This window comes from Chionomys nivalis, chromosome 26, assembly GCF_950005125.1.
Source record: "Chionomys nivalis chromosome 26, mChiNiv1.1, whole genome shotgun sequence".
NCBI classification, from domain to species: domain Eukaryota; kingdom Metazoa; phylum Chordata; class Mammalia; order Rodentia; family Cricetidae; genus Chionomys; species Chionomys nivalis.
The window spans coordinates 8,309,827-8,453,569 of NC_080111.1; the positions used below are offsets into that span (position 1 = coordinate 8,309,827).

The following is a 143,743-nucleotide window of genomic DNA, read 5'->3' on the forward strand; positions in this document are numbered from 1 at the left end:
AGCCTCGTGGACCAGATAACTATTGGATTCTTGGGCTCTCCACTGGGAAACAGCCACTGTTGGACTAGCTGGACCACTGCCTGTCAGCCATTCTAATAAATTCCCTTTATGTATACGTGTTGTTCATTCTAGTAGCTCTGTTCCTCTAGAAAGCCTTGACTAATACACTCTCCATAATATTTTTCTGAGGCAAGGTCTCTCGCTGAATGTCCCAGCACAATGTCTGTTGCTGTGATAAAACCCCACAACTCAAAGCAATCTGAGGAGGAAACGGGTTTATTTCATCTTAGAGGTTACAGACAAATTACTGAAGGGAGTCAGGGCAGGGACTCAAGCAAAAGTCATGAAGAAAAGCTGCCTACTGTTTTCTCTAGCATCTGCTCTGCTTATCTGCTGAGGGATGGTACCACCCGCACTGGACTGGGGCACCTTACATCAATTAGCAATTAAGAAAATATCCACTGGGCAGTGGTGGCACACATCTTTAATCCCAGCACTTGGGAGGCAGAGGCAGAGGCAGAGGCAGGCAGATCTCTGTGAGTTCGAGGCCAGCCTGGTCTACAAGAGCTAGTTCCGGGACAGGCTACAAAGCCACAGAGAAACCCTGTCTTGAAAAAACAAAAAAGAAAGAAAAGAAAATATCTCTACAAATATTCCCCAGGCCAATCGATCAAGGCAATCCCCCAGCTGAGACTCCCCCAGATAACTCTGGGCTGTCAGTTGGAAGATGTTGCTAACTAGGAGACTGAACTTAAAGTTCAACTGTGTTTGGCTAGGCTATCTGGTCAACCTCCATGGTCTCTCTCTCTCTCTCTCTCTCTCTCTCTCTCTCTCTCTCTCTCTCTCTCTCTCGTTTCACTCACTCCAGCCCCGGAGTCAGGGTTATGCAAGCTGCCACACCTGGCTCTTGTGTCGTACAGAGACCCAAATTCAGATTTTCATATTTAGAACTGTATCCACTGAGCCATCATCTGCCCAGCCCTTACTACACTATTTTAAGGACACATTTAGAATAATTTTTGATAGTGGTGATTATTCGACACCCATAAAAGCATGATTCTAGGAATAGATGTACATAAATTATCAGAAATGCTCACAAAATATTCAGTGATCACGAGCTTTGTTTTCAGAAAAAGTTATTTCTGCTTCCCCCAGATCAGCATAACATTTTAATTTTTGCTTCTGTGATCAAGTATTATATAATCCTCCCTACCTTCAACTGTGATTAACGATTTGTCTCTACATGACTGCAATTGAAATATACAATACTGCATATCGAAACTATTATCCAATATTTGGAAATTTGTCATTCATAACAGCTTTGCATACAGCCACCAAAGATAGAAATGGGGGGGGAAATGAAAAGGTAAACAAAAACGGCAGAACACAGGCAATGAAATAACACTCAGCCTTAGCAAGGGGGAAATGCTGACATACATGTAACATGGTAAGTGAAATTAGCTACTCACAAAATAGACACAAAGGTTTGACTCCGTTTAACTGAGGTAATCTGAATCTGAAGTAGCCCTGCCCATAAAGACAGGGAGTGGAATGGAGTTTGCACCCCCCCCCCCCCGTAACTATGAGCAGCTACGCAACAGAAGAATCCTCTTCCGCCATGGTCCATTATTTTCTTTTTGCATAACCTCCGTGGGGAACCTCCTAAAATTCCCATGAAGTCACATGAGCTTCTCTGCCTCTCCCATGAGGAAGTGTCAACAGGCCAGAGAGTTTATGGGACTCACGTGTGTGATCGCAATGGAAAGAAAGAATGAACGGAGGTCAGGGCCTCTGTTCTGAACAGGATCTAACTGTTTCAACTTTATTATCGTATGAGAGTGTGGACACAATGCAGGTGCACACATGCCTGCGTGGAGATCCGAGGACAGCTTTGTGGAATCTGTTCTTCCGTTCCTCCGTGAAGTATGCTCCATGTTTATTATAGTATTGACCACAGCGGTCAGCATTCTGGAATCATCCTGAGTGTTCTTCAGTGCTTGTCACAGGTCCTGCAAGGACGACTGATTTGAGCTTTGCCATTATAGAGCTGGATTCTCTCTGCAGTCTAAAAAACAAACTCAGGAGCGAAGAGTAGAATATTGTCCACTTAGAGCTGAGGCAGGGGGAGTTAGGAAGAGATATTGGTAAAAGGAGATGAAATTTCAGTTAGAATGTTCAAGAGATCTGCCGTCCAACATGGTGACTGTAGTTAACAGTGGGGCATATCCTGGAAGGTCACTAGTAATATTTGTTGGTCTCCTCACCACAAGGCATGCTATTAGCTCCATGTAGCATGCGCACTTCAAAGAAATCACAGGTGTACAACATAAATATACATACATTATTTGTCAATTCATTTCTCAAGTTTAGGAATAACGGAAGGAACAAACAGGTCTGACTTCCTCCCAGTAACTTGGGATTGTAATATTAACGTAGAAACATCCATCAGTACCCAGAGAGCACGGAGGGACTGCAGCCGGCTGAAGGTTCGCTTGATCCCTCCAGTGGACACCATTAGGGTGACCTGGGTTGCGGAAGGACACTGTACAGCTCTAAGAGTCGTTAGTGTGGCAAAACAGAGGGTCACACTGGGGTTGCAGTAGAGAGTAAATAACTATGCAAAACAGGGGGAGCTCTTTGCCCCACCTCTTCTGCTTGCCCTATGGTAGGAGGTTAGCTATCACTCCTGCATATACATTTACACATGCGCGTGCGCGCGCGCGCACACACGCACACACACACGCACACACAGCTCTTCTGCTTGGCCTATGGTAGGAGGTTAGCTATCACACACACACACACACATACCCCTCTTCTGCTTGATCTATGGTAGGAAATTAGCTATCACTTGACTGTATATACATTCTCTCTCTCTCTCTCCTCTCTCTCTCTCTCTGCATGCTTTCTCCAGTCTCTGCGTATCTCTCCTTTTTATTTCTGATTTCCAATTCCTTCCCTGCCTCCGAATCGAGCTTTTACTTATTTATTTTAAAGGAGAAACACAAACTATTGAAAGCCTATGCACTTGGCTCCATTATTTAGATCCACAGTTCTGAATCTCCTGCCTCAGGCCCAAACCACAGATTTCTTCTCCAGGACGAGAAATAAAACCCAGCTCAAGCCTGGCTCCCTAACAGCTGGGTATTCAGCCATGCTACTCCAGCCGGGCAATTTCACTCCTGCTTGGAATTTTATTGAAGGGTTCCAAGCAACATTAACAGAACAAGGTTCCCTGTAAGAATATCATATACCAACTTAGTTGTGACTTGAATGTCATAATTTACAGAAATTAATATTATAAACACATAACTGGAAAATGTTTCTGAAAAGAGGCAAGGGAACATTAAACAACAAGGCAGAGCTATCTTGGAGAGACAGACAGCACAAAGGGGTTAGGTTCAGCTTTAGGGCGAGTTGAGGTCAGAGCCCTATGTCTGTGTCTTCAAAGGCCCGAGGTTTTGGATGAGGCAGCTCAGGAAAGTGTCCAGCCGATGCCTGGACCTATAGGCTATCAGTCCTCCCTTGTTGGCCCAAAGATCCACTCCGGAAGCACCTTTGTTTTCCGTGTGATACAGCAACTGTGGTAAGTCCAGCCCCGGTTTGGGATTTCGCGCCAAGCACTCTTTCATGTCTACAATGCCCCCACCCATGGCCCTCAGAATGGCGTGGGCGGCACAGGAGTCCCACTTGAACGTGGTGTCCTCTGAGAAGATGTAAATGTCAACCAGGCCTTGGACTACACAGAGGCTCTTGTAGCCTGCCCCCGCTGCCGGGAAGACGCCGCCTCCGCACACTCGCGACAGTGCCGCTTTGATGGTCTCCTTCTCGCTGGTACTGATGACTGCGGAAAGGGGGCGGGAGATCTCCCCGTCTGAGTTTTCAGTCTGGGTTTCACCGCCGGTCCCTTTAGAGAGGGCGATCTGCGGGGAATGGATGTTGGTCCCCATGTAAGAGAGGCCCCAGTAGTACTGCCCGGTCCACCTGCAGGAAACAGGTTTAGCTGGTGATTAGCATGCTGGTTTACACAGGTGCCTTTCAAATATAACGATATGAAGAATGCACAATGCCTCAGAGCAAATTGACTTTTAATGATCCCGAGCCTATAAATGGACATCAAGCTACTAATTAATTCTAAGCTGACTGCAAGCAAGTGCCTGTGTTTCTGTGAGAGCTGGCCCCAAACCCAGCTGGGACGACACTAAGCCTGATATGATCTCTGACCTCTAGGAACAAAGCCAAAGCTTAATTCCGCTGCTGTCATTCAAAGTCCCAGAGGGAAAGAGACAGGTCTAAATCCACTTGTAAATCTCCTCCTCTTTATTCTGAGTCTCTGAGCTTCACTTTGACATCAAACACCAAGCAAGATGGTCTCCTGTTGTTATTGTTGACAATAATAGTAATAACAGCTTTGTCTTTCCACCTCCCCTCCTGTCAGGGGCTCTGTTTACAGATGAGAGGCTACCTTTAGAGAAAGCAAGTAACTTGCCAAAGTGGCCTGGATCCTTAAGTGGTGAAACCTTAAATCAAATCTGGTTCATCCCTGAATCTGAGGCCCCCCCCCCCCCAGCTGGCTTTGGAGTCCTCTTGTGTCTCTGGAGTGCTGGGCTTACAGGGTCCCTAATGTTTTAATGACCTTCTAAAACATTACCAAAATAGTTTGAAAAAAAATGGAGTAGAGGAACATTGCAGAGGCTTAAACTTTTAACTCTTAAAGAACAAAGGATTCTTATCCGAAGCAACCCGAAGATGAATGAACACAGGCAGTCCTAGGTAATAGAAGCTGAAAGATTTTTTTCTTTTCTTTTTTTTAATATTTATTTATTCATTTATTAATTATGTATACAATATTCTGTCTGTGTATATGCCTGCTGGCCAGAAGAGAGCACCAGACCCCATTACAGATGGTTATGAGCCACCATGTGGTCGCTGGGAATTGAACTCAGGACCTTTGGAAGAGCAGGCAATGCTCTTAACCTCTGAGCCATCTCTCCAGCCCTGAAAGTTTTTTTTCAATGAGAAGGAAAAGGGTCCGCCGCCTCTGCTCGGACTCTGCTATGCCCAGGAGTCAGCCCCTCAACACAGAGGCCTGGCCACTATCCAGGCTGTGATGGGGGTTGGTGGAAAGGTGGGGGCGGCGGAGGACCACTTCCACACTGATGCTGGCAGTATCTGGAAGGAGTTCGAGTCAACCCTGGCCATATCGGACAATAATTCCCCTAAATACTTTCCACGTTTGGTTCTGCATTTCTTCCACCATAATACAGAAATTCACCCGGCCACATAGTGGTGGCATCGACCATGTTGCAAGGAATCAGAGGACAGCATTGAGCATCAATCGACATGTGTGGTTTTGAGTGGCACTTAGAAACAGGAATAGAGTTGCTATATCTCAAATGCAAATACGGTTTCTCCGAGACCATATTAATTTCCTTTAAAGCATCAATGAGCACTTACACCCAATCAAAACCCTGCCAAATCCAGGACCGAAGAGAGGAGGCATCTTAATTCAGCCCTGTGGACTCACAGTGGGAAACCCCATAGAACCCAGTCATGGGAAGGCCATGTGGAGTGACCGTACTAACAAGCAAGGCTGAGGCCAGGCGACCAAAAACCGGAAATGTCTTCTACCTTAGAGTAGTTAGATTCTGAGACACAAAAGGCTGGTTGATGACCCCCATCAGGGGCACGCCTGTCTGTATGTCATAGACACCAATCAAAATCGTCACACACTGAAGCCCACTGGGGAAGACTCCCTGGTTGGATTTCACATCGGCAGAACCTTTAATATACTGATAGGTAGAATCTGAAAAATGAAACATACAGGCACAGACGGGTTATTAGATCATGGTGGATCGATCAAAGATTTTTTTTTTTTTTTTTTTGGTTTTTTGAGACAGGGTTTCTCTGAAGCTTTGGTGCCTGTCCCGGAACTAGCTCTTGTAGACCAGGCTGGCCTCGAACTCCCAGAGATCCACCTGTCTCTGCCTCCCGAGTGCTGGGATTAAAGGCGTGCGCCACCACCGCCCGGCCCGATCGAAGATTTTTTATCCTTTGTAAGATCCCCTTCTAATTTAGTAACTTATCAGATTCCATCACTGGGCGCTGCCTGCCCTGAATCATTTCTACTCTTTTATATCATTGCTTATATTGCATTCAGTGTATGAGAACTTTAGGGAAAAAAAATGTGTTGGCTTGAGACAGGGTCTCTGTACGGCACAGGCGGGTCTCTAGCTGGAGATCTTCCCTCCTTGGCCCTGTAAGTCTGAGAACTCTTTAAGGGGGAAAACATGGCCACCGTCCTGTGGAATCCAATACAGCACCTTGCATATAACAAGGCCTCTAAGGCATCTAGGGCTGGGAAGACGACTCAGTGGGTAAAGTATCGAAGGCACGAGGTCTTAAGTTGGGATTCCTGGCACCCACGCAATATGTCAGGCAAAGCAGGTCCCTCTTAAAAAGCCCAGTGCAGGGGAGGAGGCGGAGACAAGAGGTGTAACTCTTTGAGCATGGGTGTAGACCCCCATACTCCTGTGCACGGCCCACACTCCAGCACCTAACTGGGCAGCACTAGCAGACTTAGTGAGTTAAAAAAAAAAAAAAAAGATGTGAAATTGGGAGAGAACACATCTGGGAGGTATGGGAGGAATTGGGGGTACGATCATATTTCATTGTACACATGGATGAAATTCTCAAATAATAATGATAACGAATGTTCCAGGAGATCTAGACTATAGTTCTAAAAGTTTCTATTTCCTGGAGCCTCCCTGACCCCTCAAGAACACTGGGCACAAATGAGTAGGTGTCCCCCACTTACCTATGGGGTCCACCCAAATCCCCAGAATGTCCTGTGGAACCCTGATCTCCAGGGACTCCAGAGTGGGGTCAGTTAGGTCCACATCCTGATGCACCACCTTCGCCAGCGCTTCAGACGCCGGCACGTTGCCATCCAGGACTCTGCCGAGAAGCTCTGCTGTCTCCTCCTCCGTGGACCGCAGCTCCACGGTGATCTTTTCCCCTAGAATGAAGACAAATTAGAGCCGCCGCTCCTTGAGAGTTTCAGGGAGAAGACCGGATCGCGGGAGGCAGAGGGGCAGCGAGGAGAGTGGGCAACTGAGCTGAGCTCTTGGGTTAGGTGGATGCGGTAAGTCCACAGCGCTGGTTCGGAAACCCTGCCAGGATCCCCTGCGGCTCTTTATAAAGCGGTGGACGCTAATGGCTCTGTGGCCGTCCTCTCGGTGGAGAGGTTAGGATCCAGGACTCAGCCTGCTCCTCCAGAAAAATAACTACAAGAGCAAAGATTTGCATTCAAGGAACTCCACACAAAAGTTGAAATTCTTCAGCTTCAACAATTATTCTGTTACTTAGTTTTGTTTTTTGACTCTTCTCTGTCCATGTTGGAATGTTACTGGAAAAGACATAGGTCTTATCCACATACGGAAATGTTTCTGCTTCCTTCTGTTTTGTTGTTGTTGTTGTTGTTGTTGTTTGTTTTTTCCTTTTTCGAGACAGGGTTTCTCTGTGGTTTTGAAGCCTGTCTTGGAACTAGCTCTTGTAGACCAGGCTGGTCTCGAACTCACAGAGATCCGCCTACCTCTGCCTCCCGAGTGCTGGAATTAAAGGCGTGTGCCACCACCGCCCGGCTCTTCTGCTTCCTCCTGTACTGCTACTTTTAACAAAAATATTGTTTATACTCAGGAGTATCAGATGAATTAAATTAATTATGAAACAGTCAAATGTAGGATTGTAAATTAGGATGGATTGTGTGATACTCATAATAGTTACTTTTAACTTTTGGAAGTGTGAATAAGATTTCTGTCTTCTTTCTTGGAGTCATAGGAATGTATAGAAACTTTTAGACACATAGAAATGTATATAAAAAGCTAGGGGAGAGGTTCACGCCTGTGGTCTCAGCTATTCTGGGAGTTGAGGTGAGAAATAACTAGAACCAAGAATTTGAGACCAGTTATAACCCAGCAAGGCCCCACCTCCAACAGAACAACAACAAAATAAAATTAAAAGGTTGGTATGGAATGGTGGGGTAGAAGGTCCTTCTGTTTATGTGTTGCTTTCATTGATTAATGAATAAAGAAACTGCCTTGGCCTTTTGATAGGGCAGAACTTAGGTAGGCGGGGAAAACAGAAATGAATGCTGGGAGGAAGAAGGGCAGAGTCAGGAGAAGCCATGGATCTTCTGTCTGAGATGGACAGTGCCGGTTAGACAGTAAGCCACTGCCACGTGGTGATATACAGATTAATAGAAATGGGTTAAATCAAGATGTGAGAGTTAGCCAATAAGAGGCTAGACATAATGAGCCAAGCAGTGATTTAATACAATTTCTATGTGGTTAATTCGGGGTTAAGCTGGCCAGGCAGCCCAGATGAACAAGTGGGCCCTCTTCCCTGCAACAGAATGGAAACTTCTACTTAATTCAGCTACCTTTACAGAGGTTCTGAGATGAAATGCAGAGGGTACCGGAGCAACATCACACATTACTTCAGGACTGAGGGATCTGCTACACACTTAGCCCAGAGCTGTAGAGTCCAGGGTGTCCCCAAATGGGTTTAAATCCCTGCTCAGGCACTGTCCACTCAACTGTGTAGACAAACACCTTTCTGGGGCATCAACCATCCCATTAGATTTTTAAAAGGCTGTAGAATTTTCCCAGAGGCTAGGTCGCGATGACTAAAATGCTGAAGATTTAAACTTCGAATGATGCATGGACTGATAAATTATTCAAGAAACCACCTCACCTCTCTCTAACTCACACGCCATCCTATTCTGAGGTAGCGCCTATATAAAGCTTTATATTTAAGCATGTGATGCTGTTTATACCCAAAGTTTTCTAGCATTCATTTATTTTATGCTCTGGGTTAGAAATTAGGATACCATGATTAAGTTATAAAACACATTAAGGCTCTTCTACTTACCCAAATCATTTGTAAATTCATTGGATTCTTCGCCAAAAGTTTTTTTCCCCAAGCCTGGAAACTGAATGAGTCAGAGTTTGAAAAACAAACCAACAACCCCCAGCCCCACTAATCAGTTCTGAAGAGAGTTCCATAAGTTAGATTTGAAACTCCAAACTTTCAAAGTAGGAGTCAGCCTGAGCGTGGAAAAAGAAGCCAGCTTCGTTCTGGGCTAATATTGGTTCTGTCTAATATTTCCCTATTCCTTTGCCAGTCTAGAAAATGTGATCCATGACTGAGATCAGGCTTCCTTATGTGCTGTGAGCCTTCTGCTGGACAGCCACGGGGCTGGACGGCCACAGGACTGGGATGCCACAGGACTGGGGACATTTATTAACCCTGCTCCTAAACACCAGCCTGTGAAAACTCATGTTACTGGCTAATGTCCTTAAAATAATTTCATTAAAATTTTTTTAATTTATTTTTGCATTTTAGGTATATGGGTACTTTGCATATATGTCTGCACACCAGAAGAGGGAATCAGATCCATCATAAATGGTTGTGATCTGCCATATGGCTGCTTGAAATCCAACTCATGTCCTCTGAAGAACAGTCAGTGCTCTTAACCACTGAGCCATCTCTCCAGTCCCGAAGATAAGTTCTAAAGGTACAAAAAGACTAGAAGGTAATCTTAGATTTTATTTTCATTTCCAGATAACATCTCTGTACCTGTTGGTGTGTCAAAGGAAAAAAAGAAAGGAGGAAAAGAAAAAGAAAGAAAACCAGCACTGTAGGGACCTATGACGTAAGCATAGGTATAGAGTGAACTGGGATCGAGTAAGACTTTCCTCAAATGTCCATGTCAGTGTTCAGATGAACACATTTCACTCCTGGCCCTCGGAAGATACTTCTCAAAATACGTGCTGGCTCCGATATTCCTGCTATTTTCAGGGAAGGGACTGCCTCACAAGCTCGAACATTCCCAGATGCGCAAAACACAAGGGCCACACCACCTGCTATTTTGCAAAACAGAACCGGGCCTACAACCGGGCTGGCCATCTGCCAGTTCCCCCACACCTGTTTACAGAGCTGTTTAGAGGAATGCAGGCAGAAGGGGTCTGAAATAAAAATATCTAAAGCAGCTCAGGTGGAAAGTATTTGTTTCATAAATTCCGGCAGTCGTTCATGAATAATTGCCTGGACTTGCTCTAATACTGGGGGGGGGGGGAGGTCACATATTAACCCATAAAAGTAATGTTGATACGTATCCAATCCGGTTGCTCAACCGGCCCTTGTGTATAACTCTCTCCATCAGTAACAACAGAAAACAAGCTTCCTTCATTGAGCTCGCCAAAGCCAGCTAGAAAAGGGCATGAAGAAGAAACAGTCTGTGGAGATTTTACATAACTTATGTACTCTCTTCTCACGCCTGTGGTCAAGATTTTACTTCATTCTAAAGTGGTCCTCAAATTTTAAAAAAAAAATCATTAAAAATATGAAAGTGTTTTTTTAAAAAAAATTTTTTATCATAAAGCTCCAGTCTTCCAAATTAAAAAAAAAAAAAAAAAAAGAAGTGGGGAAGGGATGATATGAAAGCCAACAGGAACCCTAGTGGCACACACTCAGGACCATTTCCTATGTTCAAGAGCTGTCATGCTGTGCCGTGTAATTTCGGGTCACTTATCCAAGCTCCCTGTGACACCCGGATCACAGTGGAATAATAGTTCTTACAAAACTGTCACCGGGTTCACCAGCGAGAATTCGCGAAGCCAGGGACACATTTTCATGCGTCTGCTGGCATCACTGTCAGGATACTAGGGCATTAGCTTCTTCTGGTCACTTCCACACTGAGAACCACAGTCACTGGCTGTCATGACCATATTTTTATAGGAGGATCAAGGGAGATTTCTACCCAATCCCAAGCCCGTAACCAAGGCAAACGTTAGATAAATAGTGAAGTGGATAAGCTGGGACTGAGGAGTCTCAGCAAGTGAGATAGTCCGTGCAAACCCGCAAAGAGACGCCAGCAATCCCCAGCGGCAAGTAGAGTCTAACACTGGGCTTCAGAGCGACCTTAATTGTGTCCTGTCGCAGAGAACAGGAATTATTTATTAACAAGAAGCTCATCAATAAAAAAAGAGTCGACTCTATGAACTCATGTTAGAATTCTGAGTCCCCTCCATTTCTTCGCTTTTCAATCCTTCATTGATTTCCCGCAAAGACCATTTTCGTAATAGTGTAATGAAAATAAGGGAAGACCAGGAGATGTTCGTTTGGCTCCGAGATATCCTGAGGATCAGTAAAAGACCCGCTGTTTACTCAGCAGAGTGGCAGAGGCAAGCGGCTCACAGCCACCTTGGCCCTGACCTCTCACCTTATTCTCCATGTTCTGCTTTACGACTTCCTGCACCAGCACGTCCGCCAGGGTCTTGAAGTCTGCTGCGAACTTCTTGTTCTTCTCCGCATCTTTCTTCTCCTGCACGAGCAGCTGGAAGAGGGCCTCCTGCTGCCGGCATGCCCGGGCGATGTTAGCAGCCTTCTCGGAGACGCGGAGCAGCTCCCGGAGGATGTCTGACATTTCTAAAGGTTCCCCCGCCCTCTGGCTCCTCTGGCTCTCGGCTGGAAAAGCGCAAGAATGTGAAAGAGAAAGCGGTCAGAATCAGGGTGCCTCTCCCACTAACGCCCCACTGGCAGCAACCTGTCAGCAGGGCTGAGCAGCCAGTGGACACCACATTTTCAGTGTGCTGACTATTGAAACTTAGTTCTCAAATCTTGTAAAAACAAACAAACAAACAAACAAAAAACCAAAAAAACAATTACACTACACTCTCAAAAACAAAACAGAAACCATTACCCAAAGAACTGAATTTTCAGGGAAAGGAAAAAAAAAAAAAAAACCTTTGAATAAGAATCTATATTGCAAAGCCCTAGCAAGACGGAAGTACCAGGGCGTGAGAGGAAAGCCAGATTCTTCTAAGGACCCTAATCATAACACAGCCGGTGGCAAGTGCCATTCTCCAACAAGTAGCAGCCTACACCACGATGTGAGGGGCAAATTGCACCTTGCCAGGACCAGAGAGCTCTGGATTCTCAGAGCAATGTGGCGTGCATACATCTTTCTTTTTTTCCTCTCCTCTCCTCCTCTCCTCTCCTCTCCTCTCCTCTCCTCTCCTCTCCTCTCCTCTCCTCTCCTCTCTCTCCTCTCCTCTCCTCTCCTCTCCTCTCCTCTCCTCTCCTCTCCTCTCCTCTCCTCTCCTCTCTCTCCTCTCCTCTCCTTCTTCTTCCCTCCCCTCCCCTCCTCCCCTTCTTCCCTCCCTGCTCCCTCTCTGAAGCCTTGACTGCCCTGTAACTCTTCTCTGTAGCCCAGGCTAGTCTTGAATTTAGAGCTCGACCTGTCTCTGCCTCCCAAGTGCTGGGATTAGAGGCGTTCACCGCCACACCCAGCAGTGGACGTCTTTCTACTGGGCCTTCCTGGACAGGCTTCCAATTAGCAATGGGACTCTTGTTCAAAGTGTGAACCGTTTTGCTTCCCTTCAGAGAGAACAGCCAGCCATGAGGATTATCTGCCCTGCGCTGCAGTTCCGGAATGAAGTTTAGGGAGTTGAGTAACTTCTAAAGGGTTGCACAAGGCTGAGAGGCGGGGCTCAGGATCGCTTGCACACAAAACTAGGTTTCTTCATTGTCACAACTTGTTCCTCTATTAAAAGAAGCGTGAGGCTGGAAACTCACTCAGTCGTGAAGATGCTGACGCAGGGGCGTGGCGAGCTGTTATAGCTAGTTTGTCTAAATCTGTTTTCCTTATGGTCCATTGCCTGAGGAAATACTTCCTCAACAGAAAGGAAGGAAAAGTGGGTTGAACAAGGAGATACTCCCCTCGTTCTTCTTTATCCCTGGTCATCATCTCTGGAGGTCAGCAGGAGGACAGATGCTAACTCTGACGCTGGGCCCGGAAACACACAGGTTCCCAAGGAGCCGCTGGCATAACTGTACCAGTTCCCCCTCTACCTCTCTCATCAGTTAGTACTCTAAATCTTAGCTTAATCTGTGGTAAGAAAATAAGAATTAAAATATTTTCGTACAAGGTAGACTAAAATTATTTAAAGTAAGGAAGATTTTAGGATGACATTTTTCTCTTTTTGGAGGCAGGTTGGGTTCTCACGCTGTCCAGGCTGCGTTACGCTCACTCTGTACCTGAGTGTTGATGCCCCAGCCTCCCCTTCCCGTCTACGATTGCAGGTATGTTCTAGTTTCTAGTCTACTTTCTATTGCTGGAATAATTGCCATGGCTAAACCAACTTGGAGAAGAAAGCACGTATTTGGATTATACTTTCTGGTCATCCTCCATCCCTTGAGGGCATTCAAGGCACTAACTGAATCAGGACCTATAGATGAGTGGTGTTTCGTAGCCTGTTCCCTAGCTTCTGCCCAGTTAATTTTTTAATACAGCCTAGGACAGCCTGCCTAAAGACAGCACCACCCACGACAGGCTAGGCCCTAGGTCAATTAGCAATTGAGAAAACGCACCACAGACATGCCCATAGTCCAGTCTGACAGAGGCAGCTCTTCAGTTGAGGTTCCCTCTTTCTGGAAGCACCAAATGAACAATAAAAACTAACCAGGGCCACCACATCTGGCCTAAAGATCATCTTGTAATATGAGCTTATATATGCTGGGGAGGTTTCAAGGGTATATGGGTGTGTATGCACATGGGTGTGCATGAAGGTACAAGTGCATGGAGATTCGTGAACACATGGATTTGCATGCGTGTGTAGATCCGGGGTTGACATCTAGCGTCTTTCTTAAACACTTCCCCACGTTATATTTGAGACAGGATATCTCATTTAACCTGAAATCTACAGGTTGATTAGACTGACTGGCCAGCCAGCAAGCCCCAGGGATTTACCTGCTTCTGCTCCTGTGGTACTCTGTTTTATATGTGGGCTGGGGAGCAAACTCAAGTCTTGAAATTTAAGGAGTCTCGTCATCGTAATGAGGTTTTCTGTTTTAGATTTTTTTTGGGGGGGGTGTTGCATGTGTATGTGTCTGTGGTACATGTGTGTGCAGGTGCATGTATGTGTACACACATGAGAAAATCAAAGGTCAACTTTGGGTGTGTTCAATTGCTCTGTACCTTGCTTTTTGAGCAGGGGCTCCCACTGGATCTTGAGCTCTCTGTTGCAGTGTGTCTGGCTGACCCCGAGTTCCAGGCATTCGCCTGTCCCTGCTGCTCATCCCAACCCCATCACCATGCTCATCTTTCTGGGTCCTGAGAATCAAAACTCAGGTCCTTGCGGTTGTGTGACTTTCAGATATTTGAGACGGGTCTTGCGAACCTGACCATGCTTACCTTCAACTGGATATATAGTTCAGCCTAACCTTGAGCTTCTTCTGATCTTCTCACCTCAGACTTCCAAGTAACTGGGGTTACAAGCCCAGCTAATAAATGGCATTTAAAAAAAAAAACAACTAAAATTGAATTTATAAGTATTCTAGGGCTCCTTGGAATGGTCCAAGCAAAATGTGCCTATGGCAATAACAAAACTTTCTAGATCTATGGTATAACACAGTAGGAAGGCAAGCAACCACAACTTTGTAAAAGTCCTGTATTCCAAGACTCAATCCTGCTAGAAGGTTCACTTTACTTTGACGTGGACGAGTACATCAATAGAAGTAGCATTCATATAGCAACCCTACTTGAACTCAGAAATAATTTACAGCATCTAATATAAAAATACTTGCCACAAGTGATATTATAAAACAGTCCAAGCAGAGAGATGCATACATATCCTTACTATAACTCATGAGCCACAAGAGTATAGATCCAGGGACCACCACTATTATTAGCAAATATTCTGTATTACTCTAAGAGCAAGGAGTCAACAAAGCAACAGTATCTGGGGTCTTTCTTATTTAGAAGCAACATGGGGGGGTGTAAAGCTCACTTTGAACTTGAGCAAGATACATATCAACTGTTTATCACATTCAGTGGCTTCAAAAGCAATGTTTTATCTGAAAAGAAAAGACTATACCGGTTCCACCGCTGGCTTAGCCTCTACACCGTTGCCTCTGGGAACCTGGAGTTCCCCCATTCAAGTCCTGGCTTATCCTAGTAGCATTCACTTTCCCTACCTGAGCAGATGTTTCTTAGCAGGTACAGGAAAAAGAACTTTCAGCTCTGAACTTGGGGCCAGTGATGACCGACCGGGGTACGGGCTCTAGAAACTCATAGTGCTGCATCTGGGTTTTTCCTGAGCCACCCTGCGTCAATCTCGGCCTCTTTTTCTTCTGACCCAACACACCGCTCATCCAATTTTGTCAGGCTCCAGATGGTTCTGGGTTCCTTGGCCAGGGTCAGTGGAGACTTTCCCCAGCCAGCCCGACCACCCCAGTACTTCTCCAGCTCATTCCCTCTCTCTGGAGTCCCCGGTCTCAAACAAACCACCTCCTACAGCATGGGTACCGAACTTTCTACGTTTCTAGCAGCTTTGCAAGTTTGTACTCCTTGTTTCTGGGAGACGGAGGCAGCTAAGCCAAGGGGGTTGAGGCCATCTGGGACAACACAGAAAGCCCTTTGTCTCAACGAACAACTTTATATTTAGCTGGGGGACCTACTATACTTTCTGGTGGGAAATCTCATTCCTTCCCCCAAACTCAAATTGTTGGCCTCTATAAGCTCCACCCTTATCTCGCTCTGCCCTTATCTCTGCCCATTTATCTTAGCTCATTCAGGCAGGTAAGAAAACAGCCAAGAGCATATCACCCTTAATTGGAACCTTTGATGCAAGTCATATTGAAAATAGGGGTAACACCAGCAAACAATCTCTCCAGTTTTCTATGGGATGTAGAGAGCCGTGTGGAGTCACACCTGATGGCAATGTGTAGAGAGCTGCGTGGAGTCGCACCTGATGGTGCTGGCTCCCGCCCTCTGCGGTCCCGAAAGCGAGTGCTCTCTGTGATAATCAACTCCTATGGCTAAAGCCTGACTTATGCTATTATCACGCAATGACTGTCAGCTGCTTGCATATGCGTGGACCTATGAGCAGTGCCCACCTGGCAATCTGGGGTCGGCGGCCCAGGCCTACTTAAGGGCTGGGAGCGTTTTGCCCAGGGAGAGAGGAAAAGAGATAGAGGGAGAGAGTGAGAGTGAGTGAGTGAGTGAGTGAGAGAGAGAAAGAGAGAGAGAGAGAGATTTTACAATTGTTAACAAGGTCCTGAATAAACTGCTTAGCAAGAAGAGCTCCAGTGTTGCGCGTCTTCCTTGCTGGACAAGGGGGACTGTGACAATGGGAATTATCAATTTCCCATTTCAAATTACCTTAGAAAGCTAATTGAATTTCTACAACCATTAATTGCCTCACTGCTCTCTTTGGGGATGGTTGGCACCTGACGGTAAGAATCTTAATGAAACCTTATAGGAAAGATGATTCATGCACAGGGCTAGGCAGAGCTTATTCTAAGTAGTGATTGTTTCTATTTGTAGGTCTGTCTGTGTGTGTGTGTGTGTGTGTGTGTGTGCATGTGCGCGCGGTGCTCCTTGAGCTCAGTTTGGTATATGTCACTATTTAATTGACAGCTCTTTTCCTCTCAGAAAAACCCTTTCTTTTCTCATAAGCAAGTGAGCAAAGCCTGTGCTCACACGCATTGTAAGGCGCGTGCTAGGTACTTGTTCACCGTCCAGCGATGTCCCTCTTAACCAAATGCATGACGCTGGCGATGGGGCTAGACAGGGGCCTCGATCGTGACAGGTACCCAATTCTTCTTGTATTCATTTGCTGTTTAAGACTGGACAGCCTCCCGGTCGGAGACTGGCAACTCGTCAGTGCGTCCTCACCTGGCCTCTCTGTGGTGGCCATGTAACTCAGGCATGTTGTCTGTCTGTCTGTCCTCACCTGGCCTCTCTGTGGTGGCCATGTAACTCAGGCATGTCTCCCTCTTCTTAAGGACTCAGTCAGACTGGATTAGGACACACCCATGTTTTGGGCTGTGTTTTTACTTTTTTGGCTCTTTTGGAGGGCCTGCCAACCAGCTCTGAAATAAATCACATGGAGGCTTATTCTTGCTTATGGATGCCTGGCCTGAGCTTAGCTTGTCTCTAGCCAAGTTTTTCCTAAATTATCTTGTCTCTCTTTTGCCTCTGGGCTTTTACCTTTCTATATTTCTGTATTTCTTTCTTTTTATTCCATGGCTTGCTGTGATGTGGTGATATTTCATTTGTATTTTAATAAATAAAGCTTGCCTGAAGATCAGAATACAAAACAACCACCTAGTCGGCCATACAGGCCAGGCAGTGGGGGCACACACCTTTAATCCCAGCAGCCACACTAGTTAGCCATAGCAGCCCAGGTGTTGATGGTGCACGCCTTTAATCCCAGCACTAGAGAGGAATATAAGGTGTGATGAGACAGGAACTCACTCTTTCAGTCTGGAGATTTCATAGAGGTAAGAGCTCTCTAGTGGCTTGGCTGCTTTGCTTTTCTGATCTTCAGGTTGAACCCCAATATCTATCTCTGGGTTTTTAATTATTCATGCTGCACTGGGTGGCTAGGTGGTTGACCCCTGGGGTCCCCCTCCTTCTCTCACTCCCAGATCTTCTCTTGCTTCCTCCTCCTTTGAGATTTATTCTCTCTGCCTGCCAACCCTGCCTCTCCTTTCGCCTGCCTAGCTCTTGGCCGTTCAGCTCTTTATTAGACCAATCAGGTGTTTTAGGCAGGCACAGTAACACAGCTTCGCAGAGTTAAACAAATGCAACACATCTTTCTTTCGTTTCTGCATTTAGGACATGATAGGAAAATGGTTGTGTGTGTTCAACCCATACACATTTTGTCAACTGCTTCCCACTCATGTTTGGTTGAACCCAGGCAGGACGGTGGATCAATGTATGGGACGTCACAGTCGTGGTCTGAGGTACGGGGGTCAAGGCTTCAATGCCATCATGCCGAAGGAATGCAGCACAATCCTTACCTCCTCTCCAGAGAGAGGCCAACACAACCCACCCCTTTGTCCTCGTCTTCTGGCCAAATAGTAAAAGTGGGATAGGTTGTCCTTCTTGTGTGGTCAAGAAGTTTACTTCTGTAAGACGAATTTTCCAGGTAGCTGATACCCTAGCAGCCAGCCTGGTGGGGACACGGTGAGCGTGGAAGCAGCTTCTTGGTAGCCTTGGTTTGTAATGACCCACCAACCACTTTTCAGCAAAACAGGCTTCATTCCTCATCATCTTAGACTAAACCATGCATATATACTATCTATCTATCTATCTATCTATCTATCTATCTATCTATCTATCTATCTCCATCTATGTGTGTGTGTGTGTATCCATCTATCTTATTATCCTATCTATACATATATAAAGACAGACAGACATAAAATTGTGTTGTGATATCAGAGACTAGAGTCTCTGGCTTGGGGGAGATTTTCAAATCTAATTGGAAAAATACTAAAAAAAAAAATGAAGCAGGACAATAAAAAATAACACAGCAAACCAACAAAAAAATCCCTCAGGGGATGGGAGGGGGAGGCAATGGCTCATTCTTTGAAGTGCTTACCACACCACTGCAAGGACCTGAGTTTTGATTCTCAGGACTCAGAAAGCTGAGCATGGTGACGGTGCACACATGTAACCCTAGCTTGGGGGTTGGGGTGAGCAGCAGGGACAGGCGAATTCCTGGAACTCAAGGTTAGCCAGACACACTACAACAGAGCTCAAGATTCAGTGGGAGACCCTGCTCAAAGATCAAGGTACAGAGCACTTGAACACACCTAAAGTTGAGCTTTGATTTTCTCAGGTGTGCACACATACATGCACCTGCACACACACATGCACGCATGCAACACTACCCTGAAAAACAAAAACAAAAAAAAACTCATTACAACAGGACTCATTAAATTTCTACCTATTCTCTTGTCTACATTGGAGGGCAAGCCAGATCTAGCAGTAGACGGGCCTGTGATCCCAGCAGTCAGGAGGTAGGAATAGAATGGGGAGGGGGCAGTGTTCAAGGTGAGTTCAAGGCCTGGGCTATGTAAAACCCTATCTGAAAAGAAAACCCAAACAGAAGCCTAAAATTAGCTCTGGGGCTAGGGCTGTAGATCAGATGGAGCGCCCTTGCCTAGCACGCGTGAGCTCTGAGTTTGACTCCCAGGATGAAAAGAAAAACAATACATTCCGAACGGTTTACAGGTATCTTAAGAGGCAATGAGCACTATAATGGGAAAGGCACAGACCTTGCAATCAAACTGACCTAGATTCTACCCGTAGTTCAGCTGCGTGCTGAACCACTCAGGAAACCCGCTTAGCCTCTCTGAGCCTCTCCTCATCTGCAACTGGGGGCTAAAGCTTACCTTTCCGTGATGTCTGAAGTTCAAACGAGGTGCCCAGAAAGGCTCTAGCACCGAGCCTGCACACAGGAGATAATAAACAGCAGCTCTGACTATGGAATAGGACCTCACAGACACCCCAGTCATCCGTCCTTCTTTGAGAAAGTCTGAGGCCGGCAAGTTATGTGGGTCACTGAAACCTTTGCTGAAAATTTAGCAGTTCATTAAATCCCAAAGCCTGGGAACTATTTGTAACGCTGTGAACAACCCAGAAAAAGTCCCTTTATGTAGGCCAGATCTGATTGCTTCAGTTTCTGGGCGTATGGGTGGAAACTCTGGCTCCTGGAAGCTGTGCCACGACTCTGGCCTCACGTCAGACCGTCTGAAGGTGGCTGGGAGAGACACTTTTCTACGAAGGGGGTGTTTTGTCAGGAGACTCAGGCTTCTAAGGCCCAGGCCCATTTTTCTGAGATGTTCAGCTGCCCTCCTGGCCACCTGACCCAGAGGAATCTCAGCAGGCAGCTTTACCAGAGACTTGAGATCCTGCCTTTACGTTTACTGGAAGCTAAAATGTCTTCCCGGTTGAAGTTTCTATCCTCTAGCCATCCAAGACGTCCCAGGAGCCAGCATTACGGAACGGGATTGCCTGTACTAGGACCTGCGTGACCACTGTCTCTATGTCACAGGCCCTAAGTCTTATCTTTCAGTCACCGAGTTCTGACTTCTTGCCCACAGTCTCTGTGCTCTGGGAACACGACACATTTCCGTGAGCTGTTCCTCCTAGCTCACATAATTCCCTCTGGGTTTCTACCACTCTTTTTCAAGGGCAATAAACTTGAGTAAGTACCTCATAAAAGATATCCAAACTCCTGACCACAAATGGTCAATAAACAGGTGAGAAAGTTTACCTTGCAGGTAGTTAGGAAAATACAACTTCGAATCTCAACAGGATATCACTACATGACCAGGGGAACTGCTTCTATAAAAAAGACCGTCATGCCTGCATCCAGATGAAGACACAGAGCAATCATCTCTTACATAGTGGAGGCCTGGACGAAGCTGGTGCAACTGCCTGAAAAGCCAATGTGTGGTTGGTAGAATGTTCACTTTCTGCAACAGAAACGGTGATCCATGGTCGGGCAGTTTCCCTTGTTCACATATCCCAAATGATGTATGCACACAGGCATTAAAATACGTCTTCAAGAGTGTGTGCATACATCATCCTTCCAGTGAGCTAACGCTGGCAGCAACGCAAGTAACCATCCATAGTAAAATGAAGTCAACTCTAGCACATTCGCACAACAGTGGAGATGAATAATTGCAAGAGGACACAACAGAGAAATAGCTCACGAAAACATTCTGTCATCAAAGAAGGCAGTAAATTGTATATGGATTTAATTCATTCCATCATCAAAGTGTGTGCCTGCATGTGTGTGAGTGTGTGTGTGCGTGCGTGCATGCATGTGTGCAGATGTGTGCCTGTGTGTGCGCGTGTGTGCATGTATGTGAGTGTGTAGGTGTGTGTGAGCGCGTGTGTGGTGCATGTATACGTGTGTGCAGATGTGTGCCAGTTTGTGTGTGTGCCTGTGTACACGTGTGTGCATGCATGTGAGTGTGTAGGTGTGTGTGAGCATGTGTGTGGTGCATGCATACATGTGTGCAGATGTGTGCCAGTTTGTGTGTGTGCCTGTGTGTGTGTGCGCGCGCGTGCATGCATGCGAGTGTGCAGGTGTGTGCGTGTGTGTATGCGTATGTGTGTATTTAACACATGAATGGAAAGAAAAGAGCCTCCAGCAGAGCCATTTCTGGATCCTTCAGCTCCAGTTCCTGGGCTGAGGGAGAACAGGAGAGAGCTATATGGCTAACCTGGATCCCTAACACACTAAACATTTGTTAACTAATCTGTGTTCTGTTTAGCAAGAGACTTAAAACATATCTTATTTCTTATAACTCTTGGAGCATACTTAGAGGGGTTCAACACACGCTGAGGGAAGAATTTCCCCTTGGCGTCATAAGCATAGAATCCACCCTTGTCTTGATACTTATTTTTAACAGATGTTTCAAGATACGGAAGAGAGCAATAAAGAATTCCAAATGTAACATTTACCCTTAAAAGCAAAAAGACTGAAAAGAGAATATGTATAATATGATTGATCTAAAAAGCTCAAAGCACTAAACAATATGTGCAGCTCGTTAAAGTCATAGAAATATCAAAACAGAGTACTCTTGCATTTCTGGTGATCTTTAACCATAAGCTGGGGTTAATATTTATCTTCCTGGTCTCATTCTTATTTTTATTTCCCCATTTTTTCTGTTAATGAAGCTTATAATCACTCATATTTTTAAAAGAAGCTTGTAATTATTCCCAGAACAAACCGGGGTTGTGCACAAGTCCTGTAAATTCTGAGGAGCTGAGTAGGGGTGAGCTCTGAAATGGAGCAGTTCAAACCCTCCTTGGAAAGGCTGCTAACAGGGCTGGGGAGACGGTCGGGAGAGATGGCTTGGCAGGTAAGAGCGGTGGCTGCTCTTCTAGAGAATCCGGTTTTAATTCCTCACTTGGCTCACAAATGTCTGTAACTCCAGTTCCATGGGCTCTGACATTCTCACGTAGCCTCCCTGGGCACCAGACATGCAAGGTACACATACACACATGAAGGCAAATACTCATACACATACAAAAATTTAAAAACATGTAAGCTGCTAATAATGAAAAACCAGGGCATCACTTTTTTTTTTTTTTTTTTTTTTTTTTTAGATTTTTCGAGACAGGGTTTCTCCGTAGCTTTTGGTTCCTGTTTTGGAACTAGCTCTTGTAGACCAGGCTCGCCTTGAACTCACAGAGATCCGCCTGCCTCTGCCTCCCAAGTGCTGGGATTAAAGGCGTGCGCCACCACCGCCCGGCCATCACTTTTTTTTTAAAACCAAGTTACGTCTTCCTTAAGCAAAATTAAAATTTGGTCATTTTAATTTCCTCCGTTGGTGTTAGTGTTATTCTCCTTTACACCAACGGGAAGCCTACCATTGTTACAGTGTAAAAGCACACATTTAAATACCAACTGATAAAGTTACCTGAAATAATTTAAATATAGATAATTAATTTAGGCGATCTAAAATATTTAGTCGTAAGGTTAAAAACCCACTTTGTCTTTTTACTCACTAGGTTCTCCTGCCATTTGGTCTGGTCATGCTGGGAATCTACCAGCCACAGATATGATCTGTAGTGATATATTACTTGTGTTTTAATAAATAAAGTTTGCCTGAAGGTCAGAGTGCAAAGCAGCCACACTAGTCAGACATAGAGGCCTGGAAGTGGTGACACACACCTTTTATCCCAGCAGCCACACTAGTTAGCCACAGAGGCCAGGTGGTGGTGATACACGCCTTTGATCCCAGCACTAGAGAGGAATATAAGACAGGAGGACACAGGTCTCAAGCTCAGTCTCAGCCTGAGGATGCCTAGAGGCAGGATTGCCATTTCACTTTGAGGTAGGGGTAAGAGTCAATGGGTGGCCACTTTGGTTTTCTGGTCTTCAGCTTGAACCCCAATATCTGTCTCTGGGTTTTAATCATTTGTACTATATCTGGAGCCCACCATTTGGAGTACAAATTCATGTAAAAAAAAATCATTTGCCTGTGGCTGGTACACGCGGCTGGAGTCACCACCCTCCCGGCTAGGTTTTTCTTTCTTCTCTCCTGGTGGGCTCTCCCTGAGCCCCCTTCTTGGGCTGTTGCCAAACAACATAGGTGCCTTGAAATCCAGGAAAGCTTTTATTGTCCTACCCTGCAGCAATAAATCTCACATCTTCGACAACATAGTGGGAAATTTTGTGAGAAAATTGGAAAGCCTCAAGGGAAGAATTAGTTAAAAGAGAGGTGTTTTTTTTTTGTTTGTTTGTTTTATCACATTCAAAAACGGGAAACATTATTACAGTGGAAGGAGTTAGGTCTCTGTAGGATAATACGCCGGACAATTTGAAAATGGAACAGTTAAATGAGAGGATTAACTAATTTAGATTTAGATTTAGATTTATACAATGTCAGTTGTAAACACTCTCAACATTATCATTTTGATTACTAAGAAAGTTGGTTACTCTGAGTGCTAAGATGATACAGGCCTTAGAAAAACTTAATGAAACAGATCACAGAGATATTCAAATTCAGGCAGAGGAATTTAATGGAGTATCAATTTCAACACTGCATTAAAAGGTTGGAGAGGAACAGCCTAAGGTTTTCGAAGAGGAATTGCCAAATGGCAGAGGCTCTGTCACAGATAACTGGACCCTTATGCCAATGTTAGATTTAAGGATATTCAATGAAACAATAGTCTCATATGGCATGCATTCACTTTTTGTGAAGAAAATGTTAAATTCATGGTCAGTTTGTAATAGTATTATCCCTAAAGACTAGATAGTGTTGGTTAAAGCTGTTTTAGAGCCTGGTCCACAATTGCAATGGAGAACCTGGTTCAGAGAAGACACCAAGATGATTGAACAACGGAGTAAAACTAGAGGTATGGAAATCTCCCAGGATCAACCTCTTGGAGAAGGAGATTATGCTAATGTACAAATGTAATTCCTATATGATGGTCACATCCTGGCTTTATGCTGTGTAGCAGTTTTGAGTGCTTGGGAAAGAACTGAAGAAGGAAAGAAGATCGAATCATTTACTAAAGTCATACAGGGTCCAAAAGAAACGTTCAAGGATTTCTTACAAAGACTGACATCGGCAGTAAATAGAATGGTACCAAATTCAGAAGCTACGCAAATGATAATTGAACCTCTGGATTTTGAAAACGCTATTTCTCAATGCAAAAGGGTACTTAGGCCGTTAAAGACAAGATCAGCACCCTTGGAAGATTGGATCTGAGATACAATTAACACTGAACCTCATAACCATAATGAAGTACGATAGGAGAAGTGATTTCCAGAGGTTAGAGGAAAAAATCGAAATGTCAAGTATTATAATTGTAGCAAACAAGGACACTTTAAAAGGATTGTAAACATTCCTAGAAACAATGTTTATTCTAAGCATAATTCAAACAGAATGCTACCCCATTATGGATTATGCAGAAGGTATGGCAAAGACAGGCATTGGACTAATGAATGTAGATCAACAAGAGACATTTGCCATTGGGTAACTCCATGAGAGTCCTCTCACAAACCCCTATGCCAAATCCGGGTCAGTCATTTCTTGACATCATAGAGAAAATTCCTTCCTAGAACAATTAAAGAAACCAATGCCTATTGTAAGAAATCGTACTGCTTTGGATGATAGAACAGCTATACAAGAGAGAAAACAGCAAAAAAAAAAAAAAATCAGGAGACACTATAAAGCAAGTACTTTGGCAAACTTCCATGAATGAACAAAGACCAAAATTAAAAATAGAAAAAAATTGCGTTATCATTGAAGGTCTGGTAGACCCAGGTGCAGATGTAACAATAATCTCACCAGAATCTTGGCATCCAAATTGGCCTCTTCAGGAGGTAAATGTTCAGTTTTTAGGGATTGGAACTTTATCTTAGGTAAGGCAGAGTACAAGATCAGTTGAATGTACAGGGCTGGAAGGACAGAGAGGAAAATTAGAGTCATAGATTGCTAGCATAGCAATGAATTTGTGGGAATGTGATTTGTTATAGCAATGCAATACTCACATTAACATTTCCCCAATCTTAGAAACTACCCATAAATTAACATATGCTTCTGGGGGAAATATTACATTATATTATAAAGAACAGGTTGAACAGGAATAGAACACAACAGTTGCTAATCTTCCAAAGGCACCAACAGTTCTACCTTTAAAATGGTTGACAGACAACCCTGTGTGGGTTGCACAATGGCCTTTAACAACAGAGATAATGAAGGCTTTAGAACAACTGGTACAGGAGCAATTAATTTGCTCAGCATATTGAAGACTCAACCAGCCCTTGGAATTCTCTTGTATTTGTTATTATAAAGAACTCTGAAAAATGGAGATTTAAGAGCTGCTTATAAGGTAACTCAGCCAATGAATTCTCTACAGGCTAGAATTCTTTGCCTTCCCTATTACCTAACGGATGGCTTCTTATAGTTATTGATTTAAAAAATCGATTCTTTACTATATCTTTACAAAAAATACAGAGAAAATTTTGCCTTCACAATGCCAACTTATAACAATTCTCAGCCTGCTAAAAGATATCAATAGAAGTTCCTCTCTCAGGGAATGTTAAATAGCCCCACCCTGTGCCAATAGTTTGTATGGCAGTCATCGGAAATTATGCATAAGCAATTTCCTGAATCTATAATTTACCATTACCTGGATGACAGCTTATTATCTGATTCTAATGTAGATACTTTAGAAAGAATGTTTGAAGAAGTAAAGAAAAGTTTGCCTTGTTGGGGAATACAAATTGCTCTTGAAATACAAAGAGGAGATTCTATTAATTATTTAGGCTATAAAATAGGTTTATAAAACATGAGGCCCCAAAAGGTGCAAAATAGGAGATTGTAGACTCTTAATGGCTTCCAAAGATTGATAGGAGATATTTCCCATCTATGGCCCACTATTGGGATAAAACTTGATGAACTGATTAGTTTAAACAAAATCTTAGATGGTGACAAGGACTTAAATAGTTCCAGGAAATTATCAGCCAAAGCTGAGAGAGAATTGGCTTTGATAGAAGAGAAATTGCAGAAGGCACATGTGGATCTAATGTTTAATTGCATTGTGGTCACATTCTCCTACAGGATTTTAATGCAGAGGGAAGATATTATCTTTGAATTGATCTTTTATTGCATAAACCAAGTAAAAAATTAAAAATTTATGTGCAAAAGGTCTCTGAGTTAATTCTAAAAGGAAAATTGAGATTTCATCAATTAGCAGGAATAGACCCAGCAGAAGTATAGTACCTTTTAAGAATGATGAAATTGACAGATTATGAAAAGAAAATGAACCTTGGCAAAGAGCTTGTAGTAATTTTTTGGGAGAGATTAACAACAACTATCCCAAAAAGCAAGAGAATTCAACTTATAAAGAGAACTAGTTGGATCCTTCCCCACTTTGTAGGGGACACACCAATAACTGATACAAATAAACCAGGAAAGACAGATTACAAATCAGAAAACTTAAGTGGACCAAAGCCCTTATAGTTCTGTCCAAAAGTCACAATTATATGCTATGGTATTAAGGGATGTTAAAGAACCTCTCAACAGAGTTAACTGATTCACAATATGCAGAAAGAGTTGTAACCACTGAATTTATACCAGATGATGTAGAATTGACTATTATTTATTTAGTTACAAGAAATAATCAGAAATATGAATCACACCATATACATAACACACATCATGGATCTGCCAAGTCTTGAAGTACAAGATAGTGCAGAAATCAATCAATTATTGGTTTGAAATGTGCTGAAGGTCTCAGAATTTCATTTAAAAAAGCCACACTGGTGTAGGAGTTCCTTCTGTTTGTGTGTTGCTTTCATTTTTTAATGAATAAAGAAACGACCTTGGCCTAGTTGATAGGTGGAACTTAGGTAGGCGGAGAAAACAGAACTGAATGCTGGGAGGAAGAAGGGCAGAGTCAGAGAAACCATGGATCCTCCACCAGAGATGGATGCCAGTTAGAATCTCCAGTAAACCACTGGTATGTGGCGATACACAGATTAATGGAGATGGGTTAAACTAATATGTAAGAGTTAGCCAATAAGAAGTTAGAGCTAATGGCCAAGTGGTGTTTTAATTAATACAGTTTCTGTGTGGTTATTTCAGGTGTAAGCTAGCCAGGTGGCTGGGACAAACAAGCAGCCCTCTCTCTTGTAACAACACACCATGTCAACAGTAGAAGTTTAAAAAAATACTTTTCCATCACATGGCAACAAGTCAAGGAAATTATAAGAAAATGTCCTACTTGTTCTTTGTATAATCAGATACCACTACCTGCAGGAAGTAACTCAAAGGGTACTCAAAGGAATGAAATCTTGCAGATGGATGTGTTCCATTTTGCAGAATTTGGAAAACTAGATTATGTATACCACTGATCCCTATTCAGGTTTTCAATAGAAAAAAAAATTTTTTTAATACGAAAAAACTTGGTTAGCCTTGATTAGCATTACATACATCATAATGGATATGGAATTGCATACACTTGCAACAATATGTATTCAGTCAGCAGAAGAATTAGATGCACTGATTTCTTAAATGAGTAACATCATTACATAATTAAAACCTCAACTTTTATCAATGAACATTTTATATGGGAGACTTCTGAAAGACCACACAGCTAGCTACCCACCTTCGCAACAGTGAATTCTCACCTGTGGATTTCAAGACTGCGTATTTTTTGGTCTTGCTCATTCTTTCAAAACTTTGTCATTGTTTTCTACTTTAAATTTATTTTTGAAGTGATGACTTAGAGAGTACTATGTTGTGAACTGAGGGTGCAGCTCAGTCGGTGAAGTGCTCGCCAGACCTGCCTGGGGCCCTAGGATCCATTTCCAGCATTAATAATCTGGTGTGGCGACACACTCCTCTAACACCAGCACTACGGAGGTGGAAACAGGAAATCAAGGTTCTCCTCTACCTCAGAGGGATTGAGACCAGGCTGAGATACATAAGACCCTGTCCAACTTACTAACTAAACATTAGAATGGAGTTACCAAGTTGCATCCGAGTATCATTTCGTGCACGTGGTATATGTTCATGCGCACGTATGCATAGCATGACCCAATATTTGTAGATGCGGGTGTGTGTGCCTGTGGAAGCCCACAGTTGGGGCTGGAGCTCCCCTTAGATCTCTCCAGTTAGCTGTAGCAGTGTCTCTCACTGAACCTGAAGCTTGCTCTAGCTGCTCTAGCTAGCTAGACTGTCCTGAGAATTCACCTCTACCCCCCAATGCTGGAAGAACTGGAAGACGGCTATGCCTGCCTTTTGTATGAGTCCTGGGGTTATGTAGGGCTTTATGCATTAAACCCTTCCCCCTCCACACACACACACACACACACACACACACACACACACACACACACACACCTTCTGCTATTACTGCCATTCCCTTACCTGCCCCCTAGCTCGGGTCATGCTAACTAACAGGCATGCGTAGGGAACATGACTCCATGCTAATTGTGAGAAACAGAAAGCAAAACTTTTATTTCCAAATTACCCCGGGCAAAAAGCACGAACACTGAGTCCTGCTGACCTCGTTAGGTCACAGACTGGATTTTAACAAGGATATTTACAAGGGCTGCTACCTGGAGAAAGTTCGCGTGTGTGCCACTCTTGCCTTTAAAACCGACGGTGTTTGTTTTTAATTGATTACACGTTTAACTTTTGAGCAGTTTCGGGATGGCTTGAAATAGAATAAGACTTTTTTTTTCCCCTAATTATTATTCAGGGTCGAAATAAAAGAGGAAATGTCTTTATAATGATTCGCCCTGATTGCTTGTATTTTGTTGGCTTTTTTGTTTCTAAAAAGAAATAAGCATTTTTCTCTCCCAGCGTAGTTTTACTCCAAGTATAGCTATAACTTAAATCAGTGATAATGAATTTCACACTACAGAGCTTGAATCTAGGCTACGGTTACCACACAAGCGGTGGCTGAGTTCAGAAACTTGCCAAGAAGAGGTATTTATTCTATTCAAAACAGGTAGCTGTATTCATCTCATATGACTTACGTCATGACTAGGAATTAACTTCAAAAGTAGCATAAAAGCCCTTAAAAATTAAGTTAATAAAACAGAAAACGGGTGTGAGCAGGGGTTAACATGGGCTTTCCTGTTACCTGTATTTTCCCTTATACTTTCAGAGGCCTGGCTGAGGTCATGCAGTTAGTTCATCAGCCAAGAGTATTTTAGGGGTCTGTTTTCTGCCTTAGATTGTTAGGAGCGGACCCAAGCCTTATCAACTTATCGAAATTGGGAATTAAGGGCAAGGAGACAAAAAACGTTCCATTCCCCTCAAGTGGCCTGTCCGCAGGGCCTCAAGCCTCAGTGCTTTTGAAGCGAACACCCTCACACAGTGGGCAAACTTCCACGTGTTCAATGCTAGTTTTGAGGCTGGAAATCTCCAAAGGACACGCTGTGCTCGCTCACGCGTTTTCCCTGGATTTTCTTTCTCACGTCTGACGGTCCGTGTGATTTCACCAAAGCCACGTTACAGGTTTAGGTGACACCCGCCCCTGCAGTCCACACCCAATGCCTTAGGCACGTCTCACTCAACCAGACTTCAAAGTGTAGAAAGAATTACAAGGAAGGGACGGAGATTTGTCTAATTATAGTCCCGGTCTGTTTACATTCAAGAAGGGGTTTCTTCTCGAGGCAGTCAACACAAACCCCTGCCGAGGAGCATCTCTCAAACTGCTCCCTGGCTTCTTGACAGCTACGCCATCTACCCGTGGGACCTGGGCCTCTGCTTTCGCCCATCCTCAGGTCAGTCCATTCAACCTAGAGGCTAGTAGCAGAACCGAAAGGAACCAAGCAGGGGAAGAAAGTTGCTTGCTACTCGTCTTCCCGCGCCGATCTCTTGCAGGCTGCTCCTGCAGAGCTAAGGGGGCCGCCGGACCGTCCTGGCTGGCGACTCGGGCTCTGTCCCTGTGGGCACAGCCAGGCCGGGGCGGCCTCGCTGCAGTGTCCCGGGACCTTGCAGGCCCAGCCTCGGAGGCAGTAGCCTTCGGCCAGAGACCGACTCACCTGCCCTCCGCGGAGGCGATGGAGCGCGCGCCGCTCGCGGGGACCCAGATGCGCGGAGGAGGAGACGCTGGCGCGGGGACACCGGGGAGGGGTGGCGTAAGCAGGAAAGAGGATTACCTAAGCGGGGATGCGGAGCCCAGAAGGAGGCTGCAGACTTTCCCTCTGAAACGGAAGAGGCGGAGGAGGGGCGAGCGAGGAGGAGGAGGGGAGTGCCAACGCCAGGAGGTAGTCGCTTGGGGACCAGGCGCCGGCGTCCTGGGGCGGGCGCAGCCGGAGGGCGAGCGGCCTGGAGGACCGCGGAGGTCACCGCTGCAAAGCCGGGGAGGTGCCCTGCCTCTCTTGGCTGCGAGTCGTGTAGCCCAGTTGCTGCCAGGTCCCCGCCCTTCTCTTTCCCCGGGCTGGTGGCGTGGAAAGGCGCGGTGACGCCTGTGACTTCTGGGGCGGGTAAGGGCATCCCACGCCTGCTGGAGTCTGGCGTCCACGACGTCACAAGCACAGTGAATTACATGGGTGGGCCAGGAAGCTCAGGGTCGCCTCATCCACTGTTCAAGGCGTGCATGGTTTCTTCCCAACCCACCCACAGACTCTTGGAGAAAATTCTTCCTCCTTCATTCATGAGGACTCTGGGATTGTGGGTTTGGGTTTGACGGACCGGTTGGAAGCTGTGGAGCTGGACTTCCTGCTAACGATGTTCCAGTCCCCCTGTTCTAATAGAGATGTCTAAGTTGGCTGTATGTTCCTTTAGTCAAAGCAGTGTCTTCTGGGCATATGCCTTCTATTAGCTGGCCAAGGGCCGGCCTGGCAGGAAGACCTTCTTGGATAGGGAACTCGTCTCTCACTGCATCTCTTTAAAGTGGTACTCAGCCGGGCGATGGTGGCTCACGCCTTTAATCCCAGCACTCGGGAGGCAGAGGCAGGCGGATCTCTGTGAGTTCGAGACCAGCCTGGTCTACAGAGCTAGTTCCAGGACAGGCTCCAAAGCCACAGAGAAACCCTGTCTCGAAAAACCAAAATAAATAAATAAATAAATAAATAAATAAATAAATAAATAAATAAAAATAAAGTGGTACTCAGTGTGCCCTAAGAATAGCTGGGAATGGTAGGTGGAAATGGGTGGTCTGTATGGATGATGGACAGCAAGGGTGGGGCTTTTAAAAGGGCAACATAAAACTGGGTTCAAAGGCGCTCAGAGTCTCTGTGAGTGCACTGGGCCTTCTGAGGCAGCGCTCCATAGCCTTTTTTACTTTATACAGGTGGGGTAAGACAGCACTGCAAAGCCCCGAAGAAGCCTGGGGAAGAGGCAGCCCTCGCAGGAGGCGACTGGAACTGGACCATCTTCCACAGTTCTAGGGAGCAGGTTTTCTCCTGTACCTTCCCCGTCATCGCCATTCATCTGCATCACTCAGAGAGCAACTCTCTCTCTGACAACTAGGAGTCGCTAGGACGGGAGCCTGGGGCAGTACTGTGCAAAACACAGCCTGTGGTTTAAAACGATCATCTCTCCAGTGTAACTAACTCAGCTGGCTCCTGAAGGGGGCACCCATTCCCAGCTTTCATTCCTTCTCAGGCTCGGTGGATTCAGCCTTCTCTCTCAGCTCATCTTTTTATTTTATTTTTACTGTCTCACATAGAGTCTCACTTTATAACCCCTGCCGGCCTCAAATTTGTGATCCTCCTGCTTCTGCCTTCTGGGTGTTGGGAGTACCCAGATGTGTGCTGCCAGGCCTAGATTCTCGGGGTGTCCTTTAGATCTAGTCTCCTAAGTCCCTCCTTGCTGTTACTGCTGCTATTAATTATGAAATCGGATTAATTATGAAAATCAATATATATATATATACATACACACACACATATATATATATACACAATATATATAAATTTTCTATTGGGGAGGGGGTAGAGTAGGAGCCATGCATCTAGCCCACTTCTACTGCTATTGCGGGGCCCACCTTGCAACAACATCCCAGTGAGCCTCTTGCTTGCTTAGAAGCCTTCATTAGCTTCTGATCTCTGGCAATGCTAGGAGCAAGTTCCTGGTGACCAAGGTCCATTGTCCCCTCTTACCTGTCAACTTTGCCACTCACATTTATTGACCCTTTCACCAAACCCGGTCTAGATGTCATTCCATAAACATTTATAATTCCAGGTAAGCCATAACTGTCCGAGAAAGATACCAAGACGACGAATGTTCATGGCCGTAGCAATTAAGGCGTACAGGGGTTAATTCGCTCGAGTATGTAGTCTTCGGTGAGGCTATTTGAAGCTGGAAACCTTGCTCCAGTGCTCACTGTGGTACCCACTTATCATTTTAATCCCTCTCTCAGACTGTTCACACATCTGGACATTTCATCCGTAGCTTGTGGCGGCTCTTTTGAGGCATCACAGAAGCACTGTGGGGAGAGGTCTCTCTAGAAGAAGCCAGTGACCGCGGAGTGAGTGCTGAGGTTACAGCCTGGCCGGTTTCCAGTCTCTCTGCCTCTCTGGGGATTTGTTTTTGTGGTTGATTTGTTTGTTTTTCTTTTCGTTGGCCCTGTCTGTCTGTCTGTCTGTCTGTCTGTCTCACTCTCTCTCGGAAGAAGCTGAAGTTGTAGCCCAGAGGAGCCTTCGCATGCTGTGTGCAGAGCTTAAGAGGCCACCGTTTCAATAGAAAGATGGACCAGAAACTTCTCCAGAGGTTGCAGAGGGGGGAGGGGAAGAGGGCTCTAGGTGAGGGAACTGGCCAGGCCAGTTGTGTTAGATTCTCTCACAAAGACTCTTGACCATCTTTCCTGCAAGCGTAAGCAGAGCTTAATTCAAATATAAGGCATGATTGATGGTGTGGAGGAAATCTCAAGCAGCCTAGGATCTGTTCTGGCTGCTTCTATCTAGATTTGCAGTGAGAACCTGGAGCAGAAAGCAGAGGAATGGTGTGGAAAAAAAGCATCGGGACCAGGAAAGGAGGGGGGGTAATTATAGAGCTGTGGACAGAGTCACTGCTGGTAATGCTGCTGGTCGGTAAAGAGAACAGCCCGACCTGAAGCGTATGTTCCAGCTTTCCGTTCAATAGGAGGGTTCCTTCGGTACAAGACTGCCCACTCTGAAGGCTCCTAGGCAGCCTACGCCAACTCAGCCAGCTAGGGAGCTGTTTAAGTTCAGCCGTATTGGTACTCAGAGCCTGCCCCAGCAGAGACGAGAGGGAGCCAGGCTGCACCTTGAGCTGCCAGCAGAATTTACTATTGATTTTGCAAACGTGCAAAATTCCAGAGTTAGAGTACCATGGAAGCTCATACCAAGGTTCTAGATAGCCACCAGAGGACTAGATTACTACGGAGTGGGACCGGGCCCCATGCATTATCTCAGTGGGTAATTCAGCAAGCTTTGAAGATGAAGCCTAAGTTGCAATGGGCTTAAGGATGCTACAGAGCTAGAACTTGAGATATTTGCCAAGGAATATCACAGCCAGAGACTGGAGTCGGCCCAAGAAAGATCACATGTGGTACAGGCAACAGAGCTATAGGGAAGGGCTAGCCAAGTCCACTGGAGCCTAGACGGTGCCACCAAACACAAGGCTGCAGGGTTTGCCAGAGAGGGGCTTGGTTTTGCCTTGGTTCAGTCCTTCCTTGCTATGGTCCGTCACCCTTTTCAGGACAGAAATTTTTGTTCTATGTCATTGTATTTTGAAAATGGGTAACTTATTTATTTATTTATTTATTTATTTATTTATTTATTTATATTTGTGCTCATAGAGATTGCCTGCATTCTTAGACTGTGGGCTTTCAGCTTTTGAACGGTATACAACAATACGGGCTCAGGCTGGCACTGCAGTCAAGAGCTTACGCTGCTCTTGCAAGGGACTTGGGTTTGTCCACCACACTCATACGGTAGCTCCCCACCACCTGCAGCTCCAGCTCCAAGGGATGGAAGGTACCCTGACCTCCATAGCACCGACGCTCACGTACGTGCACCCCTCATGTAGACAAATATTTTGAAAAAACATTATCTGTCACTGCAAACTAGCATCAAACTGGCCGGTTGTCATGCAAGCCAACATAGTGTGCCTGTCCCTGGACAACCGGAAGTGATGTGGGCTGTAGTTCGCCCGGTGCTGCAGGATCTGACACCTGTGCGTCTTCTGCTGGGCAGATGTAAAGGTGACTCTGTCATAGGAGGCTTGGTAGTGAACGATTGCATGACGCTCACAGAATGGACTGAGTTTAAGTTGACATCATCACAAGAGCCCACACACCGTGTGGTACAATGTTCCTCTTGTGCCGCCTTTAAACTGTCAATGACCATAAATCAGTCTTAGAAAAGATTGACTCTCATGAAAGTCAAATTCATCTGCACTATTAATAGAGCAATGTTTAGCGAGGACCCCTTAACATTTGTGGTAGACTATTTAAAACTGAAGTCTTAAAAGGCAGTGTCATTCAACTGTATAGACTAGAGGGGATCAAATGATGTATTTCAGCTAAGAGTTAAGAGGTCAAAGCAAAAAAGGTCAAAGCAGAGGATGGACAAGTCATGATAGATGTGTTTAGGGTCACATTCTTATACTTGAAAATATGTATTTTTCTTTCCCAGGCCTTTGGTACATGTATCGACCTGGTGGTGTGGGAATTACAGTCTTCCACATGCCTGTCCACAGCACGGGTATTCACTGAGTTCCCTCACATCAGTACAGCAAAGACCAAACGTTATGGGATGTATTTTAAGATGTGTTTCACTTGTTTGTGCTGTGGAATATTTGTTTAATGATGCAAAGATGTGTTGCATTCTTTTAGCTGCATTTGTTGAACTCTGTGAAGTTGTGAAGCCCCCTGATTGGTCTAATAAAGAGCTGAACGGCCAATAGCAAGACAGGAGAGAGGGGCTGGCAGACAGAGAGAATAGAAAGAAGGAGAAAAAGAACAGAGGAGAGGAAGAAGGAGAGGACTGCAGGGGCCAGTCCCCCAGCCACACAGCCAGCCCACAGAGTAAGAGTGAAAGTCAGATTACAGAAATAAGAAAACGGAAAAGCCCAGAGGCAAAAGGTAGACGGGGTAATTTAAGAAAATCTTCCTAGCAACAAGCCAAGCTAAGGCTAGGCATGCATAAGTAGTAATAAACCTCTGTGTGACTTATTTGGGATCTGGGTGACAGCCGCCTAAAAGCCGAAAGAGTCACCAAGAGTAAAAAGAATAAACAACCAACTACAGTCAAAACTTTGAAGTCTATGCACCCTAGGATTCCAGCTCTTCCCTGTCTCAAAGGAATTGTAGTCTGGAACCCAAGAGTGGAAATCCTTGGATGCCTTTCCCTGTGTGCCGTCCAAATGTCCCCTTTGCAATGTCTGGCCCAGCTTCTGATGAGGAGAGGAGGGGCCACCTTTCCTCCTGCCCAGCACAGAGGTTTTCTTTTGCAGCAAGAATATTACCAATGAGTCATTTCCTTCCATTATTAAACTTCCTGGTCATTTTCATGTTTAGTTTAGCGTTCCACGGAGGACTCTAACAGGAGCTTATGTGGGGTTCCCTCTGGTGGTGCATCTTAATTTGTAATACTATTCCAATGCAGTATATTTTTATTTTATTTTTTTTTAAATATCTTTTTTTCATTTTACATACCAATCCCAGTTCCCACTCCCTCCCCTCCTCCCAACCCTCTACCACACACTGTTCCTTCCACCCCTCAGAGAGGGTAAGGCACATTGCTTTGGGGAAGGTTCAAATCCCTCCCTACTAAGGTATCTATCCAAAGAGAATGGGTTCCCAAAAAGCCAGTACAAGCAGTAGGGATAAATTCTGGTGCCACTGCCCGTGGCCCCTCAGTCTGCCACTGTTGGGGACCGCGGACCACCAGACCCTGAATTTCTTGTAAACAACTTGTTTTCCTCTGCTCTGAGCAGCCTGCAGCAGCTCTGAGCATGAAACCCTGATGGTTCTGCAGCTGAAAGATCTCGAGAGCTGGAGCCTTTTGGGCATTCTTGTTGCAAGGATGTCCCGTGACCTTGCCTGTCTGTCTTTGTCTGTGTGTTTTTAATTCATTGGTTATTAAAGGACTGCTTTGAGCCTATAGCAGAGCAGGGCAGAAAGAACTAGGTGGGGAAAACTAAAGTGAATGCTGGGAAAAAGAAGGGCGGAGTCAAGGAAAAGCCATGGCGCCTCCACCAGAGACAGAAACTGAAACTCAGAGATAGTGCTGAAACTTTGCTGGTAGGCCACAACCTCCTGGTGATGCACAGATGAATGGAGATGGGTTAAATCAATATGTTAAGAGTTAGCCAGGGCTGGAGAGTTGGCTCAGTGGTTAAGAGCATTGCCTGCTCTTCCAAAGGTTCTGAGTTCAATTCCCGGCAACCACATGGTGGCTCACAACCATCTGTAATGAGGTCTGGTGCCCTCTTCTGGCCTGCAGATATACACAAAGACGGAATATTGTATAAATAAATAAATATTAAAAAAAAAAGAGTTAGCCAATAAGAAGCTAGAGCTAATGGGCCAAGCGGTGATTTAAATAATACAGTTTCTGTGTAATGATTTCAGGGATGAGCCGTCAGGGAAACAAACAAGCGGCCTCCTTGCTATAGATACCACCAAGGAAACAGTGTCTTCCAAACACAGCAGGGCTGATGTTCAGATGAAATTACAGCGATGGTGGTAGCTTGCACAAAGCCTGCACAGGGTCCCAGTCCTAAGTGGAGAAGGGGACATGAGCTCACACCCCTAACGGAGAAGCAATCGCCAATAAAATGAAAACTTCATTTTCTTCAGTGGAACCTCACTGAGTATATAAATCATAAACAAGGGCAGGCCCTATCCCTAAGGCCAACACAAAATGAACTCAATGGCATTTTTGTAGACTTTTTGCCTCATATTGCTTTGCTTGGGAAACTTTTGTCTCATTGGTCTTTGGTTTATGTATTATGGGTTTTGATTTTGTGTTTTAATGGGGTTTTTGTTTGTATGCATATTGTCTTTTTTCTTTCTTTATTCTGATTTGTTTGTTTTTTAAGAAGAGAGAGAAAGAAGGCATAGAGTTGGGGGAGTAGGGAGGTGGAGAGGATCTGGGAAAAGTTAAAGGAGGGGGAACTATCATCAAATATATTGTATGAAAAATATATTTTAAATTAAAAAAGTGTTTCAACATGCTAACAACCATTTTTATTGTAGAAAGGCTCATTTAACTTACTTGTAGGTACTAAGCAAGAAACAGAAAGAGCCAGAAGACTTCATTATTCAGCCGCACGCACTTCTTTTTTTTTTATATTTAATTTCTAAACTTTATTTCTTATTTTTTTAATTTTTATTCTTTTTTAATTAAAATTTCCACCTGCTCCCCATTTCCCATTTCCCTCCCCTCCTCCCAAATATTGCCCCCTCCCCCCACTCCCCTCCCCCATCCCCACTCCTCTTCTCCTCCCCCCACACCATTCCCCCTTCCTCTCGATACTGAAGAGCAGTCCAAATTCTCTGCCCTGCGGGAAGACGAAGGTCTTCTATCTACGTCCAGGAAGGTGAGCGTCTAAACAAGCTAAGCTCCCACAAAGCCAGTTCATGTATTAGGATCGAAACCTAGTGCCATTGTCCTTGGCTTCTCATCAGCCTTCATTGTCCGCCATCCGCACGCACTTCTAAACCCTTGGCTTCATCAGGTTGCTCTTCTACAAACGTAGAATAAGAAAATGGCTGTACAAGTTTGCACTCCCACCAGCAGTGGAGGAGTGGGGTCCCCTGACTCCACATCTTCTCCAACATACGCTGTCCTTGGTACTTTTGATCTTAGCCATTCTGACAGGTGTAAGATGGTATCTCAGAGCCATTTTGATTATTAAGGATGTTGAGCTGTTCATTACATGTCTTTCGGTCACTTGATGATAGTTCTGCTGAGAATTCTCTGTTTAGATCTGTACCCCATTTTTCAGTTGGATTATTCTGTCTTTTGATGTCTAGTTTCTTGAGGCTATGGAATGATCAGATCATTTTCTGAATCAGCCAGGCACTTTCTTAAGTGATTAAACAATTACTCCATGGCTCAGCAATCCCAATCATATATGTATGTCCAAGATAAGTGAGTTTGCTAGGATATCAGCATTATACTGACCCTGCCTTCCTCCGGCCCCATCTGCCCACCAGCATTCAGGCAAACATCTAGCTAGTGCAGAGGCCCTGTGACAGAACACCACTATGTCATGTGTTGTATGGCTATGCCACGCACAGCATTGCACGGCTGCGTAGGGCACTGTATGAATGCATAAACTTTCCTTTTTAAGTAAGCACCACCTGCCTGTGTAAACAGAGACTCTGCTTCAGTTTCCCGACCGTCCAGACCCAGATAATACCACAGAAATTATATTAATTACAATACTGTTTAGCTGATGGCTCAGGTGTATTTCTAGCTAGCTCTTATCTCTTAAATTAACCCATTTCTATTAGTCTGTGTATTGCCACAAGGTTATGGCTTACTGGTAGGGTTCTGGCCTCTTTCTCCTTCAGCAGCTGTATGGCATCTGCCTGACTCTGACTTCTTTCCTCCTCTATCTCTGCTTGGATTTCCCATCTTGCTATATTCTGCCCTTCCAAAGGCCACAGCAGCTTCTTTATTAACCAATGGTAATAAAACACACTCGGAACATACAGAGGGGAATCCCACATCTCACCTGTTTTCTCTCTTCACTTCCTCCTCTCGGTTGACTGACATGGCCCCCTCTTATCCCCCCCTTTCCTAATAAACTGGTTTGTTGATCTTTGTGGTCCATTCTTCATTGCCGCAGCCACAGCCAAACTGCCAAGCAACAGCATTTGGCACCATGAGACTTGGCCAGGCTCTCCTCATCATCCACTCTGGCCCACAGGTGGCTGGCTCTAGACATGTGTGGATCCTGACCCCAAGCCAACAGCCCACTTTCCAGTTACCTGTCTGCTGTGATACTTCACACGACACCAGCTATGATTGGCACGATCCACTCCTCCCCAGTCAGCATAAATGTTTCCTTGAACCCTTGGGAGTGATTTCTGAGTGTCAGGCACCTTTCTGGGGTTCCTGGGAGTGGGGCCCCTTTTGCTGACGATCACCTCTGCCATTTTCCCATGAGCAAGACCTTTGGGCCTTGTGTCCTCAGCCTCCGCTTTAACCGAGTGGTTGGTGCCATTGTTTCTTGACCCTTATGGCCCTCCTTTGGCTTCCTGCCTTTGGACTCTGCATCCTTTGGTCTTAGTGTCCTGGATCTTCTTTTGGTTGATGAACCGTGAAGAGGCCTGAGACAGTAGATTTGTGCTTCACTCATGGGGAACAAACTGGAAAAACGTATAAGCCCATCCACTCCTCTGTGATGCCTTTTAGGAAACCTAAACCTTTCCACCTACTGCCATGTATAAGGCCCCTAGACTCATTCACTTCTGTACTAAGAAATGGCCCAAATATCCCTAGATAAGAGTTCAATGACTCGTTAGATCCTGAATTCTATGGGACCATTTCAACTACTGCCAGCGAACAGATAAATGGAAAGAATTAGAATACATTCATACATTCTTCTATGTCAATTGTAAATGTCTGTAAAAACCCAGAATGGTCCTGTAAAATCCTGATGGACCATAGGCGATCCGGGAACTGGCCTGGAGACTTAAAATCACATGCACACACAGACGAGGAGAGAGAGAGAGAGGAGAGAGAGAGAGAGAGAAAGAGAGAGAGAGAGAGAGAGAGAGAGAGAGAGAGAGAGAGAGAGAGAGATCATCCTTGATACAAGAATGCCAATGCCCCTTTATTGAGCTCAGGGGCAGCTTATGTAGGACTCCTTAGCCACGCCCAGCTCCCGTGATCTTTCTTTTACCTTCCTCAGCCTGCCATCCAGGTCTCGTGGTCAAAGCAGCTGCAGGCAGGCAAAGAAAGTCAAGGGGCCAGGGACCTATAGCTCCCAATAAACGTCCTTTCTGTTCTTCGTCATCTTCGCCTCATGTCCTAGATATGAAACCTGAACCCGAGGAAACGCCCACTACTTTAGACGCTGCTAATGACCCCCGCCATTTCGTCCTCAGCATCCAACTGCTCCTTCTGCCCCGCCCCCACCATGCCGCCTCTTCTCCCTCTCCAGCAACAGACCCCTCCAGCAGCCCGACCCTCGCACCTGCTTTCACCCTCCCTGTTACCCACTCTCACACCACTCTGGGTCCCCACCCTAGCCAAGTCAAGGCAGCTACAGTTCTCCCTTGGTGAGAGGTGGCTGGTGTGGACAGGCTGGCTGAAGTTCATGTCCCCTTCTCACTAGGAGAACTCTGTCAAAGAGAAAAAAACAAAAAACAAAACAAAACAAAAAAAACACCTGGGATCTTAAATCTCTAACTCTACCGCTTTCATAAAAGAATTCTAATTTACAATATACCATTCAACCAGTCTCACTTTTCAATATATATATATATATATATATACACACACACACACACACACATTCGAGATATGTGTATGTGTGTGTGTGTGTGTGTGTGTGTGTGAGTGAGTGATTTTGGCTAACAATCTACTACTTGAGGAACACAGTCCTGTTTGAAAGCAGGCTAGAGCCCGTGCAGATGAAGGCCATGGACTAGCATAGCTCATCCAATCAGGGCAGAGACTATCCCAGATCTCTGACCCCCCCCCCACACGTTGGGACTATAATACCCCACTCTAGCTAGAGATCAGTTTACAACCCACCTCCTAGAAGTCTCTGTAAGGCTGCCCTCAAGCCAGTAAACTATGAGAAACTTCAGGAAATAATTCAGGACAGACAGGAAAATCCATCTGAGTTCCTAGAGCGCCTCCCAAAAGCCCTCTTATAGTATACTAACCTAGACCCTGAAAAACCCAGAGGGCAGACAATTCCTTATGACCTATTATTCTTTTCCCAGAGCTGCCCCAACATTAGGGCTAAGATTAGGTATCTGGAGATAGGGTCCCTAAGCCTACAGACAGAAGTCTTAGCACTGGCCTGTTGGGGAAGATTATTTTCAGGTGTGTGACTTTTGTTTACGCTGCATTGTGTAACTCTGTGAAGCAGTGTTACTGTGCCTGTCTAAAACCCCCAAAGGTCCTAATAAAGTGATGAGCGGCCCAAAGCAAGGCAGGAGTAAGGACAGGCAGGGCCAGCAGGCAGAGTATAAACAGAAGGAGAAATCTGGGAGGAGAGAGAACGAGGAGCAAGAGAACAGGGAGAAGAGGACATCAGGGCCAACCACCCAGTCAACCACAGAGTAAGAAGATATACACAAGTAAGAATGATAAAAGCCCAGAGGGAAAAAGTAGCTGGGATAATTTAAGAAAAGCAGGCAAGAAACAAGCCAAGGTAAGGCCAGGCATTCATAACTAAGAATAAGCCTCTCTCTCTCTCTCTGTCTCTGTCTCTCTTTCTCTCTGTGCACCCATAGAGTAGCCCACGAATATCTGCCTCTTGTAAATCCTGTCAGTTGTCAGACCCTATTCCCAGGTAACAAAACCTCCCTTTTTCTACCCACCAGGCCAGGGGCTCTCTCCCAGGGACTGACTGGCAACTTAATGTTACCCACATGCCCCCAGTTAGACAAGTCAAATATCTCCTGGTAATTTCATGGCGGATCCGTCCGCAGGGTGGACAGAAGCATCTCTGACCTCTAACCTGAGGGCTCAGACAGTCTTTGAGGTCCTTCTCCAGAAAATTATCCCCCGATTTGGAATTCCAATCTCTCTTCAGTCAGACAATGGTCCCGAGAGTTCTCCTCAGGTATCTCAAGCCCTGTCGAAAGCTCTCAACATCCCTTGGCATTTTTGTATCTCATACCACCCCGAGTCCTCAGGAAAGGTAGAACAAACTAACTGTTCCTTTAAAAACAAACAAACAAACAAACAAAAACAAAAACAGAACACACACACAAAACCATTCTCGTTAAAATGTCACGGGAACTTTACCTTGACTGAGTAGAACCTTGCCTCAGGATCTTTTCAGGCTCTGGGCTCTCCCCAAATGTCCCCTTTCCATCTCGCCCTTCGAACTTATACATGGCTGGCCAGTTCTACCCCCTGGTCTTTCACCTCAACCCTCACCTCTCCCGGATCACCTGCTTACACCCTTACTTTACCCCCTTCGCTCCCTCCTATGGAACTTTTCTGACTACACCCTACTTCGACTGTATACCAACCCCTGTCCATCTCCAGTCAACACTGGAGATCAGGTCCTTCTCTCTCCTCCATATCAACGCCCCTTACCCCTTTCTAAGTGACTGGGCCACTTCCAAGTAATTCTCATAACTCCAACAGCTGCTAAGTTTGAGGCCTTCCTCACTGGATACACTTATCTGGTCTCAAGCCCTTTACCCCTCCACCTCAAGATAATCCTCCTTCATACACAGAGACTCCAACAGCACCCTGTTCCTTTCAGCTTCAGAGGACACTGAGAGCAACTGAAATTGGTGTCTCCAATTTCAGAAAAATGAGGCTTCACCCCACAACCTCCTCTGCTGGATTGGAGTTCCATAGACTTTCCTTCCTGACACCTCTTTCTCCCCCCAGGCTGATCTGCGTTGTTCTGTTTCTACTAATTACACCCTCCTCTCTATGTATCACCAATGACTTATTCCAAACTCCTAATCAAACCCATTAGCTGTGGTTGCGGACTACCAGCCCTTAGCCACGGAACTGGTCCCGCAAAGACCATCAAGTACGCCCGGGTACCCTCAGGAATCAAACACCCGTCTCTCCTGAGTGTTAAGGTGACATCGTGAAGATGGGGAAGGAAGGGGTGCTTTAAGGTTTGCTTGTAAGAAGCTAAAAGCTAAAAGTCTACTTGGACTCTCTTCAGACAGGTCAGTTACCCCCCTCCCTCGATTGCTAGAACCTAAGAATTTTTTTTCTTCCTAAATTTAACTTTATCTTCTGTTCTGACAGTGTCTCGCCAGATCTGAGAAGCATGGGACTGCGCCACATAGCCTGGGACGGCAGTGAAAGGACCGGCTACCACACCCCAGCTTTCTCATGTTCCCCAAAGATGATCGCTGCTGGAAGCAGTCTTGAGAAGTCAGTGCCCCCTTTCCCTGCCCTGCCTGGTACCCTCTTTATTTCCTCACCTTGAAAAAATCAAAAAGGCGGGAAATGTTAGGATTCCAGCATTATACTGACCCCGTCCCCGGCAGCCCACCTTCAGGCAAACACCTAGCCAGCCCAGGGGCCCTTCGACCCTATGTCACTACTTCATGCGTTGCATGGCTATGTCATGCGTTGAGTGGCTGTATAAAGGCTCTGTACACATGCATAAGCTTTCCCTTGTAAGTAAGCTCTGCCCTCCCGTTCCTTCTCATCACTTCCTCCTCTCAGTCGACCGGCACAGCGCCCCCCCTGGTAGCCTAGTAAACTTCCACGTGGGTTTGTTGAGCTCTGTGGTTCATTCCTCGCTGCTGCAGCCGCTGCCACACACCAGAGTTCATGGCATCACGGTTCTTACCAGCCCAAAGTGGAGACAATATCCTTCAACTGATGAAGAATTCAAAACAAAACAAAACAGAACAGAAAAGCTTCACGGACGGAACTCGGGGGCGTAGCTCAGTTGGTTGAATGTCTGCCTGGCATTCATGAGACCCTTGGTTGAGTGTCCAGCATTTCTTAGCCCAGGCATAGCCGTATTTGTAATCTCCTGAACTGGGAAAGTAAAACATGAAGAACGGGAGTTCAAGGTTCTCCTAAACTACCCAGCAAGTTGGAAACATCTCCCTCTCTCCTCTCTCATTCTCTGTCCCTCCTTCCTCTCTCATTTTCTGCCCCTCCCGCCTCCCTCTCACATACAATCCCCCCTCCAAAGTAAAAGTGCTATTCAGTAAGAGGGAGAGAAGTGCTAACACGTGCTACAATGTGAATGGACCTTGAAAAATACCATGGGGAGGGCGACGAAAGAAACTAATTGCAAATGTCCACTTATTAATGATTACACTATGTGCCCCTTGTAGGCATTTGTGCCATCAAGCAGAGTTCCCCTGTGACTTCTGCTTCCCCCGAAGTCAGGGCAGGAACTATATATAAACTGTAAGCTGAGATAAACCCTTTTCTCCCCAAGTTGCTTTTGGTCGTGGTCTATCACAGCAAGAGAATGCAAGCTAGGATAGATACGATCTCCTTATGAAACCGTGAAAATATTATAAAGTGGAGAGTGAGGGTAGGACTGATTTCTCAATGTACAAAGTGAAAACGGAGGGTCATTTGTTCAAAATGTGTTCTGAGAACACGAGTTCCATCCCTGAGATCCACACAGTGGAAGGAGAGAACCAATTCCTGCAAGTTGTCCTCTGGCTTCTCGATAGACGCTATTGAACTTGGATGTGTATAGGTACACAGAACAAATAATGAAGGAAATAAAAGTTTAACACTTTAGCAAAGCTTTAAATCAAAATAGAGCCTTCTAAACATGGAGACTGTTATGCACAGGCCTGTTTCCAGGGAGCCAGAAGATTTGGCTCTGGCCAGAGCAGACAAGCGCCTCCTTCCAGTAATGCTGTCTGGATAGGCTAACACATTCATTCTTTTCCCACAATGAAAGGGACATGATGCCGTTTGATGGTGAAGTCAAATGGTGACTGTTTGTACCTTTGAGGACTAATCACAGGTCAGGAATTCCCTGTGTCTCGTGTCTTCTGCTTTTATGGTGCCTGTTGGCTTTCTGTGTTCTCTGGGTATTATTGACCCAGGCCAGAAAGATAATTTCTGATCAAATATCATATAGTATGTCTCCTAAGTGCCAAAGATGAAGAATGGCCTATTTAAGGCTAAGGTACAGTGGATGAGTGCTTATGGAATTCCTCGGTGTCTGAACTCTTCTCTGAGTTCCTCAGTTCTTATTAATATGTCAGTAATCAATGAAATGCTTACAGCTAGACATCTGGGTGTGTAGTTGGCTCTAGAGGCAACTCAACCGTGGTGCGCAGTTAAATATGAGTTTTATTTAATGAGCTGCGTTCTGGTGCAGTTATGCTTTCTCTGATAAAAGCGATTTCTAGTTTAGTTGATGAGTACAGTCTCTTTAATCAGATATTTTCGTCTACCAGAGGAAGAGCAAGGTATCGAACTTTTCCGAAGATAATGAGAAATATGTTTGAAAGCAAGTTCAGCAACACAGAGCGAGCTCTAAAAGGACACCAAGCTCTCCTTGACATCAAATGCATTTCATCCGTTTGATTCTCAAAGAACACTAAAGTTACTTTTTTTTTTCTGAACTAGGGTCTGGCTACATAGTCCAGGGTGGCTTGCAGCTGGCGACTATTCCCCCGCCTCAGCTTTCTGAGTTCTGGGATCACAGGAGGGCACCATCAGGTCCGGTTTGAATTTACCTTTTCATTTAAAAATTATTAAAATCCCACCAAACTCCTTCAGATCAATCTCTGCTGCTTGGCCAAACTTGGGTGACGGACTGGGCATTTCCCAAGACGGCCTCTAGGGAGCCAAGTCGTTTACCCTTTCAGACTCCGACGTGCTTTTCTCTGTGCTCTGGCTACTGAGTAGCTCAGCTCTCTCCGTCTTCGCTTTGGCTCCTCCCCTGCACCCCCTTCCACTCTAGTCCCCGCCCCCTAGCCAGACCCCGGCCCCGCCCCGGCCCCGCCCTTCGCGCTCCCTCATTTCCTCCCGCTCCTGTTTTGGCCCGCCCATCAGCGTAGCGCGACGGAAATGCGAGCCGCGGGCCGCTCTGGCCCGTCCGGAGGACTCGTCGTCGGTGCCCGCGGCTCTCGTGGGCTCCGGTCGGCTGTGGGCGGGTCCGCCGTGCAGTCCGCTGTCGCCGCCGCCGTCTGCTTCGGCGCTGCGTTTTTAGGCCATGGGGCAGCAGGATGTGTGGCGGCTCCTGTCGAGGTGAGTCAGCGAGCGAGCACCGGCTGAGGGGCGGCTCTCCTCGCCGGTGTCCACGGCAGGCCTCGCCGACGGGGCGCCCTTCCCGCCGGCCCGCGCCGTCCGCCGCCGCAGGTGCCCTCCAACTTTGCTCTTTCTAGCGCCTTCTTTGCAAAGACACCTTCACTTTCCGTCAGCCGTGACCTCGCACGACTTCCCCCCTCCCCCCCTTTGACTCCTACTTTTTTTTTCTTTCTTGGAGCCGGGTGCAGTTTGGGGACGTGCTACCTAATTTACTGTGTGTCACACAGGTGTGACTGCTGAGTGCCTGGGCTTCGGATAGAGGAACTTGATTAGCAGCTGTGCAGCCAGCTGCAGCGGCAGCGCGGGTGTTGGGAATCAGCAGAAGAGCGTTTGGCCGGAGCACACGTTCAAACATTAACTTTTTGTTTTGTTTTGTTTTCCGAGAGAGGGTTTCTCTGTAGCTTGGAAGCCTGCCCTGGAACTCGCTCTGTAGACCAGGCTGGACTCGAACTCAGAGAGATTGCCTGCCTCTGCCCCCCTCCCCACCCCACCCCCAACCCCGATTAAAGGCGTGCACCACCACTGCTCGGCCAAATGTTAACTTTGTAAAGGTGCCTCTCACTGCCACCCCAGCTCGGCAGAAGTGTGGTAGCACTCATCCTAGGAGCTCGGTCGTGTGTAATGCTTTGCCCCCGGTACCATACCCAAAAGCTTTAACTGTCCCCGTGAACTCCTTCGCAGAAGTCCTGTTGGGGGGCGGGTGGCTGAGATGTTTACTGTTAGCCGTCTGTGCGGTCTAGGAGCGCCTGGACAGTGGAACTCGCCTTTGTTTCACTGCAAGTCCCTCATGCCTCATGTTTCGTCAGGTTCCTGCAGAGAAATGGGAATGTTTCTTTGGTCTAAATAAATAGTTACCGGTGCCGCTAGAGAGACAGCTCAGCGGTTTAAGAGCCTGCCCTGCCCTTGACGGATTGGGGTTCTGTTCCCCTGTGTGGCTCCTAACTACCTGTAACTCCAGCGCCAAGGAATCTGACAGTCTCTTCTCATGGGACACCTGTTCTCACATGGGCACACACAAATATACATGTAATTAAAAATAAATCTTAAGACTGGTGCTGTTTCGGGGATAGCTCCTAAAACTGTATCCAGTGATGCGGTTCTCAAGTATCTGTTACACACCAAAGAGTTGCCATGCTTCTCTTTTCTCTTGTGTGATAAGAGTTGCTTTGCTTGCTGCTCTTTTTTCTGTTTTGTGTGATAAATACTAACACCTGAGCCTATATTCATTGTTGGTGCTTTCTTGATGACAGCAAATTCTAACTTGCTTGGGAACCATATTGCAAAGACAACGTGTATTAACAAAGTTAGCTTCAAGTTGAAAGATTCTGTCATTACCTAGGTGAGCTTGCCTGCTACACACACACACACACACACGCACGCACGCACGCACGCACGCACACGCACATATGTGCGCCCTCAACTGACTAGGTGCGGGGCTCTGAGGGGCTCTGAGAGCCTGTCTGTCTGGAAGGAAAAGGGCTTGTGTGGCTTGGTTGATGCGACTGACCGATGCCATTGGACTCTGGCCTCACTTTGCTCCTGCGGTCTGTTTTCCCACTGCAAGGGCCAATTTGGCTCTTGGGCGGTGTTCTTTGTCCCCACATCACTTCTTTGAAGACAACTCTCCAACGTATTGTATAACCCGATTCACTCTGAGCCCTAGGTTGCACGCCTCGATTGCACTGCGCATGTGTGCAATTGTGTGTGCACTAGATTTCCGAAGGGTCTTTGTCGCTAGTTTCTTGTTTGTGTGCATCAGCAGTCTAAGTGATGAGTACGACCGTTCATGGGACCGTTCGGAACACTGCTTTTGTTGATCCTCTCCCTGTTATCTTCCCCTAGCCGCCTGCCTCCCTCCTTCTTCACTCCTTCTAGCTCTCCTGCTTTCATGCCATTTTGTTCTTTCATTGCTACCTGTCTGTCCTCATGGCCCTGATTTTAGTTTTATAACCTACCATATATATATATATATGTATATCATCCATATATTAGAGAAAACATGCTGCATTTGCTGAGTCTGGGACACTTTGCCTGACACAATGTGCTGGCTAGTTTTTATGTCAACTAACATTAGCTGTAATCACCCCAGAAGTGATTTTCAGTTTTCAGTTGAGAAAATGCCTTCATAAACTGGGGCTGTCGGTAATCCTGGTGGGCATTTTCTTAATTAGTGATGTATGGGGTGGGGTCCAGCCCATGTGGGTGGTGCCCTTCCTGGTCTGGTGGCCCTGGTCTGGTGGCCCTGGGTGTGACAAAAAAGCAAGCTGAATAAACCACGAGGAACAAGCATAGATGGCACCAGCACTCCTCCATGCCCCTGCATCAGCTCTTGCCATTAGATTCCTGCCCAGTTTGAGTTCCTACCCGGACGTCCTTCAGTGATGAACAGACATACGGAAGTGTAAGCCGAATAAACCTCCCCTTCCCCAAGTTGCTTTTGGTCATGGCGCTTCGCCACAGCAGTAGAAACCCTAAGACACAGTGACTTCCAGGTCCTGCAGGTGTCACGGAGTGGGTTCTCTGTCCTGCTCTACATCTCTTGTGTCCGTGTGCCACAGCGCCACATTTTCCTTTATCTGAGCTGTTGCTGGCTCTCTAGGCGAGTTCTGTTTGTTTTTGCTTTTGTGAAGGATGCATCTCTTTGGTAGGGCGAAGTTCTCTATTCTCCCACCAACCTTATTTCTTCTTGCAGACTCCAGGCCATACAACACCCTGGGTTTAGCGCTTGTTCCTTTTGCAGAAACTTGGTGGGCTTATGACTTCCAGCTAGAGAAAGTTCTTTGTGTGACGGCTAGATGCAGACTACTGAATTTTACTCCAGAGCCTGCCTTTTGTCTGCTTCGAAGCTCTCAGGAGTACCTTCCTGGACATGGGATTAAATAAAAGAAAGCTTTACTAGCTTGGATCTCCAGGATTTGGATCTCAGTTTACTTTCTGACGAAAATAGTCTTTTGTGGCTGCTCAGAGTTATTGTTCTGGCCACTGATTATCCGGTGGGCAGCGTGGACCAGGTATTCTTACCAGCCCTTAAGTAAATACTTAAGACAAAGTGTATTTATTTACTGACCTTGCTAAGAGTTTTCAAGAAAAAAGTGGGATAGCGTAAAGCCATCTTCAACTAGAGGAGGGTAACTGTCAGGAGACCGCTGCTGTCCTCTGCTTACCTGCTTCGTTTGGCTCCTGTTTGCTGGTCCCTCCTTTCTTCACTGCTAGATGGACCAAGGTGTGCAGTCTTTGAGGCCCTATTATCCTTTTGTTCTCTGTTGCAGGAGACACAAACCCAGTCAGAGACCAAGCATAAGCACTCCAGAGACCAAGCATAAGCACTCAGTGACGGTCACCAGGGCGCTATTGGGCGAGGGAGAAGGCTCTCCGGTTCTCAGGCAGCTTCTCACCTCTGGCACTGATAGGGTTAACAGTGTAGGCCTGCTATTCCCATGAGCAGGCTGCCTTTTAAAAATTGTGTTTTATTGGGCTGGAGAGATGGCTCAGAGGTTAAGAGCATCACCTGCTCTTCCAAAGGTCATGAGTTCAATTCCCAGCAACCACATGGTGGCTCACAACCATCTGTAATGGAGTCTGGTGACCTTTTCTGCCCTGCAGGCATACACACAGACAAAATATTGTATACATAATAAATAAATATTTAAAAAAAAATTGTGTTTTATTTTCTGGAAAAGGTGAAAGAACATTTAAAAAAATGTTTGTGATTTTAAAATAACTGTTGACTAACCAGGAACAGAATGACAAAACACACTCACAGACTAGGCATGGAGGTCTTGGCGCCCCCTGTGCACCGCAGTGTTTGTATTTATTTCTTACAGACAGGTGGAGGTTCTAGAGCCTCTGTGGTTGCTCTGGGAACCGCCCCCGCCCATGTGTCTTCAGTCCTGGCTTTTCTCGTAGGCTTCAGGGTCATTTCATTTGTTGTTGAAAGTTTCTACTTTCCGTCACAGCAAACGCAACCTAAAAACCAAATTCGTATTTTATCCTGTAAAGCAGTCAGTGCCCTTTAAGTGTCTCAGGACCTGTATTTCCCTTCCTGTTCTTGCTTGCAGCCATCCTCTCTTCCAGATGTCCCCTCACAGCGCAGTCCACCGTGTCCCTGTTTTCTGTCGCTTCACCCCTGAGTTACTCGCTCGACTTTTCGGCCCTACTTAACCCTGGCAGCTGCCAGTGCAGTCTCTGAGTCTCTGAGCCTTTTTTCTTTTGTTAATCACATTTTCTTGCTTGAGCAGTTCCTTGTAGAGTTGTGTGATTTGTGAGCTTGTATTTGCTTGACTGGATGATTGCAACAAAGTTTCTGAAGCTTGTATCATTCTAAGATGATGGTGTCCCATTGTTGTTTGATTGTTTGTTTATGTATTTGTTTTGAGACAGTGTCTCACTGTGTATCCACGGCTGGTCTGTAACTCACTGTCACCAGGCTTGCCAGGAACTCACAGAGATCCACCTGCTTTGCCTCCCCAGTGCTGGGCCTAAAGACGTGGGTTACGGCTGTGGTAGTTGTTTTTCCACCTTCGTATGTCTGGTAATCACCAGGGAGATTTCTGTGCCCTTCAGTTTCTTCTATGGTCTTTGATGGAGCAAATACTTTGCCCTTTGAGCCAGGTTTCCAGCATTTCACATCCCCTGCGAGGATTAAATAGTGTTGGTGATAACTGAACCTGGGCTGCAATGCTAGAGAGATGTGTGTACCCCTCCTCTCCACCAGATGGCAGTCTTGTAGCCATTAAAAAAGAAAGCTAGGATGCCAGGTGGTGGTGCACACCTTCAATTCCAGCACTCCGAAGGCAGAAGCAGGTGAATATCTATAAATTCGAGGCCAGCATGGTCTACAAGAGCTAGTTCCAGGGCAGCTAGGACTAGTACACAGAGAAACCCTGTGTTGAACACCCGCCCCCACCCCCCAAGAAAAAAAGGTTTGGAATAAATTTGGAGACTGAATTCTCAAGTACCATGTTTTATATTTTTGTAGTACTAGAGATTGAACTAAATGCTGTATCACAAACTACATCTCCGGCCCCAGTATCGGATTTTAAGTAATAGGTTAGTTTGGCCCTAAATGGAAACAATGTGAATGTATAGAAATGGTGGCGAATTTAGTTACACTTAACTCTTCTTTACTCTCCTTGCCACTGGTAAGGTGTCTTTGTGACTGCAAGTGTCTTGCGCAGTGCTTTGCATGTGGGCGTGGTCACTGTGGGTCAGCTTCTTGATTCTGGCAGAACTGTATTTCGTAGATTAAATGGGGACTTGAAGTTAAGCCTGCATTTCTCATGTCCTCTTCTGCTCAGGCAGTACTTAAACCATTACTTAGATCTGCCAGACTGGCGGCACCCTCTGCAGCCTTGAGCTGGGTGCTGGCCTCATTAAGGACTTCAGAGCCTCTGTGGTTTGACAGAAAGAACTCTTCTCTCCCCCATTTCGATGTGCTGGGAAATAAGCCAATGGTTCTGAGTATGCGTGTTTGTCACTTGTGAGCTTTTCAATACTGAAAAGTTTCCAAAGACAAAATTGAGCCAAGTAGAATTTTTAAATTGTTTTTTAGAAATCGGCTGTTTGGGTGTTTAAATCGGGTGTTACAGATTTAAGAGCCTGTGTGAGGAGTTGGGGGACAGATTACTTGGTGAAGTACTTGGTGCAAGCATGCCACACTCAAATGCTAGTGCTGGGAGGCGGAGGCAGGAGTCCTGGCTTGCTGGAAAGTCTGGTCTAGCAGGTTCAGTGAGAGAGAGTCCTAAAAGATGAACGTGAAATCGGGCCTTGAAGCAGTGACACTCAGCCTTGATTTCTGGCCTCAGTGAGGGCACAAAGCCTGCATGAAAACCCTTTCTGGAAAATCCTCCTGAATTACCGGTCATCTGTCACTTCTGGCTATTTTTTATAGTGTTTTATTTGAAGGACAACTTGCTTGCACTTTGTAGTGGTCATTTTGTCGAACAAAGTACCCACGCCTGTGCCTCACCTCCACAGTCAGTATTGAGCTGGGCGGTTGTCACCAGAGTTTTAGAATATTGACGGGGGTCTTCAGAAGACTCTGATATACAGACACTTGGCGGGACACTGGACTGGGAGCAGAAGGCTTTGCTGTAGTGAAGCAAATTTAAAACATGCTAGGTCAGAAATGTAAACTGTGACTTATTCAAACAAATATGTGATTTATTTCTTTGGTTGTATTGTCAATTTGAGCATAATTTAAAAGGAAAATAATATAACTTCTAGAAAGTCACTTGGATTTCAATTATTCATATACAACGGTTTCACATATTTGTAAGTGGTAGCAGTGATGGTCCTAGGTTTTCTTTATTTCCTTTTTTGTCTCAGTTATTCGTTTTGCGTGCTGTCTGTCACTGAAAAGCATTAACCCCTGGCAGCTCTTGGTTCCATCAGACAGCGTGCACATCTGCAGATGGCCTGGACCTTGTTAAGGCTGTGCCTGCCGATTCCTGCTTTGTTTTTTTCTCTGTATCTTAAGTTTGATGTCTTCGAGAAGAAGCACCCATCCCAGGGTATTCTAGCGATAGCGATACCCTTTTCTGATGTTCGGTCACCACCTTGTGAGTCTCCCGAGAGCAAGAGATGCTCAATGGTCTCCTTCCTCCTCTTCCTAGGAACCATATGCATGTGCCGCCATCCTCGAACCCACAGTCAGCTGAGAAGAGGGAGCCTCAGCTGAGGAGACGCCTCTGTTAGATTGGCCTGTAGTCAAGCCTGTAGGGCGTTTTCTTGCTGGTGTATGAGCGCCAGTCTGTGTGAGCAGCGTCACCCCTGGCCTGTAGTTCTGGGGTGTTGAAGAAAGCAAACTGAGCAAGCCAGGAGCAGCCAGCCGAGAATGAGTGTTCTCTGTGCCCTCTGCTCCAGTCCCTGCTCTGGTGACCTCAGGATGACGTGTGTCCTGTGAGCTCGGTAACCCTTGTCTCCCTAAACTGCTGCAGGATACAGGTCTGTCCATCCTGATTGCTTGTTTAGGAGGCCAGAGCAACATAGGCCTCTCCCAGGGCTCTCTCAGACTGTGTATTGTGTTTCATCTTTACCAATTTAAAATAGTGACAGATTCCACATTCTTTACACAATAAACAAAATGTAATTTAAAATTTTACAGATTTTTGTTTGTGGAATGTTTTGAGATTTTCCAAAAGTTAAACTGAAGTTTCGCTCAAAAGTTTTAATCTAAAGGCGTGCGCACTGTTTACAGATTAGTTTAATCTGATGTTAGGTCCAGTGTTTACAGATTGGTTTAATCTCATGGCGTGCACAGTGTTTACAGATTAGTTTAAATGTGTCTCCGCTCTTCATTTATCTTCTCTCCCAAATCTCTGACAGCTGTTTGTTGTTCTTTGTGTTCCAGAACTCTGCCATTTCCAAAATGTCCTACACTTGAAGCCTCACGGTATTTTCTTCTCAGATTTACTTCTTCGGAGCACACATTATTTAAGTTCCATTCTTCTGTGTGTGGGATGCTTAGAGTTGGTAGCTCATTTCTTTTTATGGCTTCCATTCCTGTATGGATTTACTTAAAGATATCTTGGTTATGCCTGTATTTTGTATCTGTAGATGCAGCTAATATGAAATTTACATTCAGGTTTGTAGGTTTTCTTGTGGATGTAAGCTTCTGGCTCATTTAGTCAAACTCAAAGAGTAGGATTGCTAGATCATATGGTGTTGTAGAGAGCCGTTCTCAAGCATAACAGCCATCTTCATCACAGCTGGGACTGCTTACAAAAGACACATGCGCGCACATACACACAGACGCCGCACAGACACACACCATCCATACACCCACACCACACATAACACCACATATACACACATACACACACAACACACATATGCACACTGCATATACACACAACACACGCATGTGTACACACACAACACACATACACCACATATACACACATACACACACAACACACACTGCATATACACACAACACACATGTGTGTACACACACAACACACACCACATATACACACATACACACACAACGCACACTGCATATACACACACACAACACAACACACACCACATACACACACAAGCTGAGCTCAAGCTTGTTGATGCGGTTAGTTTTCCGTAGTAGACCCTCACTGAAATTCCAGATTTCCTTCCTGTACCTCCCCACCTTCTGTATGTAATCTGTCCTGTTTGCACATGCCTTTATGGTCTTGGAAGGTGCCAGAGGGTATAGATCGTGGACGGTTAACGGAAGCAGGGACTCCATCTATGTAGCTATGAGCTAGCTAACATCCATGTTGGGACAGGATAGTCTAGTGGAGCGGCTGCTCTACATTCACCTGCACCCCTCTTCATACATGCTCTGTAAGTAACCCCAGTAAAATCATGGGTTCTCCCAGGTTACACGTTAGTGGATTTACTTCGGTTTATCTTTGGTGTCCTGTAAGTAGGTGGATATGTATGATATGATATACATATATATCATATCCATGTATATATGTGTACACACACACATATATGTGCTGCTGGAGCCCTTTGAGATGGGCGTCATTTCATGGCTGTTCAGTCTGTTTTCAAGGTTCTGTCCCAACACAGTTAAGGCCTTGCGGTATTTGTGCGTCAAGACACAGTTGCCTGTGTTACTCATTGCAGTCTGTGTCTCTTTCAGGGTCAGCTCCCTCAGAAGAGCCAGGGTTGTTCTGCAGCATCTGGTGAGTTTGGGCTTTGCTTCGCTGTTCATGATATAACTTAAAAGTGTCTCTGTTAGGGAAGTAGACTGGTTTCCTTGGTTTCCGAACCTCTGCCCTCAAGCTCCCGTGATGAGACGTGCCACCTCCTGCGCACTCTGTGCTGTAAGGCTGTTTTAATGAGTATGGTTAAATCTGACTCTCTGCAACTTTTTTTAAAAATATTTATTATGTATACAATATTTTGTCTGTGTGTATGCCTGCAGGCCAGAAGAGGGCGCCAGACCTCTTTACAGATGGTTGTGAGCCACCATGTGGTTGCTGGGAATTGAACTCAGGACCTTTGGAAGAGCAGGCAATGCTTTTAACCGCTGAGCCATCTCTCCAACCCCATTTATTTATTTATGCAGCATCCTGCCTGTAGGCCAGAAGAGGGCACCAGATCTCATTATAGGTGGTTGTGAGCCACCACGTGGTTGCTGGGAAGACTCTGCAACTTAATCTTAGGCAAATGCTTAGTTTATTGTTGCTTCCATATATATAATGAGGATAGTCTTTACCATACAGAGATTCAAAAATGTTAAAAAAGTATTACATTTTAAGACTTAGCATGCGAGCTGGAGAAATAGCTCAGCGGTGCTTAAGATACTGACTATTCTCGCAAAGGACTCAGTTCCGTGGTGGCTATCAACAGTATGTAACTCCAGTTCCAGGAGATCTTATGCCCTCTTCTGGCATCTGTAGGCACTGTGAGAATTTGGGACATAGACATGCATGCTGTCAAAGCACCCATACACATAGAATAAAATTTTAAAATCTTAGAGACCACCAATACGGTATATAATATATAAATAATAACTTCATACTTTAGCAGTTATTGCTAATAATGAATGCTAGTGCCTTAGCAATTATGCTAATTGTACCTTGCGAAGGTAAACATTTGTTGAATATCGGATTACAGAAAGATGATTTTTATTCAGTTTTGTACCTCATGTAGAATCTGAATGCCTTAGTAGGAATGAGCACCCGCTATAGCTCTATGTGCAGGAGCTAGGACGTCACACATGTACTAGCTCCATGTGCAGGAGCTAGGACGTCACACATGTACTAGCTCTGTGTGCAGGAGCTAGGACGTCACACATGTACTAGCTCCGTGTGCAGGAGCTGCGCTAGGACGTCATACATGTACTAGCTCAACTAATCCTCACTGCAGCCTAAGAAGGGAGCCTGGAGCCCTCAGGTGCAGTTCTAGAACCTCTGCAGTAAGAGCGTTTGTTGTTAGCTTCTGGTAAATGCTCTTCTGGACGCAGTCTGATCTGAACGTGGATACTAAGAATCTGTAGAGAAGTGTCTGGTTGTTCTCCTTGGCTCTGGACAGCGTAGCCCTGGCTGTCCTATTTTCAAAGATTATGTATACAGTGTTGTTCTGCCTGCAGGCCAGAAGAGGGAGCCAGATCTCATTACAGATGGTTGTGAGCCACCCTATGGTTGCTGGGATTTGAACTCAGGACCTCTGGAAGAACAGCCAGTGTTCTTAACCACTGAACCATCTCTCCAGCCCCTCAATAGGTTGTCTTTTTTTTTTTTTGGTTTTTCAAGGCAGGGTTTCTCTGTAGCTTTGGTGCCTGTCCCGGAACTAGCTCTTGTAGACCAGGCTGGCCTCGAACTCACAGAGATCCGCCAGCCTCTGCCTCCCAAGTGGGATTAAAGGCGTGCGCCACCACCGCCCGGCTTCAATAGGTTGTCTTAAAGCTCTTCTAAGTACATATCATTTTTTGCTTATTATGTGGTAATGAATTTTCATGAGAAATATGTAACATAATTTTACACGGGGTTCTCCCAGCACCCCCGAGTCCTCCCTGTTACAGGTGTGGTGGCATTCCCTGCCTCTACCCCAAACTCTCCAGGCCAGGGCCTGAGCTGCCCTTCCCCCAGAGGCTCTTCCCTATACAATCCAGGCATTTTGGGTTCCAGCCCCTTTTGAACCTTTGTTCTCCTGGTTCTTGTACCTGGTTCTCCTCTCCCTTCCCGTCCCTGTCTCCCCACACAGCCCAGTTCAGTCTGGTCACGGCCACTCTGGGTTCTCCTAGATATCGCTGTCTCCGACCGAGTTCGCCCCTGCACCTGCAGTCACCCTTCCCCTCCACCATACCTAGGAGCAGTCACTCCCTTTCCTTCTTACTTCTTTCTCTCATTCTCTTCGCATGACTCTGTTTCCATGTTTCCTCTCGTACCCCGCCACTTTTAGTGGCGCCGCCCTTTCTAAACGTGGTTCTGACTGCGCCTAGAGAAGCCGTGTGCTAGTCTGCTGCGTTCTGACTGACAGCCTTTGGACGGAAGACAGCCGCGTCGGGGCTGTAGTCACACGGGAGGTGACAAAGTCGAGACCCTGCCGACGCTTGCACGGCATCTTTCCAACACAGAACACGCAGTCTGAAGCTGTGCTCTGGCCTGGCTGCTCGTGCTGTCCATACGTCCATGCTCGTCTTCCTGTCCAGCCTTTGTTGCACTCAGGGCTAGCATCGCGGCATGTCCAGATGTTCATTGTTCATGGCTAGTCCAGGCCATTGTTGTACCTGGAGTTCTCACCTCCATTTGCCTCATGGACACCACAGCCCTGCCCAGATGCTGCCTTTTCCAAGTTGCTCGCAGCTACTATAGTGAGAGTCATGTACCTCTCCACGTTTTCTAAGCACCTAGTGTAGAATTTGAAATGTAGTAACAAGCTACAAGGTTTTGGGGTACTTCCTAGTCCGAGGGGCTCTAGGAAGAGGCTGTGTTTTAGATGAGTTGATCCAGTCCATGTAGAAATGCAGTATTGGACATCCGGGAGGTGTGCTTGGCTTGCTTTGGGACTGCTCTGTCTGTGTAGGCTGGGGACGCTAGGTGTCCCTGGTCGCCACTTCTTTGGTTATCACTTGGAAGGTGTGCACGTGCTGTGCGTTTTGCTGTGGGCGTTGATAAAACTTCCTGACATTGTTCTTCGTTCACTCAGAGGATGTCCGTGCACACAGAAGCCCCGGAAGTGTTGCTGGAGAGGAGGGGCTGTGCAGGAGTCATAACACTGAACAGACCCAAGTTCCTCAACGCTCTGTCTCTCAGCATGATCCGGCAGATCTACCCACAGCTGAAGGTCTGTAATCATGGAAAGCCCTGTGAAGAGCTTTCTGAAGTATCCGGTGGGGGACATGCCTGGTGTTTTGTCCTGGGACTCAGTAGCACACTGGTGCTTTCCTGTGGAACCTGCCCACCCCACTCGCTGTCTTAGGACACAGGCTTTCTGCTTCCCGTAGGTCTTGTTTCTCATGGTCCACTCCACTTAAACAATGATGCTGACTGCTCAGAGCGTTAGTGACTAGTGAGCGTTAGTGCTCAGGGCATTAGCTCCACGGTGTGGTGCAGGAGAAGGGTTACTGTAAATAAAAGAGAGACCATAGCCAGAGTCAGGGACATCTCAGAGAATCCAGAGTGAACATAACCCTGAGTTGGGCCATGTGAGGAGCATGGGGAGGGGAGAACCAGGAGACCAGGAGAGTAAAGGGTGGGTAAAAAAAAAAAGACCCAGGCAACCAAAATGACTGGACTACATGCAGAAGCTGGGGTGAGGGCAACCTGGCTTCTGGTCTGCAGAAGTTTAGTGTAGAGAGTGGGATGGACTGAGGGGATGCTAGGAGAACCTGGTGCCAGGTCCACTTTGGTACGGTAAATAGGCCTGGGTTTGAGACCTAACATCCCAGCCCTTTTGCTGATAGTAGATTATGGTAAGGGACAGTGTGATCTTTTTCATGACTGCTTCCTGACACCGGGCCATCCTTGTTGGGGACTCAGGAAAGCTGGAATGTTGGCCAGGACTGAAAGGGCCAAAGAAATGAGAAGGCAGCTGAAGTCTTGTGGAGAGCTGGGGTGCTTGTGGCTGTTAAAGCAACAGCCAATATTATCAGAGATCTGAAAGGGTAATTTATAAGCAGGAGGTATAACCCCGATTGCTTATCTGTCAATTAAAGTGAAGAGACCCACTCCCCAGACAGTTGACCTAGGCTCCCGTGGTCTCAGTGGCTCCACTGGGGGCAGTCGGTGGTTATATGTCTTTGACTGTCCTACAGGACAGCATTTTATCGTCTGCTGCCACACAGAGCAGCCTCAGCCTTGGGCTACCAGACCCAGGTCTGAGTGTTCCTGTGGAGAAACTCTGGGGACTGACCTTACAGGTAGAGTAGGGCAGTCAGCCCACAGGGCCGCAGCTTGGGCAGAGCCCGGACAGCAGGCGAGGCACGGGGCAGTGTTGCCAACTGTTTAATGCTACCATAATTCAGGTGGCGTCTCTGTGCCCTTCTCTGTTCATTAGAGACCTTAGGTTCCTGCTAGAAGCAGGGCATTTCTGTCTCTTATGGGAAACCATTCCATTAAATGTTTTAAATGCCATATTCAGCCTATCTCTGAAGAGTTTGAAGACTATCCATCAAGCATACCTGAGTTTAGATTTTACTTTGGAAATGCATTAACCTGTATGTCTTAATTATCTTTAGCAGTTTAAATTGGTAGCTTTTATAAGACTAGGATTTTATATTTTTACCCTGTTAAGTTTGAACTTGAAAAATTGAAGATTTAACTGAAGAGCCTTTAGCATCGATGTTATCATCCAGGAAAATATCCAGGCTCTGTGGAACTCTCTGATGCTTCTTGAACCTGGTGAGATGTCGGCAGAGCAGAGGAAAAGGTTAAGTTTAGGGGGAAAAATGTTTTTTCTTTAGGTCTTGGCATTTGAGGAAGGAGAGTGTCAAGACCAGGGGAAGCGGGGAGGCTTGAGCTGCTTAGGCCTGGTAACTGAGGCAGGGGTGCATCTGATCTTGTCTGTTCGAGGTGAATCCTCCAAGTTGACTACCTGGAACTTGCAAGAATTCTTTGAGTTTGCGAAAACAGCATTTTTTAAGACACATTAGCATTCCCATTGTTTATAATCTGCACTGACCTGACTTGTAGCCACTAAGAGCATCTCCTGTGCTCTTACACATTCACTATGTTCCCTCTTAAAAGGACCCTGCTCACCTCCCATCTCTTTCTCTCTGTGTCTGCCTGTCTGTCTGTCTGTCTGTCTGTTCTCTTCTCTTCTACCACTCCTCTTCCCAGAAGCTGGTCTCCCCTCCCTGTCCCCCTTCTTCCCATTCACTTTCCTGCAATTAAAAACGCTTTTCCACCTGAGCTCTGTTGCATGGTGTCTTTCTCTTGTGCACTGCTTTGTCTAAATTACAACAACCAAAATAAAACTTTAAACCATAAATCAGTCCATGGGGACACTGGGAACTTTTCTGCTTATTTATTGAAAAGTTTTTATGTTCCAATAGACCTCTCCGCCAAAGCAATAATCCAAATCAAACCGAATTAGAAAAGGCTCAGATTTAATGGATGCCAGTGCCCCTGAGTAGCCTTCCAGTCCTCAGAGATGAGATGGGAAGGAAGACTGGAAGACCACGTGTTCATTCCCCAGTGGGGCAGTTTAAATACCCTGTGGGAGTGGTCTTGAGCCTCTTGGGGGAGGCGTCATCGCTTGGCAGATTTTATTGGAGTTGGAGTCTGGACTGAGGCAGCTCCCAGGGGAGGGGGCTTGCGATGGAAAGTTCCACTCGAACATTCCAGACTTTTTGGATGCATGGATGCCAGGAGCTGAGGTGAAGCCTTAACTCAAACATTCTTTAAACTTATATTGTTACTTATTTAAATTTTCTAGAAACCTTGTGTTGAACAGTTAGCAAAGACATAAGTAGTCAGATGTAGCTCTCTAATTCAGCTTTTGTTAATCGGAGTAAACCTTTATAACCTTTACTTTTACCATCATACAGAAATCCGTACCAATCCGAATTATTCACGAAGCCTGCTGTTGCCTCCGTAGCCCAAAAAGGAGACATAATGATAAACAGAGCTCACGAGGAGAAAGAAGTTTATGATCGCTGTCACTTTAAGATAGTGAAGTTACATGTCTTGCACTCTTTAACCTTATTAAAGATGGCTGCCCGTCACATGGTAACTTTCAAATCTTGATGAGGTGATCAGCTAAGATGGAAGAGAGCCACATGGTTGCTATTCAAAAAAATCTATTTTTCTAAACAAGAGTTGAATCCCAAGAGTTGAATAATGTGTTGTATCAAATTAAGATTATCTATGTATAGATTTTTTAACTACTTTTTTTTCTAAATATTTATTTATGTATATAATATTCTGTCTGTGTATATGCCTGCAAGCCAGAAGAGGGCACCAGACCCCATTACAGATGGTTGTGAGCCACCATGTGGTTGCTGGGAATTGAACTCAGGACCTTTGGAAGAGCAGGCAGTGCTCTTAACCTCTGAGCCATCTCTCCAGCCCCTTAACTACGTTTTGTTACAAGCTTTAAGCTGACTTTTGATACAGATTTTGCAGATTCTTTAACCAGACCCATTGAAGTTACAAGTCCTGAGATGAAGACTGTTTACACAATAGTCTTGAAAGGTTTCTGGAGAGCAGAGCACAGAGAAATTGTAGAAAAATAAAAGGTTTAAGAATGGAAAGTTTAAAAGCCTTAGAAGAGATACTTTGGGATCATTGCCTGTGCTGGCAGAAGCTGTTACAATTTGTGAGAATTTGGAACTCAAGTGTGCTGTATTTAGCCAGGGAGCTGTACTGAGGCCAAGCCCTTTGCAGTGAGACAGGAAGGTTTTATAGATTCTCTGAGTTTGAGAAGGAAAGGAGGAAGGGTTGCAAAAGGAATTCTGATGCAGGGAGGGTTACCATCAGCTCTGAGAGGAAGCTGAGAGACAGAGAGCAGTACAGCTGTGCTGGGCAAGGAGGAACAGGAAGGAATTCCACCCCAGGGATGATTCCTGTGTCGTAGAGGCCTTGAGGGCATGAGAAGCTGCAAGACTTCCAGGAGCTACATGGTGTCTCCCTGACTCTGCCTGCTCTCTCTCTAAATATCTTTTCCAGCTTGGCTATAATCTGTTAAACCATTGTCTGAAAGCAGCTTCTTTATTAACCAATGTCAATAACACATATTCATAGCATATATTACCTCCCCCATCAAGACAATAGAAAGTGTAGGGCTGAAAGTCAGGCTTGTATTTGAAATTTGGATTTCTGAGTATTAAACTCTGTAGACTATACATGTCAGTCTCTGTACCCCACTTTCTCAGCTGTGAGGAAATGAGAACCATGATTTGTCGTAGTGTGGTTATAAAGTGAGCACTCTGTCACTGACCGGCTCCCCACCATCTCATCATGCTCAGTTTATTGCCTGACCTCACCAAACCCCCATCCACCACATATTTAAAAACTTTGTAAATAACTTAACTGTGTAATAGTTATTTTATTTATTTATTTATTTTTATCTTTTGGTATAACAGTGCTATCTTGCTTTTGGGGAAAAGTTATGGCTGCACCTCATGCCAGCAGTCTTTGGGTGAATGTGTTCACTAGACTCATACACGTATATAACACAGTGCCATTAAGCACCTGTTTATTCATCTTGGTATTAAAGTTTTGACAGTTCTTTCTGGAATATAGATTGCACTTAGAAAGAAAATTAAGTGGGTAGAATCCACTCCTCTGGATGTGTTTTAGGCAAGCCCACGTGTGCACACATATGTATGTGAATGTGTCTTACATGAACTTGTATTTCCTGTGCCCCCAAAAGCCACCATCATCTTTTATGTTTGTGTAGAAGTGGGAACAAGACCCTGAGACGTTCCTGATCATCATAAAGGGAGCTGGAGGAAAGGCCTTCTGTGCTGGAGGAGACATCAGAGGTAAAGAGTCCAGTGTGTGCCCTTACCCTACTGGAGCCAGTAAGCTCTGAAGATGCGTCAGGCGATTTAGAAATATTTGCTGTATGTTAATAATTCTTTACAAGTTTGTTACCATTTGAATGGAGATTTTATTTACTGCCCGTGTGCAGGGCTGAAGTGTAGGTACTTTGTTTTCCTCTTACGGCACGTGTTCCCCACGACATCACCATCGGTGCATGCGGAGGACTTTCCATCCCCACCACTCACCTTCCAGAGCAAGTGCTCCTTGAGCCGATTGTTAATGCTGCTATGTGTTTAAAGACACATAAATAAAAAGTTGCTTTTTATATTCAATTAGTCCGTATGTATTTAACTATTCAAGATAACGTTTGTTCTTGTGATGAGTTATGAAATCATTGCTATCACTGATGGCTGTCCCTGCTGAGAAAGTTTTTTTACAGTTTATATGTCATTTCTTAGGGATTTGTTCAGGGATCCCCCCCCCGTGTTCTGATTTTGCATATTTGTTTTATTATTAAAAAACAATGAACTTTGGGTTGATTTGTTCACCAAATTTGCAAGTTTCTATAAACCATTGCATTATGAGTAGGAAGGAAGAAAAGTCTAGATTCAGGACTAAGTTCAGATGCCCACTCAGTTTTAAATAACTGAAATTTAAAATTGCTATGTAATAAAAACCTTAACTTAATGCTTAAGTATTGTGTTAACTGAAGTGTGGTTTTGCCCACAATGTGAATTGAATATGCACATGTGCATGCCTATGTGTGTGCATGCCTGTGTGTGTGCCTATGTGTGTGCATGCCTGTGTGTGTGCATGTCTGTGTGTCTGCATGCCTATGTGTGTGCATGCATGTGTGTCTGCATGCCTATGTGTGTGCATGCCTGTGTGTGTGCCTATGTGTGTGCATGCCTATGTGTGTATGCCTTTGTGCCCATGACTATGTGAGTGCCAGTATGCCTGTGTCTGCATGTCTATGATATCCCATGTGTATGACCATGTGTGTGAGTACGTGTACCTGTATGCCTGTGTGTGTCTGTGTACCTGTGTATATGTGCTTGCTCGCCTGTGTGTGCCTGTGTCTGTGATGTGTGACTGTGTGTGTGTGTATGCACATGTGTGCACATATGCACACGAGGGATCACACCTAGGGTCTCATGCATGCCTGTGCTCTAGCTCTTAACAACCCTAGAATGAATATTTTAAACCAGTGTTCTCATCCCTGGGGAGTGCCTCTTCTTTAGGGTGGGGCCACAGTTCTGTCCATCCCCACACAGGGAAGCCCAGTGCGTGGATGAGGCTAGCTGCTGCTCATTGTGAGTGCGTGGATGAGGCTAGCTGCCGCTCATTGTGAGTTGTCCTAGTCTGAGTCTCCGTGGCTGTGACATGGCACTGGCAGCTCACAGGAGGAAAGGTTTATTTTGGCACATGGTTCCAGGCAGTTCGTGACAGGGGAGGAATGGCAGCCAGAGCAGTGCAAGCAAAAGCCCAGAAAATAAACTGGAAGTGGGGTGAGACCATGACCCCTCAAAGCTTGCCCTAGTGACAGAGTTTCTTCAGCAAGACTGTACCTCCCAGAGTCGCTCCAAACAGAACCACCAGCCTTAGACCAAGTGTTCAGGTATCTGAGCCTGTGGGGGACCTTTCACATATACATGCTACATGGAACTAACTTTATATTCTGTTTATAAATATAGTTTTAAATTCCAGAATTATTCTAGTTTATATGTACAAAACAGTGTGAGTTCTAGAAAATTCTACAAGTAGGTAGATGCTCATAAAAATATTAAAGGTGAATATCATTTAATTTTAATATATATATATATATATGTATATATATATATATATATACATATATGCCTTAGTTAAGGTTTCTGTCGCTATGAAGGGACACCATGTCCACAGCAACTCTTATAAGGAAAACATTTAACTGGGACTGACTGATGGCGTGCAGGCAGATAGGGTGCTGGAGAAGGAGAGAAAGCTGGCTCTGCAGGCAGCAGGAAAAGAGTGAAACTGAGCCTGGGTTTGAGCTTCTCCAACCACAAAGCCTGCCCCCCAGTGAGACACTTCCTCCAACAAGGCCACGCCTCCTCCTAATAGTGCCACTCCCTGGGAGCCTACCTGGGCCATTTTCATTCAAACCAACACAATATATAATTAGTTGATTTAAGTGAAATTAGCTTAAAATAAAATTAGAAGGAACTCTGAGAAGGCTTGGGGAAAGGTGACTTAGAGTTTCTAAGTGAGGCTCTAACTCAGCAAAGGACATTTATTTAGTGGGTTATGGAAGTGAAGGAGAAGAGGAGAGAGAGAGAGAGAGAGAGAGAGAGAGAGAGAGAGAGAGAGGGAGAGAGAGAGGGAGGGAGGGGGAGGGAGAGAGAGAAGGATGAGCTCAGGCTGCAGGCAGGGTGAAGGGGGGGGAGGGGATGGATGTGGTTTGTCTCTTAAAGGGACAGGACAGACCATTACTGCCACATTCTCCTAGCTGCTTCTCCTCACTTCTTCCTGCTCTAAACTGTTTTTCCCAGGAGCCTTGAAGTGATAAATTACGAGAGTTGTCTCTCATTAGTCAAAAGCACATTCCTGAGGCAAACGATAGGGATTGAGCCATTGCCGTGGCAACACAAGGGTCCAAGGTTACAGAAGTAAGACTGTGACCAGAGGGCAGGGGGTACAGTGTCCACTGAGATGAGCTTTGAGACATAGGTCTTTTGTTAACAGACTTGGCAAGCAAAGAATTGGCATGCTTTTCTTTAGTAACCTTAGTTGGACATCTGCAGCTCTGACCTTATGCAAATCTGTAAGGTTTTAAACTTAAGGTCTGTTTACAAAAGGCCTTTAGTCTAGCTTGAACTTGTTTTGAGGTGAAAGTGAGCTAATTTTGTGCAATTAGTCTGAGCCAAAGAATAAAACAAGCTTTTTAAGTGTCCACAGTCCTTGTGGGACAAATAGATCCAGTTATGAAGCATGGCCCAGAATATATTCTACATATCAAAACTATATAACTAAATGAAAAGTCATCTTCCTGACCACCCACAAATATACATGCCCATAAGATTGAGATGCAATCATGAGACGACATATACATATCACAGGAGATTGCATACTACAGTGCAGGTATTGAGGAGACACCAAACTCCCTTAGCAAATGTAACAGTTTCCAGAGTCGATGGTCCTGCAGGCCTTGCCTGGACAGGATCAGCCTCCATCAGAGAGTCACTGGTGGGTGGACATCTGAACACTAGTTGTCACCTGATGTAACTCTCATGGCCCCTGACAGAAAAGAATATAGAGACTGTGGCCTGCTTTAGGGAGAAGTTCTTGTGTCTGTGACCTACCTTGAAGAACTTAAGGAGTCAGGAACTGTGAATAAAAATTTGTGTTTGTGTTTGTGTGTATGCATGTGTGCATGCATGAACGCTTGTGTATATATGTGTATGTTAACAGCACAATAAGTAAAAGAAGAATTTTTTCTTTGAAACTTTGACATTGAACTGTGGGTCTCTGACAAGAGGTAATATGTCCCCAACATAAGTGGCTTCAAACATTAATGCCATCTGGAAGTTCCCCTCCCTCCAGCATTTACTGATTACAGGACTTTAGTATCTTTGGCTGTATTGACTGGAAGCCTTCTTTATGATTTGTAATTGTTCTTTCTTTCATTTTTTTCTCCTTTCCTTCCTTCTTTAGCACTCTCAGAAGCTAAAAAAGCAAAGCAGAATTTGACTCAAGATTTTTTCAGAGAAGAATATACCCTGAACAATGCCATTGGTATGTGTATGATCCGATCTGAACTTTGAACGTGAAATCCAGAGCTGGGATAGCACTGTAATTTGTTAGAATGCAACCAGTAGGTGCTCTCGTAGAGACATTACTACGTTTGGTCAGACTGATACAATTATTGTGTTTGTATAAAATCGATGTGAAAATATGGATTCTTGATCATTTAGCTACCTTTCTCAAAAGACAAGAAAACTTGTATTCTCGGTTTCTAAAGAAAATGAAGTACCATTTTGTGTTTCTCCAGGAACTCTGGAGTGGTAATTTTGTTTAGAATCTGAATTCTAGGTTTCTGTGTAAGTGAAGTAGAATTTACTTTTGACAAACATGTTTTGAAAAGATAAATTAATACAGCATTTTTATCTATAGTCTAGACATAGTAGCAATATTCTGATTTTGCATGATGTTATAAAAACAATACATTTTTTTTTTTTTTTTTTTTGATTTTTCAAGACAGGGTTTCTCTGTAGCTTTTGGTTCCGGTCCTGGAACTAGCTCTACTAGACCAGGTTGGTCTCGAACTCACAGAGATCCGCCTGCCTCTGCCTCCCGAGTGCTGGGATTAAAGGCGTGCGCCACCACCGCCCGGCTCTTGTGGCTTTCTTTATTGTCATTTTTTTCCTTAACCAGGAGGAACGTTGGTCCTTTCCCAAAGCCTCACTGTCTTTATAGACCATATTTTAAGTTGATTTAGCAGCAGAGGGCTTGTTCTGCACTAGCCTGGGGAGTCAGTCCTGAGCTCTTTGATACGAGTCTTTCTCCCATGAATCTATGGAGTTAGAGCTTATAGTGGAATACCGTAAGTGTTCAGTGAATTTTAGAACATTAACAACACGTTGTGGTTAAACCAACTTACCGAACAATGTGCAAACATTCCCTGACTTAGGATGGGAGTGTATCCAAATAAGCTGCAACTAAATTGAAGACACTACAAGACATTCAGTGTATCCAACCTGTAAAAGCCACAGCTGAACACCGCAGTTCACTGTTCAGTGCTGGTCACTGACCCTGTACTTCCCGACTGCCCGTGTTGTCAGTCTACATCTTTACATAGGTCATTTCTAGCTTTTACTGATAGAGATGGTTTATGTGCTACTCTAGTGACTGCTAAGTTTATTTTTAAATAATATATGGGATGGATATGCTGTATAGCTTCACACTGTTTCTGAAATTTCCCAGAAATAGATGTTTTGTACACATCTTTTGTTTTGACTACTCTTGGATTTTTTTTTAAAATCTTCTAACTTAATAATTGTTTTGTCTGGTTATTAAAAATCTTTTTAGAAGTCTGGGAATATGTAATCCAAAGGCCTGAGGTTTATTCCCTCACCTTGAGACAGACAGAGACAGACAGACACACATAGGGAGGGAGGGAGGGAGGGAGGGAGGGAGGGAGGGAGAGAGAGAGAGAGAGAGAGAGAATATACGAGAATGAGTGAGTACGAGAACACGAGTGAGTCCAGCCAGTCAGGACCTGCGGGGGCTTGGACTGGAAAGCCGGTGACTTGTTCCACCCCAGCCTGGCGAGAACTAATCTCTTTGGCAGGAGTCGTCTTCGTGAATGTTTGGGGAGTTATGGTTCACAGCATAGTACCATAAACAGTCTATGGTTTTTTAGGAAATCAACAGGTGTGAAGCTGCATGTGTGCTGTCCACTTTGAGAGCCACCGAACATGTGAGATGTGACTAATGGAATCAAGAAACTAAACTTTAAATGTTGTTTAATTATGATTTTAATATAAGTGATTCCATGTGGATAATGACCACTCATTTTTTTTTATGGGATAAAAAGGAAATAGAAGGTGTTTAGGCAGTGTAAAGTATATTAATAGTATCGAAAAAAAAATAAGGTAAAATTTCTGCATGTAATGATATTATATTCAGTAAAAGATTTGGCAGATTCTGGCTTCATGTCCTACATCAGTTGTTGTCTAATAGTTTATGTTTGAACTAGCTCACTTCTGTAGTAGTTGGCGTGGGGACAGTGTATTTACCTCCACCACAATAATAGTTTATATTTGAAATAACTCACTTCTATAGTAATTGGCGTGGGGTCAGTGTATTTACCTCCACCACAATCAATAACTTCTATAGTTTCTAAGGAGCTGCAGATAGAGAGTTTGTGAGTGTGCTTTGTTTGTGAATACTTCAGGAATTCCCAGATAGATCAGAATGCTCGGGGTAGTGCTTGACAGCAAACTGTGGCACAAGCCCTGGAATTTATGTTACTGTGCTCTCTCTGCCAACTCTCTGAGAAGAAAGCCTGAGAAGGGAAACAGAGATAGTAAAAGTGTGGGTGACTAATGGGGTTTTCAAGCAGGGTGGAGTGTTTGAGGATGTGTGTTAAATCTTATTTTATAGATGAGGACACATATTCCCAGATGATGTCCATGAAGCCCCCTTATCTGACATTTGTTAAATTTTATTTTATAGATGAGGACACATATTCCCAGATGATGTCCATGAAGTGCCCTTATCTGATGTGTGTTAAATCTTATTTTATAGATGAGGACACATATTCCCAGATGATGTTCATGAAGCCCCCTTATCTGATGTGTGTTAAATCTTATAGATGAGGACACATATTCCCAGATGATGTCCATGAAGCCCCCTTATCTGACATTTGTTAAATCTTATTTTATAGATGAGGACACATATTCCCAGATGATGTCCATGAAGGGCCCTTATCTGATGTGTGTATGTGTCATATGTAACACGTGTGTTTATCTCAGTGGCTGTTCATTTCATAATCAAGCCGAGACTGAAATCTGGGTCTCGTCACCCCACTCTGGGATTTTTCTTGCATGGTGTACCTCTCTGCATGTATCTGATGCTTCCATTGTATAGAAAGCAAGTATGTTCTTAAAGCACAGCTGGGAGCGTGGTTTATAATAGAGATGTTAATTATTTTTCTTCATTGTCAGATAATACAAAACATTCATTTGCTTCGGACTTAAAACAATTATTAAGCAGCAATGATTATTTTATCATGAGTGTGAGTGAATTGACATTTAAATACACATTACAAACCACGTAATTTCTTGATATTCTTTCTTGATATTCCTTTAAACATTTGCCAAGGAAACTAGAGTACACATGATGTGACTGTAGGAAGTGGATGTAGTTTAAATATTCTAACTAAAGCTCTCTCTCGTTTAGCGTCTTGTCAAAAACCATATGTCGCCCTCATTGACGGTATCACAATTGGTGGGGTAAGTGAACTTTTCATCATTTTCATTGTATGAGCCGTATTAAAATAAGGTAATGATTATTTCATATAAGTGAGACACTGAATGCAGTACAGTACAGCTCAGTGAAATGTGTTTATTTCAGTTTCAGATCCTGGAAGATTTGGGATATAAAATGTATTGGAGCCAAAAGAATATTTCATGTTTTTAATTATGCTATAATCTATTTTAACCTTTGTAATTATCAGACTCTCTTAGGCCACAGAAACTGATTGTACTTTTAAAAACTTACTTGTGTGCGTGCACGTGTGTGTGTGTGTGCGTGCATGTGTGTGTGCGCATGTGTGTATGCATGTGTGTATGCATGTGTGTGTATGCACGTGTGTGTGTGCGTGCGTGTTTGTGGTGTAGGGGGTAAAATGTGAGACTCTGCAGGCATGCATGTGCCATGCTGCATGGGTGGCAGAGAACAGCTTGTCTATCAGCTTCAACTTCTACCGTCCTTGAGCCAAGCCTCTTGTTATTTTTCTCCTGCGTATGTCGGGCTGCTTGGCCTGCAAACTTCAGAGATTCTCCTGATTTTGTTCCCATCTCCTTTGAAGAGCCCTGGGTTGTAGACACCTGGCTGTATGTAGGTTTTGGGGATCCAAACACAGATTCCCAGGCCTGTGCATCAAGTGCTTTGCCCACTGAGCCCTTTGCCCAGCTCTGCCTGCACTGGTCTCTTTACATGTGGGACGTGCAGTGAGCTCGGGGCTGCGTGCACACTAAGCAAATGTTGTACTCCTCAACTTCATCCTTAGCCCTTGCCTTTTGAGGCAGGGATTTAATATATAGCCCAGGTCAGCTACAAACTTGTCATGTGGGCTGTGGCAACTTTGAGCTCAAGGTGCTCCTGCCTCTACACCCCAAGTCTACATCGCTGTAGCCCACTCTCCTACCGACACATTAACAGTGCTTCCGTAGTGTTGGGGGAACAACTCCATTAGACCTGCAGTAGGGGGAGGTGGCTCACTGAATTGTTCCTGCCCTGTAACATTTCACAATCGTCTCCTCGGAGACAGGGTTGTCCCCTGTGCTTAGGTAGTCTTGGTTTCTCAGTCCTTTGGCTTCTCCCAGGTGCGGGGGGTTGCAGGTGTATGCCACTAGACCCAGGCCGGTGTTCTTAAAAATGTGTTCCTTTCAGTTGACAAATGCGTTACTTGGTGCCTGTACTATCACGAAGAAGACTCAGATGCGCTTTGAACAACTTGCTTTGAAGTTGGAGGAGATATGAAATAATTACAGACCAGATGGCAAATTGTCTGGTGCCGACTGTCACAAATTCTAGTCCCCACAGAATGAGGGGTCAGGAAGGACTGCAGGGCAGAGAGAGGACTGTGTGGAGAAGTCGGGGAATTGAACTGACTTGGGAAGGCAGTGTGGGCAAGAGAAGACAACCTGAGAAAACCCGTCTTTCTCTGTGTGGGGAGAGGGGTGAGTGCCCTGGTGCACCTGGGAGGTCAGAGGGCAGCGCATGGGAGTCACTTTCTCCTTCTTCCACGTGGCTTAGGCACTGAGGTCAGCTCCTCAGACTTTGGTGACCAAGACCTTTACCCATGGAGGAATCTCTGAGCCTAGTAGAGTCCAGAGAGATCGGGATGGGAAAATAGCAGGCCACTGTTACAGAGGAGCTGGATGCCCTGGGGCTGCAGAGGGGATGAGTGTAGGCCAACAGTAGGGGAGGGAGATAGAGGGATGGCCTCAGGGAAGAGGAAAAACCCACCAGGAGAGAGGGAAAACCTCAGAAGATACAGTGCTGTCCCAAGGCCACTCCCAGGGAGCGTCACTGGCAGGGAGTGTTCTCAGCTGAGCAGAGGTCTGGTGGCTCCTTTGACAAGGTGCAGGGGTTAGATACAGGATGTTAAAGATTGATTAGTTAATGCAGTAAAGACGGAAGGCTTTAAAACCTTCCTTGTATAGCAGAGAAGCATCTCCAAAATTAATGGTTAAATAAAATACAACATTAAGCTTTAGAATTTTTTTTGAAAACTATTTATTTATTTATTTTGAGTCAAGATCTTGGTATTCCACGCAGGCCTCAAGCTCTGTGGAGCTGAGGATGACTTTGAATTTCTGAGCCTCTGCCTTTGCCTCCCAAGTGCTAAAATTACAAGTTTCTACTTGGTTTTCTGCAGTGCTTGAGACTGTACCCAGGACTTTGTGCAGACCTCCCATACAGCCCTCCTGTCTACTCCTCCCTTCTCTCCTTCAAATCCATGGCCTTTTCTTATTGCATAAGTGCACGTGCGTGCACACGTATACACATGCGTGCCTAAATACAACCTGCTCAGTCCGTACGTTATTTTTGTGTGTTTTTCAAGGCTAACCATTGGGCGTTGGCTAACCAAATTTTTTAGTAGCCAACTTGGGGAAGTTTTATAACTGGTCTCACTAAATGCTGCATGTTAGAATAATGATATGGCTAATTTTATTTGATAAAATAGGTTAATAAATGTATTAAATATTCTTTTCAAAATTATTGAAATTTTCTATAAGTTGATCAAGCTTTTATAGTTATTAATACAAGTAATAAGCAGTACTGAGCTTCCGCAGAGGGCGGGTATCCGGTAGTGCTGGGAAGACCCAGCACACAACACAGACCACTGCTGGAAACTGCTCACTTAGAGCAGGCCAGGCTCGCCTGGCAGAGATGCCTGTGAAGTTTGGTGTAGAAACTTCATGTTGAGGCTTGGGGTTTCCTTCAGCCCACATGCTGAAGCAGATTGCTGTGGAATATAAGATAACACCTGCTCGCTTTGTAATACTTGTGTGTTCATCTTTCCATTTTTACCACACGTTAAGGCATTTTTTCCCCTTCTTTTCCTAGGGAGTTGGTGTTTCCGTTCATGGGCGATTCCGAGTGGCTACCGAAAGGACCCTCTTTGCAATGCCAGAAACGGGAATAGGTAAACCACCGAAAAAGCTTTGTAATTCCTTTTGAATCACATTTCTTTACTACTTTATACATATACATATGGAGCCAGAAGATGCCATGTGAGACACCACGATGAAAGAACTCACAAAAATGACACTCTGTATTAGCTCAGTAATTATAGCACAGCTGAGACCATTTATCGGAAGATACTAGTTCCCTGTAGTTAATCTTAGGTAAGGATAAAAAAAAAATACCCTCCCATTTCCATTCATTGGTCAACATTACTATTTTGTGGTAAAAGTGAGTCACCCCAGCAGGGTTTGCTGAAAGGACCCTTGTGTCTTCACTCGATCACCGTGGTCCCCGCCAGATGCCTGCTGTCTGTGGAGGGGTCTGCTGCTCTCCGTTGCCGATGGCTTTTGGTTCTGGTTGTGTTCACTTGCCCCTCAGTGCTGAGACCCCATATAGCGTGGTCCCGCGCCAGCCTTCTTCGCGCTGCTGTGGTCTCTCTGAGTTCGTGTGAATGTCAGTCCTGCTGTGTCTGGGAGACAGTTCCCTGGACTCACCCGCCACCTCTGGCCCTTAACAGTCTTCCTGCCTGCTCTTCCTTGCAGACCCCTGAGCCTTTTGACAAAGACATCCCGTGTAGGGCCGGATGCTCCAGTCTCTCTCACGCTGCACATTGTCTTCCTTGTGTCTCCTCCTCCCTAGCCCTTTTCCAGGTACCTAACCTCTGCGGTGATTCAGACTGCAGTCCAGATATCAGAAACTTAGAAGCTGACATTCGTACACAGTATTGGTCTTTTTGCTCTGAGTTACCTCACTCAGAATGAGTTTTTTCCTAGCTGCATGGTGTAATTGTACCACATTTTCACGATGTGTTCATCAGCTGACGTACATTTAGGTATTTACAGTTTGGGGCTATTATGAATAGAGCAGCAATGAGCGTGGTTAAGCAAGTGTCCTTGTGACAGGATGGAGAGTCCTCTGGGTATATGCCCGGGAATGGGTAGCTGGTTCTTGAGTTAGATCGATTTCCATGTTTTCTGCGCTAATCCTACTGATCCATGAGCACTAGGAGATCTCCATCTCCTGATGTCTTCTTCAGTTTCTTTCTTCAGTATCTTAGAGTTTCTATTGTGCAAGTCTTCCACCTGCTCGGTTAGAGTTATCCTGAGATATTTTTGTGTTGAGGCTGTTGTAAAGTTACTATTCCTTGCATTTCTTCTTTCCCAGTATGTTTGTCATTTGTATATGGGAAGTCTACTCATTTGCGTGTGTTGACTTTTATGTCCCGCTACTTTGCTAAAAGTGTTTAAACAGCTGCAGAAGTTTTCCTGGGGGAGTTTTTAAGTGTCATTTGTGTATCCAATCATATCGTCTGCAATTAAGATACCTTGACTTCTCCAAATTGCATCTCCTTGATCTCCTTCAGTTGTTTGGTTGCTCTAGCCAAGACCTCCAGTTCTATACTGGGTAGGGATGGAGAGAGTGCACTACCTCATCTTATTCCTTATCCCCATGTGAGTTGGTGTTGACTGCGGGCTTCCTGTAAGTTAGTTACCTTTATTAATAGGTATGGCCCACGTATCACTAGTCTCTCAATCCTGCATCTCTGGGATAAAGACAAGTTGATAATGCTAGATGTTTGCTTGGATTTGGTTTGGGGGTATTTTACTGAGAATTTTTGCATTTATGTTCATAAGGGGTATTTGTCTAAAAACCTTTTTGTTAGGTTTTTGTGTCATTTAGGTATTGGGATATTAGTGGCTTCTTAAAAGGAACTAGAAAGTGAACCTTCAGTTTCTATTTTGTGGAATAATTTGAAGAATATTGGTGTTAATTCTTATTTGAGGGACTGGTATAATTCTGCAATGAATCCATCTGGCTCCCTGAAGTTTTTTGTTGTTGTTGGGAGATTTAATTGCTTTTATTTCATGAGGGGTTATGAGCCATTATACATTGCTTATCTTGACTTAATTCTGGTAGGTCATTTATATCAAGGAATTCATCTGTTTCTTCTAGATTCTCCACTTTGGTGAAGTATAGATTTTTAAAACTATCCTTATGATTTTCTGAATAGCGTGGTGTCTGTTGTGTCTTCCTTTTCATCTTGAATTTTATTCAGTTGGAGCTTCTGTTAGTTGGTTTGCGGATGTGTTTGTCAGTCTTGTTGACTAGTCTCAACCATCTCTGTTTCATTGATTCTTTGTATTGATTTTGTTATCATTTTTATTTCATTGGCGGCAGCCCTGAGTTTATTTCCTCCCATCTACTGTTTGGGGTGTTATGTCTTCTTGTTGTTCTAGAGATTTTAGGCGTGTAGTTAAGTTACTAATACGAGAATCCACTACATCTTTGTCAGCTTGAGGAATATTCCTTCCATATTGCTGAAGAACAGGCATTGGATTTTGTCAGAATTTTGTTCCTATGCCTATCCCTTCCCGAGGCTCAGGTCCCTTCTTCACACACTGTACTGAGGAGCTCTAAGGGGAACCCTGGATGGGGTGACCCTGAGGTGTAACTGGGGACAGCACCAGGCTGTTCAGTTTGTGCTTCTGGGCAGAGGAGGCAGGTCAGGAAAGAGCACTGTAGTTGAAGGGATGCAAGCCCAGAGCTGTGGTTTTGCCTGTGGAGATGCTGGCTCACCATGTGACTGCAGAGAAGACAGCGCTCAAGTTTGGTGTTTGAGGGAAAAGGCAAAGCTAGGTTTGAGGCTGTTCATCGGCTTGAGCCTATTCGACAGGACCGCAGACTGCTTGGCTTAAAGCGACACATTGCTTCTCGCATCTCTGGGGGCTGAGAGTCAGGGTCAAGCTGTCAGTAAGCTCAGTTCCTCCTGAGCTGCCATCTTCCACTTTCAGATGGCCGCCTCCCTGCCCTGTCTTCATGTGGCCTTTCCTCCGTGTGTGGATCTCTTTCATAAAGATAGTTCTGTTGGTTTATGGCATCCCCTTGCACTCTGACATACCTGAATTCTTGAACCTTTTCATTGGGCAAAACCGGCTGCCCAGTAATAACACAGAAACTTATTAATTATAAACACTTGCCCATAGCTTAGGCTTGTTTCTAACTAGCTCTTACAACTTAACCCATTTCTATTCATCTATGTATTGCCGTGTGGCTTTTTTTACCTGCCCTCCAGCTTGTCTTGCTTGCTCTGCATCTCCTGGTGACCCCACTTTTCTCCTCCCAGAGTCCTCTGTGTCTGCGTGTTGGCCTGCACCTCCTGCCTAGCTAATGACCATTTAGCTGTTTATTAAATTAAGGTCTTTACAGTGTACGAAGGATTATTCCACAGCACCTGAAACTCCACCTCTAAATAATATAGTTACATTGTGGGCTGAGGCTTCAACATCCAGACTTGCGGAACAATTTTCTTAATAACTGAGAGTAATCAGCATATAGATTTTACTTAAATCCACGGGAGTCAAGGCAGCTAACCCCAGGTGGGCATCCTCATAGCAGGAGTGCTGTCTGCAGCACTCAGAGGTCAAGCCACTAGAGACTGCGACGGGGAAAAGAAGCACTCATTGTGTGTCAAAGGCTGGGCCATGCCATGTAGGACAAGGGCATGTGTCAGGACAGGAGGGTCTCCTGTGTTCAGAACGTCCCTGCGATTCTGGTCAGGAGGTGAGTGCCGAGCAGATGAGAAGACGCTCGAGAGACTGGGCCAGCGTGTGGTCTAAGAGATACAGCTGAAAACATGGGTGGACACTTACAGCTATGTTAGAGGTATTCTCAGAGAAAACACAGCTTCTGGAAAGTTTCAGAAATGTGAAGACTCTGAGAGGAATTCATGTTTAAAATACCATACGTTCTGGGCATGGTGACCCATGCCTGTAATCCTAGTGCTGGGGAGAGAGCAGGCTGAGGGAAGAGACCACAAGTCCACGTCCACACTGGACTACTCTGAAAGGCCCTCTCCCGAGTTAATAGGAAAAGAAGCTCCGTGCTTTCTGTTTGGAAAGGAGATATTTTGTTAGCTGCATTGACTCTCTCTCTTTAGGTACTGCCCACCTTTTGTCTTTGAGACAGGGTCTCTTTCTCCGGGAGCTTGGTCAAGCTAGACATGTGACCCGGGTACCTCTCTGGCTTTGCTTGTCCAGTTCTGGGACTGAAATCAGACGCTGCCACACCTGAATTTTGAAGTGTGAGGTCTAGGAGTCAAAGGCAGGTCCCCCTGAGCCATCTGTCCCCAATACCGCATGCTCCTAATATACAAGGTACTGTGAAATACTTGACTGCATACGACACATACTTTGGTGACCTCTCTAGCAGTGAGATGCGGAGAATTTGAAAAATATACAGAATACGTTAACAGCTTATAACATGTTTGTGATTCGAGTTCAGTGTATAGCATGTAATATTGGTAGTACAGGTTCCGTCTGTGTAGACGATCTAAGAGACTCACTCCACCCTCCGTTCGAATTATTCTTTTTGCTGTCCTTACAGGGCTCTTTCCTGATGTGGGCGGCGGTTATTTCTTGCCACGACTTCAAGGCAAACTGGGCTACTTCCTTGCCCTGACCGGGTTCAGACTGAAAGGAAGAGACGTGCACAGGGCAGGAATCGCCACCCATTTTGTAGATTCAGAGAAGGTAATTTTTTGGGGTTGAGATCACGGGTCTTTGGTGAATATGAGTATGAAGGTTGAATTTATTGGTTAGAGCTGTATGACCTCGCAGAGATCACCTCAGCCCAGCCCCACATCCCCTCCTCACCGTCCCACAGCACAAGGGCTGCTTCGTTTCCTGTCTCGTCCTCCCTTCTGAGGCAGCATTTGCTGCGCATGTGCACGGAGCTGCAGTCCACGTGTCTTCCAGGGCCGATGTGAAGGGAACATAGATCTTAAGGACCCCAAGGGGTTAAAAGCTTTCTGCCTCTGTCAAGTTGCGGGTCTTGTTTTCTTTCCTTTTAGCTGCACAAGTTAGAGGACGAGTTGCTGGCCTTGAAGTCGCCCTCGGCAGAAGATGTTGCGGGTGTCTTAGAAAGCTACCAGGCACAGGTAAGTGGTTCCCAGTCACAGGAACGTAAGGTGCTCACACAGCGAGCTGACAGTAAGCATTGGTTCGCTTCAATAGAAAGAGCATTGAGGAGCCCGGTGGTGCGGGCACACTCCTTTAATTCCAGCACTGGGAGGCAGAGGCAGGCAGATCTGTGAGTTCAAGGCCAGCCTGGTGTACAAGAGCTAGTTCCAGGACAGGCTCCAAAGTTGCTGAGAAACCCTGTCTCAAAAGACAAAAAAAAAGGGGGGGAGGGAGGGAGGGAGGGAGGGAGGGAGGGAGGGAGGGAGGGAGGGAAGGAAGGAAGGAAGGAAGGAAGGAAGGAAGGAAGGAAGGAAGGAAGGAAGGAAGGAAGAGCATTGAGGGTCATTTATTTTAAGGCTTGGTGGGAGGACCAGAGCTTCAGTGTTGGGCTAGCCACCTGATACCTGCCCTCCTCCTGTGAAACTGCATAGCTTGTCTTTTGAACTTAAAGTGCTCAGCTTTGGAAGGAGCTTCTGCAGAAGCTTTTGCTGTGCTCTGTGGCATTTCTGTGACAGAGGTTCAACGTTCAGACTATTTGTGGCGCTGCTAAAATGAACCGCCAATAATACAGTGTGCTGCGATGTTTCCTTCTTATGTCACCTGAGTTTTCTTATAAAGGCCAAAAATAGAAGCTGGGGCGGTAGCAACCCAGTCAGTAACGTGTTTGCTGCACAAGCATCTCAGGACTTGAATTTGATCCCCAGCGCCCACTTACGGGAGCTTTTTATAAATCGAGATATGGTACATTTGTTAGCCTAACTCTGGGAAGGCGGAGACAGGAAGTCCCCTGAGACCTGTTGAGCAGCCAGCCTAGCTTAGGTTAAAAGGTGAGCTCCAAGTGCCGATGAACTAACACTGTGAGAGGAATAACACATAAGGTTGATGCCTGGTCTCCACAATTACATACCCACACTATATATTTGCATGTGGTGTACATGCATGCATGTGTGCGTGCGCGTATATACACACACACATATACACACACACACAAATACATAGAGCCAAGAATCCTTACAAATCATAATCAAATATGTGATCGTCTAAAATTTCACTGAAATTGTAGTAAAGGAAGAAAAAGTGCAGAGATTGACGAAGTCAAATGAAATGAGAGAAAACAAAGGTGGAAATGATGTATAATACAGTGGCGGCTTTAGAGAAGAGGGCTCTACCTACAAGTGACATCATCCTTGGGGGGGGGGTCAGCCGGAGCAGCTGAGTCCTGTGGCGAGCCCTTTAAGGAGCCAGGAGCCTCTGAAGACCTGCGCAGTGGGCAGGAGTGTAGCGCGGTGGTGGGGTGTTTGCTTGGCGTGTGCATCTGTAAGGCTGTTTCTTCAGTACCACAAGGGGAAGAGAGAGAGTAGGGGAGGAAGAACGGAGAGACCTGGAGGCAGGGATACTGGTGTGGAGCGGGAAAAAATAAAAATAAAAATGTCTTACAAGTTTTAGTGAGTGCAGTTAGATCTCCAAAAGTCTAGAAAGCCCGGCCAAGGCCCAGGGATGGGCAGGTGCTGTGCAGAAGGGAGAGGCGATGGCAAATGGGAGGACCTGTAGCCACTTTGAGCAGCGAGCAGGCTTGCAGATCCAGGGTCTGCCGTCTTCCTCCATGTGCTGGCACTCGGGGAGCTGTTCCTGACACATGGAGGAACTTGCCTGGTCCTGGGAATGCGCCATTCAGTTGGCAGCTGTGGTGGGCACGCCATATAACTTACTGCAGATAAACAGGACCATCCAGAGGGCTGGATTCCTAAGTACTGGAATGGAGAAACACATGATATGCAGGCTTTCAAGCGATATCTTGATTGGAGTTCAGTGTCTAAAAGCTGTGTAACAGGGCTGCCTTGTAGACCAAAACTCAGCCCATTGCTGCAATGCAGCCTAGCCTTCCGATACAGTATGCGTTCCGTACCATAAGAACGACCTTGGTAAAGCGGCACCTGCTGTGTCGTGTGAGGTGTGGGTGGTAAAAGAGAAATTAACTGAAATGTAAACAGGAGAGAGCTCAGGTTGAGAGACCGTAAATGATGAGTACTGAATACTGTAGTGGCCTAGCTCTTGTGGTTGGCTTCCAGGGGCAGTTTTCTCCCCCTGAAGGTCGAGCTGCAGGGATGCCAGGCAGGCAGTGGGGGTTTCTAGTTCCGATGGGTACTTGACATGGTGTTGTAAGGTCTTAGGTCCTAGACTCTTATCTTTAGATGCACAGAAACATTAAGGTGACAGGAATAAAGAAATGAGAGTGCCTTTGGCACTTTGCAGCGCTTGTCTGCAGCTCTGAGATTCTCTGATGTTCGAGCATACGGTAGCAGCTATTTATGAGGGTGTTAAATGTAATTTGGATGAAAGCGATAATCTGTCACAAATGTGTCATTAAACGTGATGAACTTGTAACGAATTTTTTAAAAAAGATTTGAGTCACTTCAGATTTCTTCTTTTCAAACAGTCCAAGATGGATCAAGACAAATCTGTCGTATTTGAGGAACACATGGACAAAATAAACAGGTACTGAACACAAGGTACTGATCACGCTGTCCTTTGGGAGGCTGAATCAAGTCAGATCTGCTCCCGCTGTCATTGAGAAAACTCCACATTTTGAGATGGATAAACTCCACATTTTGAGATGGATAGTATCCTGCTTTTCTTTTCATTTACCTTTGAAAGTAACCTCTCACCCACTCTTGAAAGAGGAGTTATTCGTTGCTGGCCTCTCTGGTGCTTGCTCATTTTCATACAAATATCTCTTTTTTTTTTTTTTTTTTTTAGCTCATGTAGACCAGGCTGGTCTCGAACTCACAGAGATCCGCCTTCCTCTGCCTCCCAAGTGCTGGGATTAAAGGCGTGCGCCACCATCGCCCGGCCCAAATATCTCTTTTTAAAGTTGGGGAGAAAGGCCAGAGAGTAATTGAATTATCTTACCTTTTGTCTTCACAATGTCATCTTCCAAGAAGGTACTATTAAGCCGGTCAGCCAGAGGCTCTGTGCTGGGATCTGGGACTAGCCAGCTGGCCCAAGGGAAGAATGAAAGGAAGATGGCTGCGAGATAGTGCTGTCCTCTCTGTTCTGAAGCATCGGGTTTTGTAGTTTAGGCAGTATTTAAGTGTAAGTCCCAGGAATGCACAGAAGCAATTGATAAGGCAGGAGTAGCTTCATGTTTCCCTGGCAGTGGTAGACGACAATTGTTCTTACCAGGGAAGCGGTGAGCATTTCTTCCTTCGCAAAACGCCTTGAAAGTCTTAATTTCTTGTGTGCTGGTGAAATTGTGCTTCTTTTTTTTTTTTACAGTTGTTTTTCAGCCAATTCTGTGGAACAGATTATTGAGAACTTACAGCAGGATGGTTCACCTTTTGCCATACAACAATTAAAGGTATGAATCTTTCTATCCCAGCTGAGTCTGGACATCTTGGGACAGGGAAGCCTGCCTGAGGGTTGTCAATATTCCATGATAGTGTTTACAAAGCCTCTGAAAGCCTTTCTCCTAAACCATGACTGTACCCAAATGTCATGTCTATCTTCCGGCTTTTGAGAAACCAAGTGAAGCTGGTTTTGTGTCCCTTGCATGTAACAAAGAAGGACTTTAGTGGAAGTATTGCATTTTCAAATGTCCCTTTGTCTTCTGGGAGAAGCAAATAGAAACATTTTTTTTAGAAGGACTGTGTCACTGCAGAGTAGGCACCTGGTGACATTACAGTGGCGGTTTTGCCTATTAATAATGTTTAATATGAAAGATGGTCTCCTTTAGCCGAGCGATTAAAGAAGTGATACTGTTTAAGCTGGCGTGCCGCCATTTCCTGTCACCACTGAGTTTTAAGCAGTGTTCCTCAGAGTTAGCAGCACTTTGGACTTTCTACACATACCTGGTTAACAGCGGAGAAAAACCATTTGGGCTAAGTGTTATATGCATGGGCTCGATACCCTTGGGGCTGTCATAGGACTGAAGTATTTCAGAATCCTAGACAGAGAAAGAGAAGGTTTGTCTTCATCTGCAGATGAGCCCGCATCGCGCTGCACAGCAGTGGCTTGGATGTTCATTTCCAGAATGGCAACACACTCCATTGGGCTTCCTAGCAGATTTTTACTTTTGTGAGAATTGTTGTGGCCCTTATTATTGTATGATTCACATTTCTGTTAGGTATACAGCCACAGTAGTATTACAAAGCCCGGCCTCGTATGTACACATAATATTTATTATCCTAAACACTCTTCCAATAAGGTGGTTTCTCCTTGTCCTTAAGCCCTGGTTGGTTCCACACTCTTACCACTATGTGCTACCATTTCTTCTTCATTTTGGTCATTCAAGAGCACATAAAATAACATTGTATTGTGGTCTTGATGTGCATTTCCATGATAACTAATGAGGTCAAATGCCATTTTATATATTTAGTGACCATATGAGTATCTTTTCACATGAAGTACCTTTTAAATACTCACCATATTTTGTAAAATTTATCCGTGCTGGGTATGAGTCCTTCAGTTGACATCTAGATTGCATACACTTTCTCCTTTAGCCCTTCCCTTCTCTTTCTCTTCCGGATTCCACACGAAGAATAAAGGGTTTCATAGTAACCCAGCTTGTCTTTTCCCCTTTATTATTTGTTCTTTTAGACCTTTTAATGAAATTATAGCTACCTTTGAAAACTTTCAGATAATAAAATACATCATATACAAAGGCATTAGGACCTTTAGTATCTTCCAAAGAGAAAAGTCAATATTATATTTTACGTTTAGAGTCTCCAAGCCCTCCTGTGGGTTTGGTGACCCCCTGGCAGGACTCACAAGACTCAGCATGTAGTGACACACACTCAGAAAAGCCAAAGGGAAGGCACGTGAAGTGAGATTGGAGAGAACCAGAGTTCCAGGTGGAGTCACCAAGCGTCTGCCTGTACCTCAGCACATGTCCGTATTCAGTGTCAAGATGGTCACTGGGGACTGGTCACGTGCTCACTCTCCACCTAGTGCACTGGAATTCCGGTGTCCTTAGAGGAATGCTCACACCTCTTCTCTGCACATGTGCTGTGCTCTCTCATTTAGGCCCACGTTTATATCTGGTGACGTTGCAATTTCTTTATAGAGAATTGCATTTGTATGTTTTTCATTGGATTTAGCAGTAGATAGTGATGGTTTTGAAGCCTTTGAAATGGTATCATTTAAAAGTTCATTTCTGTTAGGATATAGAAGTAAAACTGAAGCCAAAATTTGTATATATACCTTCTACCTTGTATCCAGGATGGCTAAACTCATTATGGAAGTATTTATAGTTTATAGATTACTTTGAATATTTGGGGATTTAACTTTATTTCCCTTCTTTTTTTCTTCTAACTTCTTCACCTGCATTCTTCCCACTTTCCGCCCACACCCCACTGCCCATCTTCCTACGCTGGCTTATACCACCAGCACTATTTGGTGGGAATGGTGAGAGCTCCTCATGTTGTCTTTCTGTCTTGGGGAAAGCTTTTCAGAACACTGATGTCGCTATTGCTGTGTGAGATCTTTATCAATCAAGACCAGTTTGAAAACCTGAGGGCATCGGAGTCTGAGCGCAAGCACTCAGGCAGAGGCCCAATCCAGTCATCATCCACGCTTTGTCTTGTTCATGCTCTCGATGTAGTGGGAAGCCATTGCCTGACGAGTCCATGGATTTAGTGCATTCTCATCCAGTAACATCATTACAAGTCAAGGAGAAAGATAAGTCAGGGTAGAAAGTGCTAAGAACTTTAAAGGCCTCCTCCTTGCGCCTTCTTAAGGTACATTCCTCTGTATTTCTCTGTACTGGCAAAATTACATTTTAGACACATCTGTTTAATCCCTCTCCATCATCTTCCTTGGACTTCCCTTTACTCTCATGGCTCTTACTTTGTACAGAAGAAGGAGGTGGGTATCCCTAACTAAATACAGTGGACCATACACATAGAAAGACAAGAATGTAGCAAGGGGACTTGTTGCTTGTTGGAGAGAAGAGTGTCTTCAGTGGGTAAGAAGATATCCAGTAGATTATAAGGAAGTAATACACATATAAAACTAAAAAAAATAAATAAAAGTTTAAAAATAAAATATATAGAATTCAAAGTGAGAGTTCTTTGAACCCAGTTTAAACCTTTGAGCCATCAATCAATAATCCATCTGAAAACGGTTTGTGCAGTTATAAAGGAGAATGCAGGTATGTGGTGGCCTCTTGAGGCAATCAGGTGGCCACAGTCAGCTGCGTGGCTTGGAACACTAGTAATAGGCTCTTTAGATTCAGAACAAGTCCCGTGGCATTGTAGCTGAAGGATCGGGTATGACATTCTTACTTTTTAATTAATATTAAGGAGAGTTAGTCATGTTTTCTCTGTCCAGGTTACATCGAGGTTTCTCAGTGGGCGAAGAGCCCACTGCAGTTGAGACACGTCCAGCTCACAGCTGCTACCTCCCTGCTCCTTCCTTTGCTTACTTTCTTTAAGCTCTTTGCTGAGAGCCCTGGACAGAGCAGTCAGCAACTCCTTCCCAGCCGCTCAGCTCTCCTTTCCTGCCTTGAGATGTTGAGGGATGCCCCTGAGATGATGTGTAATCTGTGTAAACACTCCAGTAAGGTTTATTTGACCAGGCTCTATGTCGCTGCATTCGTGGAAGGGCCTGTGTTCCTGCTGTGGCGGGCTGGCAAGTTTGTGTCTCCTGCTTTCGCAGGGCGAGGCTGAGGCATGTTTTTATGAGTCTCTGGCCCGTGGAAGAAGTTCTAAAGCACAGGTGTTAGTCTGGCTTCCATAGGAATTCAGCTTGCTTATTACATACAGCAAAGGGGCAGTTGGCTAACAAGGAATATTTTTTTCCCCAAAGGTGATTAACAAAATGTCTCCGACATCCCTAAAGATCACACTGAGGCAGCTCACGGAGGGCTCTTCCAAGACCTTGCCAGAGGTACTGACCATGGAGTATCGCCTAAGTCAAGCCTGTATGGTAAGAATTTTATACTGAGTGTTGTTGTTTTCTAGTTAGGAAATTCCTTGCAGAGCATGTAAAATTTAGATTAGAATTTTACAATTTACACCTTTGCAAGTGGCAGACAGATTATCAAGGCTTGAAGGAAGGTAGAGGAATTGGACCACAGTCCAGGAACATGATTAGTCTTTAAGAAAACCATGGTGAGTGTGCAGGGTGGTGAGCATGCAGGGTCTGTGGGCTCATGGTGAGTGTGCAGGGTGGTGAGTGTGCAGGGTCTATGGGCTCATGGTGAATGTGCAGGGTCTATGGGCTCATGGTGAGCGTGCAGGGTGGCGAGTGTTCAGGGTAGTGAGTGTGCAGGGTCTGTGGGCAAGTTCTCGAGTTATAGGCATTGAAAGAAAGGAGATTAAAGGCATAGAAAATACTTTGAATAAAATCATGGGGCTGGAGAGATGGCTCAAAGGTTAAGAGCACTGCCTGCTCTCCCAGAGGTCCTGAGTTCAGTTCCCAGTAACCACATGGTGGCTCACAACCATCTATGATGAAATCTGGCGCCCTTTTCTGGTGTGTGTGCAGGCATGCAGGCTAAATAAATTTTTTTTTTTTTTTGGGCTTTTCGAGACAGGGTTTCTCTGTGGTTTTGGAGCCTGTCCTGGAACTAGCTCTTGTAGACCAGGCTGGTCTCGAACTCACAGAGATCCGCCTGCCTCTGCCTCCCAAGTGCTGGGATTAAAGGTGTGCGCTACCACTGCCCGGCATAAATATTTTTAAATAAAAATAAATAAATAAAATCATGGAAGAGAAGTTTCCAAGTCTAGGGAGATGGTATCTAGGTGAATGAGGCAGTCAGAGCACAAATATCCCCAAACAGATCCCCACGTCACATCCCACTAAAACATTAAAGGTACAGAGCCCAGAAAGGATAGTGGGTGCTGCAGGGGAGAAGGACCACGCCCCATGGAAACGTGGGCTGTTGGAATCACAGCTGAACCTGTAGTGTAGCCCTTAAAAGTCAGAGCGGCTTAGATCAGTGGAAGAACACGGATGCCAACCCAGACCATTTGCCCAGCAAAACCACCTTTCCAAACTGAAGACAAAAGAAAAAGTCCTGTAAGAAAAGCAAGTGGAAGTAATTTGTGACCACCAAGCCACTTCTGTGGCTACTGAAGAGAAAGAGCAGCATAACAACAGGCCACAGGAGAAAAATTCATGTTAGGTCAGGAACAACGTGAAGGCAGCGTGGTGGGGCAGGGTGGAGGCTGCACCAACCTGAGGAGGAGCAGAGTCATGCCTCAGTGGGCTTGCCCGAGCCAGTGAAGTTGGGCGGGGGTCTGAGTGGAGCTGTCTGGAGGGCGCCATACTCCGGGTGCTGTGGTCTCAGCTGTAGTCATAGGAACGAAGGGCTGGGGTGGGTGGAAGAGGAAGGGCGTAGGAGCAAGGGGCCGGAATTACTCCATTCGCTTTGCTCTTGACTCTTTCAGGAAGGTCATGACTTTGATGAAGGCGTTCGAGCTGGTAAGTGACAAAGGGAATTTGTGAGCATTCTCAGTTTTCAGTGGCTGTTTTAGTGGAAATTAAACTTTTAGAATGGTTGTGTGTGTGTGTGTGTACACAACATATGGAAAGGTGACTCTAAAACTAATGTTTCACATTCACATCCTGTGCGTGTCAGACTCTTTCCCCTCTTATGAGTGTCAGGTCCTCCCCCTCTTACGAGTGTGTCAGGCCCTGTCCCCTCCTATGAGCGTGTCAGGCCCTGTCCCCTCCTATGAGCGTGTCAGGCCCTGTCCCCTCCTGTGAGTGTGTCAGGCCCTGTCCCCTCCTGTGAGTGTGTCAGGCCCTGTCCCCTCCTGTGAGTGTGTCAGGCCCTGTCCCCTCCTGTGAGTGTGTCAGACCCTGTCCCCTCTTATGAGTGTGTCAGACCCTGTCCCCTCGTACGAGTGTGTCAGGCCCTGTCCCCTCCTATGAGTGTGTCAGGCCCTGTCCCCTCTTATGAGTGTGTCAGGCCCTGTCCCTTCCTGTGTGTCAGGCCCTGTCCCCTCCTGTGAGTGTGTCAGGCCCTGTCCCCTCCTGTGAGTGTGTCAGGCCCTGTCCCCTCCTGTGAGTGTGTCAGGCCCTGTCCCCTCCTGTGAGTGTGTCAGGCCCTGTCCCCTCTTATGAGTGTGTCAGGCCCGCCCCTCTACTCACGGAACCTGCCCTGTGAACTTGTAAACATGCCGTGCTGCATTTGAAAGGTGCATTAATGGTTGCCTAGAAGCCCTCAGCTGCCCCTTCTTCCTCCTCTCTTTGTGCTGTTCTCTTATGACTGGGCAGTGTCTGCCCAGCACCCTCCTCCTCATGCTTAGGCAGCTGGCGTCACTGGGAGAGCACAGAGGGTGTTATATGTAACGCTTTGCTTGCCTCAAGGCAGCACATGTAGAAAAAGCTAGCAAACTTGTAGCCATTCCTTTTCTGTATAGTTCTAAGTTTATGAAGAGCTGTTTTCCATATATAAAATGAGTTGTTTTCTTCTGCATAAAATTTGCATGACCCTTCCTGCCTCTGCCTCCCAAACATACCGTAACTGGCCAGATTTCTTGTTATTATTAATCATTTTGATAGAGTACAGTCACTGTGCATGTGTGCGTGTGTGTGTGTGGGGGGGAGGCTACTGCTCTACCTCCGGCCTATACTCTACAACCCCAGAAATATTTTTCTGAGTAAAAGACTGTGCTTTCTACGCCCTGAGATTTGGTAAATTTCAGTTGTTGTAAAATTCTCTTAATTTGCAGTGTGACGTGAGTAACTTAGTCACCATCAGACTCACACAGCAAGTGCTTGGCAGCTGTGGGACAGCGCAGAGGGAGAGACAGGCGGATCTCTGTGTGGCCCAGGCCAGCCAGAGCCACATAAGAGAGAGATCATGTCTCAAAACCAAAACCAAAACCCACCACCAATAATAACTAAAACCCAAAGTAACTGCTTGTCAAGCTACTTTTCTTTCTAAAATTGGGGGGGGGGGGGAGGTCCTTTTATTATGAGACAAGGTTTACCGTGTGGGCCAGGCTGGTCCGAAACCTGCTGTCTCGCTGCCTCAGCTTGCTGAGTGCCGGGATCAGGTGTGCGCCCCTGGCTCACAGTGAGACAACACTGCTGCCTCCTGGCTCAGCACAGACTCTGCTCAGACAGGAGCATCTGCTGGGGGAAGACTGGTACTCTTGCTGTGACTTACAACTATGATGCTGTGTCAGCACATTCAATGTTGACATCTAGGATGAGCTCCTTTCTGGTTACGGAAGATGAAAGTGAACCCTGCCAGCAGAGCTGAGGGCCAGAAGCTCTCCCTCCTGCGGGCCGAGCTTCCTGCACGGGCAGCATTTTCTGTCTTGCACAGATGTGTTCAGGGCTCACTCCTGTGCCCTTCAGTAGAACCCCAAGGAGGTAGCTGGTGTCAGCCATAACTGAAGGGGAAAAGTCGTGCGGGAAGCAGACCCCAGCACCAGTCTTTTGTTGACACTGGCTAGGAAATAGAAGCTTTCAATCCAGTATAAAACTGGCTGCGTACCGACAGCCCCCAGGTACCTGAGACTTCATCTCAGAACAAAACTAAACACACGTACCTCTCCAGTGTCTGCATTTGATTGTGCCGAATTTGTACCTATTCAACAAATTCTTCCTTGGTTCCCAGACTGCTGCTCCAACTGTACTTAATTTGTTTTTGTTTTTTTTCTGAGTATCCAGAGCCTGTATATTAAGACTGGGAATAGAGAATAATGACAGAGTGCTCACCCAGGGTGCAAGAGGTCTAAGGTTCGATTCCTGTGCTGTCCCAAGCAAGCCACAACAAAGCAGACATGGAAACACACACACATACACACACTCACACACACACACTCCCACTCTTTATTAATGTTATGTATGTTAGGCATGTCTGAGATTTGCTACCGTATCACGCTGTTTTTTAACTGTTTGCAATTCTAGGTTGAGCTCCCGAATCCCCTCCCTCCACACACCCACACATCCTGAGCCCACTAGCCCCAGAAAACGGGATTCTCCTTTTATTTTCTTAAGTGTTTACACTTAGAATCCCATGGGGACATAATGTGGCTACCCAGAGTGGTATCTGTAATGAAACAGGAATAGAAGATTTTGTGATTACCTGATGGTGGTCTGATTTTTTTTTTTAAATACTAGAGGATTTGGTAAAATGATAACATCTACATTTAATTACATATACAGTCTCCTTTTCTTTACCTCAAGTAATTAATTTTCCTCTCAAAGCCTGGTTAGAAGCCTGGGCCCTCTGCCCTCCATTGCCCTCCCCTCCCCCTTGCACCAATACGTGATTTAGCTGTCTGCAATACAGAGATTCCATTTATAGTTCTGAGGCTGAAAGAGGAATATTTAAACTGCCAGATTAGTTTGCTAGGTTTTATTGAAAGCATAAATGTTGCAGAAAAATGTGCTATAGAAGAGAATGCCTAGTAAGGCAGAGGAATCAGTTCGGTGGTTAGATCTGATAGTAACACAGCAGGCTGCACTAATGTCGCCACCTAGCACAACAGGCTGCACTAATGTCGCCACCTTCTTTTCACAGTTCTCATTGACAAAGACCAGAGCCCCAAATGGAACCCAGCCAGTTTAAAGGAAGTTACCAATGAAGACTTGAATAGCTATTTTAAATCTCTGGGAAGCAGTGATCTGAAATTCTGAGATGGCCAGACCTCCTACAGTTTATTTTGGAGCAACGGTCAGTAAACACATCACAGAGGCTAGCTCGGTCTCTCAGCTTGCCCATTTCCAGCGTGCAAACTGGAAATGTTTCCCTTTAAGAGCTGCCATGGTCATGGCGTCTCTTCACAGCAGCAGAAACCCTAAGATGCCATGGCATATGCTGTATGGCCCACAGCGTCTCAAGTGTCTCCTGTGATCTTCATCAGAAATGACTTGCTGGGCCCTGGTTTCAAAGATGGGAAACTCTCAAGTCCTCCAGGGTCTTGAGTTACATTCTCTCCTTAAAATGGTAACTCTGGCTCCCAGTGGTAGTTTATATGTTAATTAATCAAATTATGTATAGATAATCAAAAATAAAGACCCTGAAATTTGGAGGGGGATGTTAATTAATGCCTTACAAGTGTTCATTTAAGAAAACGTGAATTTGGAACAACACTTAACAGAAGAGTTACTCTGTAAACAGGAAGAGGAAGAGTCTCACTGGAAAAGAAGCTCCATCTCCAGACTGCTGTCTCTGCCTCAGCTTTTCCGGGTCGTCGGAACATACCTTCCTGCTAGAAATGCAAGTTATGCCTATTATTTGCAGGATTTGCTAACCTGAAAGAAATGAGGAATTAAGAAACTCCGGTCTCTAAGACAGACACACCCTTGCTTTTCATAAGTTATATCAAACTTTTGTAGGAAAAGTCAAAAGCAATTTAAAATAGAAATGTCTTTTAGTAATTGGAGGTTGACAGTTTTCAAATATTTTATGTGTGTGCATATTTTGCCTGCAGAGCCATAAGAGGGCCTTAGGTCCCTGGATCTGGGGCTAAGGATGATTATGGGTAACCACATGGGCACTGGAAATTAAACCTGGGTCCTCTGGAAGAGCAGCCAGTGCTCTGAATTACTGAGCCATCTCCCCAGCCCCTGGCAGATTTATGTTAGAATAATTTTATATTAGAGTCAGCTAATCATTTGTTTTGTAACTTGGTATAATTTCTCCTTCATCCCAGGCTCCTGAAAAACTGAGGTAAGAACTAAACCAACAGAACTGAAGGGAACATTGGGCTCATGCCTGCACCTCCCCACGCAGGTGGAGGCTACTTTTCCTCAGCTCTTAATTTTTATCATGACGGCCTTTTTCTCCAGACAGTTCAGAAATAATACCACGATATTGACCGCGTGTTACAGCTATATTCTTAAAGCTCCGAAATGAGACCTTAACCCAAGGACTTGTCTGTGTCCATGTTAGCAAGACATACTAGAAGTCTTTATGTGAGACATCGGTGAACCACACCCCACAAGTGTTTGCTTCAATCAAGTAAGTACTGATAGCTCATTTAGTTGGACTTTTATTATACTTACAAAAAAAAATTTTTCACAAAATTTTTTTGGGAAAATATAGCACTTCTGAGTTAACTCCTACAGAAGGGACTTTGCTAACAAAATGAGTTTCGTAGATAAAGTGACAGCGAATTCTTTAGAGCTAGCGCTTCCGGCTCAGCAGGGAAACACATGGCTGGCTGAGTCATTTCACACAGATACTACATGTGTATAGACTGACATACGCATTACTGTTTCTTGACATCATGTGTCCATGTATAGCTTCTGATTTCTAAAATAATAAAGTGTAGACGTGTACTCTGTCCCCTCCCACCAGTGCCAGTGGGGACCGAGCAGGAGGTGCATAGCTTCCCGTTTCTGTGCATTTATTTTAATACCTAGGGGACATTTGATACAAAGTCCTTTGGGCTTAAGACAATCCTGTGCGTCCCCTTGAAAATTGTGCTTTAAGTGATAACAGGTCTAGGTAGTTTGCAAAGAACTGATAAGGCAACTAAGATGGGAGAGTTCTAGATCGAAGGCCCGTGACCAAAAGGTGGCGGTACCAAAGACACTACAGCGAAGCGCATTGTGGCATTTAGAGTCTTAGTAAGTAAGGATTGGCACGTTGATTTCCTCCACTGATCTCCCTCTGCGGTCACCTCTGGGAGACCGTGTGCTCATAGCATCCCTCCGCCTGTACACAGATGCTCCACATGCCCCATCCAGTAGCGAATGAGTCCGCTATCTTTCTGCTTATGGGGCCCCCTTCTCACTCATCTCTCCTTAATGAAAGACTTCAAATGAGGATCAGATGTTTAATGCGAAGGCATGAAAGAAGGCTGATTTCTCATCAACAGTGTCTCGCTAAGTGCAGACTCTATCGTGACAACTATCCAGTGTGGTATAAAGTTTGCTCAACTCCGTCACACAGGGTTTATCCACCTACTAGGTAAGCCTTGTGGTTCCTTGTTCATGGGCGGATGTGCAATTCTCATATATTCCAAAGACAGGTCTCTTAGAAGATACTATATCATTAAAGCCTGGCTAGGTGAGGTCACGGTGCTTACTTCATGGTAAAACCGTTCATACTTGCTGAAAGGGGGTGGCAGCCAGGAGCAGACCTCTAGCTAGATGCAGACCTGGCAGACATCTCTGCTCCACCCTGGGGGGTGGGGGTCAACAAGGAAGAAACGAGAAGTTGAAATACTCACGTGTAACCCCAGCCCACTTGCTCTTATCTCTGTGTAGATGATGTCTTCTTATGACCAGCATACATATTTTATATACTTAATTGTATATTTTGAATAACAAGAAACCTTGCAACAGGTGACCTCATAGGAGAAACTGGTGACCGGAGCCATCAGCACAGACGCTGGAAGCTGCGCTGCTCGGCGAACTAGAGACTGTACTTCGGGAAAGGGCTCCACTCTGGGAGGGACAATCCGTGCAGAGCCAGGAACAGGAGGGGTTGCTTTAGTTCTGTGAGCTACTGGATTGCAGGTGTAGCGGGGTGCTACGCTTCCCACGGCTTAGTAAAATTAGCCTAATGGCCAGGTATCTGAAAGCAAACTGAAAAACAGCTCATTATAACGGCCTCTGTGCTCCTAAAACTTGGAGAATTCACTCTATTTGGCTTGGATTTCAGCACATTATGAAAACTAGAGGCAACGATTCTTGTTATTGGCAAAGCCACACACCTATTTATCTCATTAGCCTTTCTCCAGTGGTTTTGGGTTCCAAGGATGCTGATAAACCATATCGCTGAAGGGCTGGTGTGGGTGGGCCTATTCTCTTTCTAGTTAGACCTGGTGTCTAGCACAGCTTGGTGACAATCCTGGACAGTCGGCACCGTTCTTCCACTGGCTTTGACCTCTGTTACTATTGAGCTTTATTTATTTAAAGAACTATATAAACAGTATATACTAATGTATATACTACAAATACTTAATTTATAACATTTCTATAATCTGTGGCTAAGAGCACCCTGTGACTGCTAAATCCCACATAGGTGCTCCCTTGGGGAGGAGTGTTCTGTTCTGCTGTCTAGTGGAGGAGAATTGTAACCCCCTGTGTGCTGGCTCTGCACCCGCACCAGCATTGCAGGAGGCTTTACCCACGCTGAGCCGCGACACTGGGCTTCGCTTGTCACCTCGCAGACTGGGCTTCTGTCGTTAAGACATCGGATAAAAGGTGTCAGAGAGCTTCCTAACTCAATCCCGTAAACTAATGTCATGGCTCCTATAAATTATCCTTTAAAGATGGCTGTAATGGGCAAAGTTTAAATCATCCAGGCAAAGCAGTGGGATGACCCTGAGGCCCTGGACGTCAGTTATCCTTCTCACCTATAAATGAACTTCCTAGGAAGAGCATCCGAGGCAGCCCCCTTTCCTGCTGGCTCTCTGATTTTAAGTTACGGTGTCAGGAAGTGGGCAGTACCTGGCATGCAGACAGGCTGTGGGCCACTATGGCTGGAGTTCAGTTCTTTGTCAAGACATTTTAAGGAAACCCCTTTTCCTGGTCTGGGCTTTTTTTTTTTTTTTTTTTGGTATATATTAACAGAAATAGTCATTTTAAAGTCAATCCCTTAAAATAACCATTTGAAATTTGGGCACTTTTTATTCAGTGTTTTCTTTGGTGATATGCCATCACTGCCTCAGGAAGAACATGCTTGGGCAGACAGCTCAGCTGGTTGCTGGGTGCCACAAGACCTCTGCCCCTCCTTTCTGTGACCCAAATTCAAGATGGAGCGGATATACATTGATGTTAACATAGGACTGCCTAAAACCGTCTGTCATCGTGAGCATCGCTACACTAATATCATAGACACGGCTGTACATCCAGGTGGGGTTTTGAAACTTCTCTCGTGTATTTAAACTAGTACCGACCACATCCAGAGCCTAGCGGAACGCCATCACCCGGTGGCGACGGCGGTGTCCGAGCCCTCGCTCTCGATGTAGGGGATGTTGTAGTACTTGATGTTCTCACACACCCACTGCTGCAATGCATCCTGCACGATCTCACTGGCCAGACGCTCTGCGAACTCGAGGACCGCGGGGCTGGGCTCCGGGAGTGTCTTCTCTTCCTCTTGGACTTGGGGTCTAACCGGAGAAGGGGTCCGGGTCTGACAGCCGTCATCCGGCATGAAAGCTATTTCGCTCTCATGTAGCTTGTGGATGTCTAAAGTGGTCGGAAAGGGGAACGTTTCCTTTGACTTCATGCAGCCCATGATGAAGAGCTTTGGCGGACTGAAGGCGAGCGGTGTTAAGACGACGTCAACAGCATCTTTGGGAAACAGGGCAGGGTTGTTGACGCAGCGGTGACCAGGCTTCCTCCCGGGCCTCTGTGACAAACACCGGCCTCTTTCAGCACTCCTCGGGTCTTGTGTTCACCTGCCGAGAGAAGGGAAGTTGTCACCGTAAGGTTCCGCATGATGTGGTGACCAGGAAGTCCTTAGTTCCTTGAGAGAAAAGCAGGGTTCTCAGCAACCAACCCCAGGAGCCAAAGCTGGAGAAGTCACTCAGTGGGAACGACAGGACACTCGCCAGACATTTTGAAAATCATATAAAAGTAAATGAAGTAAAATTTTACACTGACAAGTGATCGTTCTTGGACTGAATTCCACCCACTTTTTTTTTTTTTTTTTTTTTTTTGCTTTTCTTTTTTATTCTTTCACACATATATAATGTACTCTGGGCATAGTCTCCCTACGACCCTCTTACTCCTTAGTCATATCATCAGACCATCAAATCCCTTCCAAGTCACCCTCCTTTGTGTTTTCTGTTTATCTCTTCTTCCCACCCTCCCTCTGCTGCCCCCATGGGTGGGGGTGTCCCACAGCGTGTAATTAGGCAGTTTTAAAGTCAATTCCTTCAGAATAACCATTTGAAATCCGGGTCCTTTTATCCAGCGTCTGATTCGACGGTGCCCCCTTTGGCAGCAGATGTCCCCCTGCAGGAATGAGTGAGCGTTCATGTCATGAACATTACTCTCTAGGATCCCAGTGCTCCAGGCTCAGGAAAACAGCAAAGCCTTCCTCTGGTTGGAGTATGGATGTTAGCAGTGTGCACTGAAAGTATCCCGCCTTTCCCCAGCGTTTCTGTGTGTGTGTCTGCCCTTTCCCCAGCGTTTCTGTGTGTGTGTCTGCCATTTCTTCATGCCCCCGTGGCCACACACCCACAGCTGCGCAAGCTGTGGCAGCCACTGCTGCTTCCAAAACGTTCAAAACCAAAACAAAACATTGTCTACAAAGAAAGTTCACCAGGACTTGGCGCCTTTGTTTATTTATGGTGTATGGTTGGGTCTTGCTAACCATGGTGGCACTGGACAGTTAGGACAGATGGTACCCACAGGTCCTTGGCAGGAAGTGTTCGCTGATCTCTGATCCTTACTATTAGGAAGAATTAAGCGAAGTGTGCTCCTGCCGCCAGCCCCATGAGCTCACCCATCTGAGGCTGCTGTTCAGGTCTGATTTTGTCCCCTGGCCAGAGTTTTATGGCTTAAGGGGGAGAAGAGGATAATGGTTTTCACACCTGTGTGTGCACTGGGCAACACAGACACCTAGGAGCCACCTGGGTTTTTTTTTTCTTTCTGGATGAAATACATCCTATGAAGTTATTTTAAAACAAAGGTTTCTTATGCCAGAGTACCCTCATCCTACTCCTGTCGGTGTTTAAACAGTGAGCAGGCTACACTCTGGCATGCCTTTGCATCTTAAGTTGGTGTTGTCACTGAATGAACTGACTTAAGATGGGACTTTAGGGTTTCTATAGGTGGCTACATTAAGGACATGCAGCCACTGGAGAGCACAGATGAAGCCAGCAATTCCTGGCCACTGTACCTGATTAGATTTTAAAAGGAACACTAAAATGTCATAAAATGGAAGTTGTTCTTTTTGAGACCTCTGGTCCCTAGAAAGTAAAAGCTACTATATGTCAACTCACTTTTAATAGTTTGTACTTACTCCTTTACGATTTTCTTTAAATGTGTGGCTTTTCTTTAAATATACTCACAACCCCACCACTAAGTAAGGATGAGAAGGGGAATATATAGTTCAATAAAAATAGCTTTAACAATTAAGATATTTAAAAAAAAAAGGGGGACAAAAGGAATTCCAGGCTTCTGTGTTTAAATTTGTTTTGTATGTCACGCTTCATGTTCCAGATTTTAGAGAGCTTTTTCAAAGGGGGTATAGAATGTGTTGAATGTCTTGTTGGCTCTGCTCAGCTCATTGACACTGGGTCTACCTTGGCTAAAGATCTCTAACACAGAGCATGCAATTACTTACCACAGAATCTATTTTGGACTGAGAAGTGATATCGTCGCTGGACAAAATCAACATGGAAATGATTAGAGCACTCCGTCATAAACAAAGGGGCAGAAGTAGGTTTATCTGGTGGCCCCAACCTCTACCTGTCTTCCATTTCCAGCCGCGACAAAGCACCTTGCACTCTGGTAAGCCTGCTCTCTCATCTTTATGCCTCCTGCACTCACCACCACTCCTCTGGGCCCATACTCAATGCTTTGGCCCATTCTGAGGAATCCCATCTGCACTCTCCCAAGCTCTAGGTTTGGATCAGGATGCACCTGCTCAGCAACCTCTATCATCTAGACCTTATCCTATCTCCCCATCCTAAAGCTACCTTCCAGGTCTAGCCTGGCCAGCGCACTCTAGGCTCTAGCCTAGCCTGCTGACTCCACAAACTGCCTGCATTCATCTCAATCTGTGGATAAAGCCCAGTCCCACATCCAGTGCTCCAGCTCAGACTGAGGGGCTCTTCCCATACCCTTCCAACCTCCAGACCTGGGACAGAACACACAGCCAATGTGCTTCCCCATGTGCAGTCTCCGCATCAAACATGCAACCAACAAGAAAAATAGCCACATCCACAAACCTCATCGGAAAACAATACAAAAGAACAAAACCATCTCCTCTAAAAAGCAGTCACTTAGAAATGTTCTCCAGTAAGAATCACCTTGCTGAGGCGCAGGGCACAGATCTTAAAAGAACTCACAGACTTCATCAAAGAGTTCAAGGAGCTTAAAGAAGACAAAAACAGCTCAGTGACCTTAGAACATAAAGAGAAAAAATGTGTTGTGTGATGCCCCCCCAAACCCCACAAAAATAAGGCTGAATGAAATGACAAAGGCAATCGAGAATTTGAAAAACAAATTCGATAAAGAGACAGAAATATTGAGGAGAGTCAAACTGAAATGAAGGTAGAATTGGAAAATGCAGTATCCCAGTTAGAAAAAAACGCAGAGGAAGGTCATACACGTGGAATGGTTTACGTGGAAGATAGAATATTGAAGATGAAGGAATTAGACCACACAAGCAAAGAATATTAAAAAAATAAACACAGGAAAAGAACATGCAGGAACTGTAGGATGCCAAGATAAGACCGCATCTTCTAATTAAAGGCAAAGATGGAGAAAGAAGAATCCCAAGTCAGTGGCATAGACCAGATCTTGAGAATATAAAAATAGACTTCCTCAAACTAAGGAAAGACATACCCTTATAGATATAAGAAGCATACAGAACACCAAAGAGGCAAGACCAGAAAAGAAGCTACTTATGAGCGACCACACTTAAAACTCTAATTATGCATACAGAAGGAGTGTTGAAAGCTGCAAGAGAAAAAAACATGTCACATATAAAGGCAAATTCACCAAAGTAACAGCCGATTTCTCAGTGGAAACTTTGTAAGCCAAAGGAGCTTGAAGGAATGTTTTCTAAAGTTCTAAAAGACATGGTGGCAGCCTTAACCACTGTATCTAGGAAAAGTATTTAACAAAAACAGGAGCAAAAAAATTGCTCCTGATATAAACAGCCTAAAAACTTCATGTCTACCAAAATGATCTTTTAGAATATTGGAAGCAGTGCTTTAGACTGAAGAGAGGAATACGCATGTCCAAGAGACTCTTAAAAAAATTAAGCTATAATTAATGAAATACAAAGCACAACTAAAACAGCAAAAAAGTCAAGAAAATTACTACAGTATACACACCCTTGAATAATAACTTTAAAAATGTATGGATTCAATTTTCCAATCAAAAGACATAGGCTAGGTGAGTGGACTAAAACAATATCTTCCTGTTATCGGCAGAGACTTGGCTGTAGGCACCACTTTAAATTGAAAGGATGGAGAGAGTGCTCCAAGCAAATGGGACCAAAGGAAGCAGCAGTTGCCATCCACATATCTGACAAAATTCAACTTCAAACTAAAGCTACACAGGAGGAAAAAGAGGGCACTTCATTCCTGATCAAGGTAACAATTGGCCAAGATAATATTACCATACTAAACATACATGGAGCAACTCTGGGGCACCCGATTTCACAAGAAAGCATAGTGCTGAAATTAAAGATAGGTTAATACCTGCCCAGTACTGGTAGGTAATTTCGATAATGCGCTTTATAGATAGATAAATAGATAACTCATATTATCCAGTAGATAACTCATCTGGGAAAAGAATAGGGGAAACCTCAGACATTTTACATCAAATGGGCTTAATAGCAGAATATTCCACCCAAACACCAAAGAACATACATTCTATTCAGCAGCTATGGAAGCATCTCTAAAACACAACACATCCTAGGTTGCAAAAAAAACAATCTTAAATTCAGAAAAAAAATTTCCAAGTGCCCTTTTCAGCCATGATGCAATAAAACTTAATTAAAAAATTGTTTGCAATTATTTTTAAGTGTAAAACTTGTGGAGATTAAACGACTCATTAGTGGACAATGAACTGGCCAAAATGGAAGTCAAAATAATTTTTTAAAAGTTTATGGAACTAAATGAAAATGAAAACACAATAATACCTTTGAGGCATTTTTTAAAAAGTTCTTCAAGTACCCCTTATAGCTCCATATGCCTGTATTCAAAACAAAACCAGGAGCATAAATGACAATGACGCAACTCAAGAATTTAGAGAGACAGAAGACAAGCCCAAACCCAGTAGACAGCAAGAAATAAAGACCAAAGTAGAAATTAATGAAATAAATTAATATAAAGGATCAATGAGTCTAAAGGGCTAGTTCTTTGAAACAATAAACAAGATTGACATATTCTTGGCCCAACTAACCAAAAGAAAGAGAGAGGCTCCAAATTAATGGAAATGAATGGTGAGACATTTACAGCAGACACTAAAAACATTCAGAATATTATAAGGGAATACTCAGAAAACCAGCTCTCCATCAAGTTGGAAAATCTAAAAGAAACATGAATTCTAGGTACATAGAAACACCAAAGTTATACCAAGAGAGGTCAATGACCTGAACATAACAAATGAATTGACTGAAACAATAATAATAAACCTCTGACCAAAAAAGTCCAGCCCAAATGAATTAAAAGCATATATCTATTCAACTTTGACTTTCAAATATCTTCAGCCAATACATAAGGAACACTCCGAGATGCCATCTATGAAGCCAGTATTACTCAAATACAGGTAACAAAACAGGAACACACACACACACACACAAAAACCTTGTAGGTCAATGTCTCTGATGGGCACAAATTTAAAAAACATCTCAATAAAATAATTGTGAATAGAATACAGACACATGTCAAAAAGTTAATCCACCATGCAGAAGCAAGTTGACCTTATCCCAGAGATGCAGGAATGACTGTATGTATATAAGTCAATAAATATAATAAACCTCAGCACTTTATTGTGATACATATGACAAACCCAACCGACATTATCCTAAGTAGAGGAATACTCAATCCCATTAAAATCAAGAAGACATGGCTGTCCGTTCCTCCTCAGTCTAGTGCTTAAAGCACTAACTGGGACAGTACAGCAAGGGATACAAACAGGAAAAGGGGTCAAATTATCCCTATTTGTAAATGATCTATTATGCATAAGAGGCCACATATAGTCTTCTGGAGAACTAGAAAGAACAATTTCAGCAAAGTAGTGGATACAACATCAACCTTACAAAACCCTGTAGCATCTTTATTTACATCTCCAACAAATACTCTTGAGAAAGAGATTGTGGCAACACTACCACTTACAGTAGCCTCAGACAATAAAATATCTAGGAATAAACCTAACCGAGGAGGTAAAGGATCTCTACAATGAAAACTTCAAATCTCTGAAGACATTAAGAAATACAAAGACCTCTCATATTCGTGGGTTGTTAGAATTAATATTGTGAAAATGACCATCCTGCCCAAAGTGATATAGATTCAATGCAATCCCAGTCAAAATACATATATCAGTCTTTACAGAAATAAACAGCATACAGAAATAAAAATTCATACACAGTCAGAGGAGACCCAAGACAGCCAAAGCAATTCTGACAAAACCTAACAGTAGTAGAGAGATTTATCATTCCAGATTCCAAGATATAGAGCTATAGTAAGGAAAACAGTGTGGTACTAGCACAAAAACATATATATAGAGACCAACGTACAAAAGAGAAGACCCAAACATGGGTACATAAACCTACAGCCACCTGATATTGAGGCCAGAAACACAGTGAAGAGAAGGCAGCAGCATCAACAAATGCTGCTTGGAAAACTGGACGTTCACATACAGGAGAATGACATCAGACCAGTATCTGTCACTTGCATAAAAATTAGCTTCACGTGAATCACATACCTCAGTTTGAACCCCAAAATGCTAACGCTGTTAGAGGACAACATATCCCATGCAAGATGTAAGTGTAGGAAAGGATTTTACGAGTAGAGCTCTGTTGGCCCAGGAATTGAGCCCAACAGTTGACAAGCAGACCTCATAAAGCTAAGGAACTTGTGCACAGCTGAGGAAACAGTCAAGGGAAGAGGAAGGTCATTGGGTAGGGGAGAATCTGCCAGCTGTACATTGGATTGACATAATAGGAGAGCATAGAAAAAAGTATATATATATATTTCTCAAAAGAAAAAATAACAAGAATATATAGAGATAACTGTATATATACATACATATACATATATGTATATGTATGTATACAGTTTTCAAAAGAAGAAATAACAAGAACAAGGCTCGGGCAAAGGTCTTAAAGAACTAGACAGTATGTGGCTTAGACGTCTCAGGCATCACTGTAGACAGTGCTTGTGACTGCTCCCCCAATGCCGTATTGACATTTCGACCCTCACATGGCAGTGTTAAACTGGGAACTCTGGGAAATAGGATCACAGTAATACCGACCTTGTAAAGAAATCCCAAACTCCCGCCCTTCACTGCCATGAGAGGATGTGGCACCTTTGATTCCAGGGCTGACTCTGAATCTGCTGGTGTCTGGGCGGAGCTGGACTTTCTAGCACAAGACCGTCAGAGTGTGTTCCTGTTGTTTGTAAACAGTCTATGGTATTTGGTTGAAGCAGTCTGAACAGACAAACACACACACACCATATGACGCAAGTACCCGCTAAGATACTCATGGCACAGAAACAGCCACAGACAACACATAGATGAGAAAGTCATATTCCAGGAAGACTTCAGTTCTGAAAGAGTCAGCCCGGCATGCGCATGGGCTAAACAGAAGTAGTCTCACTTTAAGTGTAAAATCGTCATTTAAACAAAGATGACACAATCCAGACTCTATTCAAAATGTTAACAATACACAACATCCAGTAAAAAAAAAAAAAAAAAAAGACTACAAGTCACATAGAGAAACGAGAAAATGACCTACAGTCAAGAAAAGAGATGGTTACTTGTCCTAGTTAGGGTTTCTATTGCTGTGATGAAACGCCATGATCAAAAACAACCTGGGAAGGAAAGGGTTCATTTAGCTCACACTTCCACATTGTAGTCCACCATTCATTGAAGTCAGGACAGGGGTTCATGCCGGGCAGGAACCTGGAGGCGGGCGCTGATGCAGAGGCCATGGAGAGGTGCTGCTTACTGGTCTGCTCCTCATGGCTTGCTCAGTCTGCTTTGTTACAGCACCCAGGACCACCAGCCCTGGGATGGTTCCACCCACAATGACTGGGCCCTCCTCCGTGAATCACTAATTAAGAAAATGCCCTATGGAATTACCTACAACCAGATCTTATGGAGGCATTTTCTCGGCTAAGGTTCCTTCCTCGAAGATGTCTTTAGCTTGTGTCAAGTTGACGTAAAACTAGCCAGTGTACTGCTAGATCCCCATTTACCCGGTGTTCAATAGCTAACAGAATTTAATAGAACTTACTCAGACTTTCAAACAAACATACCCAAGGACAGGAAGGAAAAATATGATCATGAAAATCAATCAATCTCATTGGCAAAACTGACATTGTACAATTAAGAGAAAATACAAATGCAAGAAGAAAGAGGCATATTATCTGAAATAAGCGAGCCATTGAAAATGAGAGGGAAATATTTAAAAATCGAAACAAAGCAGCCACAAAGAAGATAATTCAGTATCATTCAGTATCCAAGCTGTGAAGAACTGCATGCCTTAAACTCAGAAGACCGGAAAGGGGAAGCGCAGAAGAAAAAGATGGAAAAAAAGGCGGATCTCTGTGAGTTCGAGGCCAGCCTGGTCTACAAGAGCTAGTTCCAGGACAGGCTCCAAAACCACAGAGAAACCCTGTCTTGAAAAACCAAACCAACCAAACAAACAAAAACCCACTACAAATGAACGTGGCCGGGCCTGGGCCTCTGGGGTAGCCTTGACTAACATATGAGCAGTTCAGCCTCCAGAAGCACAAATTCAAAAGGACAGTCAAAACACAAAGAGAAGACACAATGCCCACCTTCCGTGTAAAAACCACTCAGAAGAAAATAGACTAAAATCCCTAATTACAAACAAATTATTAAGTTAGTCAAAAAATAAGATCCAAGGAAACAAGGCCTTGTGAACACAGCGTGACTGACTGACGCACGGATGAACTCACGGAGACTATAGCAGCAGACACAGGACCTGCCCAGATCTGTGTCAGACAGGATCCCAGCACTGAGAGAAGTGGACACAAGCCCCCGTCCCTAACCCCGAAGCTATTTCCAACTGACAACCACTCACAAATGAGAAATTTGTGCTCTCCAAATAAATAAAAAAAAAAAATAGGTAGATAGATAAAAAATAGTAGCCAAATGAAATAAAAATTAAGCAAATATCACCAACTGATTTTGGGTCCAGGCAGAGAAGCGGAGGGCGCAGTCTTCAGCAAGTGGTCTGAGGAGTGTACACTCGCAAAGAAAATAAGATGAACTCACAATAGTTTGTGGACTTAAAACGTCTATAGCACAGCACACACACACACAAACACCAAACAAACCACCACTGACAAAAAAAGCCTATATATGACTTCAGGTTTGGTGGTGACTTTTTTAGGTCCAACACCAAAGGTGTGCTCAGTAAAAGACTGCTTGTTCTCACAAGAATTAAAAGCTCCACTCCTTATGAGACACTCAAATAAAATGAGATCAGGCAGTGGCATGGAGAAAACACTGTAATGGCTTAGATAAGAGCTATAATCCATGGCCTAGAGAGATGGCTCAGCAGTTAAGAGCACTGGCTGCTCTTCCAAAGGTCCTGAGTTCAATTCCCAGCACCCACACGGTGGCTCACAACCATCTGTAATAGGATCTGGTGCCCTCTGCTGGTACATACAGGGAACTCATACCTAAAATATAAATAAAAAGTTTAAAAAAAAAAAACAAAACTAAAATCCAAATGTACAAAGAACTCCAAAAACTCAATAACAAAACTGAAGGATTTGATCAAAACGTGCAGACTTTCCCCTCACTGTGGAAGACTCGGAAGGTGACTTCCAAGTTTAGAAAATCATCATATGGCATTAGGGAATTACAGGTTAGACCAGCGCTCAGATACAGCATAACCCAATAGAGTAGTGGACAGTCCAAAGCCCCAGACGGAGCTGAGTGTGGAGCGGGGTTCTGCGTGTTGGAGGTGAGAACACGGGTGATGTAGTCATACTGGAGACAGATTAGCATCTTCTTACCCAGTGAACACACTCTTCTCCACAATCCAACAACATCACTGCTCGGCAGCCACCCAAGTGAAAATGAAGGCCCACACAGAAGTCTACACTCCAGCGTCTTTTTCGCAAATGCTAAGACTTAGGAACTACTCAGTTGCTGAGTGGATACTGTGGTACATCTAGATAACGGGACAGTGTTCAGCACTAGACAGAAGTGAGGTATTCAGCCCATCTGAAAGGACTGCATGCTATGTCACTCCGACTCTGACATATTAGGGAAGGCAAAGCTATGGAGACAGTGAAAGACAGGGGTACAGGATGATGAATGGAGGTTGATAGAAGAGACAGGTGAACAGACGATTCTGGAGGCAGTGAAAGTATTTTATATTGCTATAATGCTGGGTATTAAACACATCAAAACCCATGAATTATATAAAACCAAGAAGGACCCCTAATATAAAGTGTGGACCTTAGGTGGTCATGGCGTAGCAAAACAGTTGCATCTTGTGAAACACGGGAGTCATTCCATGGGGTGCCGGCAGTCTGGGAAGCTGAGGGATTGCAGTCAGGCTGTCTGAGGACTCTGCACCTCCCGCTCAATTACGCTGTGAACCAGGACTCATCCCGAAACATCTTTTAGAAATACGAACTACATTCTGTCTGTAAGAGGCGCAGTTTAAATATAAATATGTATGCGACTGATAGTTTGAAAATACATGAAGAGCCATAACTTGGCAGAACTAAAAGGAGAAATAAGCCACAACACAGCTGGGAGATTTATATTGCTTAGCCTGAACGGATTATGCAGAGACAAAATGAATCTACGTTTTAAGCATGGCCCACTGAACAGAGACTCAGAAATGAGGGCATTCCCTCACGTGCTTATGGGACATTCACCAGGGCAGACTGAGTAGAGGAGAGCCAAACAGAAGTAGAGGCTTGAAATTCTATAGAATATATATCCCAGTTGCCCTGGTATTACATTTTTTTAAATAATAAAGTTGTTAAATAAAATTGTGGGAAAAGTCCCACATATTTGGAAACGACTCATTGTTAAGTCACCCATGGGGGTGGAGAGGAGATTGAAAAGGAATTAAATCTATTTCCAGCTCAATAAACGCTACAACATATTAAAATCCTGAAATGAATCTTTCAATGTAAAATAAATTATATAGACTTGAATCCTTGTAGCAAAAACAAAGCTTAAATTGGTTACCCGATTTCACCTTAAACTAAAAAGGAAAAATTAATCCCAGGTAAGACGGACATAAATGATACAGAAAAAGGCATAAATCAATAAACCAAAGCAAGCAGTGCAGTTTAAAATGACCTAATAAAACTGAGCATAGTGACAGGTGCCTGAAATTATACAGCTCAGGAGACAAAGTAGAACCCAGAGTTTGAAGCTGTCACAGACTACACACAAGGAAAAATTATCTAAAAAATAATTAAGAAAACAACTTAGCTGGAGGTGGTGGTGGCGCATGCCTTTAACCCCAGTACCCGGGTGGCAGAGGTAGTTGAATCTCTAATCCAAGGCCAGCCTGGTCTACAAAGCAAGTTCCAGAACAGTGAGGACAGTTGCACCAAGAAACCCTGCCTCAAAAAATAAAAAATTAAAAAAATAAAAACCAAAAAAACCCAACCAAGCAAAACCACAACTCAAATCTGTCAGACGAACAGGCAGAGAACAGCTAAAAGCTCGCCTTAAACTCTAGATTGGGTTTACGGTTGGCTCATTTTACGTCACATTCTAAACCTCTCACAGGGTTCTGTGAAGCTATCTGCTTCACCTTGTGGCTTTTAAATGGGCTTTGCCTTGAATTAATGCAAGCCTACACACACACATGCATGCACGCACATGCGCGCGCACACACATCTTAAACATGTATGTATATTTATGTGCTATCAATTTCAATGTAAATATACTTAATCAAAATGCTAATTCATTTAAAAACCTACTGGAAGGAACGATGGAGATGGCTCAGTAAAGCGCTTGCCATGCAACCATAAGGACCCGAGTTCAATCCCCAGTACCATGTCCTTAACAGAGGAGAGAGGAGACATGAAGATGCATCCAGAACCCTGGCACTGGGGCTGCAGAGACAAGTGCTAGGGCTTGCTGGCCAGTCTAGTTGAACCTGTGAGCTCCAGACTCAGTGAGAACATGTCTCAAAACCAAGACGGGAAGTGACTGGAGAAGAGAACCAGTGTCTTTCTCTGGCACATTTACACACGCGTGTGCACAAACACTACACTCCCCGCAGAGGCATGCAAAATACCTAAGTTATTTTTTTTATAATATGTCACTGAGTTTGTGACAGCATATTTGTCATTATTTGTCCTCTAATAATTTATCCAACAATTCCGTGATTTTTTTTTTTTTGTAAGGATCCATGAAAACTGAGTCTAAAAATTGGGGGTCTTTGTTCTGGGAACATTGAGAATCACTCACTTGGAATATACATTTACAGGAGGATTCAACGACATGGTCAAACAGACTCCACTTAATGTTCCTCTGCGTCAAAAAAAGCAAAAGCTGGAACTTGCATAAATACAATCCTGACGTATCTGAAGGTCACCAACAAGGGACGTGTACAGCGTGTGGCTGCCCACCAAGAGCTGTCTCAGTCAGACAGCTCCTATGCGTTCATGCCTGGGGCCGGGTTCTCAATGCTAGGTCGAGAAATTAGCATGGCTAAGGGCAAGGATGATGTTTGAGATTCTGCAAGCCAGGTCCTTGGAAACCAGGTGCTTTGGTTTTACGTGCCAACAAACAAGGCTCCACCACGGACATGGTAAAAAACCAGGTGGGGATCCTCAACCGCCTGGGACGAGCTGCTTTGTGTGGCTCTCCTTCCCTTTTCCTCTGGAGTGTCTCCTAAACCTAGCAATATCAGATTATTTTAAGTGAGTTATGTCTTCGGACTGTAGTTATGAAAAGACGTATAAATTAAGGTTGGCAGCCGTCATTAGGGAGCCAGAAGTTAGAACTGTGACGTGCGCCTTTCTTTGGCCGTGAAAGCCTCTCTCGCGTGTCGTGTCGTCTAAGCCAATGGTCTCCCGTGGCCCTCGCAGGCTTTCCCTGGCCGCTCCCTGATGAGGGCAGATGCTGAACTCTGAGCCTGTCTTAGTTCCTCCAGTACTATAAATACGTCCTGGAGCAAAGTGAGATGTAGCTTCTCGCCAATTAGTGAAGAAAGAATGATCTAGAACCTCAGGCCCAATTCTCAAGGCACGTGGTGTTGCGTGTTACATGTTCACATGATTAAGTTCACGTGATTAAGCCTTTTAGCAGCTGGACTCTCGAGCACTCGCCCCTGACACAGGACAGCGAAAGTTTCTTTCCTTCCCTCTGCATTCAATTCAGGCATTATGTTACACAGTGAAACCAATTCAGCTCCATCAGAACGAGGAGGGAGTGCAAACAGCAGGAGGGAATTAAGTGCTGAGCACTAAATTAACCTCCAGGCAGCAGTGTATCTAATTCGGAGCCTTGAGAAGCAGCACGTTACGCGGAGACGCAAGAGAACTCGGAGTTCAAGTGCACTTGGACTCTAGGACAGAGACAAGAACTCGGAAAAGTTGGCTATTTCAAGCTTACGGATTCTTTCATGATGCTGTACTCTGTACGTCTTTGCTAAGGACTTATCACATCTGCTGCCTGTGGCGGATGGGACAGTGGTCCGGGGGAGGGTGGGCTCAAAGAACCACATTTAAAAGCTCCGGACTTTGCACTCACACAATGGCACCTCCTCCTACTCAGTGCTGGGCTGTTTTCAGCATTCATGTCCATCTCTGGCTTCTGCCCCTTCCTTAACTGGAAACACTCCCCCCCACTCCTTATCTGCACCCTGCACCCTCTCCCCACTTCCCTACTTACACCAAAGACTGTCTTCAAGGATGGGGAAGCCCTATCTCCTCTCTACAGACTTCCCAGAATTCCCCCGAGCCTCTAAAATTCTCATGTCCAGGTGTCTAGACTGTTGAGCTTGTAAGTGCTCTCTCCTGGTGAGAACATTCCTCACGGGAAACTTTTTTTCCTTTCCCTTTCTTTTCTTTGACACAGAATGCTTCCCCAAAGCACGTGAGGAAGGATGTTTCTAAAGCATGTCTGCTCTCCAGAAACCTGTGTGTCTTCAGTGTGTTAGATGCTGGGTATAAGCGGTGGATTTGATGCTATTGGCTTTGTTCATACAAAGGCTTCTGCAGAGTTGGAGAAGTGGACTCGGGTTAATGTTTACAATGTTCTGATGATGCCCCCACAGAAGACACACCTCTACTCCACAGGACTCCGTGGCATCCCTGTGTCTCTGCCATCTAGATTCTTGGCTCTGTTTACCTTCAGCCCCTTGTGACAAATGTGTGATTTCTCTACTCTTCATTTTAAGAAATGAATTCTTAAAATATAGTGTTTTCCATACCCTAGCTATCTGGAGTTATTTACTATTGCCAAAACTCGGAACTTACCAACATTCTGATGCCTCCAATCTGGTGCATATTGTTCATTGTGCGTTTGCTATGGAACATGGGCCCTAGTTAGCAGAATCCTAGAATCCCAAGGCAGATGGTGCTTTAATTAATTAGAGAAGGAAAGCGGCTGTCCTCTGCCTTCTGAGCATCAAGCTGGCAAGGATGGGGTGGAGCTACAGGACAAGCCGAAGCGGTGAACGGCCCATGCCTTCCCGTTCCGATCACTCAGACGCTAACAACCAAGAGAACCTGGAGTCGTGAACACATGAATGTCTGGGAATCTCCCGAAAACCTGTGGGAAGGTCTCAAGAAACCACTCGCACAACTTGGTCCCAATGTTAGCGTCTAATACTAAATACGGGAGAAAATGAATTAGAATTCCCAAGCCCTATAAACTAGTTTGACATAAATCTCCAGTGAAATTAAAGGCATGAGCAGGCAAGGCTGGGGTGGGGCCGAGGTCTGTATTTCTACCAGTCGGAAGCTGACTGGTTCCCTCCGTGTCAAACCCAGAGGCTATTTCCCTGCAAGGCACTTGATTAAACTTTCCTTTCCTGAAATCCTTAGAGAAAACACCGACAGACTAGAACAATTTAAGCGCCGAACTCCCCCGACTCACTACTTTCTATAGGGACCAACTAGATTGGCAGCCACTGTTCTGACTTTCTCAGTTTTTGAAGCTCAGCAATCGGCCTGAAAGTGGATGGCATTAGCCTCATTTTACCATCTGTGAAAGAGTACGTACCAGGCTTCAAAGTTCAAACCTCCAGAGCCATTTCTGGCGTGGCCCAGGCTCCTCACAGTGCAGCTTTTCCACCATGCCTTGGGCTCCTAACTGTGCAACCTTCAGCACAAAAGGATCCGTGCTGGGCGTTCTCAAATGTGGAGAATTACACAATGACTATCAGAATCAAAGTTGAAATGTTAAAGTGGAAATTAGAGGTTTAAAGAGATAGAAACCAAAAGAGAAAGCAGTCCACTTACGAAGCAAGAAGCTGCACAATTTAAAGATTAATAAAGTCTACCTAACATCAAATAAAGGACATCTGTGGTTTTTTGGTCAAGTCGGAGTTTTTACTTTATGGTAGAAAGTAGTATTCTGACTGTTCACAATAAAACCGCTGTTTAATCAGTTTTGGTTTATTCATTAAAGACACCCCTGCCATGGCTTCTGAGCACCTATATGTACCGCGTGAGTTAACGTTTCCCTCCTCACAGCAGCCAGCCAAACAGACGCAACTGTCGCTTCAAGCCTTTCCTTTCTCTTTTCTCCTTTCTGTCTGTATTTTCTTTTTTGGGGGGGGGGGGGTGAGTGGGATGGACTTCAAAGGGAAGTTTTAGATTTCCTTTGCAAAAAGAAGAATTCTTGCATGTAATTTCAGAAGCCGGGAGGTTCTTGGCTAGGACAGGACTGAGGAGACACAGGTCCCTAGAAGCCCTTGTCAGCATGGCCTTGCTGACGCAAACAGGAAGTTACCTCCAAACACAGGGAGTTTTCTGACATGGAAGTGGCCAATCAAAACCTGGCTTATGCCAAAAGTGAGGTGTGAACAGTCTATTGAAATTGACGGGGCAGGCAGACCACTAGACGAAAGTACTAGAAAGTTATTAGAAAGAAGAAAAGGGTAAAATCTGAAGTTACACTTTGTCCAGAACCATTCTGCTTAAATAACGTTAGTCCCCATCTATACGGGCACGAGAGCTATCTCAGGAACCATCAACAACCTCATTCGAAGGAAAACCAGATTATCTACCTGCTAATGTTGCCACAGTAGAAGTAGACTCTTTAATTCCCTGAAATTGTACCCCAAAATCTCCATTTGATATTTAGATGTAGCAGTTTATGTGGCTAGTCACTAGTTTACAATGTGGTATTACCGCCAATAAAGGACGGGGAGGGTCAGACCGGAGACAGAAACTCGCTGCTTCTCAGAGCCTTCTCTGGGGCTGAGGATCCCAACGGTTTACTCTTTCACTTCTTTCTCGTTTGCATGATTTCCCCTCAAGATTCAGCCTCCCACGGCTTCCAAGAGTACAAGGCATCAATACTTCGCTCGTCATGTGCCACTCAGCACAAGCCTGACAGGTTGGCGTGCGCCTGTAACGGCCTTTACCTGAAACCCTTCATTCACTTTTCAGGTGGGAAGGGAATCTGCACCCCACAATGAAATACTTGAATTTGAGGACTGGGAACAAGATCGCGAGGGCGGAGCTAGCGGCTCAATTAAGGACCTGGGTTGTGAGGATGTATCCGGGACAGCTGTGAAATGTTCCATACAATTAACTCCCTCAACTCCAGCTTTCCTGGCTTGGAATGGGAAAAGGTCACGGCAACAGAGCAGGACACCCACCTCCCAGATGTTCACTTACCCTACACAGGGGCGGCGTAGCTGTGCAGCCATCGCGGGTCTGCACGGCCTCGGCGTGGGTGCTCGGCGAGCCTCATGCCCCTGGCCGCAGCCCGGGCTGCCGGGTCAGGAGCTGCTCCGGGGAAGGCGCTGGCGTCAGGGTGGGAGCTACAGCCTGAAAGGGCGCAGCGTGGCGTCAGGGTGGGAGCTGCAGCCTGAAAGGGCGCAGCGTGGCGGGGCTGCAGGGGCAGCGACTCCGCGGTCTCGTGAACGCCAGCTGGGTCAAGTTAGTGGCCACTCCCGGAGGGCGGGCGTCCTGAGGCCGTGCCCCCGGCTCCTCCTCCTGAAGCCCGCCCTCCTCGCTCTACTCGCGAGTTCGCGGCCCTCACCGGGTGGTATCCTGCAAGTGGAGCCAAGGGAGGCGGCGGCTACTGAGCACGCCCTCCGCATTGGCACCGCCAGGGGCTGCTCCACCCAGCGCCGAGTCCCAGGCACAGCCAGAGAGATCCAAAGGGCTGGGCCACCGCTCGCACACCGGTCCCCGGCACGCGATATATCCACGCGGCGCCACCTCCCTAGCGGGATCTAGATCATCATCACCGAGTACGAAAGCTAAGTGAGCTGGCCGCTTCACTCTCCCGCCCCACCTCCCCGGAGCCACCTGGGCTGCGACATCACCTGATCTCCGTCCGCGTGGGAGCAGGCGCGGCACGCCGGGTGCTGCAGCTTGGCGCCGGCTCCGCAGGTGACCTCCTGCAGCCTGGCCCCGGCCCTGGCCCTCCCCGAGAAGGCTCCGCCGCCCTGGTGCCGGCTTAGCAGGCAAACTGTTTTGACCCCAAGAGTCACACCTGGCAGCTCTACCCTGCAGACTCCGCCCGACCAAGGACTTGGCACAGTGAGAGAGCTAAGCAAAAGTCCTCCGGAGTATTTACAGATTTGAAAATGCATCCCGTCTTGCACTTTTCTATCCTCCCATCCACAACGATCGACACGCTTGTTTCTCAAAACAAAATATCCTGAAAGACCATTTTCTTACTCTTTAACGAAGCAGGGACCTCCAAACATGGCCATTATTCAGTTAGACCTTGCTGTCGCTCGCTTCATGTGATGCTTGCTTCTGTCTCCGAGATTCCCAGCGAGAGCAACAGCCCCAAGAGAATGACAAAAGAACCTTTATTTTAGCCTGTTCCACAATGGATTGTCAATGCAAAATTCATGCCTCAAGGGACCTCACTGACAACTCTTTTGGCTCCTTCGCATTACAGATGAACATGCTGAGACTGAGACCTGCCTTAGGAATGTGGGGGACACAGAACTAGGTGGATTCTTGGGAGTCCACAAGCCAGCCAATCCAAAAGGTAGTCTTCAGGTCCCACAAGGGACTCTGTCTCAAGGGAATAAGTTCAAGAGTTGTTGAAGACACCACCTGAGGGCCTCCTCTAACCTCTGCATGAACACACTCCTGCACCCCCCACAACTGCATGCACACACACTTGCACCCCCACACCTGCACGCACACTCCCTGCACACCTGCATGCGCACACTCCCGCACACTCCTGCACACCCCCATCTGCATGCACATTCCCACACACCCCCACACCTGCGTGCACACTCTCCCACACACACTTGCATGCACACACTCCCACACCTCCACACACACCTGCATGCACACACTCCCCACACTCCCCATCTGCATGCACATATTCCCCCCCACACACACCTGCATGCACACACTCCCACACCATGCAACCCCCATCTGCCTGCACACACTCACACTCCCACACACCTGCAATCACACACTTCTCACACACCAGTATGCACACACTCTTGCATCTCCCACCTGCATGCACACACCCACACCTGAATGCAACACTCCCCCATATCTGCATGCATACTCCTGCAGCCCCACACAATTGCATGCACGCACTCCCACACACACCTGCATGCACACTCCCACATCCCACGCACCCGCATGTACACACTCCTACATCCCTTGCACCTGCATGCACACTCTTGCACCCCCACGCACCTGCACGCAACACTCTCGCACCCCCATGCACCTGCATGCACCCCTACACACACACTAAGGAAACCCTGAAGCCTATAGGCTTGCACCAGCAGGCTCTCTGAAGGTTCAGTTCAGTAAAGAATCGACCCTGAGAACAGAGGGGTTGGGAAGCTGTCAGACCTAGGTCAGCCTTAAGAAAGTTGGGTGCCTTTAGTTTCTGTTCTGTGTAAATCAGCTAAGGTAACTTTTACCTGAAAAATACTGTAGCTCAAACATATAAATTTTGTCATTTAGTGTGACTAATGGCATCAGAGTGTGAACATCATTAAATTGATTTGTTTGATAAGCAATTATTTTAATATACAAAATTGATTGTGTCTAGATGGTGCATGTATTCACATACATTTCCGCTGAATAATTATGATCAAATGCAAGGCTCTACCTTGAGGCTCAATTCCTGTAATATTTGCTGGCCCCTGCCTTTCTCGGCTTTATGGTTCAGTCAGTCTGTGTTGCTAGGATTCTAAGAGATCGCTAGGCCACACCCTGAGTGATGGGTGTCGGTCCTTGAGAGAAGAGAAAGAAAACTGTGGTTGTGCATCCTAGTTACTAGGGCAGAAGAAGAAAGTGGGTGAGGATGTCTCCGGCCCCCATCAGAAGAGCACCCTGGACACATGCATAAAGCTTTCCTTGTCTATGCGTGTGTACGAAGTTGGAGAGTGTGTGTGTGCACCTGTGTGGAGGTGTGTGCCATGCTGCCTCTTTCAGCCCAGGGTTCTCCCTGAATCTGGGGCTGGTGGATTTGGTTAGATTGACTTGTCAGCAAACCCTAGGCTCCTCCTCTCTTCAGCACCCCCCCCCCCCCACGGGGAGATACAAGCACACTGTCACACCTGGGTTTTTACATGGGTGCGCAGGGTCCCAAATCGGGATGCATGTTCACACAGTAACACTTCACCCATGAGAGTGTTACCAGTCCCACATACATGTTATTAACCTTGGCTCTGTTCAAGACCACATGGGACTGTCTTTACTAAGAGTTATCCACGCTTAACCTCCAGCCTACGAGTGAGGCCGACTGCGGAGCAGCAAGGTCTGTCGCCACACTGTGACTACGAGGTCCAGACCAGACGCTCCCTTTCCTCTACTTCAAGCTGTCAAGAACCTTAGGTCTGGTAGGGATGGCCAAGAGTTTGTCTTTGAGCCTGTGCCAACGCCTGGGAGTCAGTCCTGAGGCTCCCCAGAGCTCAACACAGCCAGGCCTCTTGGCACAGCCGGCTTCTTTTTCTGCCTTCTTCACATCTAGGAGCCCAGTTCTAAGGCGGTCCTGACAGAAGGAGCCTACTCCTGTCTCTGGACTGGATTGGTTTTGGTCAATATGATGAATCCAGATAAAGGTGGCTGCAGAGAACGTGGCGCCCTCTGCTGCTGAGTCTTGAGACTATTTGGTTGTGAACTTTTCTTACTTGCCACGATTTTATTCAGATTTGGAGGAGATCCCAAGATACCTCTGTGACTGGGTGACTGGCACACACTGTCGAGCACTAGGCTAGAGTTCTGTAATGCAAAGCTTTACAATCCAAGAGGAGAAATGGTGTTGATCCTTTAAAAATATTTTTTATGTATATGGATTTTTGCCTGCATGTGTGTCTGGGCATCCCAACTATGCCTAGTGCTTATAAGAGGATGTCAGATCTCCTGAGACAGGAGTTCCAGACAGTTCTGAGCTGCCATGGAGCCCAAATCTCTGGAACAGCAGCCTGTGCTCTCAGCAGCCGAGCCTCCTCTCCAGCTGCATGGGTTGACTCTTCAATGTTTTCTGTAGCCCCAGACACCTAAGAAACTGTCTCAGTGTAAAAATGCCATCCGTCCTTCCTTCTTGCAGTCTTTAACCCTTTCCATCTCTTCCCGTCGACCCTGTGCCCAAAGAGGCTTCAAATCTCAAGGTCAGCCTGAGTCACACGGCTGAGGGAGTCTTGTCTGACATGTTCACAGAATCAAAGGCCAAAACATCACTTTACCTGATCCTTCATAAGGGCCCGTGTGTGTGTGTGTATGTGCATGTGCTATAGATATGAGACATTGCTAACACCAAAGAAATATTAAAATGCTGCCAAATATACTATCTAGGTGTCATTGTTTTACATGTTTTGTGTTTTTCTTGTGGCATATGTGTTTCAATTTCCATTATCTCACTCCTTGCAGTATTAAAAAACGATTTGTCTGATGTTATCAAACTAATTGAGTCTCTCCTTGGCATTCCGTTCTCTTGTCTGTGCCCTTGCCCAGGGCGAGTCTAAGAAAACAGTTTTAATTCTATTCAAGATTTCTCCTCCGAAATCAAATCAACTGCCAAATACTTAATAAATTGGTCCTCGGATTGCAGATCATTCAGCGTAAGAAACAGTTTGCCTGGCTAGAAACAATGTATGGTTTAGGATGTGCCTTGCAGCTGCTAACCCTTGATGGACCACGAGCCACTTTGACAGAGGTGATGATAACAGTTACTAGGCAACAGTTCGTTGCTGATGATAGCTCCTAGTCATTGATCACCTATGAACTGGGAAGCACAATGGCCTTCTACATGCTATCTCTGTTAAACTGTGAGCATAACCCCAGCCCCTGGCATCCATCCCAGCCCCCTTATAATAGTCTTGTGACGTGTGTATCACTTCGCTTTCAAATAGGAGAGAATGGGAAATAGAAGGTCACTTCCGACGTGCGGTCGAACTTAAATATGAACCCAGGCCTGAGCCCAAAGCTGAAGAGCCAGCCTGCCTCCATCCCAGACTTAAAATCCACCAGGAAAGACAAAGTAGGTTCAGTCCATTTGGGGTTAGACCTCTCTCTGCTTCTCAAGGATTAGGCTATGACCCACTTGTAACCTTAACCACAAATGGTTCTGTGTTGCATGTTCCAGGAATGGTAATTATGTCTTTGTTTCAAAAAGATGTTTATAATTTATAATTGTGTTGCATGTTCTAGGAATGGTAATTATGTCTTTGTTTCAAAAGGTGTTTATCACTACTTTGCAACCCTACCTTGGTTTCAGAAGGTTATATGACCACCTATGACGACCTTTTTATAACTACCTGTTCTTATGACTACTTTGCTATGCCTACCTTGCGACTATGTCTTTGTTTCGGGAGGGGCTACTTTGTTATGCTTATCTCCCACTTCTATAACACTGTCTATTTTCCTATCAAATCTCCCATATGGACTCCCACCCCTGAGCTATGAAAGCCTTGTCTTCCTCACATCCAATGTGGACCTGTTGAATACTTTCTTGGGGGGGGGGGGGACAGCCCATATACAAGAATCAAAAAAAAAGCTTGCTTTTATTAATTTGGCCATGATGATTTGGGTTGGTGGTCTTTCTCCTCCCATCTTTGGGATTAACAAAGCCGGTGCTTTTAATCTTTGGTTGCTTTGTGCTGCTTTCCAAGGCCTCAGCCATCCTTTTTCGGTAGCCTGTTAAATCTAGCCTTGGTTCAAAGCAGCAATCTCTCCCATCCAGCTCCTACGTCCTCTGCTCACATGGGCAATAGCTCCTGGACAGTTTACCAGGATTTGAAAAGAAGGTGGACTGCCCCCAAAGCTGTGGAATCTCTAGTGGCTGGACAGTCGGTTTGCACAATTCAATAGAGAATTCTAAGTCAGGTGCAATAGCACATACCTACAAACCCAGGACTTGGGAGGCTGAGGGAGGAGGATCAGGAGTGAGTCCCATCGATACTGAAGCCCTGTCTCAACCAAACAGGAGAGAACAGAACAGAAAGCTTCTGGTGGTTTTCTGTATCTCCAAGCAAGGCTTTAGTCTATGGGTCTTCTATTTGGAATGACATCAGCAGTGATGGGGAGCTAACCTCTGAACTATGACAGTTATGAGATACTAAAGAATAACTGTCCAAAATTAATGGTCAAATGTCTAACAGGAATAACATCAATCACGCATGCCCAGTGAGAAGTGAGAAAACGCTGATCACTAGCTCAGATGTTGAAGAAGGAAATAAGCGTGGCTAGCCTGTACTAAAGAGAAGGGGAGGGGCATGAGAAGGGGAGGAGGGGCATGAGAAGGGGAGGAGGGGCATGAGAAGGGGAGGAAGGGCATGAGAAGGGGAGGAGGGACATGAGAAGGGGAGGAAGGGCATGAGAAGGGGAGGGGCATGAGAAGGGGAGGAGGGACATGAGAAGGGAGGGGCATGAGAAGGGAGGGGCATGAGAAGGGGAGGGGCATGAGAAGGGGAGGGGCATGAGAAGGGGAGGGGCATGAGAAGGAATCACATCAAAATGGAGGAAGATGAATCTAAGTTACAAGGCATGGGGCCCACGCGCATCATAACAGATGATTTGTTATGATGAATAGCAGACACTCTCAGAAAGACCCTCGATTACAAAACGTTGTAATAAAAGTTGTCCTTGAATCCACGGATGTACAATTCACAGTGCAATGCTGAGCATGAGTATATGGTTAGTGGCCCAAACCAATCATGTTGTGGAAATCCCACCCCAAGGACAGTGGCCTGGGAAAGATGCACAGGGATGCTTCCCGGCCCTCACAAGCTGTGCCCTGCGTAACTCACTAGTCTGGGGTTGTTTGTACCTCAGTCTTCTAAGATCCTTAGGTTTAGTGCAACATTATTTATTAAGTTTGAGTTCTCATACTTCAAGGAAGAAGAAAAGAGAGAAAATAAGAAACACACACATATATACACGCCCTGATTATCAATGTATATAATGGAGCTGAAGACAAAAGAGAAAGGAACCAGCCTGGCGGTGGTGGAGCACGCCTTTAATCCCAGCACTCGGGAGACAGAGGCAGGCGGATCTCTGTGAGTTCGAGGCCAGCCTGGTCTACAAGAGCTAGTTCTGGGACAAGCACCAAAGCTACAGAGAAACCCTGTCTCGAAAAACCAAAAAAAAAAAAAGAGAGAGAGAGAGAGAGAGAGAGAAAGGAACCCCGTGTCTGTTGAGTGAAGCCAGGTAACTGAGGAGGAAGAAAGTGTAAATACAGGAAGAAGCTGCACATTCTCGGAGCTGGAAACCTGTTTACACTGGAGCCAGAGACCCGGCTCAGGCAGGAGAGTGCCCCACTGACCTGATCTGAGTTTGGTTCGAGCTCACGTCCATAATCCCAGAGCTGGGGACCTCACTAGCCAACTGGTCTTGCAAAATTGCAAGCTCCTCATTCAGTGAGAGATCCTGTCTCAAAAAAACTAAGGTGGAGAATGCTTTAAAAAATAAAAAAGATACTGGATATGACCTCCAGCCTCCATACCCACAAGGACACATTTGTGCATCCACGTATTTTCACACATGCACACTAATCAAAATAAAAACTTGTTACAATGGCCATTAGTTCTACTTTTAATCAGAATAAAATAGAGATGTTTTTTCTTGGACTGCCCCTCAGAGATCAGGGCCATGCTAAGAAAGGTTTGGGAGGGAGTTTTCCCCTGCTGCTGCTGCTGCTTTTCGTCCTCCTTTGCTTTCCTCATCTGGTTTTTCTGCTCTTCTATCCTTTTAAACTTTATTTGAAACTTTGCAGCATTCTCACTGGACCAGTTGCTTACGAGGTGACATGCGTGATCTGTGGGTTAAACGAGGGAACCAAGCGCATCACCTCTGTGGTCTGGCTCCCTGGAAGTTCCCTTAAGAACCCGAGGTCCTAAGAGCTCTGAAACATTTCCAGTTTTGAACTAAATCATCATCTCAATTTAGGGACTAGCTTCCGAATTAAGGACAGCTACAGATAAGCATGGATATTTAGATTAAAATTCTGTCCCTAGAAAATGGCTTGTTTCCAAAGAGAGTTTGGTCACCAGCAAATTTCGGCTCTATCTGATGTGGGACGGCCACGCTTTTGTGAACAAGAAATTCAGTTTGGTTTCTTATCGATGTATCAGGTTCCCACCCAGCCTGATCCCTGGATTGAGACTGGCTACCAGACATCTAATTTAAGTCCAGCCATCAGGAAGCGGTGACTCATTAGATAAGGTTCACTGGAACATCTCCATGGTGACCTCACCACCCTACTACCATGCTGGGCAGAGGAACCAATTGTGCTTTTATAAAATACACATGGATTTGTCCTATAGTCGATATTAATTACCTATTCTAAGAGAAAAATGAAACCCACCAGTCTGCCCAATTATGTACTCTGGATGGCAGCAGAGAGAACGCAAAGGAGTGGAAACATTATTGGCATCATATACACACACGTGCATGTGTGCATGCGTGCGTACACACAAACACACACACACACCCTGGAGAACAGGGTCTAAGCATGTCTTTGTTAGTTCCAAAGTTCTTGGCAGGTGCATCATTGTGGAGGGAAAGTCATGAAATGTGATCCTAATCAATTACTCAGCTAGGATTCAGCTTCGTAGGACTGTGTGCCCTAAATGATGGTACCCACCCTACATGCTCATACTCTGAAATAGCTCACAGTGTATGGCACAATAACTTAGAGTAAATTAGGTCATGAGAATGAGCCCTCAGTTAGAAATTAGTAGTATAAGGGTTAATATTGTTAACTTGGCAAATCTCTCAGCCTATCTGTGAGGGATTATCCAACTAAGGCTCATGGCTGGGGGTGTCTGCAAAGGATTGTCTTTATCATGTTGAGGTGGGAAGACCGCCCACCATGGGTGGGACCATCCCCTAGGCGCAGGATTCTATACTGTACGAATGGAGAAACAAGCTGAGCATGTAGACACACATTCGTTACTCTCTCGTGATGGCATATGTAATGTGAACGGCTGCTTCAAGCTCCTTCCACACGTGACTTCCATGTCATGGTGGAATGTCAATGTGACCTGCAACCATGAGATAAATACATCCTCTCTCTTGTAAGTTGGTTCTGACAGGGTCTTTTATCCAAGAAACAGGAGAAGAAGCTGAGACAGAAAGGAACTGGTCGTGAGGGTGGGTTGCTGGTGTTGATACACCTGAATGTGTGACTTTTAGGTCTTCATGACTGTTCTGGGGAGGGATGTGGAGGAGTTTGCTGTGGGTGAAATCATTCCTAAGGAGATCCTGGACCGTATAACAGGGGAAGCAGACTCTTTTCCAGCTGTGAATGGACTGTGACCAGTTGCTTCCAGCCCCAGCTACCATGGCCTCCACACCATGACAGACTGTCTCCTGGAACTGGGAACCAGACAATCCCTCTCTCCCTCAGGTTGAGTTTTGTCATGGTATACTATCACAGCGCGGGAAGCAAGAGCTCAGACGGTCCTTATAACAACACTAGGAAGCTTGTTCAGCCTTTCTCCCCCACTACTTTTAGAGGACATGAGAAGATAACAACCCACAACTCAAAAAAGTGTCCCCACCAGAGCCTGATCATGCTGCCACCCTAATATCAGACATCTCCAGAAGGGAGAGGAATCGCTTTGTGATTTAACCCATGATTCTATGGCATCTTAGTTTTGTTGTTACAGTCCCCTTAGCTAAGACAAAGACTTACTTTTGGGATTCCCTTATTCCTGCCTTGTATTCTCATCTTCAAAGAAACGTTGTATCATGACAGCCTTGATTTAGCTCAAAGCGAACGACACAATGTTAAGGCTGTCACTGTTTCTTCCATAAAGCTTCATGTGGTAACAGCCTACCACAGAGGAGGAGAGAAACTCTCCTCTTTCGGGGGCATCCAGTTAGTATTTTGTGTCTTGGCTCAAACAAGCTCAGGTGTCACAAGCGTTGCCAGGGGTCGTCATGTTAACGGCAGCCCCAAGAGGCAATCGGTATTACCTCACAGAGGGAGTAGCAAACCACATTCCGTACACTTATGTGCTCTCAACAAGGGAAGGACAGCTAATGGAAGTTATCCAAGTTAAATGTTCTACTAAGTCCTCATTGGAGGCTATCTTTCTGTGTCTCTGTGGTTCAAACTTCAGAATGTTCCCTGAGCTGTAAATCCCAGCAAGTGTTAATTAGTTACTCTGTTCTCAGGGAAAGTGAGGTCGGACCCTGATCTGCACCATTGCTAGAATGTTCTGTGTTTCTAGTAACACAGCCCCCTCACACTCAAACCACCTCACCTACACGGCAAGGGCTTGAGAGAGTGTACAACTTATTCATGACTTGGTATCTGCTGTCTCTTCTTGTCGGCTGTAACTGAACAGAAGTAGCGATAGGGACATTCTTCTTCTTCCTGATGTGAAAGGGATTGTTTTTGTTTTTGTATAATATTTTCATTCGTTCCTTTCTTTCTCTCTCTCTTTCTTCTTTTCTCTCTCTCTCTCTCTCTCTCTCTCTCTCTCTCTCTCTCTCTCTCTTTCTTTCGAGACAGTGTCCTATTTCCCAGGTTGGGCCCAGAATCTCTGTATAGCTGAGGCTGGTCTTCAGTTCTGATCGTCCTTCCCTACCTTCAGAGGCTTAGATTATAGACAGGGACTCTGTGCGTGCACCATGCAGTTCAGGGGAGAGCCCAGGGCCTTGGACATGCTGGGCAAGCACCCTACCAGCTGAGCCGCACCCCAGACTACAATCTCTCTCTCTGTCTGTCTGTTTCTGTTTCTGTCTCTCTCTGTCTCGGTGCATGTTATGAATTCACAGATGTGTGCACAGAACAGAGGGACATCACATGTTCTGCTTTATCATGCTCTGCCTTAGTCCCCTGAAACAGGGTCAATCAGGACACCTGAAGGTAGGTTGGAGGTCGGCAAGCCTTGGCCACCGTTCTCCATGGCACTGGGGTTTCAGACCTTCGTGCAGCCATGCTGGGCCATTATAGGATTTGCAATCAGGTTCTTGTGATTGCACCGTAAGCACGCTTACCCATGCTGAACCATCTCTCCAGTCCAGCTTTTATTTTTAAACTAAAGAAGCTTCTTATTTATCATTTTCAAAGAGTTTTTTTATATATGTGAGCAATTCATTTTAAAAATTATTTCCCCCATCTGCTAAGATAAACGGTTTCATCATTTCAATCCATTTTCTGATTTTCAAACATGAAATTACTTTATGTTCATTTTTAGAATTAAAAAACCTTGGTTACAATTGGTTGATTTGGTTCACACAAATATTTTCACGGTACCTTTCAATTATGTTTATGGTCGTATCTATTGGCCAACAGTTTTAAATCAGTTCTGTATTTAATCAAGGTTCTGGTATGTTTCATGAAATGAGTTAGATTACATGTGATCTATTACATGTTCTATTTAAGATAATATGATCCGTAGTCTGGTTCTCGCCACTGTATCTTTTAGACATGGATGGACAGGCATCTCTTTAAGGACTTTGGAAGACAACCAAAAGCCACAACCAAACTGACAGCTGTGTTTCCATAGCTCTCCCTCTGGTCTGGGTTCAGCCTCGCCCCCAAAGCAGAAATGGGTCCTGAAGAGTAGGCAGAGAACCCATGTTTGCTTGTTCCACTTACAGCCGCTATAAAAAAAATCATCCAAATTCATCTTTCTTGGGTATTTAGAGTGTTGGAGTATCTGTTAGTTCACTCCATAGTTTGCAAAACCTATGGACCCCTTTTTGGTTTCTGGCACCCCTCTGGTCTCAAGCCCACCATGGTAGCTTCCTTATTGTCACTGACGCTACCAGCACTTTCTGTGTTGGCAGAGTCACTGGCGTGTCTTAGTCTGTCACTACCCAGTCTGCGCTTAACTTCTTGTGTCTTCTTCAGCTGCTTCCGCCTTAGCTCATGTGAACATGGAGGCTTCTGGACTCTCTGTGCTAAGCCCACCAGTTCTGAGGTAATGTCTCTTTAAATTTATAATATTTTTTTTTCCAGATTCTCAGGTTCATGTTGCTTTCAGATCACCTTTATGTCAATAACTACCAAACTTACGCTTTTTTTTCTTTAGACAAATTCTTTGACTGGCCTTGCTTGAGTCACAGGCACAGATTTGCACCTTAGCCTCCTGAGGAGTTGGGACTGTGGGCAAATCCCACCACATCCACCAAAACCTAGAGCTGTGGGTGATCAATTGCAGGCATGCTCCTGCCCCTGATTGCTTGGCAGCCAGTGGCAAAAGTGAGGAACTCCAGAGCCGCTTTCGGATTCTCCTATTTCTGTGTGAGTTCTTCCCACTGTATGACACTCACTAATTGTCACCAGGGCCATTTTTCCAGTCTCAGTTTGACAGCTAGCCCCTCCCATTAGCTCCACCCCAAAGCCTGCACACCTTTCTTGTCTCCTCGTTTCCCTCTCTCCTGCATATTATTCACATCCTTAGAAAGGACCTTCCTGCACGCATAACGCTTGAGTAAGCGCTTTACCAAAGAGTCTATGTACATGTCCAATAGGTACGAGAAAATGGGCTCAACTTAACAGTTTTCCTTCTGCACCAGAAATGCAAGTAAAGATCAACATCAAATCCCACACTATGATCACCAAGTTAAAGCGCCAAGCATCAGAACGAGGAGATGCTGGCCCTCTCCTGTGCTACATACGGGAGGAGACCTTGGACCATGCTTAGAGTAAACTAAGTAGTGCGAAACATAATTGTAGGGCATGATTGGTCATCCCTAGGTGTACAGATGGGGTACGGGGGGGACACAGGTGATTCCAATTTTATTCTTTCACCTTTGGGGATGTTTGCAGATGTGTGATGAGAGCCCCCACGTCTAAGCAGGAATCTCTTTTGTGTTTCATAAATACCTACAGCTCGAAGGAATTTTATACAGTATCCCCGAACTTTCAGCTATGCCTTGTCCTAGAAGGTCAGATATGGAATTTTCAAATTATAGTATCAGGTCAAAAAGTTTTGTAGCGGGGGTCATTTTGGAGCTGAGAGTTTTCCGTTTGGTCTGTTCAGCACGTGTAGTCAACAAAATTGAACACACATTTTTACAAAGAGACTATTCATAGCAGCAGTGCATGTGAGCATTTCACACCTGGAAATGCTCACTCGTGGGTTTAGGAGCACAGCTTGCACACACTGTGCCCTCATGAAGGTAAGGGCTTCTTTTAATTAGCTTCTGTTGCCTAAGCAAAAGTCTTTTCATCTTTTCTAGACTCTGAATTTACCCATCAAGAACCAATAACATCTTCTCAGTGATACGTAATTACATGTATTTTAAAATCTCTAAATAATCTAGATACGATAGAGCTAACCTGGGGGGCTAACCTGGAAGGGTTAAAAAGCCAGGGGCTCTATGAGTGCCTGGCCAGTTGGGTGTACAATGAGACCCTGTCTTAAAATAATGAATAATAATGACTTTTACTTCAACCATTGTTAAAAATTCATGCTCGAGTTCATGACTAAAATGTTATTTTACTTAACTACCAAATTTTAAGACCACAGAAATTGGACTTTTTAGTTTAAATGAATATAGATTCCTACTGAATTGAGACACTAAACGTCTCAAATGGATATATGTTTAATATCAATGATATAAGAGTGAATCCCCTACACGTCAGCAAGGAACACATTCTACACTGTAACAGAATACATCTTGAAGCATTATCACCAGCCTCTCCTGGGAAGGCAGAGCAGGCATGAGTTCCTGTGTGGACGTCAGTAGTGCCCATGCTTTCTTCTGAATGACCGCATGACTGCCCCACCAATGGACACAATGCCGAGATCAACAGGTCATGGGGAGCCCAGCCTCAGAAGATACATCTCTAACACATCCCCTGCATGTAAATTTCCAGAACATCATGGATGAGGAGATGGGAAGATGGGAAGAGCTGGAGGACCAGAAAGTCTGCTGTGAGATTAGGAATATGGGAAGAGCCAGAGGACCAGAAAGTCCACCGTGAGATTGATAGGAAGAGCCGGAGGACCAGAGAACACGCTGTGAGATTGTCTTCTAGAAATAGCTGCTAAGACAAGACCTAAACAACGCCAATATCAAGAGTCATGCTAATGGGGACTGGAAAAAAAATCTCAGAGGGTTCACACCTAGACAAAAAGCTACAGGCAACTAATAACTGCTGAAGGAGGGAGAATTAGCCTCCACTAGGGATAAGCCCCTTAAGTGGTTATCCAGCACAAGTGCTCAGCCCTGAGACAAGAGACGCAGGAACCACAAAACTGGACTCAGAAGGTTGCATGTACGTGAAAAAGAGGCCGTCAGCTTCCAAGGGTTTGAGTGGGGGCATAAGGGAGGCTGAAGATAAGAAAGGGAAGGGGGAAGTGATAGAACTGTATTTAATTAAAATATATTAAAATATTTGGCAAAAGATTTAATAGCTGCAATGCTAATCCTAAAATGTACCGGCACGAAAGTTATATAATCACAAAATGTAAGACATGTTGAATGTAATGTTATTACTGAATTTATGCAAATTGTTATTTTAATCTTGAAAATTCTTTCTGAAAAAAACATGCAGAAATGAGTCATTCAGTGGTTGGCCAATGATCTTATGCTCTAACTGGTTAATTTAGGAGATTTGTTCTCCTTCCCCCTTTACACTTCATATATGTGCCCACAATACATATCGTAATGAATATTTTGTATTTATGTTCCCTCACTCAAATGGAAGAATGACGTCATTAGGTATTCTAAAGTCCTACACGATACTCAGTAGAAACTCATGATACATGTTAGTAGAGAAAATGGCTGGGGAATATTTCTGTAGATGAGGCCTTTCAACCATGAGAATGGAGCTAGATCCCCAGGACCCATGTCAAAATGCTGGGTATATTGGGTACACGGGCACACCCTGCACCGGGGAGGCACAACCAGGTGGAATCTGGGGGCTGTTACTGGCCAGCCAGTCCAGCCTACGTGATGCGTTCCACGTGAGGGAGAATCCCTGTATCAAAGGGGCTGCATAGAGTTCCCGAGGATCACAGTCGAGGTTGGCGCTCCCTGTCCACACTTGGGCAAACACTGGAGGCAGTTGTTAACTCCTAAGGGAGAACCGTGAACTCTAGGCTACATGGAAACCTCAGAACAAAATGCAAATTGAAAGACAATGGGTGGAAATCAATACCGACTTTCTACAACAATAAAGCCCAAGCCACGCCCACTGAGCGATTCACGGTGATCCTTTGGGGCCACTGTCCGGACAGGCTAACCAGGCATCCATATTATATTCGCCAGTAACTCTATGGCTTGCTTTTTAACCGCCATTTGATTTTTAAAAAGTTAGATTTCTTGTGTATGTGCTTTATATGTTTTTGCCTGTTTATGTGTCTGGGTACCACTTGTGTGTGCCTAGCTCCTCTTGAGCTCAGAAGAAGGCATTGCTTCCCCTGGGTCTGGAGTGACAGACAGATGGTTGCGAGCTGCCATGTGGGTGCTGGGAACTGAACCTGGGTCCTCAAAGTCCCTGAGCCCTCTCTCTAGCCCCAGCTTTACTTTGATAAGAACGTTTAACCCTTTACTTCAAGTGGGATATAAAAATTAAATTCTCAAATATCTAGACAAATATATATTTACTGTTATAAATGGACTTCCTTCCCTAAGGAAGCACATATTTTGTTAAAATGTCTCTAGAAAGACTGTTCACATGTGCCCAGCACCTTAACTATGGAAACCTTCAAAAAGATCTTCTGAGATACCCTTGAAGACTTTATTTGACTCGTTATCAGTATTGAACCATAAGGACAGCTCCTCAGTGGGAATCAGGATGCTGCCCTGGGACTTCCTTAAGAACGGGCGATGGTGGCGCACGCCTTTAATCCCAGCACTCGGGAGGCAGAGGCAGGCGGATCTCTGTGAGTTCGAGACCAGCCTGGTCTACAGAGCTAGTTCCAGGACAGGCTCCAAAGCCACAGAGAAACCCTGTCTCGAAAAACCAAAAAAAAACAAAACAAACAAACAAAAAAACAAAAACAGAAAAGATGAGAACATCATCAACCCGGTGTCTCTCATGCGGAAGCCTCTCGTAGGCGTGGATGTGTGGATACTATTGCAAGGCTGCTTTCTTTGAATGACTGTCTGATACACACTGTGTGTGTGCCCTCACACCCTGAGAGAGGCCCTGTCCTGCCGAGTACGTTCACCGTCCATAGTCTCTCCCTAGTGCAGACGCCGCTACAATAAACATGGTGTGCCTGCCTCAGTCAGGATGGGCTCCGAGGAGTGGGGTAGGACAGAGTCAGCTTGCATTTTTGTCTTGCTTCCATTACCGAGGCAGGGTCTCATTTTTTAGCCCACGCTGGTTTCAAACTCAACAGCCTGCGATCTCAGCCCAGATTAGGTTTTTTTAAAAGGCTGAAACATTTCGGCTTGTGTGAGAGGATCTTGCCCACCCCTAACCCCCAGAGATAGGGAGTTTCCCGTTTAGCTTTTCCTAATGGAGCAGTGAATGTTGAGTGGCTGCTGGATTCTCACCCCTAGGCCAGACTTCTCTGGTGTGATAGCCCTGATTCCAGAACCTACTCTTTTTAGTTCCTCTTGACTGGCTCCAAGGTTTCCTCTCTGTTCATCCTTTTTTAAAAACCTTCACTAAACTGTGTCTCCTCGGCTTGTACAAAGCCTAGTAGCATTGGCTGAGCTCATCAAAGGGTGGTGGCAAGAGTGGGGGTAGAGGGGTGTGAATTAGGTGTCACGTATTCAAATACCGAAGCGCAAGGTCACATGAACTATAACTTAATTTACTAAGCAAATTAAGTGTGGTTCAAGATCTGCTTAAGTTGGAGCCAGTCAAAACTTCTGTGTGAGTAGAGGAGGGGCTCGCCTGGCTCCGCCCCGGCTCCGCCCCTGGCTCCACCCCCAGCGCAGTAGCTCTTGGTAATTGATGACAGCTGGGTATGCACGCAGAGTTGGGTTCTTCAGGGTCAACCCTGGTAGGTTGTCTATTGGAGTTTACTTAAAGCGGCTTCTTAAGAGAGGGTGAGGGAGGGGAGAGAGCGAGAACATAAAGTTGGGAAGGAGATATGGAGGGAGAGAGTCTGAGAGGAGTTGTCAGGGGACGGGAGCTCGACACAACAGTCACACACTGACGGCGTGTACGAAAGGCTCAAAGAATAAGCAATGTTTTGAAAGCACCAGAGAGGCCGGCTGCTGCCACGTATACAACCAGCTGAAGGCCACAGTATCACGGCCACATTTCTCCAAAATTTCCAAGTCCTGTCTCTCCAGATTTCCTACTCCTCGCCCCACCCTCGACGTTTTAAGTTCTGCACCTGCGCTGTCAGCTTCGCTCTGTCCTGAAGCAAGGGTAAAGCAGAGGGAAGGTCACCCCCAGGAGTGGAAGTCGTGGTCACGTAGGAAGGCCAGGGGTCAGTTACTTGGGAGCTACGTGAGAAGTTCCAGTGTCATGTTTAACATCACACTCTATGCTGGCGGAAGGATGTGGGAACGGGGGTAGGGTCCTGGACTGCTTAAGAAAGTGACAGACTTTGGGCTAAAAAGCAATTACCTTGTTTTTATTTTTATTTTTTTTTGGTTTTTCGAGACAGGGTTTCTCTGTGGTTTTGGAGCCTATCCTGGAACTAGCTCTTGTAGACCAGGCTGGTCTCGAACTCACAGAGATCCGCCTGCCTCTGCCTCCGGAGTGCTGGGATTAAAGGCGTGCGCCACCATCGCCCGGCTACCTTGTTTTTAAAAGAATACTACGACCTTACTTTCAGATATTACATTCCATTATATTTCAAAAATCTGAATATCTATGCAGAGGTGGATAGAATGTAGTAATACAGGCTAAACGTATCGGTCAATAACAAAATATTTAGAATTAAGAGTTGCTGAGTACCTTAACACTGGAATTCCGGCTACCCAAACCAGATATCCTGTCAATATGCTCAGAAAGGCTGTTGGGTCCTGACAGGCAGCAGCATCTGGGTCCCAGCCCTTTCTGCCTGGAGACAGTTGCTAGGCAGGGCCAGATTTGCTCACAAATGCACTTTTCACCCAGTGGGCAGTATTATGATAACACACAGGCCACCTCTCAATCTCTCTTTCTGCTCTCAGTTCATTAAAAGTCACTGGGAAAAGACTGCCCGCGTGATTAACAGTCCCACGGAAGCTGCCTTGCACTAGGCTGTTTCCTGGACACAAAGATGAAAATCTCCGTCATCTAGGTTCTGAAGTACTTTATCAAAGGAGAGCTCCGTGCGTCATACACTCTTCCCTGTTTTCAGACTGAATGTAAACGTTACCCAGGGACCAGACTGGAATAATGGAATGGAGATAGACTCTCCTTTAAGATCTCTGTTGATTCACAGAGAGGAAAAAAAAAAAAAAAACAACTTCATTTCATTTACATAGACTCTGAGCAACACTAGTAGGCAGTCTGAAGCTTGTGCCATACAAGGGAGCATCTCTTTCTGATGAGAGCATTTCTAGTTGTCCGGTTGCTCCTTGGAACTGCCACAGTTTTGATATCCTCCTATTTCAAGCATTTCTCCTGAGATACCTTTTCATTTCCTTTTTGAGTTTCTGAGCCCTTGGCTGTTCGGGAATAAGTAACTTCTGAAAATATACTCACTTACTGTTCCGTCTTTCCATTTCTCCCTTCTCCCTCCCATCCTCTCTTTTGTTCTGTTATTATCTCTTCTCTGTCAGGGAGAGGGTAAGTAATTTTCAGGGTATTTCTTATGCTAGGCAAGCTCCTTACCCCTGAAATATATTCCCACTGCCCTCTAACTGCTTTCTAATCTCATAGTTCTGTGGTGGTGAAAACTATTTGATATGATTTCAACCATCCTAAGTTTGTAGAGACATTTTGTGCCCTAACACATGGTACAGCTGGGGGAATGTTTCATACTTTTTTTAACTTTTCAAATGAAGTTTGTGATGGATTGAGCATTATTAACAAGGCAGATGATGTATACTCTCATACCGACAAAGATACCTTGATGAGCAAAGGACCAGGGAGAAAACCATAGTGGACCCTGAGAAAGGGGGTGGCCGTGGATGCTGTCTGGGGCAGAGCAAAGGCCTTTCAGAATCTACTAGCAAAAAGACATTAGCAGCTTTAGAATTAACCGTTTGTGATAACAGTGTTTCTTCAGGTGGCCAGGACCCTAGAAGAGGTGACAGTTGATATAGGTACCTGGCTGTGTTCTGGATAAACGGGGGGGGGGGGGGGGGCAAGCCGTAATGTGCAGCTAAGAGGCATATTTTACCACCTCTCTCACGTGCAAACCTAGCGCTCCCCAACCGACCCATGGGCGGGGACACAAAGCCAATTGCAACTGTGTTATTGGTGGTTATTGAGATGACATCATTTTAGGAATGACTATAGAGAACTCACTGCTGCAAAATGAAAGTCACAAGGCAGAAGAAAACACAGTTTTGGTCCTGGCAATTAGACCTCATTTTTAAAGTGCATTATTCTGGAGCAGTAAGAGAGGACACTAAATTGATATAAAGCAGAAACAAATGGTGAATTCTAGGTCTAAAAAATAACTGAAAAAAATCCTCCAATAGTCAGGCTGAAGAGCTAAGATATTGTAAAAGAACAAAAGTGAATACTGAGCTCAGGAATTCTGGGGAAACACAAAGCAAAGAGCAATGTCTGAAAATAGAAGCCGAAAGTGTCAAATATTTTCATGCAGAATAGTAGAACTCCATTTAATAGAAATGCCTGAAGACAAATAGAAACATGAACGATGCTGCGGGTATCTGGCAACTTCAGCAATTTGAAAGACCATATCCGGGGGAAATTTCGATCATTCTATCAAATATATTTTCTTTCTTTCTAAACTTTATGCTTTTACATTCCGAGATACCAAATTACAAACTTCTCTTCCTCTGAGGTAAGGCTAAATCGTCACCCGAGTAAGAACACAGTTTCGTAAGAATAGGGCAAAGACGTTCACATCTTAAATAAGAGAACAAAAGCAATGGCTTCTCTTTTTCCTGGTTTATAACTTTTTGATTAAATCAACTGGATATAAACCACTAGGAAAAAAACTTGACTTAAGAAAAAACATTGGATGAATGACTAATACCAAAAGCTTAAGGGCACATGGCTTTGGAAGATTGAGATACAAATTTATTCTATTTATATTAACAAAACATGTGACATTTTAAAATCTATACACCTGAATGGCTTAGGTATAGATATGGTTAAGACGATATGAGCACTGATAACTTTAACATCCATGGGTAACTCGATACTGAGATCCTCGATGTTCCTACAAGCTTGGAAATAGTTTATCATTGAATAAGCTCTCCCAGGCCTTTCAACCGTGGATCTACTTAGACACTCCCACACTGTGGCTTTCCTTCTTACCAGCTAAGATCTAGAGTCGTTACCAGTGACGTCTGTCCCATCACCCCCTTGTATTTACCCGCATACCTTGAGCAAATGTTGGGTAGCGATGTGTGGGAGCCCTTTATGTACCAGGAAGGGGAGAGAGTCTGGGCTCTCAGACCTTACGGCCGGTACTGTCTGACTTAGGGACCGCCCACCAGGTTCCACCCCTTTAGGGTCCCACTACCCCTAATAGCGCCGTCCTCCGATTAAGTTTTAAATACACGAACCTTCTGGAGCCACAGTTAAACCATCACCAAACCAACAGAAAGAAACAGAATCACGGCTGTTTGATGAATGCTTTGGGGGGTCGGATGGCACATAGAATTAGTGCATTTAAAGACACCAAACATTCTGGTGGTAATTACCTTTTCTGGAAAATCCTCTTCCCCACAGAAACTGAACTTTTGCTCAACCTTGCAACAACCTAGTCACGTGCTTTGAATTCATGGAAAACAATGGGCACCATCTGTTTCCCCGGCTGTGTGCTCAGCTTGTGTAAACTCAAGCTGGCTTTAAGACAACTGGAACCAATCTATGTACCAGGCGTCTGCTCTGGGGCAAAACCAGTCGCCAAGTCATGACATGGAGACAAGACATCAGTTTTGAATACTCTGCCTAGTTTAGGCTTGCTTCTGGTTAGCTCTTTTTAGCTACCTTTTGCCTTGGGGCTTTTTGCTTTTCTTTCCGCCTGTAAATCTTACTTTGACTGCTTCCCATGTCTGTCTGTCTGGGGGCTGCCTGACTTCTGGCCCTCTTTCCCCTCATTCTGTTCTCTTCTTCTCCCATTCTTTTTTTTAGCCAGAATTCTCCTATTTATTCTCTCTGCACGCCAGCCCCGCCTACCTATCCCTCTCCTTCCTAGCTTTCAGCTAGCCATTCCTAGCCATTCAGCTCTTCATTAGACCAATCAGCTGCCCTAAGCAGGCAAGGTGAAACAGAGGCAACACATCTTTACATAATTAAACACACGTCCTCACGTCGTTAAACAAATGCAGAATAAGTAAATGTAAGCCACCGTGACATGGTTAAAGTAACATTCCACAGCATAAACAAATGCAGCACATCTTTGCCTAGTTAAAATAATAGTCCACAACAAGCCTGGGCTCTGGATTCCCCAGGTGATCAGCTTCTACAAGCTAAACCGAACGCACAGCTTTAATCTTAAACTATGAGCAATGCGCCCGCGCCCCCGGGCGGGAACGCTGTGGTGGGGGAGGGGTGGATAACATTTGTTTGTGGTTTTGAGTGCCGTGCTGGGTCGGTAGGTTCAGTAAAGTAACTTCCATCCAAGAGTCCTGTTAGGAAAAGGACCTCATTCCTTCTCCCCACTGTGTTTTAATGCCCTTCAATCATGGGCGTGGCCTCTGTCACAGAAGCAGCCGGAGGCCACAGAGAGAGGTAGCGAGCTCTATGGAGTCTGGTTTGCTCTCGGCTTGCTCCAGGAGGTAGATTCTTCTCTTTGGTGTGATGTCACTAGATTTTCTGGGTTTTACCCATCTCTGTAAGTTAGGGCTGATAAGTCAGCTCTGAAGCGAGCTGTCCGCTGGCCTCCCGTGCTAGGAGGTCCCAGTATATTAGATCAGATAAATTAACTAATGAAAACCCTTGCGCCCACCTTTTACATACTCTGGTTAGGCCGTAGGGCTAAGTCTTCCATCTAAGGGCTTGCTGTTAGAGACTGTGTGACAGCCACATGGCCCACCATATACTAAGAGCGTCACCGAGATTCAAGCAAAGATACCCGCAAAGGTGTATGTGGTAGGGACACCTCCAACCTATTTCTCCCCTCTCCATCATAGCCACCACGATCACAAGCTAAGATGCTAGAAACCCATTCAAATCTTTGATCCAACCAAGACGTATTTGAGAACGACCATGCTGAAGAAGAAAGCACAAAGACCTGGTGATTCTCATCCCCAGTGTTCATGTCACAGGTGTCTAAACTCCAGTATTAGAAAACTCTCAAGCAAGAGCGTTTTTCCTGCTTGAAAGTCAAGCCTCTCAAGAGACACACAGTCTTCTGATCCCAGCCGGAATCAGCTCCCCAAGTCAGTCAGCAAACCCAGCTGTCTGTCACTCTGCTGCAGTGAGAGCTGCGGGCTGCCTTCCTGCCCAGCTCCTGGCCGCCTGGCTAGCTTAGCCCCCCGAAATAACAACACACAAATTGTATTCTTTTAAACACTTCCTGGCCCATTATATCTAGCCTCTTCTTGGCTAACTCTCATATCTTGATTAACCCATCTCTAATAATCTGTGTGGCTTACCGGGAAAGATACAGCAGCCACCAGGTCAGACATGCTCAGGAGAGGAGAGGCATGGCGTCTGGCTCACTTCCTCTTCCTCCCAACATTCTGTTCTGTTTACTCCACCCACCTATGTTCTAACCTATCAGGCCAAGCAGTTTCTTTATTAATTAACCAATGAAAGCAACAGATTGATATGACACTCCCACATCACTCTGCTATGTTTATTAAGGAGAAACAAAACAGGCTACTAGCCACAATGGGTGGCAGAATCTGTGTGTCCTGGGATCACTTACTTTCCCTTGGTTTCAGGTGGCCTAAGAATCGGTCCTAGAAATTGCTTTGGGTCTGACTCACGATAGCCCAAGGTCCCAAACCCTAATTGGGTCTAAAAAAACAAATATGAGCGAAAGGATAGAAGAGGAAGGACTCGGAAGGCCAGAGAGGACGCATCTCCCAAGCTGGATGGGAAGCCATCCCGCCTGTAGGCAGGGCAGTGAGGAAGATGGAGAGGAAGAGACCCCAGGTCCCCAGCCCCAGGGTCCCAGTCCTATCTCCAGGGGTGAGCCTGGCCTACTAGACGATTTGTGGAGGTGCTCTCTCAACCTTGGTAGCCTCCGGACTCTATCGGAAAAAGGGACTTGTACAACACCTGTCTCCCGCCTCCTCATTACTTCAGTTTCTTGCTGACAGGGCGACCCTGTATTCTAACTGAGGTTGCATCCTACCAAGTCCTAAAATTAGAATAAGTGCATATACAAATGACTTCCTTTCTCATCACCTCAGAACAGCCTTTTGCCTTTCATCCTGAGAACCAGTTTTGACCGGTTGCTTTAAAGAAGAAGGTCTAACCGTCTGAAACAGGCTCTTAGAGGCTACAACATAATCCCGGCAGGTGGCGAGTCTTTACTGGCTTCCAAAGACACACATCGAGGCCTGGGTGTGAGTGTGTCTGTCAAACAGCTTATAAAGATAGTCAAAGAATAATTTTTATTTTGTCCACATATTTTAATTACAAAAATCACTTATGGATGCAATTTCTAATGAGAATCTTTCGGCATAAAAGAAGGAAACTAGCCGGGTGGTGGCGCACGCCTTTAATCCCAGCACTCGTGAGGCAGAGGCAGACGGATCTTTGTGAGTTCGAGGCCAGCCTGGTCTAGAAGAGCTAGTTCCAGGACAGGAACCAAAAAAGCTACAAAGAAACCCTGTCTCGAAAATCCAAAAAAAAAAAAAAAAAAAAAAAGGAAACTATAGCTTTTCACTGGGCCACCACACACTACAGAAAGTTAGTAGTAATTCAGAAATCTGTTAGTAAGGGATAAATTAAATTACAAGATGTGTAAGACACTCTGTAGCTCTCACAGAGCAAGGCAGATGCACACTGACTTCTACGGAAGCAAAACCCATGCTGGTAACACAGGCCAGCTGCAGAATGTTATGTGACCCCTGACAGCATCTGGGAAGAAGGACACCAATGTCCTTGTGTCCTCAGGTTCAAAGACGAATGCCCACGTTCAGAATCAGAACTGTATACTCTCCAGCCATTTCCTGTGCAGCTCCAGGAGGTGCCACGCACAGGCCAGACATCTACGTGAAGGCATCCCCATGAGATGTGAGCGTAAATCTTGCAAAGACACGGAGAGTCTTAGAGAGGGCTTGCTACAAGTCAGGGGTTATGTTTTTAGGAACATAAAACATTTCTTTGCTGTGTGAGTTTCTACTGAGGTTTGGGTTGTCTGGCTTCTTCTGCAGTGTTGGTATCCAAAGCTATTGGCATGGTATATTCACATGTGTGCATATATGTGTATATGTGTTATGAACATATGTGTATATATCCATAGCATATATGTAAACAAACTATATGACAAGCAATCTGTGTGGTAGGGACAGCAGAACAACTGAGGTATTCTGAAGACATACTACATATGTAATATATAATTACATGTGTAATCTTAAGCATGTATTGCTCATGCAGTTGAAGCATCCTAACTCCCACAAGTTGCTAGGTCACATGGCCAATCTTGGCAGAGCCAGCACAGGGGAACTCAGGCCACTTAATGACACCCTCCCCATCTTAGCTCCTCATTCCCCTCTTGAGAGTAGGTCAGCTGGGGCAGAAGCTGGGCAGAGTCTATTGCTTGGGAATAGATTTATCATTAATTCATCTATAACTAAGTAACCGCTTTGGCTAGTACCGTGTTTGATTTCACTGTAAAAATATTTTCCGTAAATTCTAAGCATGTTATGCTTTGTAGACTAATTGGTTCTTTCTTGGCCGCTCAGTGGCTGGCCCTGCCAAGGACAATCAATCATGGTCTAAACCCTCCAGGGCTGTAAGCTAAGCAAATTCATTTCGTTTGTGAGTCGATTATCTCAGGCAGTTTGTCAGAGTGACAGAGCTGTGGCTCTCTCCTCCAGTGGGGCTGATGCCTCTTTCAGAAGAGAAGTTGCATGCCAATTTGCATGGGAGTTTTGGAGAACTTTATTTGGGGTTCCTGCAATCCTTAGCAAGTAAAGTATGAAAATGAAGCAAGCCAGGGGAAGATGCTAGGGTTCCACCTTCCTCCCAGAGATGCATCATGAGGCCAACTTTCCTCTAGCTCCTCCCTGGAATCCTAGTCTTTAGTATACAATTAAGATCCAAACTATAAGAAGATGTAACTGCTTATCCACACCCAGAAGCAGGATGGTTTTGTGAGAGCAAACAGTAGTTTGCATGTGAGACTGGGTACAACGTTCACATCTCCACTTAGCCTCTTCTACTATTCTTTCCTATTGTCTTAACTGTATTTGCTCTGTCTGAAATAAAGGTATGTGCATATAGTTTTACATCCGTGAGTTATCAGATTTATGCCTTTTACTTCGTTTCTAATTTGCTTAAGTAATTGGCTATTAAACAAAGCTCTAAGTGCCACGTGATGCCATCTCCCTTGCTGTCGGCAGTGTGAGCACCATTAGAAAGGCCCCTTTCCAGCCTTCCAGGGCTATGGGCGAGGGGAGGAGGGGCCCCGAGAAGGAAAAGTTAAAAGCTAAACAAAAGTGATACTGATACAAGCTTACAAAATTACATACTTACAAGTGACATGAGCTGCACTGCTTCTTGGGAACCGGTTCAGATTGGAATTACACGTTAGACCTATCCTAACATTTGAATGTGGTTTCCTCTTACATATCTTGAGTGGCTCATAAGTTTCATGGTACTATTTCATATATACGTTAGTGTAAGAGCTTAACCTGCATGAGCTAGGATTTAGGTACCTCTCCAGTGTGTGCAAATATGGATCTTGTCCAAAATTTATTGGTACAAAATTCATTGTTTTCTGTGTTCGCACTGACTTGATGCTCTGGGTAGTGAATTGGGGACAGAGAGTCGAAGGAGAAATGAGCATGTGGCTAGAAATAGGCTTTCTAAGATTAAACACAGCAAAACAGCTTCCCCAGAGCCCAAGGCTTCACTCAGGGACAACTGGACACACATTCATTCCGCATCATCTGTCGGTCAGCTTGCCACCAAGCTTGACCTGTGAACCACAAAGTCCCAGATGTCTTCATCCCCATACCAGTGAGGGCACCGATTGTAAACAATGATGTATGTCTCCAACACCAAAAGTACAAAATTAAGCTTCTCTGCTCTGGAAAGACTCAGTTTGGTTACCATGAGCAAACAGATAGTCCTGCTCCTGGGCTCTGATGGCCACAGAAAGCTGACCAAAGTGTGCTCAGCTTTGTGAGCCTCTGGTTCTCATGTAAACGGAGGCTGCTCGTTGGTTTCCCAACTGCCCAGACCCAAATAATCACAGAGACTATATTAATTACAACACTGCTTGGCCAATGGCTCAGGCATATTTCTAGCTAGCTCTTATATCTTAAATTAACCAATTTCTGTTCATCTGTGTATTGCCACAAGGCTGCAGCTTACTGGAAGGTTTCCGGGCATCTTTCTCCTTTGGCAGTTATGTGGTGTCTCCCTGACTCCACTTTCTTTCTCTCTATATCTCTTCTAGCCTGGCTATAATCTGCCCTGCCATAGGCCAAAGTAGCTTCTTTATTAACCAATTTGTAATAAAACATAGTCATAGAAAATGGATTCTTCCATTTTCTGTCTAAATAAGAAGGAAGGTTTTAACTTTAACATAGTAAAATTACATATACAAAACAGTTATCAAGCAAGAATTATACTTACAATATTTAATCCATTTACATTTGGCAAATTAAGGAAAATACTCTATCATCTATCCTGTCTTTATGAGCCTAAAGTTTTTTTTTTAATTTATTTATTTATTATGTATACAACATTCCTTCCATGTATGCTTGCATGCCAGAAGAGGGCACCAGATCTCATTACAGATGGTTGTGAGCCACCATGTGGTTGCTGGGAATTGAACTCAGAACCTCTGAAAGAGCAGTCAGTGCTCTTAACCTCTGAGCCATGTCTCCAACCCTGAGCCTACAGTTTTATATCTAATTTATCCTTTATCATAACTAAGGAAAACTGTAACTATAACTATCTGTCTTCAACTCCATCGAAGACTCCAGAAGCAAATAACAGTCCAGGTAAGAGCAATTTCTTGCCCAAATGACTAGCCTTGTCACATTGAAGTCAAATTCCATAACAAGTTTATGAGACCTTGGTGAGTTCTCAAGAGACAATTGTTGCAAAGTTTAAGACTGGCTCCCTCCCAGTCTCTCTGGGTTCGTGTTTTAAAGTGTGATCTCTTCCTCTTGCATGTTTGGTGACGTCTACCTTGTGATGTAGCCAAAATGACCAGCACTCGGGCTGCCTAGATGTTGGTACCAAGCTCTTGAACCTCCTAAACTGGAAACTAGATAAACACCTTTTCCTTATACTCAGCTCTGGATATTAATAACCTCCTATCTAGATGAATATGCAAGAAAAATGTAAAAGCCTGCTACAGCTTTTGGAAGGCCTTGAGGAATAAGCTGTCTTAGTAAGCTGAAGTGGGAAGGAAATAATTTTCATAAATAGAGCAAAAAGAAGAAAACTTTAAACATGCTGATTAAGCAAAAGTGGTTTTATGTAGAATATGTATAAATAAACCCATGAATTGTGTGGCTGTTAGAGTTTGTTTGTTTATGCACACACATGGACGTGGTTTCTCTATTACCTATTTATCTGTCTGTTTCATTTTTAATTACAAACATTAAAGGCCTAGGGAGGTTTATTACTAACTTCACAAGTGCCTTACATGGTAACCTAGGGGGTCCTGAAAGGCTTCATGTGTAAATACTTAGCTCAGTTTACCTAGAGTTAAAAGAAGATGTTGGCACATTGGCTAAGTTAGCACGGTAACACCGCTCCTTCAGATGCATTTACGGCGTAATATCATACCTCCACTTGAGTTTACTAATGCAGTATCACTTGGTGGCTAATGGACACCAGGAACTCTGAGGCTCAGTCCTGTGTTGGAGATGATGTACTATTCAGTAATTTGATGATGAGGATTGGGACTCAGCTACGAGGAGGAATCTGGTTTCGTTTCTGAAGTGGAAAACAGAAGGCAATAGATAAACTCAACCTCAAGTTTTGATTTGAAAACGGGCCTTTCCATGAGATAACGGGCTCACAGGGCAGGAACCATGTGTCTCTTTATAAACTCCTTGGCCTTACCAACTGTCATGTGCCTATGTACAACCAGAACTGCCTTTGTTCCCTGAGTAGCTCTTTGCTTTTCTAGAGGCTTCCATGGTGTTCCTCACACTGATGTCTACCAATGCGCCTTAGAAAGGCATAGAAGGGCTGAAGACATGGCTTGATGAGAGAGCATTTGCTGTACAAATGTGAGGACCTGAGTTCTAATCCCAAGCGCCCCTGTGAAAATCTGATCATGGTGGAGTGTAGCCATTATCACAGGGCTGAGGGCAGAGAACGGAGTTTCCGAGGGCCTTGCTGGCCAACCAGTTCAGTCAAATTGCTGAGCTTCAGGTGCAAAGGAGAGACTGTCTCAAAAGATTAGCTAGAGATAGAGGAAGACAGCCAGTGTCAACATTGGCCTCTATAGGAACACACACATGTACACACACACACACACATGCACACAGCACCAGCATACAAACCGGCACACACATGTAAAGAAGTAAACAGACAAGCAAAAGTTATACAATTCAAGACTTTAACCATGAAGAAATGGAGAAACTGTGTGAGTTTGCACCTGTCCGTACATTTGGAAAAGCTGTGAGAGAAATTGGGAAACACTAACAATTCTCCGCCTCCTGGAATGGGGCTTACACTCTTTCTTGTGGTAGGCTTGCCCTTCAGGGCAGCAGAAAGGGCCAGCACCCACTGCCAGCAACTGGGTGAGGGGCAGGAGCGTTCATGCTCCAAATGTCATCTTCCTACGGACCATGGTTTACATCTTCATAATTTGGGGGAGCAGAGTTTTGGCGATTGTGATACAGTCTACATGTAGTAATGGTTCTATCAAGGGAAGAATGTGTTTGTTTTGATAATTTTCTTTCCTGATCTTTTACCTGCTATGGTCATTCAGCTTTTTCTCTGTTGTTCCTGCCTCTTATCTTTGTGTAGCTCTCATTGCTTCGTCTTAGTAGAACCTGAACTAAACACAGAGCTAGCCAGCAGAAGAGGGCGTCAAAGAAAAGAGCTCGATTCATCCCTGCTGTCCCAAGAGCAGCTGCAGTGAAATCAGGATGCAAAGGCCTCTCTTTTTTTTTTTTAAATATTTATTTATTTATTTATTTATTTATTTATTTATTATGTATACAATATTCTGTGTGTCTGCAGCCAGAAGAGGGCATCAGATCTTATTTCAGATGGTTGTGAGCCACCATGTGGTTGCTGGGAATTGAACTCAGGACCTTTGGAAGAGCAGGCAGTGCTCTTAACCTCTGAGCCATCTCTCCAGCCCCCAGGCCTCTCTTTTTAAGAGGGCTCTGGCAGACTATGCTCTTTATTCTTTGTGAAAAAAATCTGAATTTAGTCGACGCCGTGGGGATTCTTGGCAAATTGAGCATCATTTCATACCGTGATACTTTATCCGAAACACTGCTAGATTTTTAAGACAAAAGCAATTTTCCATTCACTGCAGGGCAGCACTCCCTTCCTGGCCGTATGCCCTCACCCTGTGGCGCCTGTGGGGTCAGGTGCTGGACTTCTGTCATGGTTTTCTCTAGGTCTCAACACTCCTCGATGTGGTCCTTGGGCTAGCAGACCAGAATTGCCTGGTGTCCCTTAAAAACAGCATGCTTTTTTACTCTCCTAACCCAAACTACCGGTGCTAGTTGCTCTGAAATGGGGCCCAGCATGGTTCCTTTTAATACTTCAAGGGCTAAGAAAGCCACTGCCCCAAGCCAGCCACACCCTCCCCAGCTGCCACCAGTGAACCTCCCCAGCTGGCAAAGTGAACCAGGGTTTTCTGGTACTGGATGGCTTTTCTTCGTTATGCATGCCCTGTTTTCCTTGAGAAGTTGGGGCAAGTCCACATATTGAAACCACAGAGTTCTTTGGAAGTAAATGGATATTTCCTTTAAAAAAAAAAAAAAAAGCCTATTCTACTCCATGTACTGGCTTTGTGGGAACCTAGTCTGTTTGGATGCTCACCTTCCTAGACCTGGATGGAGGGGGGAGGACCTTGGACTTCCCACAGGGCAGGGAACCCTGACTGCTCTTTGGACTGGAAAGGAAGGGGAAAGGGGAATGGGGGGAGGGGGAGGGAAATGAGAGGAGGTGAGGAGGTGAAAATTTGTAATAATAATAATGATAATGATAATGATAATAATAATAATAATAATAATTGCCTGAAGGAAGCAACTGGGTCTTAAGAAAATGTTGTGCCTTGAAGTCACTAGAGAATTTTTTTCCCGTTTCTCTCTCTGGAGACTACTCAGATCTTGGGGAATCACAGAAAAAGCTGTACGCGGGGCAGATAAAATAACCATGAAAATCTGGACACTCCCAAGAGGCTGGTTGTGGTAGGGTGGCAACGTGTGACCAGAGGATCTTTTGAGGTCACCGTGAGTAGAGACACGGGGATCTGATGAAGAGGAGTCTAGCAGACCTTACGATGATCTCAGAAACACCCTGAAGAAACAGTACCCACACAGCAGAAGGCTGGCGCAGAGAGCACTGCTAATATTGACATTACTGATAAACATTCCCATAATCTACATAGATCATCTGCACCTGCCAAGGGACCTTGTTCCCCAAGTGTGTTACCCACAGTTTACTGACTTATAATTCTCTTGACCGCCAGTTTCCTGTACCTCACAGTATAAATGTCTTTACGCTATGATAACATATATAAAAATCTACAAAACTTAAATGGCGGAAAACATCATTTCCCAGTAAGGCTATTATACAAATACATTTTATTAATATCGTTTCTCTCTTCGTTATTTCCTACAAAATTACAAAGCAGCACCTCTGAAAGCAATCAGAAAGTAAAACTCTCAGAAATTCCATGTAAGACTTTTGAGAGCTTGTAGCGGAGTCTCTCCAGGGAAGAATCTGAGAGATTACAAATTTTCGTTTCAACCATTAGACTTCCTTGGCTTTTCCTCCGCAAGTTCTCACATGATTTTTAAAATTTTAGATGGAAATATTTCCCTCTTCTCTGTTTTCCTTATTTGCTAGGTTTTCGTGACAGCGTCTTAGCTAGCCTCGAACATATGATCCTCCTGCCCCATCCTCTCTGAGGCTAAGACTGCAGATGCCTCTCCGATTTCTTTCAAAATGTCATCACGTGGGGGCTGGAGAGCATATCTACTGCCCTCTGTTTCAGCTTCTTGCTCTTTTTAGGATCCTCCTAGGCCACTCTTTTATGCCTTGAGAGTTTTATGTATGAGCTGCCAAGATTCAGACCAGCATTCGCTAACACACATACTACAAGGAAGTTTTGCCATTCAAAGCCAAATTACAGAGAATAGCAAGTATTGCAAAAATTCTTTCCCAGGGTTCCCCAGAAGATGGAGGCTGTTTGGCTAGGAAGGTAGTCCTGCACACCCGCTGTGGTCTTCAAACTTTTTTTTTTTAATAAGAAAAGGTTAGCAATAAAGAATTAACATTCTTTATGACTGACAGCTTTTGTGCACGTAGGCCAGGTGCAGCCCGCCCCTCGACACCCCCCCCCCCCACATTGCTACAGGAAGCAGAAATTCTGTCCTTAGACTCGTTCAGGGCAAGTGCGCTGGGCCCCAGTAGAAAGAATTGGCCGTGCTAACTTCAGCGAGTCCCTCCCTTCCTCAGAGCTTAGTTCCTTTATCTATGAAACAAAGGCCTTAGAAGTCTGATGTTAGGCCATATTCGATAATGCTGGCACTGCGGGCATGCATATTCCAGGCAGAGTCGGGGCTCTATTAAATAATATCTGCTCTATTAAATAATAAATATCTCTATTAAATAATAAATATCTGTTCCTTTGCCCTAGAGAGGAACATATATTCCTGGATGAGCATGTTCCCATCGCCGTGTCATGGCGTTGATGTCCTGTAGCAGCACCCTGACTTCGCCTGACTCCACTCTTCCAGCAGGGCCCTTTGGGAACAAGCGGTACTCAGGTTACTGACGGATGAGGCTGGATACCTTCCTGAAATCAAACAGACACACGAAAACGCCTACTTCTATTGGCAAACCAGCGCCGTCTCAGCATTTTTAAACTAAAATTTAAAATTGGTTTTTCTTCAGTTCCGATGAGAAATGCTGACACCTCTGTGTGAAGAAATAGGAAGACAAAAACAGGGAGGAAAGAAACAAATCACCCAACAACAGTGTCTGATTTTGTATCAGATGTCCTGTTAGGCACTGCCGCTGTGTTAGTCTTTGCCTTAGCTCAGTGAGGCATGCACTCTCACTTCACAGATGAAGATGCAGAAGCAGGTTGACTTGGTAGCTATCAGAGTCAATCACAAGCCTGCCCACTCCAATGCCTCTCTCACTGCATCACCTGACCCTCACGGTTTAGACAGAGCAGTAAACATGGATTGGTGACGTGCAGAAGTCGAGTAGCTTAGACTGTTGAGAAAGAAGGACTCCATTGCCCAGAAACATGGCTCCTCTTTTGGTATACCTAGATGGAGCCCACACGGTTGCCAAAGACTGTTTGGCAGTCTCTAGTTTCAACTCTTCTCTCCAGCTTGTGTTTCTTGTTGGCAGCACTGTAGGATCTAGGAATAGAATCTCCTCAGTTGGGTGAATTTAAGCCGTTCCTCAGCCATGTCACCACTTGACATTGCCACAGCGCTTCTTCCTTTGCTGGTAACTGTTCTCTCGACACTGAAGGAGAAAGAGAGTCTTCAAAAAGCTGTCAGGGTTTTGTAGGTGTCTTTCAGATTCTTGGGCCAGAGACAAACGATACAACCGCTTAGCAAATTCGGTAGGAATCTCTTCCTTTCTCTTCCCGGGTGATTACTGCTCCCAGGCAACACCTCCCTTGGGTCATGAGTGGATTTACACAGACAAGAATTAAAACCTGCATCAAAGAGATAGAGGTCCCAGGTTGCCAGATTCAGAGCCAGCTAGGAAACGAGCTAAGAGGAGAAAGAGCTAAAAGCGTCGGTGGCCAAGAGCTCGCTGACGATTAAGAGGAAAGAAGTAAATGAAGGTGAAGTGGGTAAGGAAGACAGAGTTAGGGAAACCCGGCGAAAACGAACTTGCTATGGCTAAGAGCACAGGTGGGGATGTGTAACCTGGCAACCTAAAGTGGCAAAACTATCACCAAGGTCATGCTGGCATTCGGCACGATCCTCATGCCCCTGCCTACCGAGTGGTGGGATCACAGGCATGTGCTACTGTGACTCCTCAGTACAGGTACCATAAAGACACCCGAGGCCACTTAGGTATGAATATATAGAAATATCGATAAATTGGGAACTAGCTCTTATAGAGCAGGCCGGCCTCGAACTCACAGAGATCCTCCTGACTCTGCCTCCCGAGTGCCGGGATTAAAGGCATGCAGCACTACCACCTGGCTGTATTTGTAAAAGTTTTTAAAGTCAGGTGCTAAGGTTGTTACACAATATGAATTTGGGCGAAACGCTATTGGAATTAAGAGCTAGATCCCCCCCCCCCCGAGGCAGAACCATTTATGCACACAACCGTGGTGTAGTGCGGTCCATGCTGGGGCTGAGCTATGAGGAGCTACGAGGTTAGGATCGGCACCAGAGCATCACGGGGCACCCAGAGGGCCTGTCTGAACCAGGAGCAATGACTTGAAACTGTGTCAACGTGTCCTGCTGGGACAAAGACATCACAGAATAGACTAAAAGAAGCTAAGAAACCATGAGGATTATTTCATGAATGGCTAGGCAGCAAGGAAATATGCCAACAGTATAATAAAGTATTTTTTAAAGAAATAGTTCCTTCTAAACTAGCTAGATAGAAAATAAGGCCGAATGAGGGCTGGAGGAAATGCGTAAATTAGAAGGAAGAAAGAATAATCAGAGAAAACCACGGTCTTTGTGAGCTCTGAAGAAAAAGCCTGGAGTGAGATAGCAAATTTGGCGTTTTATTTCAGTAAATTTATCAGCCAGCATTGAGAGCATTGATACAATTTATTGCTCACATTGTGTGCAAAAGGGTGGAAGAGCTGTTTAATAATTACCAGAGCTATCAGGAATAAACTAGAATGACAAGGGAAGAGGTTGCCCTGGCAGGGTCGCCCATGCTGTGCATTCAGCCGGGCACTGAGAAGGAG

The 143,743-nt window shown here is 45.1% G+C and overlaps 3 protein-coding genes across 7 annotated transcripts; 1 reads left to right on the plus strand and 2 right to left on the minus strand.

The window, feature by feature from the left end:
* Nucleotides 1-277: 277 nt before the first annotated feature.
* On the minus strand, nucleotides 278-30,324 carry Inpp1 (inositol polyphosphate-1-phosphatase). 4 transcript variants are annotated; one of them, XM_057758784.1, is made up of 7 exons: nucleotides 29,886-29,985; nucleotides 24,670-24,779; nucleotides 11,282-11,526; nucleotides 8,929-8,989; nucleotides 6,815-7,015; nucleotides 5,629-5,803; nucleotides 278-3,981 (listed from the first exon to the last, which is right to left on the minus strand). In XM_057758784.1, the coding sequence occupies exons 3-7, from the start codon at nucleotides 11,483-11,485 to the stop codon at nucleotides 3,429-3,431; spliced, it is 1,194 nt and encodes a 397-aa protein (XP_057614767.1). In that variant the 5' UTR covers nucleotides 11,486-11,526; nucleotides 24,670-24,779; nucleotides 29,886-29,985; the 3' UTR covers nucleotides 278-3,428. The 4 variants fall into 4 exon arrangements, with proteins under 4 accessions (XP_057614767.1, XP_057614765.1, XP_057614764.1 ...); XM_057758782.1 differs by lacking the exons at nucleotides 24,670-24,779; nucleotides 29,886-29,985 and adding an exon at nucleotides 30,003-30,324; XM_057758781.1 differs by lacking the exon at nucleotides 24,670-24,779 and having other exon boundaries at nucleotides 29,886-30,323.
* Nucleotides 30,325-45,493: 15,169 nt separating this feature from the next.
* Hibch (3-hydroxyisobutyryl-CoA hydrolase) lies at nucleotides 45,494-90,116 on the plus strand. Of its 2 annotated transcripts, XM_057758554.1 has the most exons (15): nucleotides 45,494-45,674; nucleotides 53,086-53,127; nucleotides 54,364-54,406; nucleotides 57,378-57,515; nucleotides 62,073-62,157; nucleotides 65,849-65,929; nucleotides 69,098-69,150; nucleotides 71,996-72,074; nucleotides 76,499-76,644; nucleotides 76,965-77,051; nucleotides 79,511-79,569; nucleotides 80,350-80,431; nucleotides 83,878-83,997; nucleotides 85,464-85,497; nucleotides 88,559-90,116. In XM_057758554.1, the coding sequence occupies exons 1-15, from the start codon at nucleotides 45,640-45,642 to the stop codon at nucleotides 88,672-88,674; spliced, it is 1,200 nt and encodes a 399-aa protein (XP_057614537.1). In that variant the 5' UTR covers nucleotides 45,494-45,639; the 3' UTR covers nucleotides 88,675-90,116. The 2 variants fall into 2 exon arrangements, with proteins under 2 accessions (XP_057614537.1, XP_057614539.1); XM_057758556.1 differs by lacking the exon at nucleotides 53,086-53,127 and having other exon boundaries at nucleotides 88,559-90,115.
* Nucleotides 90,117-91,330: 1,214 nt separating this feature from the next.
* C26H2orf88 (chromosome 26 C2orf88 homolog) lies at nucleotides 91,331-110,359 on the minus strand. Its single transcript, XM_057758557.1, has 2 exons — nucleotides 109,722-110,359; nucleotides 91,331-93,395 (listed from the first exon to the last, which is right to left on the minus strand). The coding sequence occupies exon 2, from the start codon at nucleotides 93,230-93,232 to the stop codon at nucleotides 92,918-92,920; it is 315 nt and encodes a 104-aa protein (XP_057614540.1). The 5' UTR covers nucleotides 93,233-93,395; nucleotides 109,722-110,359; the 3' UTR covers nucleotides 91,331-92,917.
* Nucleotides 110,360-143,743: the final 33,384 nt, after the last annotated feature.

What these genes read in the sequence shown, in the direction of transcription:
- Inpp1 (XM_057758782.1), bottom strand. Translation starts at nt 11,485, where the DNA reads ATGTCAGACATCCTCCGGGAGCTGCTCCGCGTCTCCGAGAAGGCTGCT. An exon ending in AGCAGAACATGGAGAATAAG is followed by an intron (nt 8,990 to 11,281) that starts GTGAGAGGTCAG and finishes TGACTCATTCAG; the next exon opens with TTTCCAGGCTTGGGGAAAAA. An exon ending in TGAATTTACAAATGATTTGG is followed by an intron (nt 7,016 to 8,928) that starts GTAAGTAGAAGA and finishes TCTTCATTCTAG; the next exon opens with GGGAAAAGATCACCGTGGAG.
- Hibch (XM_057758554.1), top strand. Translation starts at nt 45,640, where the DNA reads ATGGGGCAGCAGGATGTGTGGCGGCTCCTGTCGAG. An exon ending in TAGAAAGCTACCAGGCACAG is followed by an intron (nt 77,052 to 79,510) that starts GTAAGTGGTTCC and finishes CTTTTCAAACAG; the next exon opens with TCCAAGATGGATCAAGACAA. An exon ending in TGATGAAGGCGTTCGAGCTG is followed by an intron (nt 85,498 to 88,558) that starts GTAAGTGACAAA and finishes TTCTTTTCACAG; the next exon opens with TTCTCATTGACAAAGACCAG.
- C26H2orf88 (XM_057758557.1), bottom strand. Translation starts at nt 93,232, where the DNA reads ATGGGCTGCATGAAGTCAAAGGAAACGTTCCCCTTTCCGACCACTTTA.